The sequence below is a fragment of the Cavia porcellus genome, unplaced genomic scaffold, assembly GCF_034190915.1.
Source record: "Cavia porcellus strain 051 isolate PalLab524CR breed Dunkin Hartley unplaced genomic scaffold, mCavPor4.1 scaffold_27, whole genome shotgun sequence".
NCBI lineage: Eukaryota > Metazoa > Chordata > Mammalia > Rodentia > Caviidae > Cavia > Cavia porcellus.
In genome coordinates, this window is record NW_026947510.1 from 1044225 (window position 1) to 1176644 (window position 132420).

The following is a 132420-nucleotide window of genomic DNA, read 5'->3' on the forward strand; positions in this document are numbered from 1 at the left end:
TTGAATAAGAGTGGAGACAGCGGACACCCTTGTCCTGTTCCTAATTTTAGAGAGAAAGCTTTCAGTTTTGTTCATTTAGTATGATTTTGGCTGCTGGTTTGATGTAGATGGTTTTTATCAGATGTAGATAAAGACCATCTATTCCAATTTTCTATTTCCAGTATCACTACACTGTGGTCTGATAGTATGCATGGGATAATTTCAATTCTTTTGCATTTGTTTAAGCATGTTCTATCAGTCAGTACATGGTCTATTTTGGAGAATTTCCCATTTGCAACTGAGAAGAATGTGTATTCTGATGTTGTGGAGTGGAATACTCTATAGACAACTTATAAATCATTTTGCTCAAAAGCTTGATTTAGTTCTAATATTCCATTATTGGTTTTTTTGTCTAGTTGATCTGTCTTTTTGTGACAGTGGAATATTGAGGTCTCCCAATAGAACTGTATTAGGGCTTATTTGATTTTTCATGTCGGTTAGTGATTTTTTTTTATATAGTTTAGTGCACTGGTATTTGTTATATATATATATATATATACATTTATATATATTTATGATTGTTATCTCTTCCTCTTAGTTTTTTCCTTTTACAAGTATGTAATGACTTTCTTTATCTGTCTTAATCAGCCTTGGCTTGAAATTCACTTTGTATGCAAATAGAATAGCTACCCTTGCTTTTTTCTGGGTTCCTGTTGCAAGGAGTATTGTTTTTCATTCTTGATCTTCAGTCTATGAATTTCTTTTTGAATTAAATGTGTTTCTTGTGTGCAGCATATTGTTGGATCTTGCTACCTGATCCATTCCACCAATCTGTGTCTTTTGACTAGTGAATTAAGACCATTAACATTAATGGTTATAACTGATATATATATATATATATGTATATGTATATATATATACATATACATATATATATACTTATCCTTGTCATGTTATTTTCCTGTTGTTAGTTCTCACCTTTTTTCCCTCTCCCTCTGTTTTCCCTGTTGGATTCTTTCTGTTGGGGTTCATGGAACTGTAGTCCTTATTATCTCTTTTTAAAGAATGTTGTTCAGAATATTTTGGGGTGCTATTTTGATGGTCATAAATTTCCTTAGATATTCTTTGTTGTGGAATTATCTTATTTCTCCATCAATTTTGAAAGATGGTTTTTGCAGGGAACATCAATCAGGATTGAAAGTTATTTTCCTTTAGAATCTGGAAGCACTTCACTCCAAGCGCTCCTTGACTTGAGAGTTTGTGCTGAGAAATCAGTTGTAATTCTGATGGGCTTTCTCTTATAGGTGATTTGTTTCTTTTTTCTCATAGCTTTTAAGATTTTATTCTTGTGTTGAATTTCTGGGATCCTGACTGTGATATGCATGGATATTTTTGATCATTGCTTATTGGAGTTCTATAAACCTCACTTATTTGTATGTCAATTTTTTTTCTCTACCAGTAAAGTTTTCAGTCATGATGTCTGTGAACATTTTTTAATGTCATTTGTGGTATCTCCTGTTTGTTTGTTGGCTCCAACTAATCTTAAGTTATTCTTCTTTGTCTCATCTATCAGCTACTAGATTGATTTCTCATGATCCCTTGCTAATTTGGGGAGATTCTTTTCCTTGTTGCTAACTGCAAGCCTGTTTTCAATAGCTGAGGTCCTGTCCTCACATTGGCCTATCTGCTTTGAATACTTTCAATGGAGTTTTTATTCTCCTGGATATTTGCTTGAATCTATTTTATGGATTCCATCTGTTCCTTATGCTGAGCTTCCATAATTTGCTTAAGCGCATCTGTTTTTTTTGTCTGTGTCTGCTCTAATGTCACTAAGCATGGTGTGTATTTTGGTAATCTTGGTAGTTATCTGAGAGATTATTTCTGATTTCAATTGTCCCAGAGCCTCATTCAATTGTTTAGTTGTTACCACTTCAAAGAGGCCAGGTGGGAGGCTTTCAAATTGCCCCACCTCATTGCTCCCTGGGTTGGCCTTTGGTGAACTGCATGTCTGGGATTGTATTTTATTTGTCTTCTCACTTCTTTTCTCTTTTTAGCTTAATTCCTGGGTGATGTTGTAAGTTGCCTATGGTTGGTTGCTTTATTGGTGGATTCTAGGACATTTAGGTTACTTCTCTGAGTTTTCCTCCAGGTATAGCTGATTTTTGGGTTTTGAGGCTGTTGGAAGATTTCACCTCTTCAGTTTGTTGGAGATGCGAAGTTGTTGCTTGTTTGTCCTAGTCCCTGTATCTCTGGTACTGTGGTATAACATTTTCTTTGACTCTTAATTAATCTCAGTCATGGAATAACAGGACCAAAAGCCATTTAGAACAATTACATCAATTTTGGCTATAGTGGTACCAATAGCATCAAGCACACCCTAAAAAACAACCGACTGAGCTAAACCTTAATTTGCAACTTTTAACCATATGAGCTAGATTTGTAATTATATAACAAAATGTAAAACAAACCAGATAATTATATGCAATATACATCTGTAATTTGTCAATTTTGCCCTCAAATATTAAAATTTAAAATGGATTAAGGAGAAAATAGAGAAGTGGAAGAAGAGAAGATTAGAAGTAAGACTGGAGAACCAAGGGAGACAATGCCAACTTGGGGAAACTAGTGTATAAAACTGAAGGGAAAGAAAGATGGAAGAGATAAAAAGAAGAACAGAACAGAACCACACCCACAAAGAGTTGAGGAACCACTTTCACACTCATACAAACAATAAGGAGAAAGAGAGAAATAAAAAGGAAAAAAAGGAAAAAGAAAAACATATAGTCCACTTCCAGGATGCTCTCTGGTTTCACTAGTAAAACCTGTGAAGACAAAATTCTGAATCATTCTGATGTATCCCAGCAAGCCAGCAGTAGCTTTCTGGAAGGGTAATGGATAATCTCAGCAGGGTTTCCCTGAGACCAGACTCATTTGGCTTGCCAAAACCCTAGCAATTTCTACCAGTCTGTGCCCAGCTGGGTGCTGCTAGAAGAAGCTGGCAGCATTTATGGGTCCTGAGTTCAGCTGGCCTGTCTCCAAAATGGTTCCTGGCTAATTTCTCTCTCCCATGGGAGGAATGAGTCCTCTATACTCACCATGCGCCAGTGTAGTCCTCCATGTCTGCTGCTCCCCTCCATTGCTGTATCTCTCTGCAGAGGCCCTGGGGATCATCAGCCAACATCACCATGACCGTACATCCCCAGGTTCAAACAGCTCCTCTCACCCTGTGAGTCCTGTCTTGGTGTGAAGTCACCACCAGCCACTGCCTCCTTCTTCCTTGAAGTTTTTCTTTTCACTCTCTCTGTGGCCTCTGTTCACATTTCAGATTCTTCCTGGGTTCAGGGAACCCACTTCCTTCCTTCTTGTCTTCCTCACAATGCTGTATTCCAGCATCTGCATGGTGACTCTCAGAAAGGCTTTTTTCTCTGCTACTTACCACTCCATCATCTTCCTGAAGTCTCCAGCTTACTTTAAAGAACCACAAAAAGTAATCCTAAAATTCATATGAAACCAGAAGAGACCCAGAAGAGCAAACACAGTCTGGGGCAATGAGAGCAAAACAGAAGGCTCATCAATGCCTGACTTCAGGCTCTACTACAAAACAAAAGTGATAAAAACAGTATGGTACTGGAACAGAAACAGATACACAGATCAATGTAATAGAAGTAGGATAAAGAAACTTCCCCCTGACACATTCAACTATTTGATCTTTCATAAAGGAGCCAAAAGCATATGTTGGAAGAAAATAGTCTGTTCAACAAATGGTGCTGGAAAAACTGGATAACTGCAGAAGATTGACACTGAGTTAGGGAACTCTCAGCATATACTAAATTAAAATCAAAATGGATCAAATTCTGAACAGAAACATTAAACTTAATGAAAGATAAAATAGGTAAAATTCTTGAAGACTGGTATAGGAAAGCATTTTTTAAAAAATCAATCGGAAAGCCAGGCATGGTAGCTCACAGCTGTAATTCCAACAGTTGAGAGACTGAGGCGGATGAATCACCATGAGTTGAGGGCCAGCCTGAACTACACAGCAAGATGTATCTTGGGGTTCAAAAAAAGGAAAGAATTTTTTTAACAGAACCTTAATTATACAAGAAATATCAGCAAGAATCAACAAATGGGATATATCATACTAAAAACTTCTGCACAGCAAAAAAACCATTAGTAGATATATAAAAAAATTTAAAAAATAGACCACCTAAAATTAAAGACCCAGTCAAGAAATGGGTAAGAGGAATGAACAGACACTCACAGAGAAAGAAATACAAATGGTCAACAAACACACGAAAAAATGTTATTTCTGACCATTAGAGATGCGCAAATTAAAACTAACTGAGATCCCATCTTAATCCAGAAAAATTAAGATGGCCATGGTGGAAAGGGAACCTTTCTTCACTGATGGTGCAAATGTAAACTAGTAGAACCCTTATGGAAATCAATATGGAGGTTTCTTCAAAAAAAAAAAAACGGAAATGAGCTCTTTCTCTGCTGAGTATCTTCCCCAAAAAACTTAAGACATCATACTACAGTGATACATACATACCAACACAACTCATAACATCTAAGTCATGAGAGCAGCCTGTATACCCATGAATAGGTGACTGGATAAAGAAAATATTGTCTCTCTATGTAATGGAATACATCTCTGCTGTAAAAAAATAAATAAATAAATAAAAAGGACAGATTTGAGAGATTTGTAGGAAAAATGGGTGCACCTAGAAAATATAATGTTAGCTGGATGTAGGGAGCCACGCGACAGCCCCATTCCTGCCTCCCTGCCTCTCTCCTATGGGCACTGCGTCTGCCTACATTAACCATAATCCCTCTCCTGCTTACGTCACATACCCAGATGTGATGGTGACGCTGTTGTATTCATCCTCATAGCCTCTTCCTGTCCCACCAGCCTGCCCTTTCCCTATAAAAGATGTAATCACTTCCAAAATAAAACGAGACTTGATTGGAACTGCTCAACTTGTCTCCATCTCTCTCTCCTCTTGCCCAGCCCCCCCCATTCCCGTCCTCTCTCCAGGCGAGGCCCACAGATTGATCCGTGGGCCGGATCAGCTGGATGTGGTGGCACACTCATGGAATCCCAGCATTAGGGAGGCTGAGACAGTAGGATTATTGCAAATCCAAGACCAGCCTGGACTACAAAGTGAGCCCAAGGCCAGTCTGAACTGCACTGTGAAACCCTGTCTCAAAAAGACAAAAAAAAAAAAAATGTAATGTTGAGTGAAATAAATCAGACACACAATTTAAGTACTTTTATCTCAGGAAAGTAAACTAAGAGAAAAACAAAGGAATGATAGAACAAGACAAAGATATGAATTGCTTGCAGATGGGAAAGAGTGCAGAGGATGAACCAAGGGTGAAGGATGGGGCAGGGGAAAGAGGTAAAATGGTGACATTCCAGGCATGGGACCCTAAAAATCTCAATTAATGTGGACATTATGTGCCATTAACATGAGCTAAGATGAACAATATCAACAAGAATGAAAAAGGGGAAAGGAGAAGTAGAAAATGAGGGAGGGAGGGAGAGAAAAGGAGATTTAAAAAAGAAACAAATTATGTACATGTATCAATGTCCTGAGATGGTTGTAAAATACAATTATTTCAATCATGAACTACTAAAATTTTTAAAAAGAAAATTGCAACTCTAGAAACCAGATGTGATGGCACATGCTTGTAATCCAAGCACATGGGAGGCTAGGGCAGGAGGATCACTACAAGTTCAAGACCAGCCCAAACTACACAGCAAGACCCTGTCTCAAAAACAAGCAGAATGCAACCCCTATCTACCATCTGCCAGCAGAGACCTTACCGACTGCTATGGAGAAACAGCAAGAAAGCAGTGTAGGCCCCAACCCCGTGTGATGGTGGAGGTGCTACAGGCTGGGGAGAAGCAGCAAGGAAGCCGTGCGGCCTGCCTGTTTGCCAGCCAAGGTACCCTGCCAGCCAGGGAGAAATAGGAAGGAAGCTGCCTCCACATCCTTCCCGCCTCCACCCGTAAGCAACCAGCTATGACACAGGCTGAGATGATAATAACTGAAGTAGGGAAAAAACCTGACCTTTACGCCATTTGATTGACTGTGCAGGCCTGGGGCTGGTACTCTGAGCAACTATTTAGAGGATAACAACATGCAATATAGAAATGATTATGGATTTTCTGTTGTCTTATCATTGTTTTTTTTTTTTTTTACTGTTCTATTTTACTTACTTTTAAAAAAATAACCACTCCAATTCTAGGGGATGGAGTGGAGCTTAGTGGTAAAGCTTGTACTTAGCATGCAGGAGACTCTGGGCTCCAACTCCAGTATCAAGAGAAAAGATCCTTTTGTTTTCTCCTTTTTTTTTTCATTTTTTTGTCTTTTTCTTTTTTATCAGTACCAGGGATCGAACTCATGACCACACACTTGCAAGGCAGGTGCTTATGTCACTGAGCTAAATCCCCAGCCCCTCCTTGATTTTTTCTGTGAATAGCCTTTGCAGTTCATTATATTCCTGTTTCTTCCTTTACATTCTTAATTCTTAAGTTATAGATCCTCTTATCATCTTCTAGCCTTTGTATTGTTATTGCTTATTTCCTTATTATTTTTAAGAAGTTTTTCCTTTCATGCTCCCACATTACACATCTGTCCTCCAGTTCAGATTATCTATCCTTACTTTCTTTCTTTCTTTCTTTCTTTCTTTTTTTTTTTTTTTTTTTTTTGTCTTTTTCATTTTTTGTCGGTACCAGGGATCGAACTCACAACTGCCTGCTTGCAAGGCAGGTGCTTATGCCGCTGAGCTAAATCCCCAGCCCTTTCCTTAGTTTCTTTCAAGCTGTTATGCCAGCTTTCAATAGAGTTTTTAGTTTCCTGGTAATCTCTTTGAACCTGCTTCATGTATTCTATGTTTTCTCTATTTTCTCCATCAAACAATTCTCCCCTTTTTTTCTGTTCTTCCGCTCTACCATCTGTTTTTTCATGGAGGTGCTTAGCATTTCTTTAACTATTCTAGTTATATCTTGCTTTAGTTGGTTAAATACTTCACTTTCGAACTCATCTATGAGGTCCCGGAGATATCACTTTGTGTCTATTGGTGCTGTGTCTGATACTGCATTTTCTGTCCTCATTCTTTTTGCATTTACCTTTCCTGGATCAGTGTTCTCAGGATTGGGAACTGAAGACCCTTTCTTGTTGCTCCCTCTTCCCATACTTTTTGTTCTTTCCGTACAAGCATATATAGGAGGCCCAGTTTCTTTCTTTGTGGGTTACAGTTTGTTTGAATCGCTCAGAGTAGATGTTCCCACCCACTGCAGTGTACTAGGGAGACACAGACCTGGGCAGCCTATGCTGGGTCTGCCCCTCCAGGTCAGTCAACCTGCTGAAGGCTTCACTGCATTAGGGTGCACTACCAGGGGCAGGGACCTGGTTTGGGCTAGCCTACTGGGTTTTACTCCGTGGTGTCACCCAGGTCAAGCATTCCCCACCAATCCTGCTTGAGAGGGGAATATGTGACTGAGGTCACTGCAGTGTCCTGTTCTGCCTAGGCTGCCCAGTCCCAGAATGTCCTCTGTTGGAGCCTCATAGTCTATGGAAGGGTCCCCATTCCTCTCACTCACCGCAGGTTGATGCAGGCTCCCCGCCAGCTCTGCTCTCAATTCAGTTTGCCAATTCCTGCTCTCAGAGCTTTCGTGTCTCTATGCAGCAGCTGCGGCAGGAAATTCAAGCTGTGGTTTCCAGAGGCGCGGGTTCCAGCTTTGGCACCTCCAAGACTTCAGCTGTTCCAATCGTAGCACCAGGATTGCATTTCTGATTGTTTTCTCTCAGCTTAGTTCGTTCCTGGGTCGGCAGGGTATATCTCCCCCTGCTTAGGACTCCCCACACCGCACCATTCCTGGAATCTAAGCTGGTTATCTCAGAGAACCTCTGTAGCTGCTGTTGTCTATCCACCATGTTCTCCCCAAGAAAAGATTCTTACTCCATCATTTACTAGCTGAGTGACCTTGGGTCAAGTGCTTATGCCATTGATTTCTATTTATTTATACAACTTAAATAACATATCACTTTTTTTTTGGTCTTTTTCTTTTTTATCGGTACTGGGGATCAAACTCATGACCACACACTTGTAAGGCAGATGCTTATGCCACTGAGCTAAATCTCCAGGCCCAACACATTATTTCTTAAATTGATAACAACCTTAAATGATGGGCAGAATGGTAAAAAATAATAAACTATGCCTCTATTTACTTTCTCTAAAATGAGGATCATAATAGAACTTACCTTTATAGATTCTTTTATACTGACTAAATTTTATTTATTTTTTGGTGCTGGGGATTGAATCAGAGCCTCATTCATGCAAGACAAGTGATCTACCACTGAGCTACACGCCAGTCCTTGACAAATCTTATAGCAAGTGCCTATTTCATATGTTGTGAGAATTAAACAGTTTGATGTATATAAATCTCTCAAAACAATGCCTGGCTCACAAAGTGCTGGGTAACTGTTTCCTGTTGATTTGGAGCTTTGCACACATGTGTGTAAATATGCACTCTGAGTCAGAAGCTGCTCTTCCTTGCCTTCAAGCCCAGTGGGATCAGGAGTCTATGACATTAATTCTCATGTTACTTTATAATTATTTATTCTTCCATGCCTAAGTTTTGTAAGGCAGAACCCTGTTTTTCTCTACTCTCTTCTTTCATAAAGTTTATTGAATAGATTGTTCAATAGGACCCAAAAAAACACAGCGAAAGTGATCGGTTACTGTCCAGAACCCCGTGATGATAAAACACTAGATCTCAGACCGTCCCATACTTTTAGTCCCAGAATCCAACTGATGCCACAGGCAGTTGCTCGAGACCTCTTCCTGTACTTCCTCCGAGCCCTTGTTACCCTGAGATTTGCCATTCCTCATGCCCCGGGATTACCTGCTGTGGTTTCTGCGAGGTTTAGATATCTACGAGGTTTCATGTGTTGAAATTTAATCCTCACTGTATTTAGAGGGTGGAAAGAATCCCATTATGCTTTTAGAGGTGGCTTTTGGGAGGTGATTAGGAAGAATTAAATAAGGTCTCAAAGTGGAGTCCCAAGATTGAATCTGGTGGAGATGATATAGATAGACAGATAAAATAGTAGATAGATTATGGACACATACAGTTATCTATCTATCTATCTATCTATCTATCTATCTACCTACCTATCGTCATCATCATCTCTCTGCACATACCCGCCCAGGGCACTCCTTATCCAACTCTGCACTGTGACATTTGTACTTTCAGTGTTCTAACTTGTAAGATAAATAAACACTTTTTCTTTCTAAAGTAGCCTGTCAAATTTCATTGTAGTTATTTAAAAAAAAAAACAGACTAAAACAGTTTCTTTGTCTTTTTTTCTCAATATTTACAATACTAGAGACTAAATCGAGGCATAGCCTTGCACATGATGCTCTGTTTGAGCTCTATCATTAAACCACCTCCTAAATCTTTTTCATTTCATTTCATTTTAGAGACAGAGTCTTACTGTGTAGTTCAAGCTGGCCTCGAGTTCATTGTGTAGCCCAGACTGGTCTCAAACTCATGGCGATCCTTCTGCCTCAAGTGCTGAGATTACAGGTGTGCACCACCACACCTAGCTTCATTTTATTTTGAAACAATACCTTACTAAGTTTCCCAGGCTGTCCCCAATCTTATGATCCTCCTGCCTCAGTGCTATGAGTAACTAGGATTGTAAGCATGTATCCAGTTCATATCCCTAATCTTGATCCTATGAGTACACTCAGAAAATCTAGCAAAATAGCTCAACTCTTGTCAAATATCCTGGACCTCCAGGTACTAGCAAAGACTCTGGTTTTGCATTTCCCGTAGCTTCAGCGCTTGTCTTCATCTCGCTTCTATTTATTTTTTTCCACTTTCACTTGGCATTCATGGACACTGCCTCTCTTTTCTGGTTACACTATGGCTAGAGGAATTAACAGCTACTGTCTAGGAGCCAAGCTGTGATGCCTCGTGTTAATGTTAATGAACACCTGATGAAAAGAATCTAAACTGCTGACTTCCGGGAGAACATGGCGGATAGATAACAGCAACTACCGGAGGCTCTCTGAAAGGCTCGGCTCAGAAATCAGGAATGATGCGGACTAAGGAGACATGAGCCAGTAGAGATATGCTCTGCTGACTCAGGAACGAACTGGGCTGAGAGAAACCAACTTGGAATGCAGTCCTGGTGCTAAAATAGGAACAGAAAAGTCTCAGTGTAGAGGCTGGACCCCGCGCCATTGGAAACCGCGGTTTGGATTTCCCACCACTCGGCGTCTGGCTGCCTCCACAGCAGCTCGGCAAGGAGAGACGCGCAGAAGCTCTGGGAACGGGAGTCTGCGAACGGAGTTGAAAACAGGACGGACAAGGAGGCGTACACTGACTGGTGGCGAGGTGAGTGAGAGAAACTGATACTCCACCACAGTTTGACTCCAGCGGAGGACTTTCTGGGCTCGGGCAGTCCTGTAAGAGCAGGGCGCGGTGGCGACTCCAGCCACACATTCCCCTCTCGGATGGGATTGGTGAAAAGTGCCTGGCCTGCGTGACGCTGCGGGCGGACTTGGTAGGCTAGCCTAACCCAGATCCCAGAGCCTGACGGTGGCCCGGAGGGGTGACTGCCACGTAGGCTGCCTAGTCCGTCCCTGGGCAGCGGTGGGCGGGAACACCTAGCCAGCGCAATTTGATCAGGCTGTGGCTGACAGGCAGGGAAGCTGGGCCTCCTATGTAAGCTTGCATTTTATAAGGAACGGAGAAAATGGGGAAGGGAAGCAACAAGAAAGGCTCCTCGGCCCCCAATTCTGAGAAACAGGCAATAGCGGACACCGCACCAATAGACATTAAGCGCCATATAGAGAGCCTCATAGACCAATTCAGGAATGAAGTTATCAATGACCTGAAGCTAGAAGTATGCAGAATAGTTAGAGAAATGCTAAGCACCACCCAGGAAAAAACAGATGGTGGAATGGAAGAACAGAAAAAGAGGGGAAAATTGTTTGATGGAGAAAACAGAGAAAGCATAGAGTACGTGAAGCAGGTTCAAAGGGACTATCAAGAAATTAAGAAGTCTATCCAAGACTGGCATAACAGCTTGAAAGAAACTAAGGACAGACTATCTGAGCTGGAGGGTAGACTTGTAATATGGGAGAATGAAACGAAAAACTTCTTAAAAATAACAAAGAAACAAACAGCAATAATACAAAGACAAGAAGATGATAAGAGGAGCCATAACTTAAGGATTAAGAACATAAAAGAAGAAGTAGGGACACAAACAAGTGAACTACAAAAGCTACTCACAGAAATAATCCAGGAGAATTTTCCTAATTTAGCAAAAGGTAAAGATACTCAGATGTACGAGGCATACAGGACCCCAGCCAGCTACAACCCTAACAGAGAAACACCCAGGCATATAATAATAAAAATTCCAGAAATTCAATACAAGAACAGAATATTAAAAGCTGTAAGAGACAAGAAACAGACCACTTACAAGGGAACACCCATCAGAATTACAGCAGATTTCTCTGCACAAACCATCAAATCACGAAGAGCATGGGGGGAAATAATTCAAGCTTTGAAAGATAATAATCTCCAGCCAAGATTGAGATATCCTGCACAACTGTCCCTGGAAATTGATGGAAAAGCAAGGTGCTTTCAGGATAAAGAGGAACTGGGGGAATTTGCAACCACAAATTCAACCCTACAGAAAGTATTGCAGGATATTCTAAAAAAAGAAAAATACAAAGAACCCAGAAATGGTGGCGGGGAGGCCACAACGAATGGAGCAGAGAACAAAATGAAGAAGACAAACTGACAGCTACTGACAGAAAAAGAGCTCAACAGAAATGAGACAGAGAAGATTGGATGATAGGAACAGCTATTTTAGAGAAAATGACATCTTAATAGGTAATACTGATTTAGTATCATCTTGTTTTGAAGTCTCATCTAGCTTTTGTTCTTCTGTCTCCAATGGTCTAAACAGGTTGTATCTTATTGGATTTTATTATGTACGATAGTATAAGCAAAAACCTTTTAAAGACAAGGAGATTATACAGAAACCATTGTTCATTTTCTGTTAGTCGATTCTAAATACCCTGTAATGCTGTCATTCTCTTAAATGGTTTTACATTGTTTTGATATACTTAATGATACAGTATTTGAATCAAGGACTTCAAGGAAAGAGTCAATATGGTAACGACTTTTAGGTCGGAATTATCTGGTGATGAAACACTATTCTGCTTAAATGGTTATGTTTTGATCTGCGCTGTTTTGCTGTTATGCCCTCTTTTTTCTCAATCTCCACTCCATTATTTACTTTTTTATTTTTATCTGTTTAATTAAAGGGAAAAAATAGCAGGATATAATATAGTAACCCACTTTGACTTTCTGTTATCTCGATTTGAAGCCCTGTATTACTCTCACCATCTTGTTTTTGACTGATGTTCCCCTATTCTGTTTTGATGGATAGTATCAGGTTCGAAAGTTTAGGCATCAGCTGAGAAGATAATGAGATTCATTATAACGCCCATTCTCGTTGACTTTTATCTACTTTTGAAGACCTACAATGTCTCCAATGTTTTGGTTTTGTCGGTTTTGTTCTTTACTAGTTTGTTCAATTGTATTATAACTAATGATATAGGCAATTCTATTAGAGATAGCGGGAGGCATTATGGTAACCATTGATGATCACCTTGTATTATGTTTTTATATTATCTATTATATCCACCCTTTTGACTTGACCGATTCTGTCCTGTTATGTCTCACTTGGTTTTACTCTCTTCCAAAAAAGCAATAAGAACCGTGGGAGCAATGAAACCCAAAATGTGTAGTAGTCATTGTACAAAAGAGAGGAAAAGAAAGTGCTCTAAACTATATAACTGCATGTATATTTAAGTGTATAAGATAGAAAATGATATCACAGAGTTTTATTGGATCATTGAACAGAACTGTTTGCAGTATCATTGTTGGAATGTCCACTCTACAAGCTTTAATTTTGTGACTTGAACAATTATTTTTAAGATGGCAATATGTAATCCATTAACTAGTGATTTCCTACTGTTCATTTTTTTCTTCTGTAAATCTGTATAACTTGTACCCTTTCACTTTTTTTTTCTTTTCTCCTTAAATAAAAAAAAAAGAATCTAAACTGCTTTCTTGAAATTTGAACACTGGCAACAATAGCTACAAGTGTGTAGGCATTTGTGAGGATCTGTCCTGGGGTCTGCAGAGGAGGTGCTGGCTCAGGACTAATGCAAGTTAGGCAACCATTTGAATAGAAACAGAAGCCACTGACTACTATCATGACGAATAGACAGTAGTAATTTTACCATTGTGCAATGGAAAGAATAAATTCCTGTGATTCAGTAGAGAGTAAAACTAAGAATATACCTCCTTGGTCAAGAAGCATGAAGCTGAAGGGCTTGGAGCAAGACAGCAGGCCATGAGTGGATAGCATAGGCCAGGGCCTGCTGGGAAATTGGGAACTGAGTTTGGGGGCAGCCTACTCAAAGGACCGGAGCTCTGATTTGTCACCTCAGAGAGCAGCATTGGGGTGTTTTAGAGCACAGCTATTAAATGGCCAACCCTGGCAGACAATACAATGACAGACCTTGGCTGGCTACACACGTGGCCCTGCATGATCCTCAATCCTGCAGCAACTCAGTAGCCTAAAGTTGTCTTAGCAGCCTTGGTCACCAGACTAGGACTCCTGGGAAGGAGTGACCTTGGCCCATAAGTGACCCTTGAGGCTTCCTGTACTGGAATTATTAGTGTCCTTGAAGCTAGTAGGACCAGAAGGGCCAATGGTATTCCAGAAAGTGGCACTCTGGGTACGTGCAGGGAGAGGAGAGTCTACTGATCCAGCTTTCTGCCTCCTCAGAGCTACACTTCAGGTGTACAGAGTGTTATAGGGTTATAGGGACCTCCCACCCCAGCCCACCAAAGCTTTTGAAAACACCATATTCATTAATATGTGGGGAGGGGTAGACACGGGAGGTGTTCATGGTTGCCAGCCACACACCCAGCAGGCTGAGCTAGGAATTACCTTAGCAGTCTCCAAACCCAGAGAATGGATGGCTGCTTTTGTCTCCCAGATCGCCTGGCCCACCGGAGCTCAGGAGTTTCAGGAGTTCTACTTCTGCCTCCCTAGCTGGTCAATGCACAAGAGGGCCCGACAGTGTCCTAGTGACACCACTGGGGCAAGGAAGAGGCCACTCCAGAGGCTGTGGGAAGATAGTGGGACGGGATAGAAGTCCCAATTGAGACTGGGAGCTTGTTGAGTGGCCTGGGCCTGGCAAGGTGGGGGTGTATCACACTTCCTTTTTGCCCTCCTTTAGTTTAAGACCAGAGAAGGGGGAACTTGCTCTCAAAAGTCCCAGTAGCTTCCTTCCTCCTGCTCCCCAAATCCTCATGTTATCTCCTAAAGTGTCACTAGGGGCCGCTCTTTGGAAAGGAGACATGTGGCTTGAGGAATAGGTTAACACAGGCCCTAGAGTCCTAGCTCCAGACCCAGAGCCTCCTATTTTACCACCAAAGAGACAGGACTGTGTGGTTTGGGGGTCCAGAGAAGATCACTTCTTAATCGCTGCTTCATCTAAAAAACCAAGGGCATTAGAGGCCCGCATTGTAGGTCAGTGGCAGAACACTTGCCTAGCATGTGTGAGATCCAGGGTTTGATTAATTTTGCAAAAAATGAAAAACAAAACAAAAACCCAGCCAGGCACAGTGGTACATATTTGTAAGCCTAGCACTTGGGAGACTGAGGCAGGAGGATCACAGGTTTTTTTGTTTTGTGGTTTTTATTTATTTATTTTTGGTGGGGGAGTGGTATCAGGAATTGAATTCAGGACCTTGCTCTTGCCAGGCAGGCACTGTGCCACTAAACTAAATCCCCAGCCCAAGGACCACACGTTTGAGGCCAGCCTGAGCTACATATCAAGCCTCTATCTCAAAAAACAAAAACAAAAAAAGGGCATTAGATTCACTTTCTAATGAACTGCTCAACTCTGACTGTTTTGGATCATATGTAAAGGGAACCCTTTTCCCACTGTTATTCCTAGTCCAGCATAGGGAGAATGGATACTCTCTGAAGTACCACGGAGTTCTCCAGCCCTTGATTCTGCCCGTTTGCATTCCCTCAAGACATCAGGACGAGAGGTGGGGATCCAGAAAGACAAGAATAATTACAGGTTTGGAGCTGGAAGGAAAGTGAAAACTACACAGTTCATGTGTGGTATAATTAATTTTAATTTAGAAGAAATCCACATGACATAAAATTTACCATTATAAAGTTTACATGTCAGTAGGATTTAGTTCATTCATAATGTTATACAACCACCATCTGCATTTACTTTCAAAATACATTAAATTTCCCCTTCTTAGCACCTAGCAGCTATTGATTCACTTTCTAGCTCTGGATTTGTATGTCATAGATACATCACATAAATGAGTCACACAATGTATGAGTTCATTTTCCATTGCTCCAATAAAATACCTAAGGCAAAGTATTTACAAAGAAAAGAAGTTTATTATGCTCATAGTTTGGAGCAATGTGCCAAGAGCTATCTGGCTCTAGTGAGGGCCCCCTTGGCTGTGTCACAGTGTGGATGACATCATGGTAGGTGTGTGTGACAGAGGGAGAGACCACGTGGTGACAGGAAACCAGACAGTAAGAGAGGCTCAGCTCCTGCTCTTTTATTGCAACTTTCTTGAGAACAACTAATTCACTCTGACAAACCAGCATTAATTTTTCCTGCTGGGCCGTGCCCCCAATTCCCTGAATACTTCTCGTGGGCACCAGCTCTTCAAGGTCCCTCTCCTATCACAATGTGACACTGGGAACCATGTCTCTAACACATGAGCTCTTGGGATATCAAACCATATCTTAAGCACTGCAAACCACAGGTGGTCTCTCTGCACGTTTTCAAGGTTTATTCACCTATCAGTACTTTATTCCCTTTTTCAAAATTTTTATTGTGGCTAATTATAGATATTATAAATTTTACCATTTAAAGCATTGGTAAATGTACAAATCTGGGGCACTAAGAACCTTCACAATAGTCAGGAATGGTGGCACACGCCTATTTCCAGCACTCAGAGGCAGAGGCAGGAGGATCACTGTAAGTTTGAGGCCAGTCTAGGCTACATAGTGCGTTCAAGGCCAGCCTAAACCCTGTCTCCAAAAACCAAAGAAGGAGGAGGATGAGAAGCAGGAGAAGGAGAAGGCAAAAGAGAAGAAGATTCATAATATTGTGCTATCATTATCACTACCTAATTCCAGAACGTTTTCATCATCATCCACAACAGAAACTCCATGTTCCTAAACAATGACTCCCCACCATCCACTGCCTCTGAGCTCCCAGTGAGCTCTTCTGTCTCTATGAGTTGCCTTTTCTAGGAATCTCCTATAGGTGGGATCAGACTGGGTGATGCTCTTTGTGCCTCCTTCTTCCCTCCACAGCAATTCCACTTTTCACCCACACTATAGCACTGATCAGTACGCTACTCCTTTTAATGAATGAACAATATTCTATTTATCATTTTTATTCTATGAGCAGTGATTGATAGCTTCAGCCAGGGAAGACCTACAGTGTGCCAGATACTTTGCAAACACTTCATTCACTTATTTGTCCCACTTATTTAAAGTCTAGTGATGCCTATTGAGCAGATGAGGAAATTTAAAGCTAGAAGGGTGTTATGGCTTGTGTCTGGATGCCCTGCAAAGCCTCCTGCGGTCATAGGGTTTTTTCAGAGTCGGCTGAATCTAGAGGGTATAATGCTGGGATTAAGGGTGTGAGTGCCACATCCACTCTAGGGTGAGGATCCTGAATACACTAAAGGGACTGAAACAGTCTTGTCTGCCCCTAGTTGCTTTCGCTGACTTCCAGTGCCATGAACTGTTGCCCCTCTGCCATGTGTCGCCCTGCCTTGGAACCAGCCAACTGTGAACTGAAACCTCTAACACTGTGAGCTAAATAAACCCCTCCTTTAACTTTCAGTGTTGGATATTTTATCTCAGCACTGAGAAAAGTAACCAAGACAAAGGGAGCTGACTTTCTCAAAGGTCACACAGTTGAATACTGGTGAAACCCATGCCCAAACCCTCTGATGTGGTGATTCCCAGGTGTCTATGGGGTGAGGCTCCATCAAGGTTAGACAGAGAGGCCAGTGGGCAGGAGACCAAGAGAAGGCAGCTGGGGCCATCTGCTTACAGAGAGAGGTGAAGTAGGGCCCCCACATCCACCTACCCCTAATCTTTTCCACCAGGCCTCCACTTCATCCAGGGCCAGCTCCTTCCTGACAACTGCCCTTTGCCTGCCTCCACTCCAGGCTTTGTCTCTGACTCCTCTGTGGCAAAGACTGAGGTCTCCGGAGTCCACTGCAGCACAAGCTCTAGGCTCTTAATGATGCCCTATAGTGACCACGTTGACTTTTGCCTTGAGTCTTTACTTCATTCTACTCCTGTGCTCTGCAGGTGCCTGGCTGGCCTTCCCAGGGTCTGACTCTCCCATCCTCCTGTCCTCAGAACCAGCCAGGCCTGACCCCCACTCCCTGAGCCCCTGCAGGAGAACCTGCACCCAAATATAATGTGCCCGATTTTTGTCCAGACAGCAGATGGTTCAGGGAGAGATGAATTGTGGTGACTTTTTCCTGAGAGGCCCTCTGTACTCCTACCCACCCCACACCCATTCCAAATGGGTTATGAAAGCGGAGGTCACGTCTTCTTACCCACATTTCTAGTAACCCCCCCCTTTCTCATTTTCACCCTGCCTGTCCTGGCTCCATCCTTAGGAACTGGCAACTCCACCTGCTCTTGTTGCCTCACCCACATTCCTTGCCCCTGTCCTCTCACCTTCTCAGAGAGTCCTCTGAGGAAGAAATACACAGCTGAGATTTTCAGTGGTATCTTCAGGATCCTGGGGTACAGAGGTGACATAGGGTTGGAATGATGGTGAATCCAGAGTTCTTCAGTTACCCTGAGGCTTCCTGCTGAAGGAGTGTAGGTTGAGAACACAGGAAACTGGGGGTCTGTGGGCTTCCCATGGTCTTTACCATCTGCAGCCTCTTCTACACATGTCCAGGCCTCCTCCTTCTCTTCCTCCCTGAGGATTGGCTGAGCTGTGCTGTGGACAGATGGTGGAGGGGCACTGCAATGCGGTCTTCTAGCAAGGTCTGGTAATCCTTTATGAGGTTCTTGCTCAGGGGCACACTAGGTATCCAGGCCAGCTTTAGAGCCTTCTTCTGGTAATGAGGCAGAGGGTTTGGACAGGGCCAGTTCCTGGCTACAGCAATAGGAACTGCACTGGGCAGCAGTGGGAGGCCCTGAGACTCAAACCATCCATCAGCTGATTTGTACCAGGACCTGTTAGAGAAGGAAGAGAGGTCAAGGGAGAGCAAAAAGCATGGTGGGGAAGGATGGGAAGGAAAGGTGAGCTTGTCTTCCACCAGCTGACTGGGCACCAGGCTACAGGAATCTCTTCTATTTCCTGTATGTCAAATGGTCTGCACTGTGTCCTAGGTGTGTGTTTTGGCATAAATCTGGTGAGATCATATGGTGTAGCTAGTAAAGCTTTCATCCTTTTGACATATTGTGTATAACATCATTCAGTCTCTCTTTCTCTCTGTCTCTGTCTGTCTCTGTCTCTCTGTCTGTCTCTCTCTAAGACAGGTCTCACTATGTAAGTTCAGACTGACCTTAAACTATGTAGCCCAGGCTGGCCTCAACCTTGTGGAGACTTTCCTTCTCAACCTTCTGAGGGCTGGAATTACAAGTGTGTACCACCACACCAGCTGGATTCTTACCTAAATTGTAACTGTCCTTCAGGTTTTACCGTGTTCACTAACATAGTGCTTGTGATAAGGCCACTCAACTCAGTGCAAGCCAGTGACTTCCTCTTTGTTGGCCCATAGTGTTTAAACAGAGTAGTAGAAAATTTGCTTTGGAGACAGGGTCCCTTTGTGTCATTCAGGCTGGCAATCCTCCTGCCCCCGCCCCCTGAGTGCTTTGATTACAGGTGTGTGCCAATGTTTAAACAGAGTAGTAGAAAATTTGCTTTGGAGACAGGGTCCCTTTGTGTCATTCAGGCTGGCAATCCTCCTGCCCCCGCCCCCTGAGTGCTTTGATTACAGGTGTGTGCCAACTGTTTTTTTAAAACAGTTGAATAGTTGCAGGTTTTCCGCTGTAGCAGATATTCCCATTTTTTACTGGTGATTTATTCAAGGGTTCTCAGCCATGACTGAACATTAGAATTACCCTGGGAACCCTTTAAAAGTAAAACATTGCAGAGGGGTGTAGTTCAGTAATAGAATGCTTGCCTAGCCTGCATCCCAAAATCACCAAAAATAAAATAAAAACCATGCCCGAGCTATGACTTGCATTATCTAGGTTAGAATTTCCAGGATGGCGGTAAGCCTTTTTTTTTTTTTCCCCTTACAGTACCTGAGGATTGAACCCAGAATCTTTACCACAACTTACATCTCTGGCCATTTTTAAATTTTTATAGGCAGGATCTTGCTAAATTGCCTGGCTGGGCTTGACCTTATGATTATCCTGCCTCAGCTTCCCAGACTCCTGGAGATAAACCCAGAACTATATGCATGCTAAGTACACACACTGCTGCTGAGCTCACAGTCTTTGTAGAACAATTTTTTTTTTTACTCTTCCCTTATAGAACAGTTCAGGAGAAACAACCAGATTTATTAGGCTTCTCCTCTCTTTAGCTTTTGTGGCTCCACCTCTGCACATGTACAACTCTGTTAAGGTCCAGCTGAAATAGTACCTTCTCTGTGAACACCAAAAGCTTGCCTGAGGGGCTGGGACTGTAGCTCAGGGGTAGAGCATGTGCCTGCTCAAGTCCCCGGTTCAATCCTAATCATCACTGCCAACAAAAAACAAATGAAAAGCCTCACCCAAGACTCCTTCACACCAGCTCCAGGGTGCATGCCCACAGTGGCCCCTTCCTTCATGGAAATGCTCCACTGATGACAATGCCATTTCTCCTACCCCTTCTGTATGTGCCACTTAATCTCTTTAACAAGCCAGTCAGGAACAGGGCTCATCTCTAATACATACTGGAGAAAAGTGAAGCTCAGAACACTTTTAAACACCTGGGTATCATGTTGCATGCTTAACAATTCCAGCACTCAGGAAGCTGAGTCAAGAGGAATGCTGTGAGTCAGTGCCAGCCTGAACTACAATGAGCTCAAGGTCAGTCTGAACTACATAGTGAGGCCCATTCTCATAAACAACAACAGCAACAACAATTTTTAAAAGTTGAGATCATTTTTGAAAGTTGAGCACATTTGTGACCTGGGGCTGTGTGAAATTGTGCGAAATCTTTGACTACTGCCTTGAATGCTCAGTCTATAAAGTGGAGTCCCAGGAGATTACATAATACAGATAAAGGGAGCCAGGCGTGGTGGCACATGCCTATACTCCTAGCACTCAGAAGGCTGAGGCAGGAGAATTGTTGCAAGTTCAAGACCAGCCTGGGCTACAAAGTGAGCTCAAGGTCAGCCTGAACTGCATAATGAGACCGTTTCAAAAAAAGATAATAGTTAAAGGAATTAGATTCAACTATGGATCTTTTTGAGCAGGATGCTAAGTCTTATTCACTTTGGATCCTGCAGTAGCACAAATTAGCCATCAACAGTCTCATAGCAAGTACAGCAGACAAATCATGAGCAGTGCCTATCAGGAAGTCCCTTCTGAGTGGGAGGAGCTGGGAACTCTCAAACAATTCCTTTTAATTTCTGTCTGTTCCCACCACTCCTCTCTCTCTCCCCTTTGCAGGCTTTCTACCCCTCCAGTCTTAACCCTGGCTTCCACATCAAGTGCAGGGAGTGGTGAGGAGCCAGACACATGAGGACACCAGTACGCTCACAGCAGTCTGGCTCACAGCAGCTCCTCCAGAATTTCTTCCACCAGAGCATCTTGTTTTGGTTTGGTTCTGTCTTTTCTTTTTCCTGTCCTTTCTCTTTTCTTTCTCCTTCCTTCCTTCCCTCCTTCCCTCCTTCCTTCCCTTCTGTCTTTCTTCCCCTCCTTTTTTTTTTTTTTTTTTTTTTGGTGCTATGGATGGGACATGCTAAGCAAGCACTCCACCACTGCTCCGCATCCTAGTCCCTGGCTCAGTTCTTTTACATATTCACTAATTCATTTTCTTCTTTTAGTTTTTGAGATCAGATCTCACTATGCAGTTCAGGCTGTCCTTGAACCCACTATGTACTCCAGCCTGGCCTTGAACTCACTGCCATCTTCCTGCCTCAGTCTCCAGAGTCCTGGGATTACAAGCCTGGGCCATCACATTTGGTTTAACTAACGCATCCTATTCTCACTCGGTGAGGGACATATTTACGATACTCACTTTATCAGGGATGGTACTGAGTTTAGAGAAACGAAGCAATTTACCAGTGATGGACTTCCTGGAACTTAACCCTATACTCCCCTGCCTTAAACATGTAATAAGTTTTACATGTTCTTTTTCTGGTTTAAAAATGATAAAGTTCTGGGGATGTAGTTCAGTGGTGGTGAACTTGCCTAGCATGCCCAAGGCTCTGACTTCAATCCCTAGCACCACTCATGCACGTGCATGTACGCACACACACACTCACAAGGCAATAATGGCTTTCTTATAATACACACTGTCTCACAATGTGAGTAGTTTACAGGCATGTGTGGTTTTTATTGTTGTTATTGCTATTGTTTGTTTCTTTTCTTTTTCTTTTTGCTTTTTTTCTTTCTTGTTGTTGTTTTTGTTGCTTTGTTTCGTTGGATTTAGAATTTTTTTTTAGATGAAGTCTTGCTATGCAGCCCAGACTGGTCTTGAACTTGCAGTCTTCCTGTCTCAGTCTCCTGAGTGCCGGATGGCCCGACTTTGATGGCTATTTGGAGGGTAAGAACTGAGTCACATTCCTCAGTATCCCCAGAGTCTAGAAGGATTGATCATTTGAGTGACACTCTATATCGTTTTTAAACAATAAAGTGCCCCCTCTTGCTGGTCTTGTCCTGCTCCCCTAGTCTTTCTAGCTATGCTGTATTCTGAAAATGAATGTCAGTTGGGGTGCAGCCCAACGGCAGAGCACTTGCCTAGCATGTGCAAGGCTCTGAGTTCCATCCTCAGCACCACAAAGACAAGCACAAAAGGTAGATGACCACAAGGAGGAAGGCAGGAGGACAGTTAGACACCAGGAAGGGGGGTTCACCCACAACAGGGGTGCACCATACAAGGGCTGCTCTTACTTCTTGAGCTTGGCAGGGGGCAGGATGTTGCCATGGGCATCAAGCAGAGGTGCTCTTATTTCACTTCTCAGCTTGAGTTTCTCTGCTTCCTTCAGCTGTTTCATGGTCTTCAGAATCACCTGGTTCTTCCTGTCCCCATCCAAAAAGATGGGTATGGAGTGGATGAAGTTCAGGAAGCTGTTTGGCCCCATCCAGGAAGGAGGAGGTACTGGGGGCTCTGCTGGCTGAAGGCGATAAGCATGTGGGTGTGTGAGCCAGCGCCAGACGTTGCTGTCGTAGGGCTTGTCAGGCCTCTTGGGGAAGGTGGCAGGCAGACGCCCCACATCGAGCCATGTATGGAAGCCCCAGGTGTGCTCGGCTGCACTCTTGCAAGGGTAGAGCAGCCTCTGACGCACGATGGACTTGATATCTGTGCAGGGTGGTCGCTGCAGGGCCAATTGGTGGTAGGCTTGCCGGGTGAAGCCAGGTAACTCCCAGGTCTTACCAGGAAGTAAGAACTGGCGCTGAAGCCATGTCTGATATTGGGGAAAGTGTTCATTGGCATGGACCATCTAGGAAAAGAAAAAGGGAGCGTGGAGATGGCTGTATCCACAAGGACTCAGCACAGGGCTGAGCCCTGAGCTCTGCTCCCCAAGGCACAGCCTCCTCTAACCCTGGATTCTTTCAGGGACACAGTAGCCTGGCAGGGAGGCACTTCTTCGTGTCTTGCCCCCCAGAAATTATGGCACTGTTTTCCATATTATTTCCTGGATCTTCCCTTCTTGCTCTCTTTCCACTGGTCATATTTTGGCCTTGATCGCCCACATCTCAGCTTTACTCATCTTTGGTCCCCTCCCCCATTATGATCATCCCACATTCCTGCCCAGGGCCTCCATCAAGTGGTGGCCCATGACACTCACTCCAGAAAGTTCCTGCCAGTGCTCTTGGTGACACCTGGTAACTCATGGAAAGCTCTTCTCCAGAAGTGACAACAGGGAATTTTTCATCCTGGCAACCCAGATTCCCTCTACTATTTCTCGCTCATTTGTGGTGCTTTTGGCTTTTGTTTTCCTGGAGGCTTCTACGATTGAGCCCATTTTTTACTTTGATACAGTCTTGCCTAGTTGCCCACTCTGGATTCCAACTTTCAATCCTCTTGCCTCAGCCTCCTAGAATGTTGAGATTACAGGCATGCATCATCACCTCCTCTTATTTTTCAATAAAATACAAGTATTGCTGGGCATGGTAGCCCATACCTATGATCTTAGCACTCAAGAAGCTGAGACAGGAGGATCACCAGTTCAACATCAGCCTGAGGATCAGTTCAAGGCCTGCATGAACTACAAAGTGAAACCCTGTCTTGAAAAAATTTTAATTAAAAATAAAATGCATTTTAAAAAAAGAAAGCATCTATAATGTCAATTCATTCCCTTTCCTGTACCTGTCCCCACTGGGAGATAAAATAGCAAATCTGTGTCAGTGCTGCTGATGCTTATGCATGTCCTGTTTGACCCTCAGGACTCTATGAGCAAGTCTTGTCATTGTCTTTGCTATGGCTTAAAAGTGTTCCCAAAACCCACAAATGCATGTCAGCTTGATTGCCAGTCAATGGGGCCATGGACAGTGGTGACACCTTTAGGAGGCATGGCTTAGTTGAGAGAAATGAGGTCACTGGCAGTTGCCTTGGTGGGGACCATGGGATCATGCCTCTTTCTCTGCTTTATAGCTGCCTAGAGGTCACAGGCCTCCTCCACCATGTGTTTCCACCATGATGACCTGAACCGCCACAGATCCGTGCCAAAAGGGCCAAGTGATCACAGACAGAAATCTCTAAAACCATGAGCCAAAATAAACCTTTGCTAAAGACAAATTGTGTGTCTCAATGAATGGAGACAGGGATCTGGACCAGTATGCAAGTGAGACAGCCTGTGGAACACTGGCTCAGCATGTAGCCTGGTCAGGACAAAATGTCTTTTAAATCCCTATTTGTCCCTGGGCTTTTGTTTTATCCAGGCTGGTGCTCACCTCACCATGTAGCCCCTGGCTGGCCTAGAATTTGCAGCACTCCTCCTGTGTTGGTCTCCTGAGTGCTAGGATTACAGGTATGTGCCATCATGCCCAGCCTCCCTGCAGTTTGGACCTTGTCCCCTAAATCATTTCTACAAATGGGGCAGGGGATGTGGTATAGGTTGACTCCCTAATTTGAGAATCCAAAAATCCAAAATGCTCAAAATCTAAATCTTTCTGAGCATCACATAGCATGACAGGTGGAAAATGCCACACCTAACATTAACTGACCAGTCAAGAAACAGGAACACTAAAAATGCTGAATAAAATGACTTGAAGGCTAGGTGCCTTCAAGGTATAAATGAAACACACAAATTTCACGTGTAGACAGGTCTCATTCCCAAGATATCTCATTCTTTATGTATACACAAACATTCCGAGATAAAAAAAAAAAAAATCCTAAATCCTAAAAGAATCCTATACCACACATTTCAGATAGAAGGTAACATGACGAGTCAAGGCCTATGAGAAGGCCGCTCAAGTCCGAGCTCTGCTGCCAGGTTATAGGGCTGAGAACACAATTTACACCCCAGGAGACCTGCTGCTCAGAGCACCAGCCCAACCAGAGGAAAAGGTACACTACCTGTAGCAGAGGCTCTCTGCGACATGAGTCACTGGGCCCTCTGAGTGACCTTGGTGTGTTGCTGGCCATTCTTCTGGGCTCAGAGCCAGGAGAGAGAGCTTTGTGAGGAGCCCTTTAGGGAACCATTGTTTGTTACTTGAGTTGCTATGGTGACACTTTCTGAAAGGTGATGTAGGGAGGCCCTTATCTGTCACATGAGACTCTTCAGTCCCTGGGTCCACCACCTGCCTTTCCACTGAGATAGGCAGAGGGCTGACTCTTGTCAGTTTGGGCTACAAAAATTGACAGAAGCAGGAACATTCAGGGAGGCCTCTTGGTGGTGGTAATAAGGCCCCTGCAACAGGGCTCCCCCTCCCCTGATGCTCCAGGTCCCAAGGAACAAAATTGGGAAGACGGGGAAGAGAAGTGGGATGTGCAGGGTAGCACTGGGAAAATCAGTACTTTCAGTATTAGAAATGGCATGGGAGAAAGCCAGGCACAATGGTGCATGCCTGGGACCCCAGCATTCTGGTAGACTAAGATAGGAGGATTGGTAGTTCAAGACTGCCCGGGCAATTGGCAAGACCGTCTCAAAGTAGAAAAGCTGTTGATGCAGCTCAGTGCAGAATCAAGTTCAATTCCCAGGAATCAAGGGAGGGCACCATGTGGAAGCCCTGGCACACTCTCCTTCAGTTGTTCCCATGGCAGCTGCAGGCCTTGCCTCTTCCCATTATCAGTTTTGATACCAATCCTCCTTCCATCCCTTCCAGACCCTGACAGAGCACAGAGACCAGCAGTTCCACCCTGGATTTTATTCAGTAGGTAGTTGTGGTAGTGTTCTTGAGCTGGCTCACACAGGCAGCCAGCTAGTGCATAAGGTAGCTCTTTGCAAAGCTGCAATACAAACTAAGGACACCAGGCAGGTGAGGGGTCCTTTCTGCCTTCTCAAACCTCCACCTGAGTCCTCGTCCATGCAAGTCTCCCTGGCATGATTACGGACATTATCAGAGAAATGTCTTAACGGGGCACATTTGGGTTCCACTCTGCTTCAGATGCAACCATTCCATCTCCAAATCCAATTCTTAACTCAATATAAGACCTTTTAAATCAGATTTCTTCTTGCAGGAAAGCTGACTTGGAACACTGGGAGGTGGAGGGCAGGGAAATCTGAGGGACCTTGCCAAGCAGATGTGACTGGGAGAAATGTCTAGCTGCCCACAGAAAAGAACCCTTGGGCCTAGAAGCAACCGTGCACTGCAGGTCCTCTCCCTCAAGGAAGCAAAGCAAGGTACAGAAGCAAACGGAAACTCCCCATCATCCTACCCACCTCAAACTTTCATTTATAATTAAAGGGTAATTTGGAAAATGTATACTATTTACAAAGGCCACCCCGCAAGCAGGGAAAGCAAAACTGCAGGACACAGAATGGAAATGATGTGGGGAATTCTTAGTCCCTTTCCACCACTGCTTTTGCATTGCTGTCTTCAGCTCCTGGCAGGCAGAGAGATAGATCACTCTATCCAGAGACCAGCTGCATATTCTACTCATGCAAAGACCCAGCAGTAGCTAGAGTGTGACTGTTGCCTTTGCATCACCAGGCTGGTGCAGTCCTTGCCTGCAGTCTTCAGAGGGTATGGCATGTCCCGAGCATGGGACTGCCCAGCCACATGAACGCCTCCTGGAATGGTGGGTATCTTGAGTGTAAGGGTCAAGCAGCCTCTAGTGTAGTTCAGGCATGAACTGAGACCAGTTAATGTTGTCAGGGCCCAAGGGGTCCTCCTCCTGGCCAGGGAAGCTGATGTTCAACAGGATCTTGCTCAGGCTATCATTCATTGTGTCTAGAACTAGGCCTTCTGTCAGAGAATAGTTGGCTGAAAGGCTGGGAGCTTGTGGTTCTGGAGAGCCTGGCTTGGGGACTTCCAGATCTGAGGGGCAAGAGCTGCCAAAGAGGTCAGAAGCAAGGTCAAAGGGTTCTGAATTGAGGAGCTCTCGGGGTGAGTCAAAGAGGGGAATACTTTTCAGTGGCGTGGTGCTCAGATCCATAAGCCCCAGGGAGTCAGGCAAAGGGCCAAAGGTGCCCTGGGAAGTTTGCACTGGGCTGAAATCCAGCCCCCTCACTTTGGCAGGAGGTGTGAGCCTCCAGGTTTCAGGGGTTTGGGGGAGGAGAGATTTACTTGGGGTGGAGGAAATGGGCAGCATCTCCTTAATAGGGGTCTTAAAAGGTCCTCCCTCCTCCTGGGGGCAGCCATGCTGAGGGGCAGGCTCTGTGGACTCTGTCAGGACAGGAGGCTCTGCAGCTTGTCGAGATGTGCTGGGGCCCTCTGAGAAGACAAGCTCAGGCTCATCCACACAGGGAGGCAACAGGTGCTGTTTCCTTCGAGATCGGCTCATCTCCCTTCTCTCCCTTCGTTTAATCACGAGCATTTCTGAGACACGTCGTGCTGGGGACTTGAGTTCACTGTAGGACTTCTTGGGCTTTGGAGTGGGAGAGCAGGATGAATCCTCCCAGGAGTGAGATGCCTCTTCTTTGAAAGATGGGAATGGAGAGGGCCACTCCTCCAAGGAAGGGCTTTCCACTTTGATGGGTCTCCCTAAGTGGGGCACGTCCTCCTCAGGCTGGGTTTCTTCTTCCTTGATAGACTGAACTGGAAACAAAGGTAACAGCCCTTCTTCCAGCAGGGGTTTCTCCTCCTTCACTGGTCCAGCAGCAGGAAGAGGGGCTATGCCCTCATCAGCCAACAGTACCTGAAACGGTAGTGGGGGGCAAAATAACAGGTTCATGTTCAACCCACTAGCACCAGGCAGGATATCACATGTGACATACGGTGTTGATTCTCTTGTTTCTTAATTTCATTCATTCATTCATTCATTCATTCATTCATTTTGATGCTGGGGATTGCATCCCAAGTGAGTGACCTACTACTGAGCTACCCCTCTAGCTCTTTTGTCTTTTGAAAGTGTTAAAAAATTTTAAGTATGAAAATATAATATATAATGAAGGTGGTACTTTCCTTCTGGGGTAAAGATGAGAGAATTGGGGCCACAGGTGTAGCTCAGTGGCAGAGCACACATTCAGCAAGCACGAAGCCCTGGGAATAATCTCTTGTACAAAAAGAAAAAAAAAAAGAGTAATCTACTTTACAATGTAGACAAACTTTTCTTTTGCGGGGGGGTGGGGTGTGCTGGACATTGAACCCATGAATATGAAGAGGTAAATGCAAAAATTAAAATGTGAAAACCACACAAATTCTAAAAGAGAATTTAGGAGACTATGTGTATAATATGGAGGTATAATGACCGTTTTTTTTTTTCTGAGACGGTCTTCCTGTGTAATTCAGGCTGGCCTTGAGCTCACTAGGTAGCCCAAGATGGCCTCAAACTCACAATAATCCTCCTGTCTCAGCCTCCCAAGTGCTGGGATTACAAGTGTGTGCCATGTAAAAGAGAGAAAAATTTCACTACATAAAAATTTAAAATTTTACTGTGGCCACTTATAAAGAAAGTTAAGAAACAAACAATGAAACCAAGAAAATATCATTATAAAGGACAGAGGTTAATGTTTTAGCAACAAAGAGCTCTCACAAATTAATAACCAGATTCTGCAGCAAATGGGCAGTATACACAAAGGAGCAACAGAGGTTGTTCCAAGTGACCAGACGTAAAGAGAAGGTGCTCAAACTTACTTATAAAGATAAAATTAATAATGAGATAGTCACACACACTGGACTGGCAAATACCAAAAAGACTAATAATATCAATTGCTAACAATAATACAGATCTTGTCATCTATTGCTGGTTGAAATGGAAATATCTACAGTTGTTCTGGGAACACAATCTTACAATATTTATTATAATTTTTTTTTTTTTGTCTTTTTCCTTTTTATCGGTACCAGGAATCGAACTCATGACTGCCTGCTTGCAAGGCAGGTGCTTATGCCGCTGAGCTAAATCCCCAGCCCCAATATTTATTATATTATAATTTAAGACACTTTTACAATCTCATGTTGGGGCTCTATCCCTGAGACATAAAAGCACCAGTAAGAAAGTATTTACACAGACCAAAACTCTAAAAGCCAAATGTGCCTATACATGTGGAACTTGGAGAAATTCATATGGCTACACTATGACATATTATGTGGACATGAAAAAATAATGAAGTAGAACTAAGGCAAGTGACTCAGAAGAACTTCTGTGTCTTGCAGCACTAGAAAAAGATGAGTGGGGCAGGCACAGGCCTGTAATCGTAGCTCCCAGGAGGCTAAAATAAGAGAACACCAAGTAAGAGGCATAGGAAGATCAAGCCCAGCCTGGGTTACCCAGTGCAACCCTCTCTTAAAAAAATAAAAATAAAAGCAAACAAACCTCAAGTGAAAAGCAGGCCTGTAGCACATGCTTGTAAACTCAGCTACCCAGGAGACTGAGGAACATATCTCAAGTTAAAAAAAAGATGAAGAGAAGTATATATATTGTGATCACATTCTCAATATTCTCTGCTGTATGTATACAAATAAAATGGCTATCACTATATATACACATTACATTAAAAGCATGGATCAAAATACAGAATAAAACTTACTAGATTACTGACATCTGTTATCTTGTTTTTTCTTTTCTTTGAAGAGACAGGGCATTGCTATTTTGTCCAGTCTGGCCCTGAACTCTTGGGCTCCAATATCTTTCCTCTTATTTATTTTGCAATGCTAGGGACTGAACCTAGGGGCTTTATACATGTTAAGAAAGTATGCTATTAACCACTATGCTACATCCTAGTCCTAAAAATATTTTTAAATTAAAAAATTAAAGCAGGTCAGGGATTTAGCTCAGTGGCATAAGTGCCTGCCTGGCAAGCTCAAGGTTGTGAGCTTGATCCCTAGTACCAAAAAAAAAGAAAGAAAGAAATCAAACCCAACTTTCTCTAAACTCAAGCCCATGCTATTTCCATCTCACTAAAAAGAGAGGCCTTTTCCTCACCGTTTGAAAGTCCACTTTACATGCTTTAATTTTGTAACTTGAACCATTATTTCTAAGATAACAATAAGTAATCTATTAACTAGTGATTTCCTACTGTTTATTTTTTCTGAATTTCTGTATAACTTGTACCCTTTTTCTGTTGTTTCTTTTTCTCCTTAAATAAAAATTAAAAAGAAAAGCTTACAAGAAGCCTATGCAAGTGACGTGTTCTTGGATCTCCAGAACAGCAAACTAAATAAACTCCTTTTCTTTATGAAAAAAAAAAAAAGAAAGAAAGAAAGAAAGAAAAGAGAGGCCTTTTACTTTGGTTATACATTAGCCTCTCTCACAAAACCATCTCCTGACTTCCGGGAGAACATGGCAGACAAATAACAGCAGCCACGGAGGCTCTCTGAGATTACCAGCTTAGAATCCAGGAGTGGTGCCCTGTGAGGAGTCCTAAGCGAGGGGAGATGTACCCTGCCAACCCAGGAACAAACTAAGCTGAGAGAAACCAACTGGAAATGCAATCCTGATGCTATACCAGGAACAGATAAAATCTCAGCGCAGAGGCTGGATCCCGCGCCATTGGAAGCTGCGATTTGAATTTCCTGCTGCTGCTACTGCGTCCACATGGCAGGGAGAGAGACACGAGATCGGGAATCGGCGAACCAAATGGCGTTGAGAGTGGGACTGGCAGGGAGCCCTGCATAGACCTGCGGTGAGTAAGAGAAATGGGGACCCTTTCATAGACTAGGAGGCTCTAACAAAGGACATTCTGGGACCAGACAGACTAGCCGGAACAGGGCCCTGCAGTGACTTTAGTCACATATTCCCCTCTCAAGCGGGATTGGTGGGGAGCGCTTGGCCTGGTGACGCCACGGACTAATATCCAGTAGGTTAGCCCAAATCAGGTCCCTGTGCCTGGCAGTGCACCCTAGCAGTAAAGCCTTCACTAGATTGACCTGGAGGGATGGCCCAGCAGAGGCTGCCCAGGTCTGTGTCTCCCTAGTACACTGCAGTGGGTGGGATCACCTAGCCAGTGTGATTCAAACAAACTGTAACAGACAAAGAGAAAAAAAAAAAAAAAAAAAAAAAAAAAAAAAAACTGGGCCTCCTACATATGCTTGTATGGAAGGAACAAAAAGTATGGGAAGGGGCTGGGGATTTAGCTCAGCGGCATAAGCGCCTGCCTTGCAACTTGCAAGCAGGCGGTCGTGAGTTCGATCCCTGGTACTGATAAAAATGAAAAAGACAAAAAACAAAAACAAAACAAAAAAAAAGTATGGGAAAAGGGAGCAACAAGAAAGGGTCCTCAGTCCCCAATCCTGAGAACACTGATCCAAGAAAGGTAAATGCAAAAGAGAATAAAGGCAGAAAACATGCAATATCGGACACGGCACCAATAGACATAAAGTGGTATTTCCAGAGCCTCATAGATGAGTTCAAAAATGAAGTATAGGGGCTGGGGATTTAGCTCAGTGGCATAAGCGCCTGCCTTGGAAGCAGGCAGTTGTGAGTTCAATCCCTGGTACCGGTAAAAACGAAAAAGACCAAAAAAAAAAAAAAAAAAAAACAAAAAAACAAAAACAAACAAACACGAAGTATATAATGAAATAAAGCAAGAGGTAGAATAATTAGAGAAATGCTAAGCACCACCCAAGAAAAAACAGATGGTGGAATAGAAGAACAGAAAAAAAGGGGAGAATTGTTTGATGGAGAAAATAGAGAAAACATAGAATACGTGAAGCAGGTTCAAAGAGATTACCAGGAAACTAAAAACTCTATTGAAAGCTGGCATAACAGCTTGAAAGAAACTAAGGATAGATTATCAGAACTGGAGGACAGATTTGTAAGGTGGGAGCATGAAATGAAAAACTTCTTAAAAATAACAAGAAAATAAACAGCAATAATACAAAGGCTAGAAGATGATAAGAGGATCAATAACTTAAGAATTAAGAACATAAAAGAAGAAGTAGGGACACAAACAAATGAACTACAAAAGCTATTCACAGAAATAATCCAGGAGAATTTCCCTAATTTAGCAAAAGGTAAAGATACTCAGATGTATGAGGCATAACCAGCCACCTATAACCCAAACAGAGCTATACCCAGACATATAATAATCAAAATTCCAGAAATCCAATATAAGAACAGAATATTAAAAGCCGTCAGAGACAAGAAACAGATTATTTACAAGGGAACACCCATCAGAATTACAGCAGACTTCTGGGCACAAACCATCAAATCACGAAGAGCGTGGGGGGAAATAATTCAAGCTTTGAAAGATGATAAAAAAAAAAAAAAAGAAAGAAAGATAATAACCTCCAGCCAAGATTGATATATCCTGCACAACTGTCCCTAGAAATTAGTGGAGAAACAAGGTGCTTCCAGGATAAAGAGGAACTAGGGGAATTTGCAATCACCAATTCAACTCTACAGAGGTTACTGCGGGATATTCTAAAAATGAAAAATACAAAGATTCCAGAACAGTGGCAGAGAGGCCACAATGAATGGAGCAGAAAGCAAAATGAAGAAGACAACCTGACAACTAACGACAGAAAAAGAGCTCAACAGAAATGAGGCAGAGAAGGCTGGATGGTAGGAACAGCCATTTTGGAGAAAACAAGACATCATAATAGGTAGTGCTGATTTAATATCCTCTTGTTTTGAAGTCCCATCAAACTTTTGTTCTTTTGTCTCCATCGGTTTTAACCTGTTGTATCTTATTGGATTTTATTATATGTAATATAAACAAAAACTTTTATAGACAAGGAGATTATACAGAAACCATTGTTCATTTTCTGTTAGTTGATTCTAAATACCCTATAATACTGTCATTCTCTTGAACGGTTTTACATTATCTTGATATGTTTGATGCTACAGTATACGAAGTTATACCCAAAGATTTTAAGGAAAGAGACACTATGGTAACTACTTTTATGTCGAGATTATCTTGTGGTGAAACACTATTTTGCTTAAATGGCTATGTTTTGACCTGCGCTGTTTTGTTGTTATGCCCTCTTTTTTATCTCAATCTCCTTTTTATTATCTACTTTTTCACTTTTATCCTTTTTTTTTGGTGTTTTTCCTTTCTATCGGTACCAGGCATCGAACTCACGACTGCCTGCTTGCAAGGCAGGTGCTTATGCCGCTGAGCTAAATCCCCAGCCCCTACTTTTATCCTTTTAATTAAGGGAAAAATAAATAAAAAATAGCAGGATATATTATAGTAACCCACATTGATTTCCTATTAACTTGATTTGAAACTCTGTATTGCTCTCACCATCTCGTTTTGATCGATTTTCCTCTATTGTTATGCTTGATAGTACCAAGTTTGAAAGTATAGGCAAAACTGTGAAGACCATAAGATTCATTATGACACCCATTCTGATTGACTATTATCTTCTTTTGAAGTCCTGTAATGTCTCCAATGTTTTGGTTTTATTGGTCTTGTTCTTTACCCTTTTATTCAATTTTATTATAACTGATGATATAGGCAATTCTTTTTAAAGTAGCAAGAGACATTACGGTAACCATTGTTGATCACCGTGTATTTTGTTTTTACATTATGTATTATGTCCATCCTTTTGATTTGACTGACTCTGTCCTGTTATGTCACATTTGGTTTTACTTTCTTCAAACAAAAAGTAATAAGAACTGTGGAAGTAATAAAACCCAAAATGTGTAATTGTCATTGTACAAAAGAAAGGAAAAGAAAGTGCTCTAAAGGTTATAACTGCATATATATTTAAGTGTATAAGATAACCATATTACTGAGTTTTGTTGGATCATTGAACAAAACTGTTTGCAGTCTCACTGTTTGAAAATCCCCTCTATATGCTTTAATTTTGTAACTTGAACAACTATTTCTAAGATGACAATATGTAATTAACTAATGATTTCCTACTGTTAATTTTTTCTGAAATTCTGTATAACTTGTACCATTTTTCTATTTTTTTTTCTTTTTTCTCCTTAAATAAAATTAAAAAAAAAAAAAAAAAAAAAAAAAAACCATCTCCTGAGGGTTAGCCCAGACTTGATCCATCACTGTAAGCCCTTAGCTAACCCACCTCACCTTCCCCCAAACTAGACCAGAGATGCTGGACCAGGAGCAATTTCCCCCCAAGTAGACAGCTGGTAGCATCTAGAGAGGAAAACAAAGCAAGATCACACCCTCCAACTCCACAAAGAATTCTCCAGTCTGAATGTCAACAGGACGGAGGCTGAGATGCCCTGAGCAAGGGGGACCATTTGCTCTGCTCCCAGCAGGTGCACACTGGCATGTGCTGCCTCCATAGCACTATCCAGCAGCATCCTCCTCACCATCCCTGTGGGCTGCCCAACTCCACTTCATTCCAGTATCTGTCCCCCTGGGAACTCTTCCGGGACTCTTCTTGCCAAGCTATCATATAAGCACCCCAGTCTGCACTCTTACAAACTCATCATTTATGGCCCTTCTGATACCATTTACATTGTAAGCTAAATTCTTTTTAAGCTCTTATATTATTAAAGTTTCCTATGTTTTTGTTTTGTCTACCCAACTATGTTTATAAACTTCTCAGGAAACACCTGGCAGGATGCTGCACAAGGTATAGGTATAACAATGAAATAGCAAACACTCACCTTAGGGGCAATGCGGACGCGCTTGCTATGGCGGGCTAGCTCTGAGCTCATGAGTGAAGCCGCCAGGGGCAGCGGCACCTTCACTGTGGGCTGCAACACAAGGGACTGATTCACTGGGAACTGGATGGGCACCAGGTAGGAGTTGACCCGTGGCAGCAGTGGCTTCATCTTCCTCCCTAGGAGGAAACAGAAGAGATTAGGGGCAAGGGCCAGGGTCACCCTTACCTGTTCTCCTTCCCTTTGAGTTGGGAACAGAATTTCTGAGACTGATTCCCTAAGTTATGTCCCTTGAATGAAGCCTCCCACACTCACGTGTGCCCAGTGGAAGTTCAGTTTTGATGGTCACATTCCGGCGGAGCTCAGCATTGGGCCGCTTCTGCTGCTGCTTGTGGCAGATGGGGAGAGAAAGAAACCTGAGTTAATCAGAGAGGACAGTAGACCCCACCAAGTTAAGCTGGGGCACCTGGGCCAACCAACAGCCCAGGAAGAAAAAGCAGGCCTGGGGGGGCAGTATGAATGCAGGTGAGCATAATCTCTCAAGCCCTGCTTCCGGGGAAGGTGCACAGCATACCACACACAGTGGCAGGAGTGTCCTCCATCACCCCTACATCACCCCTACAGGCCTCACCCAGGGATGCTGAAGTGTGTAGCTATCCGAGTGGCAAGGAAAAGTCAGGCAGGAAAGTGAGAAAACAAAGTGCCATCAGTGGCGTGTCCTTCTCTATGCTGCCCACGAAGGGGAAGGAGATATGGGCAAGTGCCCAGCAGCCACATGTTCCTCACTCCCAGAAGCCTCGGGGTCCTGTGTATTTAGGGCTGGCAGTCACATAGCCGTAGGCCGCCCTCCCTGGGTCACAGCTTGTCTCTGTCCATGAAAGCCATGCTAAGCAGTGAAAGGAAGCAAGGTCAAGCCCCGAGCCAGAAAGAGAGAATCTTACTGATTCCAAGTGCTCGGGCGATTGTGGAGAGCCTGGGTCCAGTGGCTATGGCAACCGAGCATCGTGGGAGAGAAATGAGATGAAGTATGAAGTTATCATCAGCATGGTCAACCTCAACAGACTGGGAAGAAATCTATTCCCAATGGATGCTGAGAGAGAACCTGGACAATGTCCTTCCCAGAAGGATGGCACAGTTACCAGCAGCCAAGTCCCAAAATAACAGTTTCTTTCTAAAAAGATGCTGTGGGGGCTCAGTTTCTGGTCGTTAGTCTGAAGGCCTTTTTTTGAGAGCAAAGTTTCTCAGTCTTTCTCTATAAGAATCACCTAAGATACTTCTAAAAATACAAATTCCTGGGGCACACACCTGTAGACCCAACACATGACAAGTTGAGGCACATGAGGATTGCAGCGAGTTCAAAGTCAGCCTGAACTACAAAAACCCTGTCTCCAAAACAACAACAATTAAATAGGATAAAATTAAATTAAATTTTAAAAATTCCTGGTCCCATCAGATCCCCTCAGGAGCCCCAAGAGATGGGCCTGGAAAGCTATATGGTAAAAAGTGTCCCAGATAATTCTTATTCATAGAGGAGCCAAGAAAACATTACCCTGAGAAGTCCTCTATTTTAGATCACAATGGTCTTTCCAAGTCTAGCACAAAAGTGTGTCATTTGGTAACTGGGTGGCCCCTAACTTTCTCCTATTAAACAGAGCATCCAACGACACCTTGTCCCTTGAGATGGCCATCACGACCCCCAATACTAACCCTAAATAGTCAAAACCAAGACACTCACCTTAAACACCTGGTCCAAAGTCAAGAATCTATTTGCACTGGGATGAATGGTCCAAAAGGAGACCTTGCCATTGGCAGACGTTTCCCGAACAAACATGTCATGAAGAGAAAGGTTGTGGCGAATAGAATTCTGCAAGACAGAAAGGCAACCAACTGTCAGCTACTTAGCTTCAAAAACATTACCTTTGAAACTTATGGACCTCTTTTTTCTCCTCAACACAGGTTTTGTCCAGAATTCTTGTGACCGCAGCTGTTGGCTCCAACTCTCACACCACAGAGCTGACACCTCAGCCACACCCATCTATCCCATCAGAGCAAAGGAGAGTGCTGCTCCCTAGGTTGTTGATAAAGACCTTGGCCGCCTCATGGCCCACACCGACACAGGCCAGAAGCCTCCGTGTCTTCCCTTTCTCCATCACAGTACACGATCAGGGTGAAAAGGAGAACCTTGTACATTTACACCAGTCAGCTCTGCCTTGACGTTTATGTGGAGAGAGCAGAGACAGACTGAGCTAGGCAGCTGAGGTGGCAGGACAGCCCTCTTCCAGAATCAGATACATTGTCAGCAACTTCAGCATCACGAAGAAATGAGGAAACTGCTGTGCACCCCACAGTCCAAAGAGAAAGATCTAACGGGACAGGAGGAAAGTCTGGGTTTGGGATCTGGGGACATAGCCATCTGGGGATCAGATATGACCAAGCCTTGATATCCACAGTCAGGTTTTCAGTGGGGGTTGGATAGCTGATCCTGTACAAAAAGACATGTTGGTCCCAGCGCAAGTCGAGGGAATCATTTTTCCTGGCAAATTCCATTTCTTTTCTTTCTTTCCTTGCTTTCTCTCTCTCCTCTTTTCTTTCTCTTTTGTGTGTATACTTGTGTATATGTGTGCATTTGTGTTGCTAGAGCTCAAATCTGGGACTTGGCATACGCTAGATAAATACTCTATCTCTGATTATATGCCTATGAGCAAATCCTACTTCTATGCAAAAGACTCATGAAAATATTTGATTTTTGAGTTTATTTTTGTTTGAAACAGGGTCTTACTTTATAGTTCAAATTGGCTTTGAACATGCTACATAGCCTTGGTGATCTTCTGCCTCAGCCTTCCAACTGCTATAAAATAGGTATACAACACCTCCAGCTCAAGGAAAAGATTTTACTGAAAGCCAAGTGTAGTGATGTATGCCTTTAATCTAGGTACTCAAGAGGCTGAGAAGAATTGAAAGTTAAAGTCTACTCTGGTCATTTAATGAGAATCTGTCTCGAAAAGGACTGGAGATATAGCTCAGTGGCAGTGTTTGTCTAGTATATGTGAAGACCTGGATTCCATGCTCAGCAACACAAAAAGAGAAAGTGTCCAGAGGTGGTGGTACATACCTGTAATCCCAGAACTTGGGAGGCTGAGACAGGAGGATCACTGTGAATTCAAGGCCAGCCTGGGTTACAAAGGGAGTTCAAGGCTAGACTGAATTACATAGTGAAACTTTGAAAAACACAAAAACAAAGAGAGAAAGTGAAAAGACAAGGGGTGGAGAAGGAGAGATCATAAAGGGCTACAAAAGTAGAGTGAGACTGTGAAGTAATAATCAATAGCAAGATAGGTGCATGAGACAAACTAGGAAACTTGGAAATTAAGTTGATGTGTGCAGAGTTCTACTGTGGAGAAAATCAAAACAAAACAGAACATCCTCAGTTTGGAGTTGTGCCAAAGTTGTGGAGTTATGCTCCTGGGATTAGAGTGAGTTCAAGCCCAGATTGTCTAAAAAAAAAAACAACAAACAAGACTGAATTTGTGGTTCCAACACCAGCCAATCATGTGAGCTACATCAATTCCCATTTCAGTGATTCACACATAAAGTGAAGAAAAGCCCTGACCATTAGAAATGTGATGTTTTAGATGAAATCATGGGATTATGAGGTTCGGGTTTCTTTTTTTCATTAAGATCTTTAGTAAAAGATAAAGTGGATACAGAACTTTTATGGTTTTTGCCTAGATTCAGTAGGATCAAGCCACAGTCCACAAGATGCATCTGCTTAATGTTTGAGCCTCTTTACTTCCCCACTGTCCCAGAGCACCACACAGACTCTAGTGCAGCGCCAAGTACATGATGTGGGGCTGCAGTGGCCGCAGCACTCACTGGATGGGACAGATTACCTTCCAGCCTGGCTTGGCAATGTGCTTAAAATAGGGGAAGTGGTCCTCGATCCAAGTGTAAATATCCTTCAAGGTCATGCGCTTCCTCTCCGTGCTGTTGATGGCGAACTGTATCATAGCCATGTAAGAGTAAGGCGGTCTTTCGGACACAGAGTCCTGCCAGGGTGTTGATGTGCCCACAGGCTCCTCCTGAGGGGTCCGAGAGCCACAGGGAAAGAGAAGAGAAATGACACAAGAGTGTTCACAAGAACTAAACCCCCACCAACCATAGCCCCTTGAGAACTTTACTTCCTAGAAATGTACTAGGAACAAACTCAGCTGAGATCACTGTTCCTCAGCGGTACACACTTTTAGGACTGGGGAGAATCTTAAGTATAATCTAGTCTAAACTCAAGTAAGTAAGGAGCGGACTGCTTTTCTTGAAAATATAACCCAGTAACAAGGAAAAGCCCAATCCTTTCTAATTCAAAATGCTCAAAGCACTGATATTATAGTAATTCATGCCCATTTTTCAGAACTTGCAGATCAAGTAACCTACGTTTTAGTCCCATTTCTTCTGAGGTAATGTGAATAAATCCACCTCATTTGAGTGTCTGTATGAGAAAAATATTCTCAAGAGTACAGGGCAGAAAAAAATGTCTTTAAAGCCCACACTTGCCTAAATCTTGGGCAAAGATGTGACCAATCACCTTTTTTCTGTTTGAGACAAGGTCTCTCTATATAGTCTAGGCTGGCCTCAAACTCACAGTGATCCTGCTGCCTCAGCCTCCCAGGGTGCTGGGATTACGAGTTTGCACTGCCATACTTGGCTTACATTTTTACTTTTAAAAGATTGTTGATTAAGGGTTAAAGGGTATATATAAGAGAACCTACCAGTGTATCTGCATGTAACACTGGCAACTATGAACAAAGAAAACCAACCCAGACTATACTATTGGCTTAGGTCAATTTTGATTGCTTATTTTGTTAAATAAATCACTTTTGCTTCTACTATTACAGTATATTATCTAATAAACCTATATTGTTAAAGATGTTGTATTCCACTCATACTCTTACTACATCTCAGTGAAGTTCAAGCAGTATCTCAAACTAAGACTTGTTATAATCACTTCCTGAATACTTACAGAGGACCTACTAAGGACAGAATATCAAACCCAGTGCTCAGAGAAATACAGAAAAAGCCAAGGGAATCTGCCCTCAAGAAAATGTCACAGAGGGGAGAAAAAGACCCCAGGCAAAAACAGCTCAAAGTTCTACAGAATAGCACTGAGAAGAGCACTGATACCAGGACATGGAATACTATCCTGCACTCACTCTGATTCCCTAGTGAGGGACGCATTGGTTCACCTTGACCTGACTCTGCTGCAGGTGACAGTTCTCCTTCTCCTCCACTTCCTGCTTGATGCTGCTGGAGTCCAGTCTATCAGAATTCATCTTCCCAAGCCACTGGATGTTGGTCAGGTTGTTGTCCAGAGTGCAGCCTGATGCCTTGTTGCTAGCTAGATAGGAAACAAACCAAGACCCCACTTAGCTGGCCACTCAGATGTCCAGCATGCCTACTAAAGTTGGTGGTCAGGGATCACTCCTCCTGTTGCCACCCTTAGGACAGGGAACACATGGGGACTCTACTGTGGCTCTGAGTTACTCTGCCCCACTGGGGGTTTCAGGACAAATTCAGACATGTAATTCAAATTACATTTCAGTATGAGCTATAATGAACCTTAGATATCATCAAAGGCAGCCTAATACATAGGTTATGGAATAGCTATTAAAAAGCCATTTTTCCTCATGTTTCAGTTTACTCCTTTTATTCACATGGAGAAAGATTAACCTCCTTAGAAGGCCAACAGAAAGAATAAACAAATGATGAAAAATTCCTTACAATACATTTAAGGAAACCATAGTGTAATTCACAGTGTAATTCATAATTGTAATTCATTCAACTGTGCACACAAGGCTCTGCTCAAGGCTTCAGGATGAAGAGATGAGACTTTCCCCATGTTCAAACTGGACATCTATCTGTTGCAGGCAATAAGACTGACTGCTGCAAGCCTTACCACCAGAGAAAAAGCCAGGCTCCTAACCCCTTGCCCTGCAGACCACATACCACAGCTCTCTCGACAGAGTCCTGGATGGCCTCCAGATGGTCTAGGAATATTCACATCCCTAGCTGCAGGCTTTGGTCCCAACTTCTCAGTGAGCACGTCTGTCCTCTTGGAATCATTGCTGCTTTGGGCTTGCGGCTGGGGTCCTGGAGAGCCAGTTGGGGCTCCTCCACAGCTAATAAGGATGAATTTATTGGGCCCACTGCTGCCACTCTCTTTTCCTTTGGCAGTCAGCACTGTGATGATGCTCTGGGTATCGGCATTGCTGGGGATGGCCACCACTTGTGTGTTGGGCATGGTGGGGTGATTAATAATCTTGATCCCAGCCGGGAGCTTGCAAGAGCTGGACTCTGCCACCTCCTTGGAGGCCAGTGCTTGACTAGGATCCTTTTGGGCAGGAGGTCTATTAGACTCCTCCTCAGATGTTTCAGCTGCAGCATTCTGAACAGGAAGGGGAAGCCTCCGTCTTTTGAGAATCAGGGGCCGATGGGGGCTGGTTTTCATTCTGAATTTGCGCTTTCACTCTCCATTGAGAATCACAAGCATGGGCCCTGCAAAGTGCAAAGAGAAGCAGAAAGTCAGGGATTTGCTGGGCCAAGAAAATTCTTTTATTATTTATTTATTGGGGGGGGGGTCTTTTTTCGTTTTTTTGTTTTTTATCGGTACCAGGGATCAAACTCACGACTGCCTGCTTGCAAGGCAGGCGCTTATGCCACTGAGCTAAATCCCCAGCCCCTATTATTTATTTAATTTTTAAAAATGTTTACAAGCAGGACATGGTGGTACAGGCCTGTAATTGCAGTACTCAGGAGGCTAAGGCATGAGGATCATTGCAAATTTGAGACCATCCTGAACTACAAAATGAGTTAGAAGCCAGCCTGAACTACATAGCAAAACCCTGTCTCAAAAAGACAAAAAAAAAGTTTACAAGTACATGTTTGTAGTACATAACAATTACATTCGTCACGGGGAGTTGGTGCATCCAAATAACACATCTAAATTCCTTTTACTTCCCTTCCCCAGTCCTCCCATGTGCAGTTCTCTTAGAAGGTGTCCTCTGCATGTATGGCAAGAGCACGAGCCCAAAGGCCCCAGTGAATGCTCCTGATGATGAGCCCTACCAATCAAAGAAAGTTAAAACCATGTATAGCACACAGAAACAATTCTAGGGGGGAAAGTGACACTGGGTTAGAGACAGCCAAAAGTATGAGTGAGACATCTACAAAAACATGGAAATATCTATTATTCTCTACTATAATATATACCAATCACATGTAAAGACTACAGGGACAGGAATTGAAGATGCTAGAATAAAACAAATGGTAATTAGAGTCCTAGACAAAACTCTGATCCACTAATGCCTTCCCGATAAATCCTTTATATTTTGATGTCCTCTTACTTTGTAAATGATAGGATCAGTACCCACAGAATCAGGGAGCAGAGGCCAACTGTAGTATCGCACTGTTACCACACTACTGCAGAAGTCACCTCCCATTTCACAAGATGTCATACGACCGATGGTAACCCAAGGTAAAGTTTTTTTTAATTAAGTTCATTGGTACATTTTAGGTATACATAATGGTCACAATCATAGGGAATTTGTACTTGTACAGGCTACATCTTGATTCTTTCTTTTTCCCTTTTCCCTATCCTTAACTCTTCTTATTCACAAAAGCTGTTTCCACGTTTTCCTTCCTTTCTCATTTTTCTTTTCCTTTCCCCCTCCCCACTACTCTAGTTTCCCTTCCCTCTATTTCTTCCTCTATTACACATTTTGGTCCTTATTTACACTTTCAATTTCTCACACCAGAGAAACAATGTGATTTTCACACATGTATTCTATTTCTTTCGCTCAAGAGAATGGTCTCGAGGCACATCCATTTACCTAGAAATGTCCAAAATTTATCCTTCTATATGGCTGAGTAGTATTCCACTATATTAAAAACCACATTTTCTTTATCCATTCAATGGTTGCTGGGTATCTGCACTGTTTCCAATATTTGGCTATTACAAACTGCTATAAACATGGGCATGGTATGATGCTTTTAATTCTTTCTGGGAAAGTTTTAAAGATTGTATGCCTAAACTTCATTTTACAGGCTATTACTCTTGCATTTTTAATTTTTCGTGTTGGGGAATCCAACTCAGGGCTTCACACTTGCTAGGCAAGCACTCTGCTACTAAGCTACACCTTCAGCTCTTTGTTTTTTGTTTTTACTTTGAGATAGGGTCTTTTTTTTTTTTGGTACCGGGGATGGAACTCAAGATTTCGTGTTTGCCAAGCAGGCACTGATGCTGAGCTAAACCCCCAGTGTGAGATAGGGTCTTGCTAAATTATCCAGACTGGTCCAAACTTTGATCCTTTTGTCTCAACCTTCCGAGTTGGGATTATAAGTGTGGAACACCACAATCAGTTTAAAAATGCTATTTTCTTTTACAATTTGCAAAAACACTTATATAGTGGTATCTCAATACTTGCATATGACTATATATATTTTAATTTTGTAAGCATGCTACTTTATTAATTTCTCTCCCAGAACCAAGAGTATAATATAACCCCTATTTCTTTACTATTAGAATGTGCTACTATTATTATCCTGAGGTGATTTTGGATTTTTTTTTTTTCTTTCAAGACAGGGTTTCTCTATGCAGTTCAGGCTGGCTTTGAACCCCCATTGTAGCCTAGTCTGACTTTGAACTCTTGCCTCTTGCCTCAGCCTCTAGAGTGCTAGGATTACAGGAGTGCATCACCACACCAGCCTCTGAGGTGATTTTGAAATGCTAACAAAACAATCTTTTTTATAAGTATTTCATTGATTTTTATACACATATGGAATAACTTAGCATTAGTAAAATTCTATCACTCCATTTTGAGGTCATTTGAGAAATGGAACAACCTGTTGTCTCTCTTTTAGAAATGTCTAAAAATGACTGTACTTTCTGATATTTGCCGTCTGCTTATCCCCATGCTGTTGCTTCCTTTTCCTTTCTATCTCAGGTTTCTCTAACTTCAAATCTGTCTTAATTCTGCCTCCTGTCCCGCCAGGCCTACCTCTTCCCATCAGTCAGCAGCTCCCTTCTTTCCACCGAGTCTCTTAAATCTTTCTCTTCCACTCCTTGGCCAGCCTCTTCCTGATTGCCAGCAATGCCTGGCTCAGGGAGGTTTCGAAGTGTTTCTCTCACCCCGTCGCCACCCTAAACTGGGCAGCCTTGCTACCCTGTCCTAACTACACGGTGCCGCGAGCGGGCGGTGGAGGTCGGAGCTTCAAGTCAAACCCAGCCGAGCATCGCTGAGGCCGGCCGGGTGCAGGTCGCACTCCAGGGCAGGTCAGGACGCTAGGAGGAGGCGGCGAACGCACCCGAACGCGACCCTGGCTGAGCGCACCCACAGCACCCACCTCCCCGCCGCCCCCGGGGCGCCCCAGTCCTCCGCTGCCCCTACCGCCTGCCCTGCCGCCCGACCCCTTCCTGTCCCCGCTCACCTTAGACCGCGGCGCCGCCGCCCAGGGCCCAGCACGGAGCTCGCAGGCCGGCCGGGCCCCGGCCGTGCAGGCAGGACGGGAGCCCGGGAGCCCGGAGCCCGGGAGCCCGGCGGGGAGGGGGCCCGGGCGGGCCGGCGAGGGTCGGCACCTCAGCTTTCGGTTTGTTCCGCTGTTTGAAATTGGCGCCGGCGGAGCGTTGGGTCACGTGACGGAGCGTCGCCAATCGGCGGCCGGTGTCTCCGCGTTCTGGGCGGAACCCTGGGCGCGGAGCGGCGGCCCGCGGGCTGTGAGGTGCATGCGGCGCGGTGCGCGGTGCGGGCTGTGAGGTGCGGGGGGCGCGCTGGGCGGGGCCGGGCTGGATGGGGGCGCGGGGCCAGGGCCAGGGCCAGCGACGCGGCGGAGCTCGGCTGCTCACTGCCCGCACGCCGGCCTCACCCGTCCCCGCGTAGGCGCTCTTTGGCGCTCCCCTCACTCGGCAGGGTGCGCGGCGGTGGAGTTCCTGTCCGGGCCACCGTCCTCGGTTTATCTGTTAACGACCGTCGGGCTCCTCGACTCCATCGAGTCTGAGGGCGGCCTGTGGCCTTTTGGTTTTTGTTTGTTGTGTGTGTCAGTGGGTATCTCTCCGTAGTAGGGGTTGAACCCGCCCGGGGCCTTCGCGCTGAGCGTCTCCTGCCCTTATTTCGCCATGTCCAGGCTGAGGCAAAAGGCTGGGCATGAATTGGCGGGTCCTCCTGCCTCAGCCTCTCAGAGCGCTGGGATTACAGGCCCCACCACCATGCCTGCCGATGCTTTTGCCGCAAACCTGAGGCCCGCATATGTTACAGGCCTGGCCTCAGCTCCCAGGCCTCAGATCCTCCACCCAAAGCTGTTTTGATCTCTTGCTAACATCGAACTTTTAGTATAGGTACTTTACAAAGTGTTTTATTTCTTTACTTATGCCACAGACAGCTATATGCCAGATCCTAAGGATACAGTGGCAAACAGAGTTCTTTTCTTCCGCCTGGCCTGGAGTCTGGTGGGGGTGGAAAGCAGCACAGATATTCCCAAAATAACACAGTGCAGCTGTAAAATGAAGTCAGAAGTCAGCGATACTCCCCGTCTCCTTTACCCTGCCTCTCCCCCTCTGTCAGTAGGTCTGTCTAACCCTCCCTCTCTCCATTTCCCCTTTTACTTTTTAGACTGGATCTTGCTGAGTTGCCCAGTCTCTCATGAACCACTTGACTCAAGGAATTATCCTATCTTAGTTTTCAGAGTAAGTGAGACTAAGGAGCCTACCAGGCCTAACGATCATACTTCGGGTATTTTGGATAAGGAGATCTTGACTTAGGTAAGACAGAAAAGGCTTTTCTGCTGAATTGAGGCTGAGCATGAGATCTGGCACCTTTGCACAGGAGGCAGGGAGATTCACTGAGTCGAGCAATAAAGTGTGTGAAGCTTCCTGTGTGGCAGGAAGATGCCTGGTGAGTCCAGGACTGGAGAGCTAAGTTTGGGCCAAGGATGGGAGTGGAGTGACTCAGGAAGCTCGGCCTTGGCCTACCCAGGAATGTGTTGTAGGGCACACCTGTAACCCCAGCACTCCAGAGGCGAGAGGAGGATCACCAGCTTTGAATGCATAGTGAGATCCTGTCTCAAAAAGCAAACACAGAAAAAAATGGCAGAATTTGTAATGTCCATTTGATCCCACGCAGTAGCTGTCAAGCAAACAAGGATGCAGCTCAGCTCTTCACACTGCTGCCATTGCTCCTACTACTGCCCTTCCATTGAACTCCTTTCAACTGGGTTTTTCCTCATAAAATACCTAGAGTTGTCTTTTCAAAATACCAATCAGACTGATTATACATGCCTATAATCCTAGCTACTCTGGAGGCAGGGGCAGAAGGAATGCAAGTTAGAGGCGGAGTGTGGCTTAGTGGTACAATGCTTCCCTAGCACTAGGCACTGGGTTCCATCAGCAGGAAGGGAAAAGCATTTAATTCTTCAGGGAGGCCTTCCATAAATGCTGTCTGAAAGAGCACCTAGTGTTTGATTTTCGTCCATTAACTTTGACCACTAGATTCTAAGTGCTGTGATAGCAGGAAGTTTGTTTTGTTCTGTGGTTTATGTTTCCAGCCCCTGGAATGTTGCCTGGTGCACAGTAGGAACTCGGCAAAAAAAAAAAATCTGTTGAATGAGGCAACAAATGGATGTGTTTATTATGTGTCCTTACTCTAAAATATTAATTCCCAGAGGGTAGTGATTCCTTGCTTTTTTCCCCATGTCTCCACTACCTAGTCACATGTTGTTGATCTAATGAATAAATTGGTAAAGCATGTAAATGTCCAGCACTAGAACTTTTCCACTGTTTTGAGACTGTCATGAACACTCAGTTGCACTTCCGTTTACCCCTCTACCCCGTGTTCTAACTCATGCCCCACCATTCCATTGAAAAAGTTGATCTGGTTATTAGAGCCAGTGGTCACTACTTCAGACTTTTCTGTGATCCCATGCCGTGACCCTTAAAGGTTCTTGGGGTGAAGGACCAAGACAGGATGAGAATATAAAGCAGAGACAAATATGGGATCAGGTGGAGCCCTTTCTCTCCTGATAGGAGGAAAGGAACTGGCCCCTCATTGCAGGGGCATTTATTTATACCTTTTTAGCAATTTAATTTCACATGACACCTGATTTTCCTAGCAACCCGCTGTTCGGTTTGTCTTGGGGCTAGGTGTTCTCTGGGCAAAAGCAGCTTCTTCACATGGCTTGCCCCAGGCACCCTGTGTTCTTGGGATAGCTATGCCCTAGCCCTGCATATGTAGTCAGTTTCCAGCTTCATTTGCCCCCCTCCCCACAACCCTGTGTCTGTCGCATCCTCCTGTCTTCACCAACACAGCCTACATTCAGGCCTGCATCATTCCCCACTGAGTAGACACAGTAACTTAATCAGTCCCACTATGTTATGGTTTTTATCTAGATGTTGCCCCAAAGCTTCATGCAGTCATAGGTGGGGCTTTTCAGAGGTGGCTGGATCTAGAGTATGTGACTTAGAGATGTAATGCCAGGATTAAGGCTGCCCTAAGGGTGGGGAGTCTGGATAAGATACAAGAGAGGAGGCCTGGTGTGGTAGCACATGCTTGTCATCCCAGCACTCAAGACGCTGAGGTAGAAGAATCTGCAAGTTCAACGTTATCCTAGGCTACAAAGTGAGTTCAAGACCAACCTGAAATACATAGTGAGAGCCTGTCTCAAAAAGACAAAAATAAAAGGGGCAACCCACTTGGGACCCCCCTCTGTCTCTCTCTCAGACAGAAGCTTTCTTTCAGTAAATACTTCTACAAGAAAAAGAAAAAGGGACAGGAAGAAGGTTGCCATGTTCTATTTCTCCTCTGTGATGCCCCTTTGCCCTGCCTTGGAGCCATCGGACTATGAAATGAAACCTCTACAAACTGTGAGCCAAAATGAGCTTTTACTCCTTTAATTTTAGACATCAGGTATTGTGTCTTAACAATGAGAAAAAGTAACTAAGACACCCTACTTCGAGGGTATTTATTGTACCCTTTTGTACCATTGCCATGATGAGCTGTCAAAATGACACAAAACAATTAGCATGGTTATGAAACAATCGAAGATTTGAACATTGACTGGATATTTGATGATAAGGAATTTGTGTTTGTGTGCATACATATAGTCATATTAATGGGGATGATACAATGATAAGTGAATTTTCTTTTTAATGCAGGAGCAGGGAAAATGGATATAAGTATGGATGGATCAGGACTGGCCACAGTGAGCATAGATTGATGGTCATTAGAGCTAGATGCTGAGTTTATGGTGGTCCTTTGTATTATGCAGTCTGGTTTTATGTTCAGAATTATTTGGGGTGAGAAAGTATTTTTTGAGCCAAGGTCTTGCTATGTAGTTCAGAGTGATCTTGAACTCACTACATAGCCCAGACTGGCCTCAAAATCATAGAGATCCCCCTGTCTCAGACTCTCAAGAGCTAGGATTATAGGCATGTGCCACCAACCTGGCGGGGTGAAAATTTTAAAAAGCACAACAAATAAAACCTAAGTGTAAACTGAGCATGGTGGTACATGCCTGTGATCCTACCACTTGGGAGGCTGAGGCAGGGGGATCCCAGTGAGTTTGAGGCAGGCCTGAACTATATAGTGAGACCCTGTCTCACAAAACACAAAACAAAACCTAAGTATGATCACATCATTCTGTATGAAAATCTTCAGTGACCACTTAGGTTTATGTCCACACTCCATGGCTTCCTCTGGTTTTTCTGACCTGTCAGTGACACCATGCCAGGTTCAGCTCTTACCATTTGTCTCCTTCATACTCCACACCCTGCTGTGCTGAGTTTGCAATACCTTGAATTCCCAAGATGGCCCTGTGTCTGCTGTCCCTTGGCTGGAGTGCTTGTCCCCACCTTTTTGCCTCTCCCAGCCCTTTTACCCACCAGTCATTTAGCTTCCTGCCTACCGTAGACAAACAGAAGCATGTTGCAGCCTCCTGTTGAACTGTGATTGTTTCCCTGTTGTAGCCCCTCAGCTCCTTTTTGTCTCTCGTGCACTGCTGGGGGTGCAACACAAGGCTTCCTGCATGTTTGAAGTGTGGGATGGCTGAACTACATTCTCAGCTCCTTGAAGATGGGACTTCTGTGTACTATAAGTGCTTACCCTTCAATTGTTTCTTACTACCTGGGTGTGGTGGCACATGCCTATAATCTCAGCACTATGGGAGCTTGAAGCAAGAGGATGACAAGTCTCAGCTCAGCCTGGGTATTTAGTGAGACACTGTCTCAAAATGGGAAAAAAAAAAAAAAAAGGGAGAGCTAGGATGCAGCTTGTTGCAAAGGTCCTGAGTTTAAAAGCTAGTCTAGACCAATGGTGGTGAACCTATGCATGCTACAGCAGGCTCTTTGTTATCATTAAAAGATTTGCCATCAATGGCCTAAACTATATAAGGAGACCCTGACTCAAAATAATAACAGCAAAAATCGATTGTTGAATAAATTGCTATTTCATTTCTTTTACTGTGCAGGTATGTGTTGGAATTGGACTCTGTCCCCCAACCAGAAGGCAATCAGCATCATGTGGTTACTAACTCCTCTTCCTTCACCTACTGATGCCTCCCAAAAAGAGACGGTCCAACAAAGCCCAGCTGCTATTCCACCAGCAACCACTGGAGGGCCCCAAGCACCACTGTGAATCAGTGCGGCAACGTGCCACTCACACTGTACAAGTGCCCAGCAAGCCCACTGACCAAGCCTTCGCTTCCTGGGTAGGCCCCTGGTATGCTTTGACTTTTACCCCACAGCCTTTTCAGGATGCCAACTCTTCTTGAACCCAGCTGCCAAAGAATGAGCAGATTTGTGGGTCAGGGAAGCAGTATACTCTATGGCAGTGGTCAGCGATTCTCCTTGTGTATCTTCTTTTCGTTGTTTAGACTGAGGCTTGGATTGGATGGCACTGGAATTGTCCCCAGCCTCTGAAAAAGTTCATGGTGAAAGTTTCACTACCATTAGCTGGCTGAGAAAGCCAGACAACTGGCAGACACATGAAAAATGAAATTATTGCCAGGCGTGGTGGCACATGCCTGCAATCCCAGCACTCGGGAGGCTGAGGCAGGAGGATTGTTGTGAGTTTGAGACCAGCCTGGGCTACAAAGTGAGCTCAAGGCCAGCTTGAATGGCATAGCGAGACCCTGTCTCAAAAAAGACCAAAAAATAAATAAATAAAAGACATTGTTTTCTGAACTCCATGTGAAAGGTGTTTAGGTAGGTACTGTGGTAATCATTGAATACATTAAACATTGAAAAACACTCCACAGAAGCGAGGTGTGGTGGCACATACCTATAATCCCAGCACTTGGGAGGCTGAGGCAGGAAGATTGCTGTGAGTTCAAGGCCAACCTGGGCAACGAAGTGAGTTTAAGGCCAGCCTGAACTGCAGTTACATCCTGTGTGAAAAAGATAAAAAAAAAAAAAACATCACAGAAATGTCACATGTAATATCTGCCAGTTTAAATATCCCTAGGATGGCCAGATGTGGTGGTATTGTCTATAACCCAACACTTGGAGGCTGAGGCAGAACTGCCTAAGATTCAAGTTCAGAATAGGCTACATAGTGAATTCAAGACCAGCGTGTACTACATAGAGAGAGTCTCCCTGCATCAAATCAAACAAATGCCCTGGAGATGTAGCTTAGTGGTAGAAGCACTTTGCCTAGCATGCACAGGATTCTGTCCCCAGCACCCCAAAAATGAAAAAATTCCTGGAAAGAGAACATACCTGCAGTGTATCAGAGAACTAGTTTAGCAAAAGACCCAATAAAGCATATGCTTCATAGAGATTGTCCAGGACTTCTGGGAAGAATTTTATTACTGGCTTTATGAATATGGGGGAAATTTAAATACTGAAATCCTGTGGAAGCTGATAGATACGAACATTTGTTGAATTCTCAATGTGTGCCACAACTATGCTAGTTGCTTTCTTTTCTTTATGTGTGCTTGGGCTGGATCCCAAGGTTGTCCTATTACTAAGCTACATTCCCCAGCCCTTTTTTACTTTTTATGTTGAGACAGGGTGTTGCTAGGTTTCCCAGGTGGGACTGGAACTTGCATGTTGCTGACAGCCTACTTCAGTGCTGGATTACAGGCATGGTGCTATCACATGCTGGCTGCTAGTTGTTCATTCCTTGTCCCAACAGTCTACCATTTATTGTTTACTAAGGACTTTTCTTGTGCCAGGCATTCTGCTAGGTACTGGAGAATCACAAAATCTTTGCCCTTGTTAAGTTTGTTTTGTTTTGTTTTTTGGCTTTTTGAGACAAAGTTTCTATGTAGTTCAGGCTGGCCTTGAACTTACAACGATCCTCCTGCCTCAGCTTCCCAAGTGCTGGGACTACAGGTGTGTGTTACCACGTCAGCCTGTTAAATTTTTGAGTGTTCGATGGTTTGTTTGTTTTTGGTGCTGGGAACTGAACCCAGAGCCTTGAGCATGCTAAGTATATGCAGTTGATCTATTACCTCCTATCCTGCCCTCATAAAGTTTAGAGACATTTAAGTCATATGTGGAGTGATGAAGTGCAAAAGGCATTGTCTCTGCTTTTACACATGAGAAAACAAAGCCAGGGAGACTAATTTGGCTAAAGCTTATATGTTTTTATATAATCATTTCAGTAGTAGCCATTTTTGTTTTATGTCCATTACTGTCTTTAAGATTCTGGTTTAAAAAGCCAGGCATGGTGGCACACACTTGTTTTTTGGATTTTTGTTTGTTTGGTTGGTTGTCTGGTTGGTTTTGGGTTTTGGGGGTTTTTGGTATCAGGGATCGAACTCACAACCTCGTGCTTGTCAGGCAGGTGGTTATGCCACTGAGCTAAATCCCCGGCTCCCGGCATACACTTGTAATTCCAGCACTCTGGAAGCCTTATGCTAGAAGATTTCAAATTCAGACTTAGCCTGACAAATTAGAGACTCAGTGAGACTGTATCTCAAAACGAAAAATTAAAGGACTGGGGATGTAGTTCAGCGCAAGCATCCTGGGTTCAGTCTCCGGTACCACACACACAGTAAGATTGTTGTCAGTGGGTGTCATTTTCCTTTTTTAGGTGCTTGGTAGTTGGTTGCCTTCACTTTTCTCTTTTTTTAATTCTTAGGTATCACCTCAGTTTGACACAACAGTAGACAGCTTGTTTCCAGCACGCCGGAAACATCGTCGAGATCGGGCAAGACTTTCAAGTCGAAAATCGACCTGCAAATTTCCACATTTATCCTTTGAGAGTTCGAAGTCTTCTTCCAGGCCAGAGATACCAGCAATCCCCTTAGTTAGGGAGTGCCTCAGTCGATCAGAAAGGGATGTTTCCAGACAGCCCTTGGTTCCGCTGCTCAGTCCCCAGAGCTGTGAGGAGCCATCAGCACACGTGCTCCAGAGCTCACTGTGCGTGTTCCCTGCCCCGGACATTCAGACCCCAGGGCCATCTGAAAGAGAAGATCCCAGTCCCCCAGGACAGGGGGAAAACAGCCCTCCAGTCTGTGTCTACTCCCCTACTCCCGACACCCCGGACCCCGGGCCTGTTCTGGTTAAAGACACTCCAGAGGAGAAGTACGGGGTGAAAGTCACATGGAGGAGGCGAAGGCACCTACTTGTGTTCCTCAAGGAGCGAGGGAAGCTGAGCAGAAGCCAGTTCCTGGTAAATAGCTGACTGGATCTCTCAGCCATCTTCTCCAGAAGTCTCATAACACTGCAGATTTTCCTAGAGTTGCTATAATCCCATTTCTAGTTTACAAAAGAGTATACTGCAAGGATAGAGTACAGTGAACACCAACAGGAGAAAGATTTTAACTGGAGCCCCAGGATCGGAAGGAAATTCAGTGCCCAGATTTGCTTTCTAAGATAACTTGTAAACAGTTGAATTTAGTGTCGTGAACTGTTCATATTTTTTGTTAACCATTTAAAATTTTAAAATCTCGTAGTAACTCTAAAATGTACATAAATAAATGGTTGCAGAAGGTTTTTAGAGAAACTTGTTTGTAAGCAATGCAGCAATATTGCCTATCCACAAATTATTTTAAATTTCCTTTGCTTAATGCTTTAATTATCTAACCTGTTTCCTTTTCTTTTTTCTTTTTTCTTTTTGGGTTTTTTTTTTTTTTTTTTCAGTGTTGGGATCAAATATAGGCTCTTACACATGCTAGACAAGTATTCTACTGTTGAAGTGCATCCTACTTCTCCAACCCTTTTTTTGTTGTTGTTTTTGTTTTAGTTTTTCCAAACAGCATCCCACTGTATAGGCCAGGCTGACTCTCATTTCAGTGAGAGCTCTCTAAATTCTGGTAGGGAGAAGGGGGGTGCAGGGAATGCCAAGAGGATAAAGAAAATAAAGCTAGAGATAGCTGGGGTCAGATGGAGCCCTTCCTCCAGACGGAAGGAAGGGACTGCTCAACCACTGCAGTGCAGGTATTTATACCTTTGTCCTGTGCCACTCCTTTGCTTAACTAGCTCACCTGTTATGCCTGGTGTTCTTGAAGCCAACAGGTGTTCTACCTGTTGGCCTCCAGCATCCATGTCCTCATGGCATTCCTTAGGCACTCATGCCCTTGGACATTCTGTGCTTTGGGCTCTGCACATGTGAATGATTAGCTTAGCAGCTTCCAACAGCTGACCTCCAACTCTGTGATCCTTCTGCCTCAGCCTCCAAAACTACTGGTGTTGCTGGTGTGTACCACCATGCCCAGGTTTCCATCTTACATTTTTGAGTACTAAGTGGTATCCTCCTGGTATCCAGGTATGACCTGATGGGTGGGGAAAAAAATCAAAGCAAAAGCCAGGCAAGACCGTGTATGCCTGTGATCCCAGGACTTGAGGCAGGAGGATCATTGGAAGTTCAAGGCCAACCTAGGATACATAGTCTGAAAGGCCAGCTTTGGACTTCATAGTAAGACCCTGTCTCAAAAATCAACAATAAAAATCAAAAGTAGGTCACTGCAGTGTCCCATGGGGGGGGGGGTCAAAAGCAGGGCTGGGATGTAGCTCAATGGTAGAGTGCTTTCCTAGCACATACACAGGCCCTGAGTTCAATCCCCAGTAGTACCACAAAAAAAAAAAGTGAAAGGCAAATTCTGATTGCATGGCTGCCAGCCCACTATTTTAGTGAATACAGTGGGGTCAGGGGAGATAAAGGGGGCATTGATCAGTCACTTGGGTTTGCTTGTGGTCTTTTGTTTCCAATGAAGTCTTTGTAAATATGAAATAGGAAAAACGTTCTTACACTAAGAGTTTAACAAAAAATCTGAAAAAATGCTAATTGTAATTAATGCAGGACTTCCTGGTCCTTTCACTCAATAATAGTATCTTGGGCTAGGAATATAGCTCAGTGCAAAGTGCCTGCCTGGCAAGCACAAGGTCGTGAGTTCGATTCCCAGTACCAAAAAAAAAATTAGTATCTCGTCCAACCCCATTCATTCTGTTGGGTTCTTTGCATGTGTGTTATTCCAAGTAAACATGACGCTGGACAGGGTCACCCTTCAACACTGATTTACACGTTCTTGCAAACCTAAAAAATTGAACTTCTGCTTTTTGCATGAGTGCCATCACCCTACCCAATCAGCTGTCAATATGTCATTCTGCCCGCCCCTTTAACTCCACCCCTGTCAACACCAAATAAAAGCCCATGGTTTTCTTTCTCCCTCAGAGGATGTTTGTGTCTCTTAAGCAGCCCTCCCATGCCCGCAATTAAAGGCCTCTTTTTCTTTCTCTTTCTCTTGTTTCTCACACACCAAAAGGACTGATCAGGTGGGGGAGGCAGTGCAACCCCTGGGCATTGCCTCTGGTTTGAGTCCCCTTCCCCTATGAACCTTTCCTCCTCTTCTCTCCACTTTTGCCATTGCTGTTACTGGACTCCATCCACCACCAGCTGCTACAGGCCTTGGAGGTACATACAGGTGAGCCAACTCTCGATTCAGGGTTCCTATCTCATTAGCTGCAGGCCTGCTTCAGGACAGCCCCCTCTTGTCCTACTGGACCTCGCCCTCTGGGGCTATCCCCTCCCATGTCCCTCCAGTGATGACTGCTGTGCCTGCGTGTGAGGCTTTCTTTCATGTGTACTATTTGCTAGGGTGACAACTCCTGGGAGTGTAACTTGCATTTTTTGCTTGTGGGCTCGCTTCCAAGTCAGTCACCATGGTTAATGTGTCTCACTCTGCAAAACACACTCCCCTTGGCTTAATTGGTGGCCACCAGAGGGCATTCTTGAGTTGGATATCCTCTGAGACCTGACAATTTTTGCTACCCTAACTGCAAGTGGTCTGAGATTCTGTATGTCCAGGCTTTTTTGCTCTCAGAGCACATCCCTCATTCCTTCCGACATGTGGGACAGCCCAAGCTCTATACTGCCAACCCCCAACCCCACATTCCTGCTCTTCATCACCATCTTTTCCTCCCCTTCCCATCGCCTTTTCTCCCTCCTGCTCCTCCTCTGCCCTGCTGTTGCCATTTTCCCACCTGCCCATCATACTCGATCTTACTCCTCCCAGCCTCTGCCATCCTGTGTGCCCCTGCTTGCCGCTACCTTCCAGTCACACATTGCTGCTGCTATCTCTGCCCCAACCTCTGTCAAAATGTCACTCACCCCAACCTCTCCCTGTCTGCAAGATAACAGGCACTGAAGACTTAGTCCACGTTCATGTCCTTTTTTTCCCTCTTTGACCTTTCTCATATCTCACAGCCTTTCAGGTCCTACACTGCTGAATTATGTCAAAGACCTCCAATTTGTGATTAATTTCTATGACTCCCTAATAGCTGTCTTTGCTTTAATAACTGTCTATGATTTCACAGGTATAAAAGGTTTTATTCCTTTGATTCCTATTTCAAGGGATCTCTGTTGATTAACCTACAAAAGATTCTCACTAATCTATACTTACAAATGTAAAACTATAATTATAATTCAATTGTTATTATCCAATTACTAGTATAATTCAAATTGGCCAAATATATATATATTTTTTTGTCTTTTTCATTTTTATCGGTACCAGGTATCGAACTCACGACTGCTTACAAGGCAGGTGCTTATGCCGCTGAGCTAAATCCCCAGCCCCAAATTGGCCAAATATATTTGAGTGCAGTCTGATTGTGTAAGGTGTTTGTCTGTTAAGCTATTTATATTTCTATGTCCAATCTGTACAGATCATCTATATATTTTTTGTTTGTCATATTCATGAACAGCTGTTGTTTATTGAGCTCAATAATGCTTCTTTCCTTTCCCATTTTTGGATCATTTGTTCAAAATATAATGTGGGTTGTACATCTAAAAGCAGGCTTCCACCTGGGTTGCCAGCTGGTCAAAATGATGCTGTAATTGGTTGTGTAAATTTAATATATGCAGTCATTTATGTCTCATGACTTGAGAGTCTCTAATTGTTCAAAAATAATGTTAGGTGTTGTGATTGGGCTGTGGATTTAGCTCAGTGGCATAAACGCCTGCCTGGCAAGCACAAGGTCATGAGTTCAATCCCTGGTACAAAAAAATAAATATTGTGATTGGGTTTTTTGTAAGTTATTTACAAAAAATTAAAATTATTAAGATAATTAAGGGGACTGGGGATTTAGCTCAGTGGCATAAGTGCCTGCCTGGCAAGCATGAGTTCATGAGTTCGATCCCTAGAACCAAAAAAAAAAAAAGATAATTAAACAAAATCCCTAGGGGCTTATTGGATAGGACTTCAAACAGTGAATAAGAAAGAGGCTGCCTGGTAACATTTTAACAGTTCTCCATCATTGATCAGAGGCCCCAATGATCTCCATAGCCTTATAAGAGATACCTCAACTAAAGTTATAAATATATTATTGTAATATGTTCACATTGGTCAGGTTTTAGGATTTAAAGATGCTCTGATACAAAGGTTTCATATAGCTAAGACAATTCATTATTGCTGATCTTATGGTATATTAAATTTGTATGCCTTCAAGCATACAAATCTTCTAGAGTGTTAAGTTGGGATTGTGTCACTATACTTAGAAGTGCTTAGACACTGAGCAGCCCAAACAGTCACAAATATCTTCAATAACATCTTAAAGGACAACAAATTAGATGAAAACTTCTTATGTACTAAATAGACACCATTAACTACAAAGACTGTTATATATCAAGATGGAGATTTAAGTGTGTTACAAAATGTCATCATGACCATTATGCTAAAATTCCCACTTTATCTTCCAAGTGGCACCTGACATCAGGCTCAAATTTAAAAAGTCAGATCTTGGCCTTCAGTCCCCCAAAGAGATTTCCTAGATATGGCTTTCTGTGTCTTCAATAATAGAGAGAGACAACAAAAACAAAATTATCTAGAAAAAGCTAAACTCCATGCTAGGCTTAACTGCCTATTTTTGGCTGCGACATTCCAGGCTCAAAATAAAATACAAGCCAAAGGAGAATCTAAAACCTGAGCCCCTCAGGACCATGTTTCAAGTGCAGCAAAGGACACTTAACACAAGTCTACCTTAATCCGTGGCCACCACTGGGAACCTGTCGCATCTACAAATAGAAGGGACACTAGACGTGCAACTGCCCTATCCCCCACAGAGCAAGTAAGTCATCAAACTCCCTGCCCTCACAGGAAATCCCATCACCACCACCAGACTCATTGTTAACCAATCCTCTCATCATCACTGCTGAAGAGGATTGATGGGGCATGGGGTCCACGGGCCCCATCGAAGTATCTCTCTCAGAGCCCAAAATCTCGCTGGATATCTCAGGTAGGACACTCTCCTTGTCAACATGAGAGCCACCTGTAGCATTCTTCCTTAGTTCTCAAGTCAATGTATTGATCCACAGTCTCCATAGTGGGGGTTGACAGCCAACCATCAAGACCTCTTCAGACAAAACCTGTGCCTTGCAAGTTTCAGACTCTCTTTTTCACACATAACTTTCTTGTTATCCTAACATGTTCTACTCCTCTGCTAGGTAGAAATGAGTTTCTTAAGATTACACACTCTCCATGTAATACTCCAATACTTCCCGTCTCTATTCTCTCACACCCAGATTGTCAAGACGTTTTTGCATTTATTTACATGGACAGACCCAGACACCCTCTGATCTCAGCAGCTCACCTGGACAGTGATACCTCAGGATTCAGGGACAGTCCTGACTTCTTCAGCCAGGTGCTAGCTACTTATCTCACAGCTATTAACCTCAAGCCCAGTACTCTCCTTCAGTATGTTGATGGCCTCTTCTTATGTTCTCCTTCTCATGCTATGACTATACAACATGCAGCTGTTCTTCTCAACTTTCTTTCCAGTCATGGATACTGGGTTTCTGCCACTAAGGTCCAAAGGCTTCTCCAAAGGTCAGGTATCTGGGTCTCACCCTTACACCTGCTACTCGCTTGATAACCACCAATTGTAAGGTGATCCTTAGGGACCTTCTGGAGCCTGTCATCAAGCAACAGGTTTTATCCTTACTAGGTCTAGCTAATTTCTTACATCTCTGGATCCCTAACTTCACCACTCTAGCTCAACCCTTATACCAAGCCTCTAAGGGTCCAATAACAGAGCCCCTAGATCTCACAGTGCCGATATGCATTCCTTTCCATAGATTAAAGGAGGCTCTCTTAAGAGCCCCAGCTCTCACACTTCCAAAACCAACCTTACCTTTCATTCTGTACACTATCTCCCAAAGCCATAATGCTGTGGGGGTTCTAGAACATCAAAAAGGACCCTCTTTTCAGACAGTGGCATATCTCTCAAAACAGTTCAATAACACTGTACATGCTGGGCCTCCTTGTCTCCAAGTGTTCGCTTAGGTGGTGACACTGAGACAAAAATGTTCACACTAGATCAGACTTACGGTTTATTCACCTTATCAACTGACAGACTCAATCTCGCAAAAAAATCTCCCTACTCTGATGACCTCCTCTCATCTACAGCAGGTCTATTTAACCCTCATACAGGTCCCTGCCATTATCATTTCCACTAGTGATACCCTTACCCCAGTCAGGTTTTACAGATGACTCCTACTCCTTCCCTCATGTGCATAATGATCCCTTTCCCACAGCTGATGACACCTAGTGCATAGATGAGAGTTCCACAAATACGGGAACTCAAATGATGGGAGGATATGCTACAGTCAATAGATCACCAATCTTAGAGGCTAATCCGTTACTGCCTAGGACCTCATCACAGAGGGTAGAACTCATAGCACTGACACAGGCCCTTACACTAGCAAAACATAAAGACATAGGGCTGGGGATTTAGCTCAGTGGCATAAATGCCTGCCTGGCAAGCATGAGAGGTTGTGAGTTTGATCTCCAGTACCAAAAAAAAAAAAAAAAAAAAAAAAAAAAAGCAGGAAAAATAAATTTACCTGCAAGTTAAAAAAAAATTTTTAAAAAGATGAAAATACAAACACATAAACTGACTCAAAGTACATGCTCAGTATCTTACACTCTCATGCTGCAATCTGGCAGGAGAGGGGCCTCATCAGTGCTCAGGGAACTCCCATCATCAATGAGTCTCATCTTTAAGGTCTCAGAGGCAGCACAGCTTCCAAAACAGGTAGTGATCATTCATTGCAAAGGACACCAAAACTCCACTGATCCTGTACTCCAGGTAATGCTTTCAAGGACACACAGGCCAAACTGGCTGCACAGGAACTGTGTCTTGCCCACTTGCTTCTGTTATTCCCAGGTACTTGGCCACTACCCCAGTATTCACCAGAACAGGTACTCCTCCCTCACAAGCCAAACCATACATGAAACACACAGGGGTAGATTTCCCAAAGGTCTAAGCTGGTACTACCAGACCAGCAAACCTCTAACATCAACATGAGCTCACGTAACTGTTTCCATGTAGGATCAAAGACCTTATACAAACTCTTAGCTCCAGTGGTTACACATCCCTTTTTAAAAACCATTATCCATCAAGTCACACACAACTGTCAGCTGTGTGCTAAGACCTCTCCTCAAGGATATATTCTGCCCCTCTCCTTTCCTATTCACAATTTTGGGGACATACTCCAAGTCAGATCTGGCCAATAGAATAAACCCACATGTCTCATCACAAAACCTTCAAATATCTTCTTACCCTTCTCTGTAGTTTCTCGAGGTGGATAGATGCCTTTCCAATGGCTCTAGGAAGACAGCTGAGGTAGTTACTTGGATCCTATTAGAGGCCATCATATCCAGATTTGGGCTACCACAGAGTAACCAGTCTGAAAATGGCCTGGCCTTCGTCTTTCAGATCACCCAGCAGGTGTCCACAAGCTTATACATTGCATGACACTTTCGCACCTCATGTTAACCCACGGTCTTCAGGAAAGGTAAAAAAAGCAAATGGGCTCATTAAGACATCACAAAACTTATTCAAGAACTACACCAAGCTCAGCACCTTCCTCGGGCTCTAATCTAGCTCAGGCTCCTACCTGAGTCCCTTTGAGCTCATGTATGGCAGATGGTTTCTACATCATAATTTACCTGCCTCCCAAGATCTTCCCCTTTTGGCAGATTATAGCCCAATCTTTACTTTCCTCCAACATCTGCTGCACCAACATGCAGATCATTGTCTCCTACAACCCTCTAAAGGGGCCAAGCTAGAACCCTCAATGTCTCTAGGAGACTTAATCTACCTCAAATCTTAGCCCACAGGGTTACAGCCAAAGTGGAGTGGCCCTTACATGGTATACCTTGCAACTCTGGCAGTGGTCAAAGTTGCTGGGTTGCCATCCTGGTTCCATATCACCCAAACTAAGCAGTGTCCCCCCACTACAGACTCCTCTGACTTCACCTCTCCCAAGTGATCATCTCAGTTCCTGACTCCTATCCATCTTTGCCTAACCAAGGACTCATGATTGTCACTCTCCAATTAACCAATAGTTTGTTACCTTGTCAAGTTCCTTGTCCCTTACGTTTTTGGGGGGGGGTAGTGGGGATTGAACTCACGACTGTACTCTTGCAAGGCAGGTGCTTATGCTGCTGAGCTAAATCCCCAGCCCTTCCCTTACATTTCATTAGTTCTTCTTTTTGCCGTAGGAGTCCAGGCAGTCTTTCTGAGTGATTTTCACATCATACACAACATCTCCTTCATAATCTTCCACTTGACATTTATCTCAGGATTAACTGTCCTTAACTGCTATGGACACGCATGTCTTCCTGGTTTGGATGTTTAGTTTCCTAATGCTGACACACTCACAATCACTCCCACCTTCAACCTATAATTTTTACCTCACAAAACATGGAGGAGCAGTGAGCTACACCCACATCATCATAGCTCAGCCCAACTGGATCTCATGTAACCTCATATTCCACATTCCCTAGTACTCATTTGCCTGTGTTAAACATATACATGGAAATGCTGTACTTGCAACTAATAGTCCTTGATTCTATCTCTGTCCAGAAAACCCACATGACTCATCCTGTTATGTTGCCAGTTACTATCACTGCCCTTACTGTGGATGTGAATCCATTGGCTCAACTGAAAGTGGATTCTGGAATAATCATGATGATCATATATTTGTTAACATCACTTGGACAGGCAAGTGCATCTGGACTCAGAAGTTACATGTCATCATCAAGGACCCACAAACCTTCCTAGTAGTCCCAAAAAGCCAAACATGGGGATTTCAACCACATCAGGTACCTATCTCTTAGAAAAACTACATGTTCTTAACTCTGCACAAAAAGTTACTCCGTGACACGCAATCTATACCACTAAAGCTTTTTCCTTCATCCTCATCCTCTTACTATGCTCCAATTCCCTTGCCCATACCACAACTTCTCAACATCAGATATCAATTACCATCGGTCTTCCAGGGGTCCACCACAACTGACCTTTCTGATGGCTGGCTTTGCCTGCCTCTATAGCAGAAAACGTATATGGTATATCCAGTCACTTGGGAGATACTGGTCCTTCCAACATGTGTGTAAGCACAAATTATCAAGTCTCTAACTTTAGTGCTACAGCAATTATGGCCAGAAAATCTCTCCTGTATCCTGCACTCAAATCAAACTGGTATAGCACCTAGGGTGGGGTTTCTTGAGTCATGCACCCATGTACAAGAGCTAACAAACATTGCCCACCTTATGTGCTCACCCTATGGACAATTCTTTGTCTGTGAGCTTGATACATTCACTTGTCTCCCTTCCACATGGCAAGGCCCCTGCATGTTGGCAGTGGTGACCCCTTAAGTGACACTACAAACAAAATCTGAAGTCACGAAGACTACAGATTAACTCTCACACAATGTACCATAGATCATGCAGAGTTGTAGCCCCAATCCTCACAGGAATTGATATCTTTTCAGCTATCAACATAGGAGATGGGAAAATTGGAATAGGTGCTTACTTCTATACTCAGTTGTCTTATGATTTAAAAACTTTTATGAAGTATCAAAAACTGTGGACTCACTTCAAGATCAGATTACCTTTCTCCAACAATTGTCCTCCAGAACTGTCAAGCCCTCAATATACTGACTACTGAGAGAGGTGGTACCTATGCTATGCTGGGGAAAGAATGTTCTTTGTAGACCAGTTGGGTATAGTCAAGGGCCAAATTCACAAGCTCTGAGAGTTGGCAGACAATATAGAGAAAAGGACTCAAGGTATATAATACAACCTCATGGTCCTCCTGGTGACCCTTCCTAGATTCATGGGCACCAATAGTAGTAACTGTCATAGGTCCTCTAATCACAATTGTTTTTTTTTTCCTGCTTGTGGCATCCTGTGTTTTTAAACTCTTCCTCTCAAAGTTTATCCATTCCAGGATACAAGCTTTTACCACTAAAAAATTTCTAGTTATGATACAACTCCCCAGGACCAGCCTCTACATGGGAGCTCCTCATCATTCTGCATCATATCATAGGCCCTGCCACAACACCCCTTCAGCGGGAGGTAGCCAGAGAGAGAGAGAGAGAGAGAGAGAGAGAGACGTTGCACCCTAACAACCAAAAGATGGGAATGACGGGTTTTTCCAATGTATGTTGTTCTGAATCAACATGACAGTGAACAGCAACTGCCTTCAACACTGACTTCCGTGTTCTTGCCAACCCAAAATGCTGAACCTTCCACATTTTGCATGCACGCCAACACTCTTCCAATCAGCTGTCAGTAAATCAATTCCACACGCCCCTTTAACTCTACCCCTGTCAATACCAAATAAAAGCCCTGAGTTTTGCTTGTCTCCCTCAGATGTGCTTGTATCTCTTCAGCGGCCCTCCTGTGCCGGCAATAAAGGCCTCTTTCTCTTTCTTCCTCCTTTTCTTGTCTCTCTTATGCCAAAAGAACCAATCAGATTCAGCATTTACAAACCTACTCTATGTCAGGTCACAGCTAGACTAAGCAAGAGACTATTCTGCCCATGAGGCTCTGACAGGCACAACTCTACCAGCCCCAAGCCTGCTTGCCATCAGAAAATTACTTTCTCAGTGAACTTGGCTCTTAGCAAAGAACTCAGCTCAGTACCAAGTTGTTATCAGCAAGCACAGGAAAGGAGATAAGGCAAGGAATTTTTCAGGCCTTGGGGACATCTGGAGACACCCAAAAATTTATACCAGACACTTTAAGGACTTTGCCTACTGACATACAAGACTGCCATAAAACTGTAACCACAGATGCTTATTAAATCTTCCCACCTGCCTTCTTTCCATCCATATAAAAGGGAAACACTTCTCTTTGAGGCATTTTGTCATTCTCTGATTGCCTGCACTTAGGTATTAAACGATATGCTTTGTTTCTATCACAAAAGTCTGTCCTGTGGTCTCTTGCCTTGCATTCATTAGACAACTTTTATTGTTTCCCATTGAGACAGAGGCTCATCATGTAGTATAGGCTAGCCTTGAACTCACTATGTAGTTTAGGCTGGTCTCTACTGTGTGATGCTCCTGCCTCAGCTTCTCCAGTGCTGTGCCACCACACTCGGCCTGTTCTGTTTTATATATGGAAATTTGAAGCACTGAGATTGAGCTTGAGTTCACAGATTGTGGACGTTGACAGCGCAGTGCTCTGCTCTAGCTTGTGTCCACAAGAGTCCTAGAAAGATTAATGTCTAGATTCAAAACCGACGCAAAAACTTTGACCTCAGAATGCTATGAATTCTACGTGCAGTAACGTCAGGAAGCTCCGCAGGGAATAGTAAGACCATGGACTAGTGGCTGTTGGTAATAGGAGGAATCCACGTTTTGCGACACAACTTATTTATTGGAAACAAGAATGCATGTTTAGAGAGAGAGTGGCTCTTCTGGGATCGGGCTGCTTTGAAGATGGCCCCCCGGGAGAACACAGCGGATGGAAGGAGTTTCCGGACCCTCTGGCGTGCTGCAGGGATCTGGAGAGCAGGTCTGGGGCTGACCTGAGGTAGTACTGGGCTGGGAGTCTGTAGTAGTGCCCTGTAGCTGTAGGTACCAGAGCGGTTCTAGACAGGGAACTAGGGAGGTGCCCGCAGGGGAGAGGGCCGGCGATCTGTGGGAGTCGGGCGCCTTCTTCGATTCGACCTAGGCCACCGACCCCGTCCGGAACACGCCCATAGCCCTCAGCTCCAAGTGCTCTGGAATCCCTGGACCCCAGCCCGGCGCGGAGTCCTAGCCTTAGCGCAGGCGCCTTCCAGCACGCGGCGTCTCTGGCTCCCTGGAAACCCTCCAGCATCCCGCTGAGGCAGTAGCCAATGGGAGCGGAGCTGCGGGCACGCAGGCCAATAGGCTGCGGCGTCAGTACAGGGTGTAGCTTCCAGGGGGCGGGGCTGGCCGCAGACCGATTTACCTCTCGCGCCGCGGCGGCCAGAGTCTGGACCACGGGTGGTGACCGCCAGTGATGGAAGCGGCGCGCGGAGGGCTCGGGCCCCGCGGGGACAGGTCCGAGGGGCAGCCGCCGGGCCTGGACGGGGTGGCGGGTGAGGCGCAGGAGCCCGCAGGCGGAAGGCAGGCTCGTGGTCGTGGAGCGGGCGGTGGGGCGAGGCGCTGGAACCCAGGGACGGGGTGGGACGGGCCAAGCGGCCTGCGGCCCGAACGCGGCGTACTGTCCTCGTCACGCACCGCGCCTCGGGTTTTCCACACGGAGGCACCGCCCTGGCCGCGCGCAGCCACAGGGCCGCCAAGGCTGTGCTGAGACCAGCTCGCTTGTACCGGGGCCGTCGTTGGTGGCGGACGGTGGGGATCAGGCGGAGGCCCAGGGCTGAGAGTGTCAAACTAGTTTTCTCTTTATGCTTTCCAGTGTTTGGGCCTTCTCATTGATCTATATTCCAAATCCTTTTGAAGTTTTATTTTGAAACAGGGTCTGGCTAAATCAGTAAATTACTCAGGCTGGGTTCAAACTTGCGATCTTCTGTCTCAGTCTCCTGGAATCTCGGATTATGGCCATGGGCTCCCTCGCGGGGCTCAGTAGTTGTCTCTTACTCAGGATGGTCTGTCTTACTTTTGAATGCTTCTTACTCCGTTTTCTCCCTTGCTTTCTCTGCTGTGCCATCTTTTTTTCACTCTTCTAAAAGGAAAGAGAATCACCCGAAATCTCCTCCAAAAGGAAAGAGAATCACTCGAAATCTTAGCCGATTTCTCTTGTGTTAGCCAGGTCGGTGAGAAGTTAATGGAGAACCCAGTAAATCATTGATGAGCGGCTCAGCATTCGCTGAGGATTTAAATCACACATCCCAACCGTATTAGCTCTTTATTCCATTGCTCTGCCAGCTAAAGATTTGACGTGTAGGAGCTGGGGATTTAGCTCAGTGGCATAAAGCGCCAGCCTTGCAAGCGCATGGTCATGAATTTGATTCCCAGTACCGATTAAAAAAAAAAAAAGAAATTTAAGATTCGACGTGTAAAGATTCAGTCTGTTATTTAAACTAGTAGGTAAGCAGTCCCTTCTCTCCCCCTATTTTCAGTACTGGGAATTAAACTCAGGTCTTAGACAATTAGATCGCCACCCGTATTTTAAACTTTGAGACTGTGTCTCGCTGAATTGTTAAATTACCCAGGCGGAACAAGAATTTGAGATCTTCCTAGTTTAGACTCCCAGAGTGCTGGGATTATCTGCTTTTTAAAAATTACAAAGAAAGTGTTGGAATAAAGAGCACCTATTTTCGTCTTTTACCAAGGTCTATTTATTTGACAGCTGAGCTCTATGAAATTCATTCACCGTGCTTTTTTTTTCCAAGTTGAGAGAACAATTTACATTTATAAGTATCAATGTGGAAATGCTGGGGGAGGTTAGTGTTCAACATCTCATTGAATTCAGAGGATGTTTGTTCGGTTGTGGGCACTCAGCTTTTAGTGGCATGCATGGCAGGAGTACTGACACATTTGATATGATTCATGATTTTAAGGAAGAACAGTGGAATTGACTTTGAAATTAGGACTAGAAGGCAAAGTGATTTTTTATTTATTGGGCCCAAAGCTTAAAAGTATAATTTTAAAGTTGTGAGATTTTTTTGACCCTGGTACTGGACGTTAAAACCCAGGGTGACTGCACTGAGGTACATCTCTAGGCCTTTTTTACTCTGAGACAGGGTCTTGCTAAGTTGTTTAATTGCCCAGGCTGTATTGAACTTGTGATCATCCTGCCTCACTTTCCCAGAGTGCTGGAACTGCAGGCATGTGACATGATGTGGGCTTTTAAATTTTTAACCCCCTTTTCTTCCCAAACAGACCAGCTCTTTATAATTTTTTGAATTGACATAGAAGGGAATGTGTGAATCACTGTTTCTCCTGTCCTAGGTAATGTTAGTAAAGCTTCTGTTACTGTGTAACTGGTTGCTAAGAAGGAATGAATGTCTCTTGCTTTTTTTGGGTTTGGGTTTTATATTTCATGCTTTTGATGAAATACAATGAAAGATATTCCAGTGTTTACAGTTTTTGATGTGAGGATAGCATCTGACTTTATACATTTCCTGTGATTTTTTTCTTAGAATTATGTGACTGGCATACTGTGAGGCAGATTTTTTCTTATGTTAAATTTTATTTTTGTTAATACAACATAGCAGTATATAACATTTATTGTGAGGGTAGTTGGCACATGTATGCATTCTTTTTATTCCCCTTCATCTCTCTTCTCTCTCCTTCCCTCCCTCATCTTTTTTTTTTTTTGGTACTAGGAATCAAACTCAGGATCTTGCACTTACCAGACAGGCACTTACCACTGAGCTGTATCCTCAGCCCATTTTTTTTTTCTTTTCCTTTTTTTTTTTTTTTTTTTTTTTTTGTACTGAGACTTGCTCATGCTTGACAGGCAGGAGCTATGCCACTGAGCTATATCCTTGACCCTCTATTTTTTGATCCCTTCCCCATTTGCTAAAGATTTGTTTCCATGTTTCCTATGTCTTTTACATATTTTGCTTTTTAAATTATTTATACTTTGGTCTTCTGTGCAGAAACTAATTTGATGTAGTTTCCTGTTAGTTGATTCTTGTTATTGTTTCATGGGCCTTTGAAGTTCTATTCAGGAAGTCTTTGCCTATGCCCATGACTTCAAGTGTATTCCCTTACTTTTTTTGTTTGTTTGGTTTTTTGAGTCAGTCTCACTATGTGGTCCAGGCAGACCTTTAGCTTTCCATGTAGCTCATGCTGACCTCAAAGTGGTGATCTCCTGCCTCAGCCTTGTGAGTGCCTCCTGAGTGCTGGAAGTACAGGCATGCCCAATTTTCCTTGTATTTTTTTTCTAGCAGTTTTAAAGTTTCAGATTTGTTTGTTTGTTTGGTGCTACTGGACACTAAGCTACTTACCAGCCCTTTTTGTTTTGAGACAGTCTCACTGAGCTGTCCAGGCTGGGCTTGAATTTGTGATCTTTCTGCCTCAGTCTCCAGAGTATTGGGATTACAGGTGTGTGTCACCATCTCTGTGTAGTTTCAGATCTTCTATCTAGGTCTTCAAACTATGCTGAATTAATTTTTATACAGGGCGAGAGCTAGGGATCTACTTAATTTTTTATTAGTTCATTTGCAGTACATAATGATTACATTCATCATGAGGAATTGGTACATGTAAATAACACATCTTCATTCTTTTTACTTTCTGTCAAAATCTGGGATTATAGGTTTGTACCTATAATGAATATGTACCTGAATATGTGCTTCAAAAGCAAGTAGTTAGTTGTATGTTTTTGTGACAGGTTAGGTTGTCCCTAGCCTGATAACTAATGTCTCAGGTTACTGTTCCAGATACTTGCTTTTTGGTTGTCATGTGCTGTTGTTTGCGTTTGTGATTTTAATCCCCAAAGAAGGTATCCTAAGGAATTCACTAAGGAATTAGTTTTATAATGGTTTTGATAGTGGAGGGTATATTATAGAATACCATGATGCCTGGCTCTAATTTGATATTTATGCTCATTTACCACATATATTTTTGTCTCAATATGTGTGAAAATATGCTTCTCCAGTACTGAAATTTAAGATTTGGGCAAGGTAAGCCTGTCTTTACACTTTATTAGTAGCTATTGCCACATTTACCTGAAACTGTGATCCCTTTAAATACAAATTCTGATGACTAGGTGCTAGGGATGGAACCCAGAGTCTGGCCCCTGCTAAGCATCTGTTGTACCACTGAGCAGCTCTCCAGCTCCATAAAGATTCTTGGAAATTCACTCACTGGCTTAGAAATTCCTCTGCCTAAAAATAGCAGAAGAACTGACATTGTGAATGAAAAGATTCTTAATGAATTTATTGAAATACCATAGGGATGAAATCCTTGATCCTGTGCTGACATAGCAACATGTGACCGGTAGTGCCTTAGCATATGGGAGTAGATGGTAGTGAGACATGGTTGAGTTCTGGCTCCTTCTTTGATAAGCTGAGTGACTTTGGACACATTGTTTTATCTTTTGAGTTTGTTACTTCATCTGAACTATGGAATCATAGCACCTATCTTGTAGTTCTGAGACTTAGAAGAAATAATATCTATATAATGGATATTCTGGCACATGATAGTAAGTATTTACTAAGTAGAACAGTATTCCAGCTGCCAAGGTGACAGTGTATTTTAGTAATGTTTTAGTAGCAATAAAACTTTGAAGTTTTAAAGACAACATGGAAAGGTTTTAAAAATATTTGTGTTTCCAACATAGAAATACTACAGATAAGTTTTGTTTGTTTTGGTGCTAGAAGGGGCTGGGGACTTAACTCAGTAGCATAAGCACCTGCCTTGCAAGCAGGCAGTCGTGAGTTCGATCCCTGGTACTGATTTAAAAAAAAATTTTTTTTTGGTGCTAGGAATGGAACACAGGGCCTTGTGCAGGCTAGGTAAGTGCTCTATCACTGAGCCATACCCACAGCCCTACATTGAAGGTTTTGAATCGTAATAACATGGTGAAATGATTATAGTCTTGTCAATGAAGACACAATTAAGGTAAAACAGTTTTTTATTTGAGAAGTAAAGTACTAGCAGCAGTTGCTGCTGTTGAGTGGTTACTCTGGGCTTAGTGCTTAGTATCATTTAACCCTCGCCTAACCTTATGCTTAACCTCAGAATAACCTTGTGAATTGTCATTCTTACTACTTTGGGTAAGGAAATGTGGGGGCAGGTCATGTTCTCTTGGAAACTGCTCACATGCCTTTCTAAGTAGGTGCACCCTTTGGTTTAAGCTGATGCATGCTAAACCATGGATCAGGGGCTTTTTCTGTAAAGGGCCACGCTGCAAATATTTTAGGTTATATGGGCCTTGCGGTCTCTGCTGGAACTATTCAGCTTTGCTGCTGCAGCACAAAGCAGCCATAGATTAATATATAAATAAATAGAATTTTGTTTATGGAAACTGGAATCTGAATTCCATATATAGAATTCTGACATATCCCAAAATATTATTCTGATTTATTTATTTATTTTGCCTTTTAAAATGTGAAAACTACCCAGTGTGGTGCCCACTTATAATTCTAGCTTCATGGGAAGCTAAGGCAGGAGGTTTACAAATTCAAGGTTGGCCTAGGCAACTGACACTGTCTTCAGAATAAGGGCTAGAGGAGTGGCCGAGCAGGGTTCCATCCCCAATACTGTACAAATAAACAAGACCCATTCTTACCTGACAGGCATGATGTAAACACAGGCAGTTTGAGCTGGGTATGGTAGCACACACCTGTAATCCTAGGCAGAGGCTGGAGGGTCTTAGCAAGTTGAAGACCAGCCTGGACTATATACTGAATTCATAGAGTGAGACCCTGCCTCAAAAAAACCAAAAACAAACCAGGCATGGTGGCACATGCCTGTAATTCCAGCACTTGGGAGGCTGAGGCAGGAGGATTGATGCAAGTTCGAGACCAGTCTGGACTACAAAGTGAGTTCAAGGCCAGCCTGAACTCCATAGGATACTCTGTCTCAAAAAGACAAAAATAAAAAACAAACAAAAACCCCTGAAAACAAAACAAAAAACAAGCAGTAGACCAGTTAGCTCCATGGCTGTAGTTTGCAACCCCAGTGCAAAGTCACAAGGTAATATTTCTTGGTGGAAGGTCATAGTTACTCATATTATGACTGTTCATATTAAGAGGGCAGTAGATGTTCTTTCTGTTTTAGACTAGAACCAGTTGCATTGTGGAGTAGAATCTAAAAGTCAGTTTTCAAGGTGAAACTTGGATTTTAAAGATAGGGGTAGGAGGTATAGCGCTGTGACAAAGTAGCCGGCCGTTTAATTCCCACATCCCTTTTCCTTTGCCAAAAAAAGAAAGAAAAGAACAGAGAAAGAAAGCAAGCCATGGAGGGAGAGAGATGGCTGTTTGCCTCAGGGCAGCCCCAGGCCCAGCACCCTGTCCTGGAACCTGTGCATTGCCCTGTTTTCTGGGTCCTCACTAGCAAGGACTGCCTTCTAACTCATGTGGCTCTGGCCCTGATGAGACTGAAAACATAAACAAGTCATCCATCAGGCTGCTGCTGTTCAAGATGTGTAGCCAGCAGGTCAGAAGTGTGGTCTGATCCATTTGAAGATGGTCACAGCTCTGATGATGACAGCAGACATCTTCATGTGTCTGTGTCTGTCTGTGGTACTGGAGACTGACTAGCACTTTAGTTTTTCTTTTAATCAGGCTGCGCTTAGTTTTTATTTTGATCAGCCGGGCTCTCATTTGTGATCCTCCTGCCTCAGCCTCCCAAAAGAGCTTCCCACACTTAGCACACATCTTCATGCTGATTCTGCAGAAATCACTTCACTTGAGGTGTGAAATCACTTCACTACAGAAGGATGGCCAGAGAAGAAAGCTTTAATGCTACCAGTAAGAAAAATTGTACACAAGAATTGATGTTACCTTTCTTTTTTTTTTTGTATTCTATTTTTTTTATATTTTGTATTTTTACTGGAACCAGGGATCGATCGAACTCACGACCACAGGCTTGCAAGGCAGGTGCTTATGCCGTTGAGCTAAATCCCCAGCCCCTCCTTTCTTTTTTTTTTGCAGTATGAGTGATTTAGCCCAGGGCCTTCACAACAAGCTGTATCCCCAACCCTTTGAAATATAATTTTTTGACAGATCCTTGTTAAGCTGCCCATGTTAGATTAAAATTTGCAATCCTCTTGCCTCAGTAACCTAGAGCTCTGGGATTACAGGCATGTGTCCCCATACTTGGTTAATAGTTCCCTTCTTGAGAACCAAAAGAATCCTGGATTTGAAGATATCATTAGTTGAGTTTCCAAAAATGAAACTGTCTGCCTTAGGTGTGTTTGCAAGAGATTTGCTTGTTTTTCGTCTTTACCACTTAACCAAGTGGTGAGATATGAATACTAAGTAGGTCCGGGTCTGTTGTGCATCTTCCAGTTAAGAGGTTTCAGCAAAAACCGCCATGCTAAACTGCTCCCTCTGACCTCTCCATAGTGTTCAGGTTGATAAAGCTCTGAGGACCAGATGCTTTGTGCCGTTTAACTGGAGCTAGGGCTGGGGCTGGGCATGGCAGTGCACACCTATAATCCTGGCACTAGGGAGGCTGAGGCAGGAGGATTGCCAAGAGTTCAAGGCCAGCCTGGAATACACATTGATACCCTGTCTCCAAAGAAAAAAAGGAGGAATTTAGGGCTTGGGGGTGAAGCGTAGTAAGTGGAACACTTCAATGAGATAGGCCTTGGGTTCCATCCCCAGCTCCACTAAAAAAAGGAGGAAAATAAACAGGTCAGCCTAATCATCTCTTGTTGAAGATTGCTGTATATAAGAAAATACGAAGCCAGTCAAACTAGATGCACATGCATGGTGGAAATGAAGTAAGTTAACAGAAGTGAAAATATGCATATTAAATGATTTATTTCACACAGAAAACAATGCATTGCTCTATAGATGAGTGGACCCAACCTTCTTGGCACTGGAGGACCTGTTTCCTAAATTCAGTTCTTCTTTGGGGTTGGGACAGGATTATTTTAGGGTGACTCACAGGAGCTTGCAGCCTGGCTGCCTCATGTGCAGTTCATAGTCGGGCTCAGCTTCTGTGATAAGCCAGGCCTGCACTAACATGACAGGATCAAAGCCAGAAGTGGCTGCAGTCATGAATGTGGCTGTAAATACAGATGAAGCATCACTTGCTCTCCAGCCACTTGCCTCCTTCCTGGCTACCTCTTAACAGCCACCAGACCGGTACCTGTCTGTGTCCTGGGAGCTGCAGAAGGTCTCCAGGGACTGTCTCTCTTCCTTTCTCCAGTTTCATTTGGAGCACGGAATCACCTTCTCTGGCTGGTAGAAACATGTTGGGAATTCTGTCTGTGGTACCCCATTGTGTTAGCCAGATTTCCATTATAGCAATCCCTGAGACAAGCTGTAAAGAGAAAAGGGTTGTTTAGGCTGCTGGTATCGGAGGTTTCAGTGGACGGTTAGCATGGCTAATCATGGTCCTGTGGTGAGGCAGCCAATCATGGTGAGAGCACATAGTGGGGCAGAGCTGGGCTGCTTACCTCACAAGGCTGCTGCAGAAGAAAGAGGGGTGTGTGGGCTCCCACCTGCCCCTTGGAATGCCTCCACTCACTTGCAGGCTCCCACCAGACTGCTTGTTTTTGGTGGTGTTGGTGATCACCACCAAAATACTCTGCCACTGAGCTATGTCCCTCTATTTTTATTCTGAGACAGGCTCTCACTAAGTTGACTGGGTAAGACTTGAAACTTGTGATCCTGGGGCTGGGGATTTAGCTCAGGGGCATAAGCATCTGCCTCGCAAGCAGGCAGTCATGAGTTCGATCCTCGGTACCAATAAAAAGGAAAAAGACAAAAAAAAAAAAAAAAAAGAAAGAAACTTGTGATCCTTTTGCCTCAGCCTCTCAAAGTGCTAAGATTACACGTGTGCCACCCCACAGGGATAAGAGCCCACTTTTTAAAGGTCTACCACCTTCCAGTGGAGTAATGCTGGGGGACCCAGCCTTTAACATGTGGGTCTTTGGGGGACACTGAACATCCAAACTACCGGTATAGCACCCATATAAATTTCAGTGTTTTGGGTTTTGTTAGTTATACAGTGCTAGAGATGGAACCCAGGACCTTCATATTGAACTATATCTCCAGCCTTTCTTTTTTTTTTTTTCCTTCCTTTCTTTCTCGCTCTCTCTCTCTTTCTTTTTTTCTCTTTATCTTTTTCACAAAAAAGTTCAGAATGGCCTTGAACTCACTTTGTACCCCAGGCTAGCCTTGAATTCGCAGTGATCCTCCTGCCTCAGCCTCACAATTGTTTTTGTTGTTTGTTTTTAATTTTGAGACAGAGTCTTGCTGACTTACTTAGTTGCCCAGGTTTGATACAAACTTGTAATCCTGCCTTAGCCTCTCAGAGTGCTAGGATCACAAGTGTGCACCATTTCACCCAATAACAATAGATTATTAGGTGCAGAATTAAAATGTATTGAGGCTATTTAAATGTCCATAAACTGAAGGAAAATAAAGACTGGTTGTTAACCTAAGAAATTACAAAAGTAAATAAATGGAATGTTAGAAGCTTTCCTATTCCGCTGTCCTGCTTGCTTTGATTTTTTTTTTTTTTTTTTTTTTTTTTTTGGTCTTTTTCCTTTTTATCGGTACTGGGGATCGAACTCATGACTACCTGCTTGCAAGGCAGGCGCTTAGGCCACTGAGCTAAATCTCCAGCCCCGATTTTTAAATTCTATCGTGATACTTTTTGTTTTAGCTTTCAAAAATGCCTGCTTTTAAGTAATACAGTTTTGAACCCTAGTTTTATGTTAATTATTGTTAACATTTATATGTATCCTGGAAATCTATTTCTGTAGACATCACAGATCTCTTTTCCCCCTCACTTATATTTATATAATGAAAATAAAAATACTGACCCTTTTTATAAGCTATATTGAGATGTAATACACATACCATAAAGTTCACCTAAGTGTACAGTTCACTAGTCCTTTGTGTATTTGCAGAGCTGTGCAGTGTCACTGAAATCTAGTCTTAGAACATTTTCATCAACGTTCACCTCAGTAAACCTACCCGTTAATAGTCATGCCCATTCCTGGGGTACCTAGTAATCCACTCTTTTTTTTTTGTCTTTTTCCTTTTTATCGGTACCGGGGATCGAACTCACGACTGCTTGCTTGTAAGGCAGGTGCTTATGCCGCTGAGCTAAATCCCCAGCCCCTAGTAATCTACTCTTATCTCTATGGATTTGCCTCTTCTGAATGTTCATATAACTGGAATCGTAAGATGTGGTGTCTTGTGTCTGGCTTCTTTGAATTAGCAAAATATTTGAGGTTTACTCATTCTGTTATGTGTTGAATTTATCAGTTCTTTATTACTTTTTGTGTTTTTGTCTTTTTGAGGCAGGGTCTCACTATGTAGCTCAGGCTGGCCTTGAACTCACTTTGTAGCCCAGACTGGTCTTGAACTTGCAGCAACCTCCTGCCTCAGTCTCCTGAGTGCTGGGATTACAGCCACGTGCCACCATGCCTGGCTAGTACTTATTACTTTTTATTGCTAAATAGTGTTCTGTTATAACACTACACCACGTTTTGTTTCACAATTCATTAATCAATGGCCCTGTAGCTTGATTATATTATACTTTCTTTTTAGGTTATTTATTTTTTTTATTTTTTGGTACCAGAGATTGAACCTCCGACCACGCGCTTGCAAGGCGGTTATTTTTTATTTTAAGGAGGATAAAATCCACGAAAATGAAACAGAATAAAGCCAATCAAAATAAAGCAATGAAAGTAATACATAACTTCAAAACAGGACAGTAGATCAACAATGGCTTCCATAATATATCTTGTTATCTTTACAATAGTTGTCCATTTCCCCAAACATAATAAAATCAAATAAAACAACACAATAAAACTGATCAAAATAGCATTCAATAAAACGAATAAATGGGAATAAAGCAAAACAGTGAAAATAGTATTGGATTTCAAAAACAAGACAGAAAGAAATCCCCCATATTTGCCACAGCACCTGCTGTCATCCTCCTAACAGATGCTCAGTCTACCAGCCTTTGTCTTGCAAAGTCAATCAAACAATGCAAGAATTTAGTTGTTTTTGTACCTTGATTGCTATCAACTCAACCTGTTCTCCAAAGCATCCACCAGCTGATTGCTTGGGTTTGGGACAGAGTCTTGATTCTCAGCCCCTGAGACAGTTGGTTTGTGGGAAAAGCAGTCTGGCTTCTCTCTTCTGGATCGCACCTGGTTTGTGTGGCTTACGGGGAGATCAAACTAGCTTCTTTATGTGCTCTTCCCAGACCCAGCATGGCCTCTGCTGACTCATCAGGAACAGTGAACTGGCTTCTCTTTTCCTGGGCCCCACATGGTGTATGCAGCTGCTGGGAGAGGCAACCTGGCTTCTCTCTTCCTGTTTTTTGGTTATTAAGAATAATGCTGGCATAACAATGCATGCCTATACTGCCTGCACTGGGGAGGCTGAGGCAGGTGAATCATCGTGAGTTTGAGGCCAGCCTTCACTACATAATGAGTGCAAGACTGATTTGAACTATTAAACAAAAGAATAATGCTGTCATGATCAGTAGTGTCTAGGTCTCTGGACATACAGTTTCATAGTTTCATTTTTCTTGTTAGATAAGCCTAATAGTGGAATTGTTAAATCATAAGGTAAATCAGTGTTGGACAGTTCAAGGATCTGCCAGACTGTTTTGCAAACTGCTCTACAGATACGCCATTTTACATTCCCTCCAGCAGTGTACTAGGGGTCTAGTTCCTCTACATCTTTGGTAGACTTGTTATTGTATTTCTTCTTAATAGTAACCATTTTAGGGTATGTGATATAACATTTCATTGTGGGTTTGGTTTGTATGATGAATAATGTTGAGCATTTTTCTTGTGCTTATTGGTCATTTGTTATACAAATATACATGAATGGTTAAGTTAAAAACTTACTATAGTAAATTACATTAGCGTACTTATTACAGTACATTATCAATCCCCCACAAGATACTCTCCTTGCATCAAACACTTATATCATCTTTCTTGCCCATTCTGTCGTTTGTTTATTTGTTTTTAATATTTTGAGACAGATTCTTACTATATAGTTAAGGCTGGCTGTGAACTCATTCTGTAGCCCAGGCTGGTGTCAAACTTGTCATGCCTGGCATTTTTGTCAGTTCTGGAAGTCCTCTCTCGTGAGTATTTTTATTAGGTATGATGAAAAATATCCTGCTGCTGAGTGCTTTCCAAAGGAAAGGCACCCCTAAAAAAAATATGGTGTATCTTCATCTAGCATATTCATTGCATCTGGCCACGTGCAACTTCTTGCTCTTCCCAAAGTCAGAATGACTGTGAAAGGTAAACATTGATTCAGAACATCAAGACAGTCATGGCAGCCAGGCAGCAAGCCCCATCTGGGAACTACTGCCATGCATGGGCCACCAGCAGACTGAGGACAGCCAGACCCAAGCCTTTCCCCATAAGTCAGCATCATTCATAGACTTTAGGGAGAGAGAACAAGGCCACACCAAGAAGCAAGCCTTGTCTGGGAACCAGCACCATGTGCAGGCCACCACCATACTGTGGACCTTCTGGCACATAGACTGGCAAGCAAGAAGTACACACACACACACACATACACACACACACACACACAACCTGTAAGCAATCAGCTGGTCTACAGAAACATAGGCTGTGATGATAGCTATCAAGATGAAATGCAATTGGATGCCTGTGGTGCTTTGATGTTTCACTGACCTTGCAGGTCTAGGGCCTGTGGTTTGATCAACTGTTCAGAGGATAGCAGTGTGGCATCTAGGGGGATCTCCTTCTGAGGGTGGTAGCCATTGTTGATTTCCTATTGTCTTGTTTTGCAGTCCTGTATCATTTTCACTGTTTTTTTGGGTTGGATTTTATTCTCTTTTGTTTTGATTATGTTAAATCTGATGGCACGAGCAGCTTTTCAAAGATAGCAAGATAGGGGCTGGGGATTTAGCTCAGCGGCATAAGTGCCTGCCTTGCAAGCAGGCAATCGTGAGTTCGATCCCTGGTACCGATAAAAAGGAAAAAGACAAAAAAAAAAAAAAAACAAAGATAGCAAGATATATTATCGTAGCAGTTTTGGATTTACTTTGGCTTGTACTGAAGTCCTTTATTGCATTCATTGTTTTGTTTTTATTGTTTCTGTTCTGTTCAGTGCTGTTTGATTTTTACAATGTCCAAAGGTATCTGCAGCTATTTTGAAGACAACAAAAGGTATTATGGTAACTATTGTTGATTTAATAATGTTTTGAAGTCCTGTATCACTTACACTGGTTTGTTTTGATTTTTTTTCTGTTTTATTATCCTTGGTTTTATCCTCTTCAAAATTAAAAAACAGTCATGACAGTGTAAAAAGAGAGATAAAACTTCCAGAAGTGGTAGGAATAATGGGATATGTTTTCAAATACTGGAATATGTATGTTTAAAATGAGTATTCTGAGAGGGATTAATGCCAATATGTCCTTTAGTGTAACAAATATTTTAAAAATTTAACCATTCACTAATTTTTTTTAAAAAATCATACTTTGTGTATTGAGAGAAATGCCTACTCATTTACTTTGCCCTGAAGGTTTATCTTTTAGTGCAAGGCCTTCCAAGTTCTTTTTTTTTTTTTTTTTTGCATTTTTATCGGTACCAGGGATCGAACTCACGACCGCCTGCTTGCAAGGCAGGTACTTATGCCGCTGAGCTAAATCCCCAGCCCCAAGGCCTTCCAAGTTCTAAGCACAGTGCTCTACTACTGAACTGCACAACCTCAGTCATGATGTGGGTTATTTGTCTTATTTACTGCATTACATAAGTTCTTTATAGTTCTGGGGATAATTCCCTTATCAGATTTTAGTCTGCCAATTTATTGTCAGTTTGGATTGTTTTTTTCACTTATTGTTGAAATACAAACTTTTATTTTGATAGTCCAATTTGTTGATTTTTCTTTTATCTATTTCATGTTGGGTATTGTGTCTAAAAAAAGAGCTACTTTTGTTATTGTCCCCCCACTTTGTGATTCAGGTAATAGAACCCAAAGCCTGTGTGTGCTAGGCAAGCATTCCACCACTGAACTGTGCCTTCAGCCTTGGTATTTTAGCTAGGAAGTCATTGTCTAACCTATGGTTAGGATTTATTTCTATATTTTCTTCTAAGAATGTTATATTTTTAGCTCTTTTTACATCTGAATCCCTTTTGGGTTAATGTTTGTATATGTATATGTAATGTTTGTAGGGGTCTAGAGTCATGGTTTTTGCATGTGGCGCTCTAGCTTTTATAGTACCATTTACTGAAAAGACCATGCTGTGTTTATTTTTTAAACTTTATTTAAGGAGAAAAAGAAAAAAAAACAGAAAAAGGGTACAAGTTATACAGAATTTTAAAAAATAAACAGTAGGAAATCACTAGATAATAGATTACATATTGTCATCTTAGAAATAGTTGTTCAAGTTACAAAATTAAAGCATGTAAAATGGACATTCAAACAGTGAGACTGCAAACAGTTCTGTTCAATGATCCAACAAAAACTCAGTAATATGGTTATCTATCTTATACGCTTAAATATACATGCAGTTATATGCTTTAGAGCACTTTCTTTTCTTCTCTTTTTACAATGGCAATTACACACTTTGGGTTTTATTACTCCAACAGTTCTCTTTAATTTTTTTGAAGAGAATAAAATCAAATGTGACATAACAAAACAGAGTCAGTCAAATCAAAAGGATGGACATAATACATAATGTAAAAACAGAATACCAAGTGATCAACAATGGTTACCATAATGCCTCTTGCTATCTTAAAAAGATGCTTCTTGCTATCTTAAAAAGAATTGCCTGTATCATCAGTTACAATAAAATTGAACAAAACAGTAAAGAACAAAACCAATAAAACCAAAACATTGGAGACATTACAGGACTTCAAAAGAACATAATAGTCAAACCAGAATGGGAATCATAGTGAATCTTACTGTCTTCAAAGTTGTTGCCTATACTCTCAAACTTGGTACTATCAAGCAAAACAGAATAGAGTAAAATCAGTCAAAACAAGATAGTGAAAGCAATACAGGGTTTCCAATCAGGTTAATAGGAAAGCAAAGTGGGTTACTATAATATATCCTGCTATTTTTAATTTATTTTTTCCTTTAATTTAAAAGATAAATATAAAATAAATAAATAATTTAAAAAGGAGATTGAGATAAAAGAGGACGTAACAACAAAACAGGTCAGAACATAACCATTTAAGCAAAATAGTGTTTCACCACAAGATATCCTGACATAAAAGTAGTTACCATAGTGTCTCTTTCCTTGAAATCTTTGAGTATAACTTCATATACTGTAGCATCAAACATATCAAGACCATGTGAAACCATTCAAGAGAATGACAGTATTACAAAGTATTTAGAACCAACTAACAGAAAATGAACAGTGGTTTCTGTATTATCTCCTTGCCTGTAAAAGTTCTTGTTTATATTATAATATAATAAAATCCAATAAGATACAATATGTTAAGACCAATGGAGACAAAAGAACAAAAGCTTGATGAGACTTCAAAATAAGATGATAATAAATCAGCACTAGCTATTATGATGTCTTGTTTTCTCCAAAATAGCTGTTCATACCATCCAACCTTCTCTGCCTCATTTCTGTTGAGCTCTTTTTCTGTCATTAGTTGTCAGTTTGTCTTCTTCATTTCGTTTTCTGCTCCATTCATTGTGGCCTCTCTGTCACTGTTTCTGGAATCTTGGTATTTTTCTCTTTTAGAATGTCCTGCAGTATTCTCTGTAGAGTTGAATTGGTGGTTGCAAATTCCCCTAGTTCCTCTTTATCCTGGAAGCACCTTGTTTCTCCATTAATTTCTAGGGACAGTTGTGCAGGATATATCAATCTTGGCTGGAGGTTATTGTCTTTCAAAGCTTGAATTATTTCACCCACGCTCTTCATGATTTGATGGTTTGTGCCAAAGAGTCTGCTGTAATTCTGATGGGTGTTCCCTTGTAAGTGATCTGTTGCTTGTCTCTGACAGCTTTTAATATTTTGTTCTTATATTGGATTTCTGGAATCTTGATTATTATATGCCTGGGTGTAGTTCTGTTTGGGTTGTAGGTGGCTGAGGTCCTGTATGCCTCATACATCTGAGTATCTTTACCTTTTCCCATATTAGGGACGTTCTCCTTGATTATTTCTGTGAATAGCCTTTGCAGTTCATTTGTTTGTATCCCTGCTTCTTCCTTTACATTCTTAATTCTTAAGTTATAGATCCTCTTATCATCTTCTAGCCTTTGTGTTGTTACTGCTTATTTCCTTGTTATTTTTAAGAAGTTTTTCCTTTCATGCTCCCATATTACAAATCTGTCCTCCAGTTCAGATAATCTATCCTTAGTTTCTTTCAAGCTGTTATGCCAGCTTTCAACAGAGGTTTTTAGTTTCCTGGTAATCTCTTTGAACCTGCTTTATGTATTCTGCGTTTTTTCTATCTTCATCTAACAATTCTCCCCTTTTTTTCTTTTCTGCCATTCCACCATCTGTTTTTTCTTGGGAGGTGCTTAGCATTTCTTTAACTATTCTACTTATATCTTGCTTTACTTGGTTAAATACTTCACTTTTGAACTTGTCTATGAGGTCTTGGAGATAACACTTTATGTCTATTGGTGCCGTGTCTGATATTGCATGTTTTCTGTCCTCATTCTGCTTTGCATTTACCTTTCCTGGATCAGTGTTCTCAGGATTGGGGACTGAAGACCCTTTCTTCTTGCTCCATCTTCCCATACTTTTTATTCCTTCTATACAAGTGTATATAGGAGGCCCAGTTTTTTTCTTTGTCAGTTACAGTTTGTTTGAATCGTGCAGGCTAGGTATTCCTGCCCAGTGCAGTTTACTAGGGAGACATAGACCTGGCCAGCCTATGCTGGGTCCGCCCCTCCAGGTCAATCAACCTGCTAAAGGCTTCACTGCATTAGGAGGCACTGCCAGGTGCAGGGACCTGGTTTGGGCTAGCCTACTGGGTCTTAGTAAGCGGCGTCACCCAGGTCAAGCGCTCCCCACCAATCCCGCTTGAGAGGGGAATATGTGACTGAGGTCACTGCAGCGTCCTGTTCCGCCTAGTCTGCCTGGTCCCAGAATGTCCTCTGTTGGAGACTCCTAGTCTATGGAAGAGTCCCCGTTCCTCTCACTCACCGCAGGTCGATGCAGGCTCCCCGCCAGCTCTGCTCTCAATTCGGTTTGCCAATTCCTGCTCTCAGAGCTTTCAGGTCTCTAACCCTGCTGTGCCAATTCAGATGCAGCAGCAGCGGCAGGAAATTCCAGCCATGGTTTCCGGAGGCACAGGTTCCAGTTTCAGCACTGAGACTTCAGCTGTTCCAGTCGTAGCACCAGGATTGCATTTCCATTTGGTTTCTCTCAGCTTAGTTCGTTCCTGGGTTGGCAGGGTATATCTTCCCCTGCTTAGGACTCCCCACACTGCACCATTCCTGGAATCTAAGCTGGTTATCTCAGAGAGCCTCCGTAGCTGCTGTTATCTTTCATGTTCTCCCAGAGGTCTCACTGTGTTTGTTTTTTAAACTAATGTGATTTGATAGGTGCATTTATTTAGTTTGGTTTTGGCTTGGTTTTTTGAGGCTGGGTTTTGCTTTATAGTTCAGATTGGCCTTAAACTCACTGGGGTCTTCATGCCTCCACCTCTCAAAATGCTAGGATAAAGTTATGTACTACCACACTTGGCAACTAAAGTGTTTTATCTAGGTATGATTCTTTTTTGGTCATTTTGAGATAGGGCCTCACTATACAGTTTAGGCTGTATAGTGAACTTACTTTATATCCCAGGCTAGATTTTTTTTTTTCTGGCTTGGGGATCCAACTCACAATCTCATGTTTGCCAAGCAGGCACTTACGCCGCTGAGCTAAATCCCGGCCCCTCCCAGGCTAGATTTTAATTCACAGCATTTCTCCTGCCTCAGCCTCACAAGTATGGGATTATAGGAATGTGCCACCATACCTGGTTTAGAAGTACCTTTTTTCATTGACTGCAAAGTATCTTGTTAATTGTATACTTAATGAAATTATGAGCTTATTAGTGTACAAGAATGCAGCTGATTTTTGCATATTGATTGTGTAACCTGCTTCATTTTATTTTTTAATCAAATTTTATTCGTACATTTTAGATAGATATAATGATCATATTCATCATAGAAAATATGTACCTGTACTTGATATTTCATTTTGTTGTTAATTCTAAGAGTCTTTTGGTAGATTTTTGGGGGGGGTCTTTATATAGAGTACCATGTCATCTGTTCCTAATACTAATTTGACTTCTTCCTTTCCTAGATCAATTCTTTATATTTTTTCTCTTGCCTGATTGCTTTTGCTAGTGTTTCAAGTACTATGTTGAATTGCAGTGATGATAGTGGGCATCCTTGTCTTGCTTCTGATTTTAGAGGCTTTCCCCCCATTTAATATGCTGTTCATGGGCTGGAGTTATAGCTCAGCAGCATGGTACCTGCCTGGCAAGCACGATTTCCTGAGTTTTATTCCCGGTTCCAAAAAAATTCTGTTGACAGTAGGCTTGTCATAAATGGCTGTTATCACATTGAGAAAAGTTGTTCTATACCTTTTTCTACAGTGTTTTTTTTTTTCCTTTTTTGAGATGGGGTCTCGCTATGCAGTTCAGGCTGGCTTTGAGCTCAGGTTGTAGCCCAGGCTGGTCTTGAACTCGCAATGATCCTCCCACCTCAGCCTCCCTAGTGCTGGGATTATAGGCGTGAGCCACCACACCTGGCTATTTTCAGTGTTTTTTTTTTTTTATCATGAAACAATTTTGGATTTTGTCAAAGGCTTTTTCTGCATCTCTTGAGATGATCATGTGACTTATGTCCTCATTTCTGTTTATGTAGTGTGGTACACTTATTGATTTGCATATGTTGAACCATCTTTGTGTCCCTGGGATGAAGCCTGATTGGTTATGATCTTTTTGATGATTCATTGCTTTGTTTGTTTGATTTTTTATCGGTACTGGGGATCGAACTCATGACCGCCTGCTTGCAAGGCAGATGCTTATGGCACTGAGCTAAATCCCCAGTCCCAATTCATTGCATTCTGATTGCCAATATCTTGTTGAGGATTTTTGAATCTGTACTCATTAAAAAGATTGGCCTATAGTTCTCTCTTTTGGTTGGATCCTTGTCTAGTTTTTGAATCAGGGTAATGATAGATTCCAGAAATGACTTAAAGTTCATTAAAGAACTTGAAGAGTTCTGGTGATCTGTTCTAAAGTTTACAATAAATCCATGCAGACCTGGGCTTTTCTTAGTTTTTAATTATTATTGCTTCAATTTTATTGTGTATTATTGGATTATTCAGGGTTATTAAGTCTTTTTGATTCAGTTTTTGTAGTTCGTATATATCTAGGAATTTGTCCATTCTCAATTCTTTAATTTATTGGTATACAAGTAAGCGAAATAGTTGTTAATAATCTTTTATTATTATGTTAAAATTTTTTCCATTAATGTTTCTTAAGAGATGTATCATATTATCTCAAAACTAGAGACAATGTAAATGCCCATAATAATCCTTTATTACAGTGTCCATTGTGATCTCAACTTTTTCATTTCTAATTGCATTGATTTGGGTCTTTTCTCCTCTTTTTGGTTAGATTGTTTATTCTTTCAAAGTACCAACTCTTGTATTCATTGATTGTGTTGGTTTTTGGAGGTAGGGTCTCAATTTCATTGATTTCTGCTGTGCTCTTTATGATTTCTTTCTTTGTATTAGTTTTGGGTTTGGATTGTTGACTTAAGGAGCATCATCAAGTTATTTATTTGGGCTCATTCTGTTTTTGTGATATGGAGGTAGGCATTCACAGCTGTGAACTTTCCTTTGAGGAGTTTCCTCTGCTTTCATTGTGTCTTGTAAGTTCTGATATATTGTTCTGGCATTGTTGTTTAGTTCTAGAAATTATCTATCTTTTCCTTGATTTCTTCTGTAACTCATTTTAATAGTATCCTGTTCATTTTCCATATATTTGCATAATTTCTGTGTTTTCTTTTATCATTGATTTGTAGTTTTATAGGGCTATGATCTGTTAACATGCATGTTATAATTTCAGTTCCTTTGCATCTGTTTAAGCTTGATTTATTGACTCGTATGAAATCTGTTTTGGAGAAAATTCCACATGTTACTGAGAAGAATGTATTTCTTCCTATTGTTGGGTGGAACTCTTGATAGATATTTTAAATTCATGTATTTGAAGGTTTTGTTTAATGCTGATATTTCTTTGTGATGTTTGTTTGAACTATTTGTAACAGTGGAGTATCAGGTTTCCACTTTAATTGTGCTTATGCTTCTCTGGTCTTTTATGTTCAGTAGAAGCCTCTGTCATTTCAACAACTAGGGTGACTGATTGCATCTCTAAAAATGTCCTTTTTTTTTTGTATTGGACTTTAAACCTAGGCCCTTATAAAATATAAAAGGCCCTTATAAAATATAAAAATATAAAAGGATGAGCAACATTCTCATTGTTTTATATTTTTTATTCCAAGACAGAATCTAAATTGTTCAGTATGGGCTTGAAGTTATTGTTTGTTTATTTGTTTGTTTCGTCTTTTTGAGGCAGGATTTTGCCATGCAGTACATGCGGGCCTCAAACTCGCAGTAGTCCCCCTGCCTCAGCCTCCTGAGTGCTGGGATTACAGGCATGTACCACCATACCCAGCTTGGGTTTAAATTTATGATCCTCTTGCCTCAGCCTCCTATAACGACAGGATTAAAAGCATGTTCCACTATGCCCAGTTGAGAGTTTCTTTTCTAATAGCTGACCATAGTAACTTTTATAGCTAACAGAGACAGTACTGTTAACATTTGTCTAGAGTTTAAGAACCAAAAGCTTTCAAAGTTATCTTCTTCTTTTCTTTTTTAAAGAATTTTTTCAATCCCCAACACCCTAAAATAAAATAATAATTTTAAGCTTATAGCATCCTCTACTGACATTATTTCTATAATTAGGCAACATAATCAGGAATCCTTCGTGGCTGGGAATTTGAAATAAGCTTCTGCGTTACCAGTCTTATTTTATCACTCTTCTCACACCCCTAGAGCTAAAAAGTGAGGGTAGTAATATTTAATTTTTACCTACTTTACAAAGTCAAAGCAAAGAGTAATGAATCAGAATATCCCTTTAGGGCTTAAGTAGGAGAAATTTTCTTCCATGTAATTTTAAAACTTTATTAAACATTACATCTTCTGTGTTCCAGAACCTATGTACCATTTAGCAACATTGAGTACACTAGAATATTGATGTTTTTTTCTTTTGTAATTTTGCTTTGGTTTTGCATATCATAAGGATTGTTTCCAAGTCATGAAATAAAATACTGTGTATGACACTGAAGTTTAGCAGAGGCATTGTTTTGGAAATAGTTCTGTTGTAGTAAAAACAAGAGAAATCCCAGTGGAGTGTTTCACCTCCTCACACAGCAGTAGCTTAAACACAGTGCAGAGGACTCTGATGTGGGACTGGGATGTGTGAACAAGTTAGCTCTGTTAGCTCTGTGCCTGCATTGGCACCAGAGGTCACCCACTCCCCTGAGAGCAAGGCCTTCCCGAACAGGTCCTGCAGATGTTAACAGTGGCAATGACATCAGTTTTAGATTTCTCTCTTCCTCTTTCTCTTTTGTTCCTTTAGCAATACTGGCATTGAAGCCAGGACCTATGCACTGAGCTCCATCCCCAGCCTCTTTTTAATTTTTTATTTTGAGACAGGGTCTTGCTAAGTTGCCTAATTGTCCAGACCAGACTTGAATTTGGCAATCTTTGTGCCTCGGCCTCCCAGAGTGCTGGGAGGCCACCACTAGCTAGTTTCAGATTTCTGATTTTAAAGTAATTGACGAAATTTACTGTTTTGTTCTTGTTCTTGTTTTTGTTTTTAAATGCGGCTCTCTGAAAGCTTTCTGGTGTTTTCAGTGAGCATGTGTTGGACAGTGGAGCTCTGATGAGTTGCTTGTAGCTCAGGCACCCAGTTGATAAAGATGTTGTGAAACATTTACTAGCTCTTAGATTGGTTTCAGCCATTTGTAACTTTTTTCCGCCCAGTGCTGGGATCAAACCCAGGACCTTGTGCACGCTAAGCAAACACTCTACAGTGAGCTATACCCCAGTCCCAATGACTGTTCTCTGAGTCACATTTAGTAGCCATGAAGCTGACCATATATATTTTAGAATTTTTTTGGTGCTGGGTGTAGAACCCAGAGCCTTGCACATGCAGACACTCATTCTACCATCAAGTTTCACCCTGACACTCAATATATTTTTAAAAATGCATTTGCATTGAAAAGTGAGGGGGGAGGAGGTAAGGGAAAAACTGGCTCTGTAGAGCAAACTTGGGCCAATAACAGAGAAAAGGATAAAATAAAAAGTGCATCCTTGCAGTCCTGGGATCTTGTATTGACAGGTCCCGCTTATTTCCCCAGCCAGCTTTACCATGTCCTGCCTCCTATATCAGAAGTGTTTCGTTTCTGTCTTTCCATTGATTTTTCTGGTATTAAATTCATCTACACACATTTATCAATTTATCCACAGTCACATTGATAGATAGTTGTCATAAACATAAATTAATGAAGTTAGCATTCCTTGGCAGTGGGAAATGAGGTATAGGATGTCACAGTATGACAAAATAATCATGAATTAGTGATTGGAAATACATATACTAAATTATTAGGGGCATTAGTTTGAGAAAAATTGGGATTTCAGAAGGAGTTCTCAAGGAGAAATTCAGAAAGAGAATCACGTGAAAATTTTCATGTATGTATATTTTAAAAATCCTAATACACAGAAGGGATCTAGGAACAAACGTTGATGGCAGCTCTGACTAGCTAGCACCCCAAGAATGAAAGGGCCATCTAGGGGAAAAGCACAAATGAGACTATGAGCATGAAAAGCATGAAAAGTAAGACTATGAGTATGAAATGAGATTGGCCTCTATTCAGGCAGGTTAGCAAGTTGCCAACAGCAGTTTTCCCCAAAAGTAAGAAATCTGAGCAAAGTGTCACAGAGATCAGAAACATGAAGTCAAAAAGCATACTAGGTACCTAGATGATCTGTTTGCAGCTGGGTAAAACAGGCTCTCTGGCTCTTCTTTACCAGGTTTCTGAAAAAGAAGGAAAGGGTAGATAAACTTCAAGCTGCCCCTCCTTGCATTGCTTTGCATAAGTAGCTCTGAGATCCAGCATCAGCATCCCTGGCAAGAAGATGTGGCTGCTGATCTCGGGCTTGTGCCAGCCTCTCTATCAGCTCCCAGTTGTGGAGACATCAGTGTAGTTAAGCCACCTGAGAGACTGGGCTTGAAGGTCTTGTTATTAGGTTTAGGCTGGCCTTAAAGTACTGTGTAGTCCGTGCTGGCCTCTGACTCAAGATGATCCTCCTGCCTCAGCCCTTGAGTGCTGGTATTACAGGCATGTACTACACCTGGCTTTTTTTTTTGAGACAGGGTCTCACTCTGTAGTTCAAGCTGACCTTGCACTCAACTATATAGCCCAGACTGACCTTGAACTCACAGTGATCCTCCTGCCTCAGCCTTCTGACTGCGGGGATTACAGGTATAGCTGGCTCTACAGTTATACATCATCATGCCCAGCATATCTGGTTCATTTTATGTTTTTTGAGACTAAGTCTTGCTGTGTACTGTGGGTCCAGCCTGGCCTTTAGGCTCCTTCACATCCTGTCATGGCTCATTAGCATATTTATTTTTATTGCAATAAAATGTGTAAGTTACTATATGGACAAACTTTCTGATTGTTTGAGTAAATACCAAGCAGCATGATTGGATAGCAAGGAGCTGGGTCATAGATTAAAAATGTGTTCAGCTTTGTGCTGCCAAACTGGCTTCCAAAGTGGCTGTGTGCCATTTGCATTTCTACCAAATAATGATGAAATAGTGATTGGAAATACATATATTAAATTACTAGATTATTTTTATCTATTCTTAAATTTCATAAAAGTATAGTCATACAATATACTCTCTTTTCTGTAAGACTGTTTTCATTCAGCATAATTTTTTTGTGTGAATTAACTGTGTTATATATACACACATTTTTCTTTTTGATTGTTGAGTAATGTTCATTCTGTAAATATACCACAATTTGTGTACCTGTTCTGTTTTTAAACATGTGATTCAAGTTTTTGGTATTTTGGATATAGTTATTGACATTCTTGTGTAGGTCTTTTTGTGCACACACACACACACACACACACACACTAATTTCTCTTTTTTTTTCTTTTGAGACAATCTGGCTATGCAATTTAGGCTGGCCTTGAACGTACTATGGGCCCCAGGTTGGCCTGGAACTCCTGGTGATCGTCCTGCCTCAGCTGTGTGCCACCATGCCAGACTCCTGTGATGAGTATTGCTTTGTGTTGACAGAAGCAGACCACTTGTCTGTATTGTTCACTGCAAACTGAGCTGGAAAACGGCAGCCAAAATCTCAGTGAGGTCTTTTTATTCTTAGGGCTGCCTAGAGTTTGCTTTATGCAGATTTGGGCATTATGTAGGCAGTTCCGCCACCTGGATTTTTCTCCCTTATGAGTTTCCCCTTTACTTTCTTGTTGCAGTGATTGCCCCAAGCTCTGACTGTGAATGTGTGTGTGTGTGTGTGTGTGTGTGCGCGCGCGCACACAGGTGTACTGGGTATTAATTCCAGTTGTACCCAGCGAAATGATACTGAGACACCTGTGAGACCACCTGTGCAGTGTGTATCCTTGAATTCTTCCTTTGTCTGCCAAGAAGTTTTCTGCATGAAGTGTGTTTATTAATTTATCTACTGGGGGACTTTGAAATGTTTTCAGGTTTTGGCTGTTACAAATAAATTGCTATGTACAGTATGTGTTTTGGTTTTTGGAGGACATACATTTTCATTTCATAGCTAACTATCTAGAAGTGGAATGGCTGAAACAGATGGTAGGTATATATATTGGACTCTAAAATAGTTGTGGCTGGAGGTATAGCTCAGTAGAGGTCCTGGATTCCTCACTAGCATCTCAGAAACAAACAAATGGCTGTACATTTTACATATGCTTGCCAGTGACCGCATTGTGAAGATTCAAGTTGCTTGATCCTTTGACCAACAATTAGTGCACTTAGTTTTTAAATAAATTTTAGCCATGCTAACGGGTCTCTATGCTTTTAATGTGCATTTTCCTAATGACTAATCACACTGAATAGCTTTCCATGTGCTTGTTGGCCATGTATAGCTCCTTCTGTGAAATAAATGAATCTGCCCTTTATTTTGGAGGGGAAGTGTCTGATATAGGTTCTGATATACGGTCCGATATATGTAGTTCAGGCTGGCCTTGACCTTGTGGTGATCCTCCTGCTTCACTCTCCCAAGTGCTAGGATTCAGCTGTGTTCCACAATGCCTGGCTTCTTTTGCCCAATTTTAAACTGAGCTGTGTCTTTATTAAATTGATATAAATTCTTTAGATTTGAAATACAATTCTTTTGTTGGATATGTTTTTCAAATAATGTGCCTTGACGTACAGTAAGGTTGGGTCCTTATAAACTGAAAATACTCTTCCATCTCATCTACTAAACATTCTACTTTAACTTTACCTGCCTTAAACATGCTCAGACACTTGCATTCGCCTACTGCTGGGCAAAAACAAACCTATTTGCATTACAAATGGTTGACTATCTCATGTAATATTTATTGAATATGTACTGAAAATGAAAACACAGTGATAGGAGGAATGCAAATTTAAAATGTGGGGCCAGGGATTTAGCTCAGCAATGTAAGCACCTGCCTGGCAAGCGTGAGGTCATGAGTTTGATCCTCAGTACCAAAAAAAAAAGTACACTCATTCAAATTAGATGGTTGCAGCATACTGGGCAATATAATTTTAAAAAATTTAAAATGTGGTTTCTGCCAGTCATGGTGGCACACATCTGTAATCTCAGCACTAAAAGAGGCTGGGGCAGAAGGATCACCACAAGTTTGAGGTCACCCTGGACTGTATAGTGAGTTCAAGGCCAGCCTAAATTACACAGCAAGATCTGTCTCAAACAAAACAAAACAAAGAAAACAAACTGCTTTTTACAGAGTATTTATTGCTTTCTCTCTATTATGTCAGAAAATTGCTAGGTGTAATCATTATAAGTTAGGGACCATCTGTTTTCTCCTAGTGTGTGATTTGATTTTTTAATTTTCATAACTCTTGTCAGAAAAGTTTTTTTTAAATGAAATTTAATTTGTTGATTTTTTTTTTTTTTTTTTTTGAGAAAGAGTCTTGCTAGTTTCCCTAGACCAAGGATCAAATTTGTGATCTTTCTGCTTTAGCTTCTCAGAATGCTGTAATCTACAGGTGTGCACCATTACACCTGGCTTATTGATTTTTTCCTAAATGTATGTGCATTTTTGTAAAACCTATGGTTTTTATTCTAGAATATTGATCAAATCTTCAGTTCAGCATGCATAACTAAATTTAAGTATTAAAAATGTTTTATGTGGCTGTTGTCTTGAGGTAACTTTCTTTTTTCCCTTCATCTCTCTTACGATATCTTACTGATAATTCCTTGTCATACATAGTGCATTTATTTCGCATAGTTGCATGTGTTCTGGAAACGTAACCCAAGGCTTGGCATATGCAAGACAAGCACTATACCACTGAACTGTACCCCCAGCCCCAGATTTTCACAAATTGTATTTTAACAGTCATATAGCCAGCAATGACTGAAGATTTATAATATGAAATCCTTTACTTAGAATGAATATGTCAGCTGCAGATCCATCTTCATGAGTCAGATATCCTGTTACACCCATCACAGTCTTTATAGTATGAGCATTTTCATCTGTAATTCAAGGGTTGTGTTACCTGTGGCTGCCACAGATCTCTTGTAATTTTTTTTTTTTTACTAATAACCTATAGCAGTCTTTCTTTTTTGCTTCCTTTTCACAGTACTTTTGAAGATTCTTGATAAGTTGTTTTTGCAGAATTTCCCTCCGTTTGGATTTGTTCCCTCTTGCATGAATTCAGATTAGTCATTTTTAAGAGAGAAATCACATACAGTGAACTGTGCTATTTTGATTAAAACTTGTCACAGGGTACCTGTGTCTAGTCACAGCTGGTGTGTCCCATCACTGGCTATATTAACCTCTTTTGTGTTGCTGAGACACAATACTCAGCACCCACCATTTAAGAGAGGCTTAATTTGCTCATGGTTTCATTCCATGGTTGGCTGGCTCCAAGGCAGAAGCCTGGCAGGAAGGCCTGGAGGAGTAAGCCTGCTTAATTCATTTGCATGGCAGCTGGAGAGTGCAGCAGGACACGGTGTACTCCAGCAAGGCCAGTCCCAAAGCCAGTCATGTTGAAATTTCACCCTAGCCACTAATATCTAGTAATAGTATTCTGTAAGGAAAATCCTTCATTTATCTACTTTGAGTTCTCCTGCCTCACCCTTCCCAGTGCTGGAATTACAGATGTGTGCCACCACCCCTAGCCAGTTACCACGTTTTTGTGTTTTTTGTACCAGGGATCAAACTCATGACCTCACACTTGCCAGGCAGGTGCTTAAGCCACTGAGCTAAATCCCAGGCCCACCAAATTTTTTTTATGACTCCTCTGGGTCTGATGGTCCTAAATCCTCAGCCCTGTTAAGCTGAAATGTCCGCCAAAAGAGCAGTGATATTATAGCAAATTGTACAGCATTGTGGTGGTTGATGGGAGGAAGGGTGGGCTATGGGCCTTGTGGGTGTTCAGTCCACAAGCACTGTGCCCTGCAGGCTCTGTGGCAACTAGGGAACCTGGGGCCGAAGATTTAGCTCAGCAGCAAAAGTGCTTGCCTAGCAAATGCAAGGTCATAAGTTCGATCCTCTGTACCCAAAAAACTCCAAAACAAAACAAAACGAAAAACCTCTACAATGGCAGTGGATAAAAGAAACCATAAAGATACGTATATCCTATGACTGAAGTACTGTAAAATGTATTTGCCAAAGGCTGGAAGGGAGTAAAAATAAAAAGGTATTGTACCTGCTTTAAAAAAAGAAAAGTAGGGGATTAGAGGTGATACACAGTGAGTAGTAGAGCACTTGCCTAGCATTGTGCGAGTCTTTGGGTTCAGTCCCTAACACTACAAAAAAAAAAAACAACAACAACAACAACAAAAAAACAAAACCAAACAAGCGTAAAGATACTTTCAGGCTAGGCATGGTGGCATATGCCTTTAATCTGAGCACTCAGGAGGCAGAGGCAGGAAGATTGCTGTGAGCTTGAGACCAGCCTGGGCTAGATAGTGAGACCCTGCCTCAAAAAACAAAACAAAAACCACGTTCAGTTAAGTGAATGATATACTGTAAAGAAAAATGATCTATTTTTCTTTAATTGAGATATTACCTTATTCGATTGCCAGGTTGTCCAGGCTGGGCTTAGACCTGAGATCCTCCTGCCTCAATTTCAGAGTGTTAGGATTACAGGTGTATGCCCCCATATTTGGGGGGAAAATCCTGTATTAATTTTTATGTAGATGTGTGTTTTTATGTCTCTTGGGTATATTCCTAAGAGTAGAATTGCTGGGTCCTGCGGTGATCATATGTTTAGTCATTTGGGGACTTTTTAGGCTGCTTTCCAGAGTGTATGTGCCATTTACATTTCTGCCAACATATGAGGGTTCTATTTCTCCACATCTTAAACTTGCTGTCATCTGTGTGATTTTTTTTATTATAGCCATTCAGATAAGTATAAAGATCTCACTGAGGTTTTCATATACATTTCCCTGATAAGAGGTTGACAGAGAGAAATTTTTCATGTGCTTAAATTAGCCTTTTGTCTGTCTTCTAAGAGTTTTGTACTTTTATCATTTATTTGCATTTAAGTCATCCATTTTGAGTTTCTTTTTGTATGTATATATGGTCCAGCTTTATTCTCTTGGCATATGTGTTTCAAGTACCTTCTCCATTGGAAGAGTTTAGTATCCTTATAAAAAGTCTGTTGTTTATACATGTGAATCTGTGCTTTTTAGAGAATCATTTTCTTTCTCTGTATGGATTTTATCCTGTGTGTTTACTCTGTAAACAACCACTTTATTCTTTTATGTAAAAGGAAACTTACTATATGTATGTTTTCATATGTTGCCACTTTTTATTTAACATATATATATAAATAATCCACTCATTTTTGTGTTAGAGAGAAGTTTATTCACTTTCATTGATGTATAATATTCCATTGTGTGACTATACCAACAATTTTTAGCCATTTTACTTTGGAGAGGGTTACAGGGAGTTTTTCATGCTAAACGTATCCTCTGCCATACAGTGGTACCCCTTAGCCATGTTTTACTACTGATAGATACTTGCTTTGAGTTTTTTTTTAAAACCAGGTAAAGGAAAGAACATATAATGCTTATTACATGTCTACACATGGGAATATCCAACTCCAAATTAGCAATTCTTTAAAAATGTGTATGTAAAAAATAAAATGTGTATGTAGCTGGGGACATAGCTTAGTAATAGAGCGCTGGCCTGGCAAGCATGAGCTGTGGGTTCCATCCTGTACCACTGCCACCACCACTAAAAGAAAAAGTATGTAGGAATGGATACATAGAGGCAATCTTTAGCAAACTTTTACCAAATATTTTTGGTGAACAAGAGAATAATAGTACTGAAGGAGTAGAAGAAAATTTTGGTGCCCATAAGCCAAGATGATTAGGAGCAGGACACATTCTCAGTGTGCTACACATAGAGAGAGGCTTGTGGAAATCGTCAGTGTAGACTCTTTTTTTTTTGCCTTTTTCCTTTTTATCAGTACCGGGGATCGAACTCACGACTGCCTGCTTGCAAGGCAGGCGCTTATTCCATTGAGCTAAATCCCCAGCCCCTTCTAGCACAGTATTAATGAGGCTAGGATTTTAGGACATGTGGATAAGGATAAAATCATTCAGAAAAACATAAGCTAACTATGCTGGTATACTTTTATTTATTTATTTATTTATTTATTTATTTATTTTGTGCCAGGGATTGAATTCACAAGCTCACGTTTGCCAAGCAGGCACTTGTGCTTGTGAGCTAAACCCCCAGCCCAGTGCTGGTGTATTCTTGTAATCCCAGCACTCTGGGAGGCTCAGGCAGGAGGATTGCAAATTCAAGCCCAGCTTGGGCAATTTAATGAGACTCTATCTCAAAATAAAAAACAAAGGATTGGGAGTGTAAAGGCTCTGGGTTGAATCCCAATAAGAAAGGAAGGAAGGGCCAGTTGTGGTGGCACATGCCTATAATCCCAGTAATGGGAAATGTGAGGCAAGAGGACTGCCACAGATGCAAGGCCAGCCTGGGCTACATAGTGAGACAACTGTCTCTAAAAACAAAAAAAAGAAAGGTAAAGATTCCATAACTACAAAGGAAAGCATGCTGGGGGTAAGAAGGGTCTTAGATGTTAAACCTAAAGCCTTCACCCTGAGCTAAATTCCTAGCCATTTCTTTATTTTTTATTTTGTGACAGGGTCTTGCTAACTTCCCAGGCTGGACTCAAACTTATGATCTTTTTGCCTCTGCTTCTCAAATTTCCAGTTTTTCTGGCAGAAAATTACTGATAAAAGTATATAATTCAAGTAATTAAATCTATTTCTGCCTTGTTTCATATTTCACTTTTTCCAAGAATGCTGAGTCATAAAATAAGATCTAAATTAAGAAATTATTGTCAGGTATGGTGGTGTGCACCTGTAATCCCAGCACTTTGGAGGCTAAGGCAGGAAGAGCCCCATGAGTGCAAGGCCAGCCTAGGCTCTGCAGTGGATTCAAGGCCAGTCTGAACTGAACTGCATAGTAAGACCCAGTCTCAAAAAAAAAAAGTTAAAATTACAGACTTGGTTTTTAGAAAATAAAATGTTCAAAATTGTTTAGTTTATCTACTGAAAACATTAATTTCGCTTTTTGCTACATTACCTTCTGTCCAGCAAATCTCTTTTCCAGTGGTGAATTAAACCTTGCTTGTTTATCTATACTTAGAAACTCTGCTGATGACTGGCATAGTACTACTAATGGCAAAGTTGAAGAATAAATTAAATGCTGAGCCAGATATTATGGAAATCAGAGAACCCTAGTAAGATGCCATATCCTGTTTCATTTTCCTTCTCTTAGAACATGTTCCCAAAAAATCATACAAAATATCTTTGATTTTTTTTTTTTTTTTTTTAGTCTTTTTCTTTTTTATCGGTACCAGGGATCCAACTCAGGACTACCTGCTTGCAAGGCAAGCACTTATGCTGCTGAGCTAAATCCCCAGCCCCAATATCTTTGATTTTTAGGTAATATTTAACCTCTAGAAAGAAACATAGCTTAGGGTCTGTTTCTGCTGTTTGAACTGAGGCACAATTCTCCAAGTCTTTCTTCATCTTAAATGTGTGAAAAATACTAGAGCTTAATTCACAGGGTTGTTTTGAGGAATAAATAAAATAATGCACGTAAAATACTTAGTGCTGTGTTGGGAACATAATGAATCCTCATACAGGTTTTAAAACGAGGAGCTGGGGACATGGCTCAGTGGGGAAGCACTTACTTGCTCAGTCCACATGAAGCCCTAGGTTTCAGCAACAAAAGGTGAGAACAGCAAAAGAAAAAAGAGAAGAGAAAGTCCTGCATGCACAGGGTTTTTTTTTTTGTTTGTTTGTTTTATTTTGTTTTGTTTTGTTTTTGACACTAATTTCTTATTCTTTATGTATTTTGCTCTCTTCAGTGCCTGTGGCATTAAGGATGACAAGTCCTCACACCATGGGCAGCAGCTAGCAGCTAATGCTTTCTCTACGGCAGAACTGATTTGTTCTAAGTAGCCCAGAGGATTGTATGTGGAAACAGAAGACATTGACAAGGTTTTAAAGGATTTTCTCTTTACATACTTTCTTTTATTTTTTAAAACAGTGCCTTTGGAGATGAGACTATGAAGCTTCGACAACTGAAACTGGACAATCAGGTGAGCAGTCTCCTCTTTTGAAATAAGTGGACAACTGTACTGACAGTAATGCTGATCTTGGCTGTGAAGTTTTTGTAGCGTAAAACTGGAAAAGAGCTGGTGGGGTTTTGGTTCAGGTTTTAAGAGAAACAGTCAACAGAAAAGAAAAAAAAAAAAATATATATATATATATATTCTCCATAAGCTTGTAAGAAGATTTACTAGATAGGCTTGCAGGATCAGAAGTGTTATACCTCCCAGTGATTGTCCACAAACTGAAAAACCAGAGGATCCAGAGCTGCTCAGCCCAAGAAAGTGAAAGTTGCAGACCAAGAAGGATCCAGGAGACAGCTACAGTCCAAGGCTGAAAGACTGGAAAGCTCCCTGCAGAGTTGCTTGCATGGTCTGCATTGAAAGGCTGAAGAATCTGGAGTATGATGCCCACAGACAATGGCAGCTGCAAAAGATGCACCTGCTAAGCCAGACATGGTGGCACCTGCCTGTAATCCCAGCACTAGTGAGGCTGCGGCAGAAAGATCACCAGGAGCTCAAGGCCAGCCTGAGCTGCATAGTAAGTACAAGGCCAACCTGGACTACATAGTGAGACCCTGTCTCAGACCACCACCACTCCCCCCAGAAACGTACCTGCTAACAGAATGGAGCTTTCCAAATGCAGCCTTCCTTCCTTCTCCCCTTTTCATTCCATCTAGGGTGTGAACCTGTTGAACAGTGCCACCCACAGTCAGGGCAGCTCTTTTCCCTGCTTTTGAGGCCTACATGCAATTATCTCTGGAAACACTCTGCAGAAGCACTGCTATTCTGGTATGTATCTTTTAAGCCAGTCAAGTGGATGGTCACAACAGTTTCAGATGTTTACATTTAGCAGTCTCTAGGGTTAGTATTTGCTGAAGCAAAGCTCTGGGCTGTGGCAAAACCAATGTGCTTAGAGGATGTCAGCAATAGAACTGGCTTCAGATTTATTTATAATCAGTGAAAATTCCTCTACGTGCCTGCCTGGCAAGCACAAGGTCATAAGGTCCATCCCTAGTACAAAAGAAAGAAAGAAAAAAGAAAGAGAAAGAAAATTCCTTGGCACCTTTCAAAGAATTAGAACAATGTTGTATTAGTCCACTTTCCATAACTATAACAAACTATCTGAGGTTAGCTACTTTACAAAGAAGAGATTTATTTAGTTTACACTTTTGGAAACTAGAGGTCCAACATAGGCATCTGTTGGCCTCTGGAAAGGACCCATTGGCCATGTCATAACACCAGAGACTCAAGAAGGGAAATGATGGTACAAAACGGAGATCACACAGCAAGATGAGCAGCCAGACAGAGACTCGGCCAGCCTGACTGTTTTTGTAATACTTGCTCTTGGAAACAACAGAAATTCTAGGGTGAGAAGCACGTTCAGTTCTTCCCAAGGCCAGGCCTTGAATGACTTAACCACCTCTGCTAGGCACAGCTTCTGAAGGTTCCCAGCATCGCTGCACTGCAACCCACTACCACACATAAGCTTTGGAGACGTGCTCAGACCACAGCACCTGTTACCATTGTATTTCTGTATACTCACTTGGTTCTGCTACCTTAAAGATACTGAATTTCATTTGGCTACAAGAGTTTTTTTCTTTATCCTAAAATGTAATCATAATTTACTGCTGTGCAGCTTAGTTTTTTTCCCAGCACCAGTTTCAGTTTATTATTTCAGTTTATTGTTACAGTTTTGTTGGAGTAATTTTACTTGTTTGTTTCCTTTACTAATCTCTCTGAGAAAAAGAGTCAAGCATGGTTTTTTAAAATATATTTTATTTGATAAATAGCGGTTGTACATATTTAGGAAGTGTAGGGTAAAATTTTGATTCTGCATCTTTAAGGAAGTTTGTTTTGACCATAATGTTTGATGACCATTGTATTAGACTTTCCTACTACAGTGGTACTTCTCTTTTCATGAACTTAATTTTTTTCCAATATTCTGGTAACAAACCGAATTGGACAAGTACCAAATCAGATTTCCCCATAAGTTCAGCATTGAACTTAATTAATCATTGAATTTGATTCAGTTCTTGTCCAGTTCAGTTTGTAACCAGAATCTCAGAAAGAATTAAGTTTGTGAGCAGGCCAGGCCTGGCGGGGGGCCTCAGGACTCAGCTGTGTGCCGCTGCCAGCGTGCATGTTGGCTTTCTCCGGGGGCAGCAGCCAGGGCTGCGATGACAGAGTACTGCAAGGAGCAGCAGAATGGACTGGAGGCTCTGAGTCCATCTACCCCAATTCCTTCACAGTGTTATCAGAATCTACCCAGCTTCACCATTTCTGTTACACTGGAGGCTGGAGGAAATGAGGACGCGGTCCAGACTACCCTCAGGTTTACATACAGTGAAAAATGCTCAGATACCTCTTTATGAAATATTCTCCCAGGAAAATATAGAAGATAATGATGTCATAGACATTTTAAAATTATTAATATAAGCTCCTGCCTGACAAGCGTGAGGTCGTGAGTTTGATCCCTGGCACCAAAAATAAATAAATAAATAAATAAATAAATGAAATTATTAGCATTGCGGGCTGAAGAAAGTCTTAGTGTGGTCATAAATCTTTATTCTAGTGACAGCTATGCAAGAAAAACTCAGTGAAATAGTAGATCAGATAAAAATGAGAGGAGGAAAAGAAACTAAAGAAGAAGCAGAAAAGTAGTTATTTTATGACACTGTCACAACTGAAAATTTCTTACCTTGGAAAGCCAAGTTTGCTGCAGAACTCAAAAAAATTAAGAAGTGGTGGATGAAAAAAGAACAAGCAAGAAATAAGTGGCACACAGCTGTTTGAAATAGGTCATAATCTCGACACATCTAGCATACTGTTCTTGAAAGATGCTGGAAATGGTGTTGAAGTGGATGAGTCTTTGGGAATGAGTGACTTGGAGCTGGAGGACATTGAGGATGATCCAGACTACAGTCCTGCTGACCCAGGGAGTGATGCACCAGACGGATACACAGTCTTCACTTCCAGAGAGGCTTGACAACCGCAGCATCTGTGGCCATTTTTCTCCTCCTCCTCCTCCTCCTTCTCCTTGTCTTCTTCCTTCTTCTCCTTCTTCTTCTTTTGTCTTTTTTGAGACAGGGTTTTGCTATGTAGTGCAGCTGGATTTGACCTTACAGCACTCCTCCTGTCTCAGCCTCCCAAGTGCTGGGTCTTTTTTTTTTTTTTTTTTTTTTGTCTTTTTCATTTTTATCAGTACTGGGGATCGAACTCACGACCGCCTGCTTGCAAGGCAGGTGCTTATGCCACTGAGCTAAATCCCCAGCCTTTTTTCCTAAGGCAAATAATTGTCAGTAGAATATCTCAAGTAGTTTTCATTACTGAACTTAGTAAACTGACCTTAGCACTTCAAATATAAAATATTCACTTCCTCTTATTGGCAAACCAAAGATTACATATTTCACATTATTTATGAATGCAGATTTTTTTTTCTTTTTTCCTGGTACCAGGGATCGAACTCATGACCATGCGCTTGCAAGACAGGCGCTTATGCTGCTGAGCTAAATCCCCAGCCCTTATTTCACATTATTTAATGCTGGAGGGAGATCCTACCCATAACACCAAGACTTGAAGGTGTTGAAGACAGCTGCCATATGTACATGTGGTTTATGTGCAAGAACTAGAATAACTTGTAATTTCTCGGGTTAGATTTATGACTTCCAGCCTGGATTTTTTTTAAAATTAAGTTTATTGGTACATTTTAGGGATACATAATGATCATACACATCATAGGGAATTTGTTCCTGTACATAATACATTTTGATTCCCCTCCCCCCAATCCTCTCTTCTCCCTTCAACACTTCTTTCCCTCTTTGTCCCAGTCTTAATTTTAAAAGTGACATTTGATACCAAAAAAGAATTAATTCAAGGACCAATGTACCACTGTACTGTATAACCTCTCATTAAATGTTGGGAGGAAGGAAGGAACGCGGGCGGCATGTTGTCATATGCTGTGGTCATCATGCTTAGGCAGCTCTGAACCTGTTTGTGACATGCATTTCTTTCATGTTTCTCACCTGAATTTTGTTCTGTTCTTTTACGTGCTTGGGGATTGAAGCAGTAATCTCTTGGACTGTGTCATTAGTAGTCAGTAGCTTGTTAGAGCCTGGGCTGCCACTGTTGTGCTCATGGCCAGGGGAAGGGCTGAGCACTGAAGGGAAGCATAGCTTGAAAGGCAGCACCTCCTGATGAAGAAAGCATCAGGCTGCAAACTACAGGCTTCAGTTCCAGGTCTAACTCTGCTGTTAATTGGCTGTGTGATTTGAGGTGAGATCCTGAAACCCTGAGGGTCTCATTTCATCTGTAGAGTAAGATTGGACAGGATAAAGTAATAAAAGATTAGAAAGAAATGGGATGTTGAAGTTGCAGGTGAGTGGTGGTGTGTGGATGCAAGGACCAAACTTAAGGGCATCCTGGAGTGAGGTTGACTCAAAATAAAATACGAGAGGAGGGCTGGTGATACAGCCAAGTGGTAGAGCTGCCGTCCCATCCCAGATAGGGAAGAACAGTTGGTCAGATCTGCTGGCTGTGACATCACCTCTGCTTCCTAGAGAGCACTACTGGAGAAGAAGCAGAGGAAGAAGCGTCTGGAGCCACTCATGGTCCAGCCGAACCCAGAAGCCAGGCTGCGTCGGCTGAAGCCCAGCGGCAGTGAGGAGCACACGCCTTTGGTAGAACCTCACACGCTCCACAGCGACATCATCCTGCACGGTGGGTATGCGGCAGCTGTGCTTCCTGCTGGAGAGCAGCTTCACAGGCCTGAGCGAAGGCTGGATTCTTAGATGAGCTCAGGGCCAGTACCACCACATGTCTTTGTAATCATCCTGACCCTTTGAGTAGAATGTTAAAAAGTAATCTACATCAGCAGAAGATGCCTTCAAGTTCTTCCTAGAACTTGTTTTTAGATGCCAATTGAATTAATCTAAAATGACCTATATGAAGCACTTTCAGGATTTTTGGGGGGTGAGAGGGTTGTTTGCAGCACTGGGGATATATCTTAGTTAATTTTCTCATTGCTAGACAAAATACCCACCACTCCGAGTTAAAGAAGGAAAGGTGTATTCTGGCTCAGTTTGTAGAGGTTTCAGTTCATAGTCAGCTGGCTCCCAAGCAGATGGCTTGGCGGAGGAGAAGCAGTTCATGACAGGTAGCAGTGAAGGAGCAGTGAAGCCCCAGCAAGCAATGGCAGCAGTCTTCTCTCTGCCCCTTATTTTCTGTCCAGGCCACCTGCCCTTGGGGCAGGTAGCACTCACATCCAGGTAGGCCTTTCCATTATCTGCACCCAGAACTATGCCAAACCAATCAGTGGTCTAATTTAATCACACACTCTCGATCCCAGCATCATATACTCTAGATCCAGCCACCTCTGAAAAGCCCCATCTATGACTACTTGAGGCTTTGGGGGTACATTTAGACACAAACCATAACAGGATGAAACCCAGGATTTTGTGTATGCTAGGCAAGCTTTATGCCACTGAAATACACCTTTATCCTGGAGTAGTTAACAGTTTTGATGGTGGTATTGTGGCAGAGGTTAACCATGTTCCAAGAATAGGTAGGAAACATCTTTTCCTATAATAGATAGCTCAGAGGATCATCTGAGCTGTTGAGGGAAGAAAAAAATAGGATCAAGAGCTCTGTCATGCTGCTTGAGCAGGGCTTGGACAGAATGTGTACTGCTTTATTCTCTTGGTCTTGTTCTTCCCGCCCCCTCTTTAGTGCTGGGACAGGAACTTGGTCCATGCTGGGTAAATATTCTATCATTGAAGTACATTCCCAGCCTCTTGATCTTAAGTTTTAGTTTTAAAGTTAACATAAAGTATATGTTACTTCACTACCCAAGTATGTTGTCAGTTGAATCCCATCTTAGATAAATGTCCTTGCAATATTTAGGGAGGAAAAAAAAAATGGTTTGGTAGTTGTGAATTGCGATTGCACAGACGTAGCTACATAGCATGACACTTTTCTCCTTTGTTTTTGGGGGACTTATAGGCATTGATGGTCCAGCTGCTTGCCTAAAACCAGATGCTCGTGATGTGGAAACCAAACTTCACGTTCTGTCAGTAGGCTCTTCTGCTGCAGAGGAAAATATTGAAGGCAGTGTTGATGGAGAAAACAATGTAAATTCTACTTCCAAGCAAGACCTTCAGGAAATTCTCCAAAAACATGGTGAGGATTAGTAATGACTTTAAGACACTCCCTCCCTGCTGAAATCTGAGGCTGATAACCTTGTTGTCTGGTCACCCCTCCCCTCATCAGGTTTTGCCAGGGTTTCATGCTACCCTCCTGCCCAGTTCTGTCCCAACCTTGGCATGGGCTACCTCATGCTGTCATGGTGGGACCCCTGGACATGATCATCTGCCCTAAATGCCACCTTGCTTGCCTACATCTATGCCTGGAGAGGAGATCAAGAGGTTCCATGTTTTCGTATTTTGTCTTTTCACTCTCATTCCTCTGTCCTTCAGCCAGGGAAGGAGTGGGCTTTTCTTTTGCTTTTCCAACATCATATCTTTCTTCATTCTGCTAAGCTTTAACAGTGAACTGGGAGGCTGGATGTTGTGATGCATGCCTGTAATCCTAGCACTTGGGAGGCTAAGACAGAAAGTTTGTCTCAAGTTTGAGGCCAGCCTAGGCTACATAGAATTTGAGACCAGCCTGGACTACTTTAAAGTTCAAGGCCAGCCTGGACTATGCGGTGAGAACCTGTCTCAGAAAAACAAAAACAGTAAACTTGGCTCTCCTTTCCACTACAGTGAACCTTGTGGCTTGAGTTCTCTAAGCTTACATGCTGATATTGCAGCATGAGCAAAATATATGCTACGTGTTTAAAAGAATTTTTAATTGTTAAAGTAAAAACACACTGCCATTAATAACCCCCTCAAGATATTTTCCCTGACTTCAAACATACTTATCCTATCATTTTTGCTTGTTTCGTTTTGTGAAACAGGGCTTCTCTATGTAGTTCAGGCTGGCCTTGAACTCAGTATGTACTCTAGGCTGATCTTGAACTCACAGTGATCTTCCTGCCTCAGCCTCCAAAGTGCTGGAATTACAGTAGTGTACCACATGCTGGCAATTCTTGCCACTTTCTGAAGCAGTTCTGTAAGTTCTCTTTCATGAGTATCTTAGTCACGTTCTCATCTCTGAGCCAGAGTACCTGACATTGCAGCTAAAAGGAGAGGTGTATTTTGATCCATGTTTCCAGCCATCGTTGGCTGCTCTAAGGCAGGGGCATGGCAGAAGAATAGCTGCTTACCTCCCAGCAGCCAGGAAGTAGAAAAGATGAAGGGAAGAATCAAGAAGGGTGACACCTCCTGCCAGGCCACACCCCCACTGATCCACCTCTTGCAATCAGGGCCTACCTCCTCACATAAGTCACTATACCTCGCCCATAAGCCAGTCATGTTCCAGAAGCCCTGTCCATGCACACCAGAGACTCTTGGGGGCGTCTAGATAGTTCTAAACCATAACATTTCTCCTTTGTCCCCCCAAAATTGACTGCATATTTCTTCATGCCAAAGTCTGAAGAGTGCTGCTGAAAAATCCAAGCTCAAACTCTCTTCTGAGACTAAAAGCAACTCTTAGCTGTGAGCTCATGTGAAATTAAACACAAGCCCACAGATAAACATTCCCATTCTAAAAGGGAAAAATAGGGAGATGGAAAGAAATGGTACTAAAGCAGGACCAAAACCCAGTAGTGCAAACATTAACTCCTATAGCTCCATGTCCAGCACTCAGGGTGAACTGTGGCAAGATACAAGCATCAAATAGCATGGGCACCCCTGGGCCTGCATCATAGACAGTGGTTATAGTCCTCATGCTCTCTTTCAGGCTGGCTTTGCTCACTCAAAGCTTTCCTCAAAAGTCCTATGTGCCTGGTTGTTTCAACTTCCTGGAGTCTGCTGCTTCTTGGGCATCACCCTCACGGCTTCACACACTGCCCTCTCAGGGACTCACTGCCTAGGCTTCTTCTGAAATCTGGGTGGAAGCCTCCCTGACCCAACAACTGGATTCTGCATGCGCACACAACTAACACCCTGTGGATGATGCCAAGATCTCCTTTCTGCTCAAGCAGTCCCAGCCTCCTTGAATTGTGGCTGCAGGGGCCTCTGAGTGCCTGGGGTAGCGGAGTACTGTGAACTGCATACTGGGGAACAGATTCCCTGGGGAGCTGTTCCGTGGTGCCCTGGGACTCTCTTCTCTTGGCAAAGTCCTTCACCTTTGCAGTTTTGAACCTGGAAAGGATGGGACCTTGCTGGTTCCTAACATTCCTTTAAGCTGATTTCCCTTTTTCCTGACCCAGAGTACTTGTCTTCTTTTTCATTTTTTCAGCAACCTTGGCTAAGGTTTTCCTTGGTTAAAACTTTGCAGGCCTTTCCTTTCTCAGGAAAATGAAAACTTCTCAAGTCGGTTTTTTGCTCCTGATTGTCAATGCAGACTTGGCTAAAAGCCCCCCACAGTACTCATGCCAACACCTAAATATTGAGCTGCCTTGAAATTCCCTCCACCAGATAATTAGTCCTCCACCCTTAATCTGATTCTATCACAAACTTTAATAACATGAGCCAAATTTATAGACCAGTCTGCCAGAACATAACACATGTGGCCTGGAGTCTAACTCCAATGGAGTCCTTTCCAGCTGAAACAACCTGATCCTGGCCTTATGCTGCCTTTTTATCAGCATTCTGGTCTCCTGTGCTCTGACCAGTCTTCCATCAAGCTTGGATCACATGGGCTTGGATTAGGGATGTTCTCCAGTCAGCATCTCCATACCTTCCTACCTCCTGTGAGCCAGCTCCAGAGGCTTCTGAACCACATGGTCAGGTAGTTAGAGCACTGACCCTGTTTTTCTGGCATCAGAATCTGTCTCGGTTACGTGCCGAGTTGCTGAGACAAAATACCCAACACCCACAGCTTCAGGGAAGACAGGTTTATTTTGTCTCACAGTTTGTAGCGGTTTCAGTCCATAGTTGTCCTGCTCCAAGGCAGGATGGCGTGGTGGAGACAGGGGAGCCCTGAGAGGGTGCCTCACCCAAGAAAATGATGCCCGGGCAGGGGGTGACAGGTGAGGACCGTCTGTTCAGAACAGCAGTAACAGAGTAATAGGAGGTAACAGGTAAGATATGTCTAAATAGGAAGTGACCCAGGACCAGCCAGGGCATATGGGCAGGAGTGTAGAGCTTGTCTAAAACATGATAGATTCTAGGAGGGGTTTCTGATGTGACCACATTGGGTCTGTAGAGAAATTACTCTGCACCCTGGATTCCAGTCCCAGCACCAAAAAATAAAAAGAGAGGAAGGAGAGAGAAAATTACTCTGTGCACATGAAGAGTGAATGAGAAGGAGTCAAATTGGGAAGCGAGAAAACCAGTTAGGAGAGAGTTTGACTGATAGCTCAACTCAGAATGTTCTAAATGCAAGAATGAAAAGCAGGGGAAAGATACAATCACTCTGCCAGGGGATAGAGCAATAAAAAAGGTATCGAGAGATGGTGATTGTCTAATTGCTTTTCTCATTGCTGGGACAAAATTCCCAACACCCACAGTCAAGGGGGAAAGCTTTATTTAGCTCAGAGGTTTCAGTCTATAGTTGGCCAGCTCCAGAGCAGGGTGGCATCGCAGGGGGTATCCTTGCTGTCAGAGCAGGCCGAAGGCAGCACAGTAGGAAGCAGGGAGCCTGCCTTTTCCTTTTATGCCATCCAGGCAGCCAACCTTTTGGGGGATACTACCCAGAACTGTGTTTATTCCAGTCAGTGATACAGCCAGCTCCAGAAAGCCCCACCTATGAGGACACGAGGCTTTGAGGGGACATCTAGATAGAAGCCACAACAGTGATTAAGCTGAGCCAAGAAGAATGCATGTCTGCCTGTGTATTGGTATCGGCTGGGGAGCGGCCAGACCCTGACACGTCAAGTATTTGCTGTATAGACTTCTGATATACTTCTAGGGCTAGGTATAGCACAGTGGTAGAGCACGTAGCCTGCTGGAGGCTCTGGATTCAGAACCTACCACACGAGTGGAAGAAGGGATGGAGGTAGAGAGGATGGACATCCTGAAAATGATGTCACAGATACTTGTCTCTCCTTGTGTGTAAGTCAGTTCTTAGGCTAAGTAACTTGTCCTGGGTTATATTACTGGTTAGATGCAAGCAGAAAAAATAGCATGTGCCAAGACATCTAGATGTAGAAAGCATAAGACGCATGTATAAGCTGGAATGGTGACCTAGAGCCTCCTCTCTGTAGCAGAGGCTTGTCACATGGACCAAATAAGCATAGCTTTGGAGCCGACTTGGTAGTTGTAAATCTCGTCTCTGCCACTTATGGCTGGAAAGGGGGTAAAAATCCTTACTTTTCTCAGCCTCAGTTTTCCTGACTAATATGAAGGTAATCATGGTATTTACTTCCTGTTATTGCTTGTATCTAGATTTTCCCTAAAGTTTCATGTGCTCATAGGTGGAGCTTTTCAGTGCTGGCTGGTTCTAGGGTTTGTGGTACTGAGATTAAGGCTGTGTTGTACTAAATTAAGTCACTGATAGGTTTTAGCATAATTCTGGGTTTGGATAATAGTGCCCAACCACAGTGCCCCTCTACCATGCCAGCCTGCTTGGAGCCAGCCAACTGTGATCTAAAACCTCTACAAACTGTGAGCCTTTAGCTTACAAGTGCTGGGTATTGTGTCTCAGCAGAGAGGAAAGTAGACACTTCCCTATTACTTTACTATCACTATTTTTAACAACAGAAGAAAGTGAAAGACATTGTTCAATGAGTAGAAGCTAGAGCAGAGGACCTTGTTTAACCAAAGGCTAAATTAGTTATCCTTAATCATCTAGCCAGCTAGTGGAAGACCTACATCTTCTGATTCCTGGTTTGGTTCTTTATCCCTGACTGGAAGTACCAGGTCGCCCCTTCCACATGGCTTTGTGAAATGACTGTTGTGTTCTTTCTTGGAATGGGCCTCTCAGGGCATGACAGGTGAATGCTTTGAACGTTTCAGCGGCTGGCATCTTAACTATGAGACCCATGAAGTGCTCTGTTGATTAAGCTAAATTAGAAGTGTTGCTTTGGCAGATTATATCCCTTAACCAGTTCCTTTTTGGTTGTCTTAAATATTTGGGGCAAATTTTTTTTTGGTACCGGGGCTTGAACTCACAACCTCGCACTTGCAAAGCAGTTGCTTATGCCACTGAGCTAAATCCCCAGCCCCTTAGGCCAAATTTTTGATCTCTGTTTTAAGACATCGTAATAGAAATTGAGTTTTTGGTACAAAAAATGGCATTTAAAGACAGCACCAAGTAAAGACAGCATTATCAGACATATGATAATTGAATCTTGCCTTTTTTCTACCAAAAAGATTATCTTTTTTTTGAAATAGGGTTCCCATATGCTGTTCAGGCTGGCCCTGAATTCATTATATAGACCAGGTAGTCCCCAATTAGTCGTGATCCCCCAGCCTCAGCCTCCCAGGTGCTGGGATTATAGGCATGCACCACCACATATAGCTAGCTTAATATTTTAAAGAGCTCAATTAGGATGGTAGGTGGGTGTGGTGACACACATCTGTGACACTGAGCACTTGACAAACTGAAGTAGGATTGCCCACAAGTGCAAGGCCAACCTGGGCTACATAGTGAGTTCAAGGCCAGTCTGAACTGCATAGTGAGACTTGGCTTCAAAAAACTAAAAACAAAATTATTTTTCAATAAAATACAATTAGGGTAGAATGGCCATTTTCAAGAAATCAATCAGTAACAAATGTTGGCAGGGCTGTGGGGAAAAAGGAACCCTTCTCCACTGTTGGTGGAAGTGTAGACTGGGGCACTATGGAAATCATTGTGGAGATTCCTCAAAAAACTAGGCTAGAGGTTCCATTTGACCCAGCTGTTCCCCTACTGGGTATCTTCCCAAAAGAATTAAAACTTGCATAGCACAGTGTATACCTGTGTTTATAGTGACAGAGTTTTTGTTTTGTTTTTTTTTTAAAGAGAATAAAACAGAACAAAGCAGATAAGAACAAAACGATGCAGTCAACACAGGATTTTGAAACAAGACAATGGGAAATCAACAGTGTTTACCATAATGTCTCTTTTTTTCTTTGAATGGCATAGTTTTTAATAGCCAGTCAAATGGTGAATGGATAAAGATGTGGCTTTTTTACTACTCTGCCATAAAGAAGAATAAATTTGAGACATTTCTAGGAAAATGGATCACCTTGAGCCCATACTCCTAAGTGCAGTAAATCAGACACACATGCATAAACACCAGATTGTTTCTCTGGTATAAGAAACCAAAAATATAAATAAGGACCAAAATGTATAATAGGTATTATGAAATAGGAAGAAAATATTCACATGGAAAGGGAAACAAGGGAGAGGGAAGGGAGAAAGGAAAGAAGGGAAAAGTAAAAAAGAGAGAAAAAGAAGGAAACATGGAAACAAAGCTTTTGTAATTGAGGAGGGGAGGAGAATGGGAAAGAGGTCATATGCACAGTTTTAAATTCTCTATGATGAATGTGATCATTATGTGTATCTAAAATGAGTACAATCTGATTGGAAAATAAAAAATTAGTGTGACAGTGGGAACACAAGGGGTGGATGTGAGAATATGAACAATTGTCAAAATCTGGGCAAGATTATGTGTTTGGGGTCAAAATATTAGGGACACCCCTGCCATCGCCTCCCCCCAGCCAAGCTCAGTTCCAGCCGGGGCCTCACGTGTGCTAGGCTGACTGCCCAGCCCTGTCAGGAGTGTTTTAAGCGGGAAAATCAAAGCTTTAGTTCAACTATTTCTTAAAGTAGTATTGGCCGTTACTGACAGTGTTTCATGTCTGCAGGTATCTCAGGCAGTTTGAACTTTGATGAGGAGGAAACTGATGATGAGGAAGAAGGAAAAAACCTAAGTTCCCAGTCACATTATTCAGAAACAGAGAGGCCCAATTCTGCGTCCAGCCAGAAATCAACCACAGTATGTAGTTCTAACGTTTTCCTTTAGTGCTAATTTTGACTCTTTCCCCAACATATTTCTGTGTTTAGGTACCATTACATGAGGTTCCTTCAAAAGACTTAAGCCCAAATTCAGATCTTACTAATTTCTTCTGTCTCAGGTTGGCTATTTTCTTGTATATGTATGTTTGTTTGTTTGTTTTTTGAGGCAGGGTCTCACTATGTAGTTCAGGCTGACTTTAAAGTTATTTATAAAGTCTCGGCTGGCCTGGTACTCATGGTGATCCTCCTGCTTCAGTCTCCCAAGTGCTGGAATTGATTACAGGTGTGTACCAGCACATCTGGCAGGTCAGCTATTTTAAGGCTATAGATAGATAGATAGATAGATAGATAGATACCATGTTTGTACTAAACTTGTCCTGTGTTCCCAGGGCTCATATCCTTGTTATCTGACTATTACAATGCCTCCTTACTCTATCAAAAGACTGAAGACATTGAGGTAGATGAGTAAGCTCTGTGTTTCTCGCGGAGCACATGAAGTGTCTAATCCACCTCCCGTTCCTGCGTGGCTGTACTTCCAGACCACAGGAGCTTCCGGCACTACAGCCCCGCAGGCTGACACCCAGCTGGGAGAAGTGGAGAACCTAGAGGACTTTGTGTTCAGCCCTGCCCCCCGAGGTATCACAGTGAAGTGCCGGATAACCAGGGATAAGAAGGGAATGGATCGTGGTTTCTTCCCCACGTACTTTATGCACTTGGAAAAAGATGACAATCGGAAGGTATGAGAATTAATGTTAACCTTTTTGCTTTGTTTTGTTTTGTTTTGTTTTGAAACTGTCTAGCTAGATTACTAAACTGCCCAAGCTTGGCTCAGGCTCAAAATTCTTTGAGGCTAAGGACCACACCTGGCCCTCCCTATCATCTCTCCCTTTCTTTCTTTTTTACTTCCTCCCCAGTTGGAGATTGAACCCGTGGCCTCCAGCATACTAGATGAGTGCTCTACCACTGAGCTTCTCCCCTGTCCTGTGAGGCCACTCTTGAGAGAAATCTGTTACGGGAGATTGTCGGTGGCCTTCTGGAAGAGAACCATATTGAAGTGGCTGGCCCCATGAATCCTGTGGTGCTGTGTTCCCAGCATCTCCAAAGTGCTCACAGTCCAGCACACAGGTGCTACGCTTCCTTTGTAACCACCAGCCTAAAAAAATGACTTTTATCCATAATCTAAGAAAATAGAGCAGAATTATTCCTGATGCTAAGGGTTACACACAGGGCCTTGTGAATGCCTGGCAGATATTCTCCACAGAGTTCCCTCCCCAGCTCCAGAGAATATGTTAATGTAGGTATTTCTACCTCCTTTCCATTGCTTATTTTTGGGTGTTATTGTGTGTTCTTTGGTTTTTCTTTTTACTGTGGTTGAATATAATATTGTGGACAAAGGAGAACAGGTTTTAGGTTATAGAAGACATTGAAAATACAAAAGGTCATGTTAAATATGAAATACAGAAGTTATGATATTTTCTTTTTCATCTTAGAAATTCTAAGTTAATCCTTCCTAATAAAAAGTCTATTTTGTCCTAATACCAAGACTAAGGGGATGATTTTAAGGGCCCAGAAATGCAATAATGATAGCAGACATCATTATTATTATAACTTCTACTTATTGACTGTTTATAAGGTCCATGCATGCACTAAATATTTCAGCTCTTATCACAGCCTCCAGGTAGGATTTCTTGTCTCTGCTTTATAGATGAGGGAATAGGGCTTGGGGAGTGACGTACCTGTGCACAGTCACACTGGTAGGTGGCAGGGTGATTCAAGCCCACCTCTGTGTGATTCCAGAGTTCTCTGGCTCAGGCAATGCCATACCTGCCCCCTAATATTGTCCTCCCCTAGAGGGGTCCAGGGAGGGTGCATACAGACAGCAGTACTGAGACTGCTGACATTGCAGGTCCCAAACAACAAACACAATGAGCAGAAGCAGGCAAGGAGAAGGAGGAGGAAAGGGAAGCTGAACAGGGTCCCGCCTTGATTTAAGGAAGTCCTTTTCCTTTCGGTGTTGTGGATCTGAGCTACCCTCAGCCTTTGCATTTTTCATTTTTTTGGTTTGTTTTTGTTTTTTGAGACAGGTCTCACTATGTAGTTTATGGTTGTTTTGGTTTGGCTTTTTTCTCATTTGTTTGTTTGTTTTGTCACTACATAGTTTAGGCTGGCCTTGAACTCTCCATGTAGCTCAGAGGCTGGTCTCAAAGCAGTCCTGCCTCAGCTTCCCAAGTGCTGGGATTTCAGTGGGCACCATACCTGGCTCTTTTATTTTGAGACTGTCTTGACAGGTTGTCCATAGGACTCGAACTTGTGACCATCCTGCCTTAGCAGCCCTCAGTGCTGGTAGTACACGTGTTCTGGTTTTGGTGTTGTTACTGTTTGTGGTGCTGGGTATTGAACCCAGGTCCTTGGCACTGAGTTATCCCCCTAGGCCCTAGGCTCTCACTTAATCCCCTGCCCCAGCCTCTCAGAATGCTGAAATTATGCGTGCTCCCCACACCTCACTTGGAAAAACTTATTTATGGCATTGGATGAAGATTGTTTGTGTAGAAGACACTGGAAGTTGTAGCATAAAGTTGTAAATATAGTGGACCCTTGATTTATGAAATTGGTTTCATTGTTTGTGTGTTTATTTGTTTGATACCGGGGATTGAACTCACAATTTTGTGCTTACCAGGCAGTCACTTATGCCACTGAGCTAAATCCCTGGCCCTTTGGTTTCTTTCTTGAGGGCTGTGTATAACTAAAATTGGTTGTAAGTCAATTGGTTTTCTCAAATAATGAAAATACTTATAATGCCTTCCAAACCTCACAAAGTATCCCTTAACTAACTTTTGGTTTTTTGAGACAAGGTCTTGCTATGCAGTTCAGGCTGGCCTTCAATTTATTTTGTAGCCCAGGCTGGCCTCAAACGCATAGCAATCCTACCTCAGCCTCCCAAGTGGTGGAATTATAGGCATGTACCATCATGCCCAGCCTAACCAACCTTTTCATAATAAAAAAATGGTTATATAAATGTGTGTAACTTACCAGAAACGCCAATAATTTTCCTAGTGTATTCATCAAAAAGTTATAAACTATGTATACTTTATCAGAAGCAACAATTTCATACTGTACTCACTGTTCAAGTTGACATCTTTGGCTTGCAGGAAGGGAGGGTGAAATAGAAGATGGTTATTGTTTGCAAGGAAAGTCCCTTCCCGTAAGAACCTCAGAAATCTGGCTGTCTTGTCTTTCTCTCCTTGGGAGAGTCTTTAGCCCACTAGGGCCTGCTTGTGACTCACTAAGACTCAACCTTTTCAGAACTAAAAAGGGGTCTAAGGGCTGGCATTCAGGTTATTACTCAATACTTTGGTTGTAAGTTAAACCTTTTCCAGTTGTAACCCAAGTTGTTCAGATATGGGGACAGAGTATAACTCGAGGGTTCATTGTGGTTATATGGAAAATCAATCTAGTGAGTTTAGGGAAATTCTGCAGAGAGAAAACTGTGATACTCAACACCACTTCTCCCTACCTAGAGCATGGAGAGGGCTGGAGAAAGGGACGCAGCCCCAGTGTTGATGGTGAACTTGCTGAACCCTTGCTGCATGAATAGGTAGAACCAGGGCATCCACTTGCCTTCATTTTTTTGACTGATACTCCCCACCCCCCAGATATTTCTTCTTGCAGGCAGAAAGCGGAAAAAAAGCAAAACATCCAACTACCTGATCTCCACTGACCCAACAGATTTATCTCGAGAAGGGGAAAGTTACATTGGCAAGCTCAGGTAAGAGTAGCCTTACACCCTTTCCTGTTCTTTCTGATAAGGTTATTCTGTTTCAGAATAATCCATATCCTTTTTTCAAAATTAGCATATAGAAATGTGACAATCAGAAATCAAAAAACATTATAGCAAAATCCAAGTCCCCTCCTGGTGCCACGAGAGATCTTTGAAAAAGTGACACCGACAATCCCGGCATTGAGAACAGGCAGACAGGCCCCATTCTTGCCGCTCCTTGATGGGAAAGTGCACCTCATCATGGTGACTTTGTGTCTTGGCACCAGGTCCAACCTCATGGGGACCAAGTTCACGGTGTATGACCATGGCGTCAGCCCGATGAAGGCCCAGGGTCTGGTGGAGAAGACCTACACCCGGCAGGAGCTGGCTGCCATCTGTTACGTGAGTGTTGTCCCCACATGGGCCCCTCCCTGCCCCAGCTCCCTTCCCACATGGTCTGTGTCTGTAGGTCCCCCTCAGTTACTGCTGTGTTTCTCCATGTAGTCACGTTTTCATTGTTTATGAATTGCCAAGTTCAGTTGTTTTCATTTTTGTGTTATTTCTTGCCTTATCTGTTCTTCTGGGGTTTTTTGTTGCTGTTGTTTTGATTTTTTTTTTTTCTCTCTTTTTGAGAAAGGGTCTTACTGTGCAGTTCAGGCTGGTCTCAGGCTCACTTTGCAGCCCAGGTTGGTCTCAAATTTGGTGTGATCCTCCTGCCTCAGCCTCCTGAGTGCTGGGATTACAGGAGTGTGCCATCACGCCTGGCTCTGCTCTTCTGTTTTTGTATTGTCACTTAATTTAGACCTTCTTTTACCTCTTATCTGTTGACCAGAAATTACACTAAATTAAAACTGACCTCTCTGCTTTTACCCCTTCCTTCTTTCTTTTCCATTCTTTTCTTTTCTCTGTCTCCCTGTCTCCACTCCTTGCTGTCCTCCTCTTCCCCATCACCTCATTCTGACAGGGTCTTGCTGCATCACCTGGGCTGGCCTTGAACTGCTGGGCTTAAGTGATGCTGTGATCCCAGCCTCCTGAGTAGCCAGGGCTGCAGATACAGGCATCACCTCCACACACTCTTCTCCTCTAGGGCTTATTTTGTACTACTACCAATAAATGTCTCTCAGTCATGGCTTCACTGACCCTGCTGTCTCCTGCTTCATATTGTTAGTGACCGCCCTGTTGAGCAGGGCTGGTGTACAATATCCCACTGCAGTTTCATCATTGCACAAGCATTATGGAAGGTACCTGATCCTTAATGACTGCACACTGAGGTAGTCCATGGCTGTGATCCTGGCATTCTGGGAGTCTGAGCAGGAGGATCCCAAGTTCAAGCCCATCCTGGGCAATTTAGAGATTTGACTAGACCCTGTCTCAAAAATAAAAATTAAAATAAAGGATTAGAGAATGTAGTTCAGTGCAGGGGCTCTGGGTTCAATCCTGTACCACTACATACATGCTTACACACACTCACACACACTCACACACACATTGCATATGGAAGAAAGCCAAGCATGGTAGCGCACACCTGCTGTAATCCCCAGGACTCAGCAGGCTGAAGCAGGAGGATCACCATGATTATGTAGTGAGTTCAAGACCAGCCTAAACTACATAGTGAGACTCAGTCTCAAAAAACCAAAACCAAAAAAATTCTACTAAAGACTAAAAGACTGGGTATGGTGGCACACATCTGTAATTCCAGCACGTGGAGTGAGAGTTCAAGGCCAGCCTGAACTGCATAGTGAGATGCTGTCTCAAAAAGATAAAAAACAAAGATGGCAGAGTGGTAAGCAGCAGAAAAACAGCCTCTCCACCGTGCAGACGCTGGAATACAGCATTGTGAGGAAGACAAGAAGGAAGGAAGTGGGTTCCCTGGACCCAGGAAGAATCTGAAGTGCGAATTAAAAACCACAAAGAGCATAAAAAGAAAAACTTCAAGGAAGGAGACAGTGGTAGCTGGCAGTATCTTCCCCCTGAGGAGATGGAACTCACTGTGCGAGAGGAGCTCTTTGAACCTGGGGACACAGTCAGGGTGACAGTGATGGCTGGTGACTCCAGAGGCTTCTGCAGGGAGACGTGGCAGTGGAGGAGAGCAGTGGACATGGAAGACTGCCCTGGCTGCTGCTGTTACAAATCTAGTTCATATGGTTAAAAGTTGCAAATTAAGGTTTAGCTCAGTCTGTTGTTTTTTAGGGTGTGCTTGATGCTATTTTTCCACTATAGCTAAAATTGACATAATTGTTCTAAACAGCTTTTGGTCCTGTTATTCTATGACTGAGATTAATTAAGGGTCAAAGAATATATGATGACACAGTACCAGAGATACAGGGACTAGGCCAAACAAGCAACAACTCATCTCCAACAAACTAAAGAGGTGAAATCTTCCAATGGACTCAAAACCCGAAAACCAGCTATACCTGGAAGAAAACTCAGAGAAGTAATCATCACCTAAAGGTCCTAAATACCACCAATAAAGCAACACACCATAGGCAATTTACAGCATCATCCCAGGAATTAAACTAAAAAAAGAAAGAAAAGAAAATGAGAAAACACTTAAGCAAAGTGCAACTCCAGACATGCAGTTTGCCAAAGGCAAAGCCAGGGGGCAATGAGATGGGACAATCTGAAAGCCTCCTCCAGGTGTCTCTGAAATGGTAACAACCAAACAATTGAATGAGGCTGTGGAAAAAATGAGATCAGAAATAATCACTCAGATAACCACCAAGATTACCAAAATACATACTATCCTTAGCAATGTTAGAGCAGAGACAGAGAAGACAAAAAAAACCCAGACAAGCATAAGAAAATTACAGAAGCTCAGCATAAGAAACGGAATCCATAAAGCAGATTCAAGCAGATACCCAAGAGAATAAAAGCTCCATTGAAAGTATTCAAAGCAGATTAGGCCAGTGTGAGGACAGGATCTCAGATATTGAAGACAGGCTTGCAGTTAGAGACCAGGAAAATAAAGATTTTTAAAATAAAACCATGAAAAATCAATACAGTAGCTGCAAGATGAGACAAAGAAGAATAATTTAAGATTAATTGGAGTCAGTGAACAAGCAGAAGATATCACAAATGACATTTTAAAAATATTCACAGACATCATGACAGAAAACTTTCCTGGTAGGATGGAGGGGTTTAACTTAACAGCATAAGTGCCTCCTTGGCAAGCGTGAGATCATGAGTTTGATCCCTGTTACCAAACAAACAAAAATTTTCCTGGTAGAGAAAAAGAATTTGACATATAGATAAATGAGGCAAATAGAACTCAAATTAGAAATGATCAAAAGAGAACTATAGCCAGAAATATCATAGTCAAGATCCCAGAAATCCAACACAAGAACAGAATCCTAAAAGCTATTATAGAAAAGAAATAAATCACCTATAAAGGAAATCCCAGCAGAATTACAGCTGACTTCTCAGCACAAACTCTCAAATTAAGGAGAACTTGAAGTACACCAAGTCTTAAAAGGAAAACAGCTTTCAACTTAGATTGATGTACCCAACAAAACTATCTTTCAGAATTGATGGAGAAATAAGATACTTCCATGACAAAGAACATCTGAGGAAATTTGTAACCACCAAACCAGCACTCTAAAATATTCTGAATGACATTCTAGAAAGAGATAATAAGGACTACAGCTCTATAAACTGCAACAGAAAGAATCCACCAGTCAAGGCAAACAATTGGTGGGGCAGAGGGGAGGACTCAACAACAAGAAAATAACATAAGGATAAGTTAATACATACAAGTTATATGCCAATAATGTTAATGGTCTTAATTCACCAGTCAAAAGGCATAGACTGGCAGAATGGCTCAAGAAGCAAGATCCAATAATATGCTGCATATAAGAAACACATTTAATTCAAAAAGTAATTCATAGACTGAAAGTCAAAAGATAGAAAACAATATGCTATGCAACAACCCAGATAAAAGCAGAGGTAGCTATTCTGTTTGCAGACAGAGTGATTTTCAAGCCCAGGCTAATTAAGACAGATAAAGAAGGCTACTACATCCTCATAAAGGGAACAATCTAAGAGGAAGACATACAATTATAAATGTATGTGCAACAAATACCAGTGCACCCAGTTATATAAAACAATTACTAATGGACATGAAAAATCATATAAGCACTAACACAATTGTATTGGGAGGCCTCAATACCTCATTGTCACAAAGAGACAGATCAACTAAATAAAAAATCAATAATGAAACATTAGAACTAAATCAAACTTTTGAACAAAAGGATTTATTAGTTGTCTATAGAGCGGTCCACCCCACAACATCATAATACACATTCTTCTCAGCTGCACATGGGACATTCTCCAAAATAGACCATACACTGGCTCATAGAACATGCTTAAGTAAATGAGAAGGAATTGAAATTATCCATTCATACTATCACACCACAGTGCAATGAAATTGGAAGTCCATGCCAAAGAAAACCACCAGAACTTTATAAGCACATGGAAATAGCACCCTACGGAACAACCAGTGTGTCACAGATAAAATTAGAGAGCCCAGGGATTTAGCTCAGTAGCATAATTGCCTGCCTGGCAAGTGCAAGGTCATGAGTTTGTTCCCCAGTACAAAAAGAAGAAGAGGAAGAGGAGGGAGAAGAGAAGAAATTAGACAGTTTTTACAGTGGAATGATAGTGACCAAACAACATACCCGAACTTGTGAGACACAATGAAAGCAGTTGTAAGAGGATAATTTGTAACAGTAAATAACCATGTCAGGAAAAGAGAGCAAGGGCATACAAACAACTTAATGCTGAACCTCAAACTTCTAGAAAAATAAACAAAAAAGATCAAAAATAAAGTGTCAACACAGTCAAGCTTGTTTTAAATGTAGGTGTTCAATATTTTTTAAAAAAGAAGTTCCAAACTACAGCTGACCATACTGCTGTGCATCTATAATCCAAGCACTCCAGGAGAGTGAGGCGGGGCACTGCATGTTCCAGCCTGCGCTGGGCGTAGGGAGATGTAACTCAGCAGGAAGCCTGAGTTCACTCCCCAGTACTACATTTTTTTAAAGTACAAAAATATTTTTGTAGGTTCTTTCTTTTGAGACAGGGTCTTGCTGTGTGTTCAGGCTGGTTTCAAATACCCAGATTCATAGGTCCTCCTGGCTGTCTCCCAAGCAGTTAGGACTTTAGATGCCACGGTGCCTGGCTTTCTATTTTTGATTCTCTCGTTTTTGTTATTTTTTAACCACAGCAACATAATGAAGTCACTCTGGGTGCTATTGACATTGCCAGCATTTGACATGCCCAGAAAGTCTTGTATCAGCATCGATTGTTCTCTCTATCCTGTGTTTCCAAATTCTGCCTTGTTTTCCTGTCTCCCAGGAAACAAATGTGCTTGGATTTAAAGGGCCTAGGAGAATGTCTGTGATTATTCCTGGGATGAATATGAATCATGAGCGGATCTCCTTTCAGCCACGAAATGTAAGTAAGGGCCTATTTCATCAGTAGAGACCCATGGGAGACAGCAGCACGGAGTAGGAGAAATCATACAAGCAGAGTTGTCCCTGCAGACCCCACAGGGGTACTGGCTCGGCCCTCTGTAGAGCTGCTGCTCGCAACCTCAGCATAGGGCAGCTCCAGGGATCTTGCTGAAATCAGGGATCTAAAACCATTGCAAATGGTGGCAAAGAGAAATGTCGGACAGTGTATGAGAAGGGAAAGACTGGGTCATGTTTCGTTTTAATTCTTTGCTTGTGTTTTATCCTCTCTGAAACAGAAATATTTCCCTACTCTACTGTTTACCTGGAAACAATGAGAAAAACCCTGTTTTTACAGTTATCAGTACAGAGTGCACTGTTCCTTTTGACAGGACAACGAGAGCCTGCTCTCCAAGTGGCAGAGCAGAGCCATGGAGAACCTGATCGAGCTGCACAATAAGGCCCCAGTGTGGAACGATGACACACAGTCCTATGTGCTGAACTTCCACGGCCGGGTCACGCAGGCGTCCGTGAAGAACTTCCAGATAGTGCACGCTAACGACCGTAAGCCAGGACGGGGCTGGAACAGGAAGGGTATCCCAACAGGGTGCAGAGAGGAGAGCCTGCAGGAAGGTGTGCTCAGGGAAAAAGGATTTCTTTGGAAAGACAGAAGGCCATCTTTAGAGAAATCCACGCCATGTTGAAGAGGAGAGAGGCGTGAGAGATGGCTTGGGTGGGCTTTGAATGTGGGCATGTAGGCAGGGGAATCCAGGAAAGCTGCTTATGATTCCGGCTCAGGAGCGTGTTCGGCCCTCTCTGCCCACTGTGCTACTCAGGCGCAGTCTCGTCCTCATAGGTGAGAGCAACTCAAGCGCCACCTCTGCTTGTGATGAGCAGACACTCTTGTCGCCTCTTCCCGTCCTTACAAGTTTCCTTTTTTTTTTTTTAGCAGCACTGGGCATTGAACAGGGCCTTCACAGTGAGCTACATCCTCAGCCCTTCTTAATTTTTAGACAGAGTCTTGAGCTGGACGTGGTGGCACACTCCTGTAATCCCAGTGTTAGGGAGGCCGAGGCAAGGGGATTGTCTTGAATTCAAAACCATCTTGAATTACGTAGTGAGACCCTGTCTTCAAACAAACAAAAAAGAAAAAAGAGAGGGTTTTGCTAAGTCACTTAGTTGTGATTCCCCTGCCTCGGCCTCGCAGAGTTCTGGGATTACAGTCATGTGCCCCATACCCAGCTAAAGTTTCCATTTTACTTATTCTTTGTGCTGGGGATGGAAACTCATACACACTAAGCACGAATGCTACCACCGTGCTACAGCACTGTCCTTCCCCCACTTTTCAGTTAAAGACGGCTGGTGATGAACTGACCAGTCTGGGGTTTTGAGGTTTTTTTCCCCTGTCTACCTTAGGTTTCCCCTGATATAGTCCATGGGATATTTTTTTCAGTACCAAGGTCTCTACACTGAGCTACATCTGAGCCCTGTTTTTACTTTTATTTTGAGACAGGGTTTCATTAAATTGCCCAGGTTCGGCTCAGCCTTGCAATCCTCCTGCTTTGGCCTCCTGTGTGCCCCGCTTACAGGCGTGAACCACCACACCTGGCCTGCCCGCGTCACCTTGTAACATCCCGCTTGCTTTCTGCTTCTAGCTGACTACATCGTCATGCAGTTTGGGCGTGTGGCAGACGACGTGTTCACACTGGACTACAACTACCCGCTGTGTGCGCTCCAGGCCTTCGCCATCGGGCTCTCCAGCTTCGACAGCAAGCTGGCGTGCGAATGAGAGGCGTGGCGGCCAAGCCTGCTCCTCACACAGCTCTCGGAGCAGAAGTCTGCCCCTTCCGTGGCCCCTGAGCACATGCCCGCGTGTATGTGGGTGTGCAGATGTGTGCACAGGTGTGTCTGTCCACACATGCGCCTGCTCCAGGTTGGAGAGAGTAGCTTGGGGCACAGCCTGCTGGGTGAGCTGTTTCAGCCAGAGAACCACTTGTCAGAGCACCGTGACTCCTGAGTCACTGCCCTGCCATCTGTTTCTCATGAATAAATTTTCTATACTCAGAAATTCACAGCCTGAAGAATCAGATCAGGCTTTCACAATCTTGGGGGTTTTTTTGTTTTGTTTTTTGAAACTATGGTCTCACTAGCCGAGACCAGCCTTGAATTTGTGATCTTCCTGCCTCAGTCTCCTGAGTGCAGGGCTTATAGATGTGTGCCCAGGTCCCTGGCTTCTGGATCTTTTCCAAAGATGGACAGTTCCCTAAATTGTCTTTAGCCTTCAGGGCTGAAAAGCATGCACAGTCTTTCTATAAGAGTCTTGCTAGTCTCACAACTACTCAGATCTGCCGCTGTAGTACAAAAGTAGCCGCAGATAACCCTGCACGAAGACCTGAGGCTGTGTGCCGATAAACTTTACTAACACAGAGGAGGTGCAGGGCCACGTGTGACCTGTGCCTGCTTCGGGTCTGTCCTCAGACCCTGGCTCTTCCAGAGTGGCGTATGGTCACCAGCTGTGAGTAGAAAGTGGCACAGGTGGGGCCACGGCCCCGCAGATTTTCTTCACCAACATCTACATCTCTCTGTTGTTGGTGACAGTGACTCTATAGTGCAGTCTCCCATCAGGACAGGGAGTCACTGCGCATCCAACCAGGTGACCTCCCTGTACTGTCCCACGAGCTTCCTCACAGAAGGCAATGGCTGAAGTTTATTGCCTGAAAAGAGCTCGGGCACAGTCGCAGGCACACAGGGATTGTGCTTCCCACAGGGCCCTCTCCTCCTCCCCCACCAGGTTAGTGGATGTCACCTCAGTCGAGGTAACTGGCCAGGTTTGTGATCAGCTTTGGAAGAATATGCTCTAATGGTCTTCATCTCAGCTTAGGGCACTATCTAGGGAGGACAGGGAATCTTTTGGTAGCTGTCTTCTTTCTCAGCCCAGATGTGCTTCCCACACTCATCTGCAGACTATGTGGCAGGCAAGGCAATGCCACGTACTGGCACTTGGTTAGTGTCCTATCAAGAGAAGTGGCAGGAGAGGTTGGGTGACCAGCTAGCAGACCTGAACTCTGCAGACCTCACTGGGCAGATCTTGGACCTTCCACAGTGTCCGTGTTCTCAGGCCCCTGAGCTTGGGCCATTAGCATGAACGATGCTCCCAGGGCTGCCCTTTACAGATCTAAGACTCTTGCTAAGAGTTTCGAGTTACACACATCTCCCAGCAAACTGAGACTCTCCTGCCACTTCACTGGCCCAAAGTGTATCTGAACCCAAGAATCAACAAGTACTTCTGCACTTAGCACTGCTCAACTCCCAAGGCCTTGTGCTCTGAGCTCTCTGCTAGCCTGGGGCAAGGAGTCAGTGCCCCGTGATAATTCCTTTCTTTGGACTTTCCTTGTCTCTGCTTCCATTGTTCCTTGTCCCACATCCAGTAGCCATGTGAAAGCTAGAGATCCAGGATGAGAAGGCTGTGCCAGGTTAGGCCAGCTCATTCTGACAAGACTGCTTTCCATCTCAGGCAAAATCCCATCAAGTGCCTCATTTCTAAAAGTGCCCTGAAGCCGGTTCCACCTCTGCCACCCATTATCCCAGTGAGCTAGCAAGCCACCCCTGTTGAAACAGGCTGCCTCCTCTCCAGCTTCAGGATATCACAGGGACTGGGGACCTCTAGGGACAACTCAATCTGCTCAGTCCTCTGGCTCGGAAAGCCACAGCCCCACTCCAAGTATTCTGCTTGAGTGCAGGTGATTGATTTTACAGAAATCATGTTTATACCTTTTGTATGCTACAGAAATAAAATATTTATATTAGAATACATCACCATGAGTCTCATTCCTCACAGTTTCTATTACCATATTCTGAAATAATAGTTTTCAGCTTGGCAACAGAGAACTAACCAGCTCTTTGAAGCCGGATATCCACACAGTACTTTTGTCCTGGATGGAGCAGGAGTCGACAGAGGAACAGTCTACATTCAGGAGCTGATGGAGGAACATCACTGCCACAGAGCTGGGAAGGGGCCAGCCGCAGAACGAGGGAGCCTTGAGTGCAGAGGGGTGGGGCGTCTGCAAGGGTTCCTCTCCTGGATCTGTTGACTTTGCTGACTAATTCCCCAGCAACCAGGGAAACAGGCCTTCCTCTTGCCTCTGAAGTGTCACCTGTACTGACCAGGTAAAAAGGAAGCGCACAAATCTTCAGGAGGCTCCCAGGGACAGCAGCCATCAGGACACAGGAAAAGCAGAAATCCAGTTCAGCCTTGGGGGTTTTTTTTCTTGTGGCTAAGGCGCGTGCTAACCACACAGGTTCTTTGTACATTCCCGATAGTTTGTGGTGCTCAGAGGTCTTTAGGGGAAATGAACCCAGGCAGCTCACACATGTGAAGTCAGGCAAGTGCTCAACCACTGAGCTGCACATTCACTCTGCCTGATTAATTAAAAATTCTCTGTTTCATCTGGTGTACATCTGCCAGTTCAGTCACAGTGCCTGGCATCATGGCCTTGGGGCCTGTGGGTACCTGCTCAGCGGGTGGCAGGCTCCTGCTGCCCTGAGCTTTTTTTTTTTTTTTTTTTTTTTTCTGAGCTACATCTTGAGACCTTTTTTGTAAATTTTATTTTGAAACAGGATGTCCCTAAATTACCCAGTCTGGGCCCGTGCTTTCGATCCTCCCGCCTCAGACTCCCAGAGTGCTGGGTCGCTGGTGTGCAGCAGCATTACCTGCTGGAAGCGCTGGTCTTTTAAAGTGTGGTTGCATCAACCAGAGGATTTTCCTGCTGAGACTAGGAAGGAAGAACTTGCCCTTTGGGCTCCAGGAGGGCGGCATCTGGGCTCGGGCGCCACCTAGCGACAGACGATAGCACTGCAAGTGCGTCGAGATGCGGATGCCCAGGCGTTGAGGCCCTAGGAAGACTCCCTGTGGCTCCCTCAGGACCCTGTGCGTTTGCGGCACCCTAATTCCTCAGGGGGCCTGGAGATCATATAACTAACATGGGCCTGGGTGATCCCAACCCTTCCTGCTTTCCCACTACCACTAAGTCACTCCCCACCCCTAAGTATTTCTGGAGTTTTTTTGTTTTTTGAGACAGCATCTGTCTATGCAGTTCAGGTTGGCCTTGGGCTCACTTTATAGCCAAGGCTGGTCTCACTGATTTTCCTGCCTCAGCCTCCTGAGTGTTGGGATTACAGGAGGGCAACACCACTCCTGGCTCTGGTCCAAATTTAATTCTACAGACTGGAAAGTAGCCCAGTGGTAGAGTTTGTACCTGGAAATTTTAATTTTAAAGTACTAAATTATGTGCCAGAGGCTGAGTGGGACAATTGCTTGAGCCCAAGAGTTTGAGGTCAGCCTGGGCAACAAGGTGAGACCCCATTTGTTGCCTGATTTTGCCTTTGATCAGTTTTATGTCACGCTGAATCAGACTATATGTAGATGTATATACTTAATAGAAATCATATTAAATAGTTTAAATTTTTTTTCTTTTCTTTTGTTGCACAGGGGACCAAACCCAGAACTTCATGCATGCTGGTGTCACTTTGTCACTGACCATATCCCCAGTGCACTTTAAAAAATTTTTTAAAGTTCTTAAAGACTATACAAAGTCTAATGCTACATTTGTCTTCTCTTCCTTTGTTCACTCCTATTCCTATATTTGACCACTTTCCAGTTTCTTCTAGTCTTTTTACAGCGTTTATGGAATACATTACGGAAACATAGCCAGGATCTAATAAGTGAAAAGCCAAGCTGAGAGCCATAATGTATGTTGCCTTTGGTAAAGAAGAGTGGGGGTCACAGACCAGTTTCTCCTTGGCATACAACCTGGAAAGGGAGACCAAAAGGAACTAGAAAGTCTGGAGGAGAGGGGAAGGGAGCATAAGGGAGGGGAAGGGAAAAACAGAGCCCTGGCCCAGATGGTCCACAGCTGGAATCCAGCACTTGGAAGGCTGAGGCAGGAAGACTGGGAAATCAAGGCCAGACTGGGTGATTTAGTGACAGCAAATCCCTGCTTTAAAAAAAATCAGTCAAGGGGCTGGGGATTTAGCTCAGCGGCATAAGCACCTGCCTTGCAAGCAGGTGGTTGTGAGTTTGATCCCCCAGTACTGGTAAAAAAGAAAAAAAAAAGTTAGTCAATAAATAGTCCTTCCTTGTACTTGTTTATTGTAGTCTGTCATGGGGACTACCACGGTTTTTTGGAGACGCCCCAGTCTTATTTATTTATTTATTTATTTTGGAGACAGGATCTTACTATGAAGTCCAACAGTCTGGCCTTGAACTCACTATGTAGCCAGACCAAGTTGGCCTTGAACTACAGTGATCTTCCTGCCTCAGCCTCCTGAGTGCTAGGCCCAGTTTTTGTTTTTAACATTTCATTTTAAGTTATTTTTTAGTGCTTACTTCAGCAGGACATATGCTAAAATTAAATTGTTTTTTAGTGCTGGAAATAGAACCCAGGGCCTTAGGCATTCTAGGCAAGCACTTTACTGTTGAGCCACAATCCACCCCTTCTTTTATTTCACTGTTTTGTTTTATTTGCAGTGCTGGAAACTGAACTCAGGGCCTTCCTATGGAGCCATGTCCCCAACCTTTTTATTTATTTATTTTGCAGTTGAGATAAGTTTTTGAGACAGGCTCTCACTAAAGAGCAAACTGTCCAACCTGGATTTGAATTTATTATCCTCCTGCCTCAATCTCCCATTTTATTTAACACTGATTGATTGAGACAAAGTCTCACTGTGCAGTTTAATTTTTTTCCCCTAAAACCTATAATCGCATCTGCAAAGACTTTTTGTGGTAGTTTTCTTTTTGAGACAGGGCTGGCCTTGAGCTCACTTTGTAGCCCAGGTTGGCCTTTAACTTGCAATGATCCTCCTGCCTCAGCCCTCTGCATACTGAGTTTATAGGCCTGCGTTACCATGCCTGGCTCCTAATGTTTCTTTTTTGGAGGGTGGATTTTTTGGGTACCAGGGATCAAACTAATGGTCTTGAGCTTTCCAGGCAAGTGCTTATGCTGCTGAGCTAAATCCCTGGCCCCCTAATGTATCTTTTTAACTGACATAAAATTGTATCTATTTATGGGCACATGTGATGTTTCCATGAGTGCAAACATCTATCTCCTCAAACAGTTGTTTTCTCGGGGAAAACAGTCACTGTATGTATTAACCCTGTGTTCTGACCACATACAGAGCTCAAGTCCCGGGATATTTTAATCCTCTTTCTCACTGCTCACACACAGTCACGCCCATCATTTTGCACCCATGGAATCTTTCTTAGGCCTGAATTCTGTCCCGCTGTCTGCCCTCTTGTTTTGTATGCACTACTGGGTTGCCAGCCACAAACGGCCCCTCGGCGTGGTGGCTGTTTAAATAAGACAGTTAAAAATCACTTCTGAGGGGCTGGGGATTTAGCTCAGCGGCATAAGCACCTGCCTTGCAAGCAGGCAGTCGTGAGTTCCATCCCTGGTGCCGATAAAAACGAAAAAGACAAAAAAAAAAAAAAATCACTTCTGAGCTGGGCATATAGTTCAGGGGACGAGCCTGGGTCCACTGCCCACCACCCCTAGACAACCTTAAACTCCTCAGACACGCTACATTCTGGGTTCTCCATAACTGTGTGTGTCTGGGGTTACCACTGTGGACGTGGTGATCAGGACATCTTAATGGCTATGGGAAGTTTTGGTGTCCACCCAATCACAGAAATCTCACCTTCCTTGGCATGATGGCACATGCCCATAATCCCAGCACTGGGGAGGCGGAGGTAAGAGAACTACAAATTTGAAGCCAGCCTGAACAAATTAGGTGAGGTCTTTTCCAAAATAAAAAATAAAAAGGGCTGAGAATGTATCAGAGAAGTAGACTCTTGCTTAGCATATGCAAAGCCCTGTGTTCAAACCCCAGCACCTCAAAATAAACAAGAAACAAATGACTGGAGATATGGTTCAGCGCAAAAGGCTTGGTTTTAATATCCAGTATCAGAACAAATACATAAAGAAAGAAATTCCAAATTCATGTTTCCAAGCTTAACAATCCTCCTATCAGTTATGTGCAGAAGTTGTCAAATGTCTAGCTTCTGTTAGACTGTCAGTAGCGTGGGAAGGACAGAATAAGGCTTTTCCCCATTTACCTCTAGTACCTGCCCAACACAGGGAAAGACATCATATATGTTCAATAAATGTGAATGAAAGAGAGCCATGAGGAAAGAGGCTGAGGTTGTCATTTAGACTCCTAATGGCTTTATGTGTTTGTTTGATTGGTTTTATTTTATTTTTGACAATTTCTTTTGACATAGGGACTTACCTTGAACTCAAGACCCTCCCTGCCTCAGCCTCCTGAGTGCTGGGATTACAGACTTGCGCCACCATATCTGGTTGGCTTTTGATATATATTTTTAGAGGGTTTTTGTTTGTGTTGCCATTGGGAATTGAGCCCAAGACCTGATGCATGCACTAAGTGTATGCTCAGCCACTGAGTTACACCCAGCCTGTCTTGATTTTTTTTTGTTTTTGTTTTTGAGACAGAGTCTTGCTGTATAGCCCAGTCTGGCCTTGAACTCACAGCAATCCTCCTGCCTCAGCCTCCTGAGTGTTGGGACCACAGGTGTGTGCCACCACTCCTGGTTTGCCTATTGTCACTTTTAAAAGATATGAAGACACACGAAAAGGATTGGATATACAGTTATAATCTCCCTTTTTAAAAAAGTTTCTTTTAACTAATATATTTGCAATACATGATGTCATTCATCTTTATCTGTTTTTTGGGGTGTTTGTATTTTGTTTTTATTTACTTGAGGTTTTTGTTTGTTTTTTGAGACAAGGTCTTGCTATATAGTTCAGTCTTAAACTCACTATGTAGTTGGGGTTGGCCTCCAACTGGCACAATCCTCCCGCCTCAGTCACCCACGTCAGGGTCTCACAGTGTAGCCAGGGCTGGCCAGGAACTCACTGTGATGCTCCTGCCTCAGCATGAGTGCTGAGATTACAGGCGTGAGCCACCAACCAGGGCTACATTCACTTTAGGAGCTGGTACACATGCGAACCAGTTCTTAATCATTAATCATTTCTACTTTCTCTTCCTACCCTCCCATCTCCCGTTTTCACAAGGCCCCTCTCTCTGGTTCCTATCATCTGCCTTTTTTTTTGGTACCGGGGATCAAACTCATGACCTCACACTTGCTGGGCAGGCACTTCCGTCGCTGAGCTAAACCCCTGGGCCTGTCATCTAGATTTATTTTGCTCTTTACATTATTTGCACTTTGGGTTTCTTATATGAGTCAGACTGAACCTTCTTTGTTGCATATATATCACTTAGAATTGCGGTCTCAGGGTGAATCCATTTTGTACATTTCCCCTTCGTGGCCAAGTAGCACTCCGGTGTCTACAGTCTACACCACACTCTGCATCTGCTTCTTCCATTCACCGGTTGGCTGCTTCCCAGATGTATCTATCGTACGTTGTGTTGCTATAAACAGCCGTCCTGTTTTTCCTGATAATAAAAGCAGCACAAGTCCAGATCAGTGGCTGACACTTGTATTCCAAATCATTTGGGGGCTGAGGCAGGAATCTGGAGTTCAACCAACCTGAGCAAATATTGAGACCCCATGTCCAGAAAATTAGATCGGGGGGCTGGGGATTTAGCTCCACGGCACAAATGTCTGCCTGGCAAGTTCGAGGTTGTGAGTTTGATTCCCAGTATAAAAAAAAAAAATAAGTCTGGAAATGTAGTTTTAAGGATAGAACACTCATCCAGGATGTGTAAGGCCCTGGGTTCAATCCCCAACACCAAAAAAATAGAAATAAGGTCAGGCATGCTGGCCCATGCCTTTAAATGCCAGCACTCTAGAGGCTGAGGCAGGAGAATCACCACAAGATTGAGGACACCAGAGGCAACACAGTGAGTTCAAGGCCAGTCTGTCCTATAAAGCGAGATCCTATGTTGAAAAAAAAAGGAAATTAAAAATAAAAGTAAAAAGCAAATTAAAGAAGTACAAGTCTTTTATTTTTGTCATTGCTTTATAAAATTTTTTATTTCTCTGTTTGTTTGTCTTTTTGAGACAGAGTTTCCCTATGCAGTTCACGTTGGCTTTGAACTCACTTTGTATTCCATGCTGACCTCAAATTCATGGTGATCCTCCTGCCTTGTGTCCCCATTGCTGGGTTACAGGTGTGTGTCACCACGCCCAGCCACTACAAGTTTGTTACAGAAAATAAAGAATAAAAATGAGGAAGAAAGTCCCTCTTCAAACTTACAGAGCTAATCATTCTAAAGTACTTTTTAAAATAAAAAATTTTATGTGATTATTTGAGACAGGATCTCAGGCTGGTGATAGAACATTTGCTAACTTGCACAAGGCCCTGCCATTAGTTCTCTAGCACTGTAAAAAACAAACACAATAAAACAAAAAGCAGGATCAAAATGTTGTCCAGGCTGGCCTTGAACTCTCAGTGATCCTCCTGCCTCAGCCTCCCAAGTGCTGGGATACTGGATGTGCACCATCATACCCAGCATTCTTTTCCATCTTTTTTTTTTTTTTTGGTAGGCAAAATCATCCTATAAATACTGTTTTCAGAACCTGTTTTTGCACTTATATTATGAATGTTTGGTTTATTTCAAAAAGCATCTGTAGGGGCTGGGGATTTAGCTCAGCGGCATAAGCGCCTGCCTTGCAAGCAGGCAGTCGTGAGTTCGATCCCTGGTACCGATAAAAAGGAAAAAGACAAAAAAAAAAAAAAAAAAAAAAAAAGGAAAAAAGCATCTGTAGGGGTTAAGGGTGTAGCTCAGTGAGAGGGCATATACTACCCTGGGCAAGATCCGGAGTTCCATCCCCTGCACTCAAAATAAGGAACTGAATAAAAGGAGCATGTAATTGATAGCTATGAAGAATTCCATCAGGTAGATGTGATTCAGTCTGCCCAACAAAGTCTCATAGGGATAATTCCTTTGATTATGACCCATGTGGCTTCCACAGGAATGGAAATAATACCAAATAGCATATGGTATCAATAAGTAACATGATTTTTAATTTTACTTGACCCCATGACCAATATAAATACATTCCCGCATCATAAGCAGCTCTGAGCCAGGCATGATGGCGCACACCTGTAATCCCAGGGCACTGGAAGGCTGAGGCAGGACAACTGCAAGGTTGAGCCTAGCATGGACAAATTAGTGACTTAAGGAGAACCTTGTCTTAAAATATTAAAAAGGGGAGGGGAGGAGGCTGGGGATTTAGCTCAGCGGCATAAGCGCCTGCCTTGCAAGCAGGCAGTCGTGAGTTCGATCCCTGGTACCGATAAAAAGGGAAAAGGAAAAAAGACAAAAAAAAAAGGGGGGGGGGGAATTCTGGGGGTACAGATCAGTATAAAAGCCTTGGGTTCAAAAAAATGAATCAAGAAACAAGAACGCAGCTCTGACCACACCTCTGCCTCCGGTCTTCCAGCACCAGCCCACAGCAAGCTGCGGTGCGGAGCTCTGTAGGATGAGTCCAGATCCAGGTAAGAGACGCTGCACAGCTCGGTGCTGGGGAGCGCTCCATATGTGACTCGAGCAGACAACAGCCTGCCAAGCAGATTTACACCCGATGCCAGTCAGAGCATCCCCTCCGTCACAGATGTGCACACCCTTGGGAAGGGCAGGGTGTGTGAACAGAGTCACTGCTGCCCTTAAGCCTCCCCCATTTGTGTGTCTGACAACTTTCCCAGAGGCTTCTCAAGGCTCAGAGAGTCTCAAGAGCCCAGAGCTCTCTGGAAATTTGCAGGGCAGGACCCAGCGTCCTGAAAAACACCTTTCCAGCCAAGCTCCCCATGGTCTCAAGGGGAAGACTGAGCCCATCTGCAGACCAGCAGGCTCCTCCAAGCACGGCCTCGCCCATCTCTGACCAGCTCACCCCAGCTCCTGGTGCCAGAAGTCTAATCCCAGCAGCACCAAGACCAATTGTTCACTGGGTAAAGTATCACCGTTACTGCTTTGTCCCTGACTTTTGATACTGAGACAGTTGTCATGGAGCTTTCTATGATCACCAACAGCTGGCCACAGCACACGTACGGTGGTCCACATAGGCTGTTCCCAGATCCTAACTCTGCCTCAGACTCAGAGCCATTGCCAGAGTTCAGGGGATGTAGTCTCTAGGCCACCCTGGGAGGTCCTCTCTGGTGGTAGCCTGGATTTGTCATCTGCATATGTAAATAGCTGTTATGATGGCCAAATCTTCAGCAGGTGTGGCACTCTTCCTCAATCTCTGTAATGCAACACCCGCTTTTTTATTTTTTATCTTATTGTTTCCTTTTTTTTTTGGTACTGGAGATGGATTCCAGTGCTGGACCTGTTAGGTAAGCACCCTACACTTAGCCCCATTGATTTATTTTTAGTTCATTAAGCTTATTGGTACATTTTAGGTATACGTAATAATCACATGCATCATAGGGACTGTATGTGACATAACTTGATACCCTTTTGATTTTTTTTTTTTTTAATTTTAAGATGGGAACTCAGTTACCCAGGCTGGCCTCAAATTTGTATTCCCACTTCAGCCCTCTGACTAGTCAGGATTACAGGCATGACCCATCATGTCCAGTGTCTTCACATCGCTTAGCATCTAGCTACACCAGCTCACAAGCCTTTCCTAAACACCCCCTGTACATAGGCCACCTAATTTTTGTTAGTGCCATTCCACATAACCTCAGTGTGCTTTCCAGTCTCAACTTGGCAAAACATATCTATGGTTTAAAAGCTAGATCAGGACGGATGTAATGGCGTGTGCCTCTAATTTCAGCACTCTGGAGGCTGAGGCAAAAGGGTCACTGTGAGTTTGAGGCCAGCCTGGACTACATGGTGCGTTCAAGGCCAGCCTGAACTGCATAGCAAAACCCTGTCTCAAAAAGATGACCAAAAAAAAAAAAAAAAAAAAAAAAGCTGGATCAAATGTCACTGTGGTAGTGGCATGTTCTTGTAATTCTGGCATTCTGGGATGCTGAGACAGGAGGCTTATAAATTCAAGCCCAAACCAGGTAAATTAGCAATTTAGCAAGAACCTCTTGCAAAATAAAAACAAAAGCCAGGTATGGTGATTCATGTTTGTACTTTTCTAGGGAGCCTGAGGCAGGAGGATCACCATGAGTTTGAGGCCAGCCTACATAGGATATTCTATCTAAAAAAAAAAAAAAAAAAAAAAAAGAGTACTTAATTACTAGTCCCTCCATGTTGTAAAAGCTCACACTTTCAGAATGCCCTTCTTGGATATGAGTCTGGCATTTTTAGTGCCTTGCTTTTAATATTTTCTATGGTAACAAATCAATTTTATTTATTTAATATGTAGTATGTACTAGTATGGTACTGAGTCTGAAAAATAAATCAGACATTTACTGTCTTTAAGGGCTTCTGTTTGGTGAGGAGGTAAGAGGCAAACACACCCATTGTGAGGCAAAGTTAGATTTGCCTGAGGTTGGATATGATTTTCAGAAAAAGCCAAGTACTTTGCTTTCAAGTCTCTTATGTAATACAGTGTGTAACAGAGCTCCATCGAAATGCAACTGCTTTGAGCCAGCTTGCTCTAATTAGTTTCAAACAGGAACCTGAGTATTTCTAGCACTCAGTTTCCCCTGCATTCATTTGCCTGCTTGCTTTTTTTTTTAATTTTAATTTTTAATTTTTTTTGGTACCTGGGATTGAACTCATGACCTTGCACTTACCAGGCAAGCGCTTAAGCCACTGAGCTAAATCCCTGGCCCCAAATATTAATGTATTTTTAAAATTCATTTTTATTTTTTGCCTTGCTTGTTTCAACCCCAGACTTCCATGTTACGTTAACACTCTTCTTTACCGAGTCTTTCCAGTTAAATTTTTGCCTTATTTTATTTTGAGACAGGGCCCCACTATATATGTTCAGGGTAGCTTTGAATTTATGGCAGTCTTTCTGTTTCCACTTCCCAAGTGCTGGAATTACACGTATAAGTCACTAAATCTGCCTCACAATTATTTAAGTTTCTTTGGGAATTGTATCCAGAGTCTCTTCACTGAGCTACATCCCTGATCCATTATTATTATTATTATTATTATTATTATTATTATTATTTGGCGTACTGGGGATTGAAACTGGGGCCTTCGCATTGAGTTACATCTCCAACCTTTTTTTTTTTTTTTAAATTCTCCAACCCTTTTTTGTTTGTTTTATTTTTTTCCTTGATATCCTGATACAATATTTGTTTGTTTTAATTAAACAAAAAAATTTTTGAGAGTGTTTCCCTATGTAGCCCAGGCTGGCCTCAAACTTGCGGCAATCCTCCTGCTTCAGCCTTTTGTGTGCTAGGATTATAGGTGCACATCACCACACCCACCTACATAAAGAGTTCCCTGTGGTTTGGTGCTGAGGTCCTGTTCTTTACAGCATCGGGTGAACACCCAACACACAGTAGATGTACACCGAGATACTACTGGGCCCCAAAGACGACTCATGCCAGTCCAGTAACTTCACAGAGCACCCCTTTCACGGGACTTGAAATTCTGCAGTGATAGCTCCGCGATCCCGAGCGACACCACGAACCCCAACAAGGCTCACGTCCCGGAGGCCTAGTGGGGCAGGGGTAGGAGTAGCTGCCCCCTGGCGCCCAGAAGGGAGCG

The 132420-nt window shown here is 42.8% G+C and overlaps 4 protein-coding genes and 1 pseudogene across 15 annotated transcripts; 3 read left to right on the forward strand and 2 right to left on the reverse strand.

Annotated features, from left to right (window-relative positions):
- Positions 1 to 15320: 15320 nt before the first annotated feature.
- Tex52 (testis expressed 52) lies at positions 15321 to 25488 on the reverse strand. The gene is made up of 3 exons (XM_013145103.2): positions 24862 to 25488; positions 22233 to 22783; positions 15321 to 18356 (listed from the first exon to the last, which is right to left on the reverse strand). The coding sequence occupies exons 1-3, from the start codon at positions 24928 to 24930 to the stop codon at positions 18062 to 18064; spliced, it is 915 nt and encodes a 304-aa protein (XP_013000557.2). The 5' UTR covers positions 24931 to 25488; the 3' UTR covers positions 15321 to 18061.
- A 149-nt stretch (positions 25489 to 25637) lies between these two features.
- Positions 25638 to 44078, reverse strand: Foxm1 (forkhead box M1). Of its 4 annotated transcripts, none has more exons than XM_013145148.3 (9): positions 43891 to 44078; positions 40411 to 40959; positions 39651 to 39802; positions 38304 to 38492; positions 36149 to 36277; positions 35355 to 35399; positions 34729 to 34798; positions 34417 to 34592; positions 25638 to 27585 (listed from the first exon to the last, which is right to left on the reverse strand). In XM_013145148.3, the coding sequence occupies exons 2-9, from the start codon at positions 40910 to 40912 to the stop codon at positions 26560 to 26562; spliced, it is 2289 nt and encodes a 762-aa protein (XP_013000602.1). In that variant the 5' UTR covers positions 40913 to 40959; positions 43891 to 44078; the 3' UTR covers positions 25638 to 26559. The 4 variants fall into 4 exon arrangements, with proteins under 4 accessions (XP_013000602.1, XP_013000601.1, XP_013000603.1 ...); XM_013145147.3 differs by having other exon boundaries at positions 34729 to 34801; XM_013145149.3 differs by lacking the exon at positions 35355 to 35399.
- Positions 44079 to 44084: 6 nt separating this feature from the next.
- Rhno1 (RAD9-HUS1-RAD1 interacting nuclear orphan 1) lies at positions 44085 to 54067 on the forward strand. 7 transcript variants are annotated; one of them, XM_063237664.1, is made up of 4 exons: positions 44167 to 44181; positions 45069 to 45142; positions 48916 to 49155; positions 51534 to 54067. In XM_063237664.1, the coding sequence occupies exons 3-4, from the start codon at positions 49000 to 49002 to the stop codon at positions 52077 to 52079; spliced, it is 702 nt and encodes a 233-aa protein (XP_063093734.1). In that variant the 5' UTR covers positions 44167 to 44181; positions 45069 to 45142; positions 48916 to 48999; the 3' UTR covers positions 52080 to 54067. The 7 variants fall into 7 exon arrangements, with proteins under 7 accessions (XP_063093733.1, XP_005000734.1, XP_063093734.1 ...); XM_013145150.2 differs by having other exon boundaries at positions 44170 to 44216; XM_063237663.1 differs by lacking the exon at positions 45069 to 45142 and having other exon boundaries at positions 44085 to 44181.
- A 10007-nt stretch (positions 54068 to 64074) lies between these two features.
- Positions 64075 to 121635, forward strand: Tulp3 (TUB like protein 3). 3 transcript variants are annotated; one of them, XM_063237668.1, is made up of 12 exons: positions 95590 to 95622; positions 95863 to 96172; positions 96312 to 96423; positions 100191 to 100350; positions 101632 to 101808; positions 108468 to 108598; positions 109158 to 109355; positions 112272 to 112384; positions 112663 to 112777; positions 117728 to 117826; positions 118215 to 118386; positions 119478 to 121635. In XM_063237668.1, exons 3-12 carry the CDS (start codon positions 96379 to 96381, stop codon positions 119609 to 119611), a joined length of 1344 nt encoding a protein of 447 aa, XP_063093738.1. In that variant the 5' UTR covers positions 95590 to 95622; positions 95863 to 96172; positions 96312 to 96378; the 3' UTR covers positions 119612 to 121635. The 3 variants fall into 3 exon arrangements, with proteins under 3 accessions (XP_063093737.1, XP_063093738.1, XP_063093739.1); XM_063237669.1 differs by having other exon boundaries at positions 95608 to 95622; positions 95889 to 96172; XM_063237667.1 differs by lacking the exons at positions 95863 to 96172; positions 96312 to 96423 and adding an exon at positions 64075 to 64208 and having other exon boundaries at positions 95571 to 95622.
- Positions 96438 to 100184, forward strand: LOC106026096 (RWD domain-containing protein 1-like; annotated as a pseudogene).
- Positions 121636 to 132420: the final 10785 nt, after the last annotated feature.

Coding starts and splice junctions, on each gene's coding strand:
- Foxm1 (XM_013145147.3), bottom strand. CDS start 40,912: ATGAAAACCAGCCCCCATCGGCCCCTGATTCTCAAAAGACGGAGGCTT. Junction 34,802..35,354: donor CGCCCGAGCACTTGGAATCA/GTAAGATTCTCT, acceptor ATCTGCCACAAG/CAGCAGCAGAAGCGGCCCAA. Junction 27,586..34,416: donor GCGTCCGCATTGCCCCTAAG/GTGAGTGTTTGC, acceptor CTACCGTTTCAG/GTACTGTTGGCTGATGAGGG.
- Rhno1 (XM_063237663.1), top strand. CDS start 49,000: ATGCCTCCCAAAAAGAGACGGTCCAACAAAGCCCAGCTGCTATTCCAC. Junction 49,156..51,533: donor ACCAAGCCTTCGCTTCCTGG/GTAGGCCCCTGG, acceptor TTTAATTCTTAG/GTATCACCTCAGTTTGACAC.
- Tex52 (XM_013145103.2), bottom strand. CDS start 24,930: ATGGCCAGCAACACACCAAGGTCACTCAGAGGGCCCAGTGACTCATGT. Junction 22,784..24,861: donor GCAGAGAGCCTCTGCTACAG/GTAGTGTACCTT, acceptor TTCTTTTCCTAG/ATGGTCCATGCCAATGAACA. Junction 18,357..22,232: donor CCCCCTGCCAAGCTCAAGAA/GTAAGAGCAGCC, acceptor CTTCTCTAACAG/GTCCTGGTACAAATCAGCTG.
- Tulp3 (XM_063237667.1), top strand. CDS start 64,168: ATGGAAGCGGCGCGCGGAGGGCTCGGGCCCCGCGGGGACAG. Junction 108,599..109,157: donor CCAGCCAGAAATCAACCACA/GTATGTAGTTCT, acceptor CTGTACTTCCAG/ACCACAGGAGCTTCCGGCAC. Junction 109,356..112,271: donor AAAAAGATGACAATCGGAAG/GTATGAGAATTA, acceptor CCCACCCCCCAG/ATATTTCTTCTTGCAGGCAG.